The 144,179-nt window shown below is 42.6% G+C and overlaps 1 protein-coding gene across 1 annotated transcript; it reads right to left on the minus strand.

The window, feature by feature from the left end:
• Nucleotides 1-14,464: 14,464 nt before the first annotated feature.
• Nucleotides 14,465-85,027, minus strand: FER1L6 (fer-1 like family member 6). The gene is made up of 41 exons (XM_064441750.1): nucleotides 85,008-85,027; nucleotides 82,593-82,675; nucleotides 79,348-79,474; nucleotides 78,633-78,687; nucleotides 78,406-78,537; nucleotides 77,634-77,696; nucleotides 72,268-72,346; nucleotides 70,627-70,783; nucleotides 69,375-69,561; nucleotides 67,559-67,751; nucleotides 66,165-66,514; nucleotides 62,282-62,390; nucleotides 60,339-60,519; nucleotides 59,016-59,136; nucleotides 57,612-57,712; nucleotides 56,862-56,952; nucleotides 55,970-56,089; nucleotides 53,070-53,222; nucleotides 51,506-51,692; nucleotides 50,998-51,122; nucleotides 48,922-49,056; nucleotides 48,205-48,354; nucleotides 44,162-44,272; nucleotides 41,802-41,963; nucleotides 40,485-40,668; nucleotides 40,087-40,277; nucleotides 38,514-38,636; nucleotides 38,346-38,385; nucleotides 36,460-36,575; nucleotides 35,530-35,661; nucleotides 34,373-34,498; nucleotides 33,212-33,339; nucleotides 31,263-31,433; nucleotides 29,958-30,118; nucleotides 26,741-26,883; nucleotides 26,077-26,165; nucleotides 24,054-24,152; nucleotides 21,483-21,724; nucleotides 21,213-21,376; nucleotides 18,905-19,005; nucleotides 14,465-14,704 (listed from the first exon to the last, which is right to left on the minus strand). Exons 1-41 carry the CDS (start codon nucleotides 85,025-85,027, stop codon nucleotides 14,518-14,520), a joined length of 5,589 nt encoding a protein of 1,862 aa, XP_064297820.1. The 3' UTR covers nucleotides 14,465-14,517.
• Nucleotides 85,028-144,179: the final 59,152 nt, after the last annotated feature.

Consider the following 144,179-nt stretch of genomic DNA (forward strand, 5'->3'; position numbering starts at 1 on the left):
GCTAAGGTATACTGCTATGCAGAGACTTTAAAAAATCTTCCTAAAATCCCAACTCTTCCTAGTTGTTCTCTCAAAAAAACAGTTAAGGAAACTTACAAAACTTCTGCCAAATATGAGCCTGGGAAGTAAAATTCATATTCTTATTGCATTCCAAAAATCAGTGACTCTGTAGCAATATGTTTTTTATGACACTTAATTTCCCTTCTCCCTGATAATCTCTTTGTGTTCCACATTTTCTACACTATCTTGCCTTCTCTTCTCAGGCAATACCTACCTCAGCACCTTTCTCTCCCTCCTGTTAATATGTCTCCACTTGAGTGGTACCAACCATGTTTTCTTCAGCAATGGTCTGATACACAGCTCATCAAACTGTGACAAGTTTTCTCTGCTGTTACATGCCCAAGAAACTTCCTGCTTCTATTGCAGATATGAAGGTGGTCTTGTGTGCTCAAAAACTTGCCTGATTCTTCCTTTTACACAGTTTGGTATAAAAAGAGATGGTGTCTTGACTTACATACCTTGTCTTGACTTAATAATTTTTATATTCTTTATTTGTTAAGGAAATGTTCACATAGGGATTTGCTTTAGGATGCCAGAGTGACTGCGCTCAGTGCTGCAGTTTGTCTGCAGCACAGGGAGGGATGCATTTGCATCACCAACACCCTCATTAGGCCAGGTGGATTTAGAGTCCCTGCAGCACACTAACTGCAAGCTGCACTGGCATAACAGCTTCTCTGCTAAAGAACTTACTTTAAAAATATAACTGCATGTAATTATGAATTACTTAGTCTACAAACAGGGAATAAGGAAAAAAGAACAATTTTGCCCTTTAACTAAACCAGTCACTTTATGCTTTACCAGTTGGATTATGGCAAGCCAATATATAGAATTCCAGGGAGTTATGATGAGCTGAGAGAATTCTGGCATGAGTCTGCTCCATTTCAGTCAACAATAAGAGGTGACCAGTGAAAGCACAGCACAGATTATGGATAAATATTAACATCCCATTGAAAATGGTAGATGTGGCTCAAAATCACAAATGATGTGCTAGAATCTTCTCCACCTCGTCCATTTGGTCATATTCTCCAATTTTACTCATTTTCAAACTGAAATGTTACTTGTTCTTTTGCCATAGCTGAGAAATTATTTAATTAGACTTCTTTCCAGCTTTTGCAATAAAAGGACTGAAATCAGCAAAACAGGAAGGCAGTAGGTTTGTCTATTGGCCCAGCCTTGCTCTGCTGAACTCGCTGATTGTTAACTCAGCACCATATCGTAACTGTGACGGTTTGATTGCTAGGTCTATCGAAACAGCTTGTTCTCGGTCCCTGCTGCAAAGCAATCTGAACCCAGGAGATTTCTCTCTGATGTCACTTCAAGTCACCCTAGTGTGTGCTGTATGTGCCTTTTTTCCAGCTTGAAATGCTCTTGACTAGGAGGGTTCAATTCTGCAGCCACTGACTGCTAAAAATGCTTCATGGCCTCACCTGCCCCTTCTCAATATGTCCCATAAGGTGTTATTTGCAGCAATAGTTCATATCCAGGCTTGGAGAAGCATCTGCAGATCTCCTGGTGAAGACAGGCTGGTGAGGTCCTCATATCAGGTGCTGCAGTGGGGGATGGTGGAGTCAGCGCAAGCAGCTGACTGTCCCACTTCTGCTCCTGCCTCACAGTGCCCGCGCCACCATAGCAGTGCAGGTGGGGCATCTGAAGTCAACCCTGCCTTGGTGCCTTCCCAGGTAATGTTCCTAAATGCCACCCCCTGCTGCAGAGGTGCACCTGGTAATCCTGGATGAGGGAAATTGATCTCCAGGACTGCAATCAAACTGCAGGAGTTTAGAGAGGCTTTTTTCTTTTAAGGGAGGTTTGTTGTTTTTTTTTCCCCAGTCCTCATCTTGAGTCCTGCACAACAAGCCTGAAAATGTGAAATCTTGAAGCTACTAACAGCTTTTCTATAGTGCAGCATTTGATCACAGTGGCTCTTTCTTTACTGTGTGTTCAGTTTCTTCTTACATTCAAAACTATCAGAAACACATATATTTAACGAGCGTTAACAGAGGTTTTTCCAAAGCCTTCAACAGCAAAGTTACTTACTCTCAATCTGTTGATGGTTTGAAGTCTAGCAATCTTAGGCCCAGCACACATCAGGAACAAAAGTCCCGCCGTGTTCAGTGGGAGCAGAATTGCTTCCCCGTGTGATGCTTTGCTACACCAGGGGCTGAAGACCGGCAGAGAGGCATTTCAGATTAATGTTTAAGCTGTGCCGGGGATGACTGACCACACAAACCACATTGTCTGTTCGGTGATTAGTTGAGCGTGAATTCTCTGGCACACCAATGTTTCAGGAGCTGTGCTCTGATGGTGGGCCTCACCGCGAGAGCTTTGCAAGGTGCAAGCAGGACATACACCAGCTGCACGAAGCTCAGCAGATGACTTGCAACTGCACACACCATTCAGAGCTGCACTCTGTTTGCTTCCCTTTCAGTGAGGCATGTGGTAGCAAGTAAAACCAACCCACAAGGATTCCTGTGTAAATGACCTTACAACCCTGGGATGAAAGGTATTTTGATGGATTAAAAGAAGAGATCACAGTCATACATACTCATAAGTCAAGAGCTCTGTGAAAGCTCTGATTTAATGTTAATAAGCAGCGTAATCAAAGAGCTTTCACATATGAAGTACGTGCAAGCTGCCCCAGGTTAAAATAACATTTTCACTGATAAATTTGCCTTGCCCTCTCAAAAGCACTGACAAAACTATACTGCTTGTTTTTCTGAGGCAGGGATCATCCTTTATTTAATGCATTTCCAAGAGAAATTGCCAGTGGTTTTGAATCAACTGTAGCCTGGGAGAAACTTGCATAAAGACCTGCAAAAGTACTGAAATGCCAATGGACCCAGAGAGCTGAGATGAGACCAGACCATGTAGGGGTGGGCTAGTAGTGTCAAAGGCTGATCCTGCTCAGCACTGAGGAGGCTCAGCAGTGTCAGAGTCCATCCTCCATCACACATCCCACAGGGCACCTCAGTCCAGCTGGTAAGTCTGCTACCACCATGCTTGGGCTGCTCTGAAACCTGGCGGTAGCAGGACTAGCTGTGAAATTTAGAGCTGGTTCCTCCTCTGGCATCCTGCTGTGGATTGGGATGCGCTGGAGCTGGGTTCCAGGTCTGGGTCTGGTTTGTGCTGCCAAACCTTCTTGTAAAATGCACTTTCTGTAGCTCATTTTCACTTATTTTCAAGCAGGCTGGATGTTTCCTAGTCCCAATGACAGCAGAGATGTGATCCACCTGCTTTTTGCCTTTAATTTACAGCCAATAATTAAAGAAATTCAATAATACAGGCTCAGGAAATAATATGCTGTGGGTACTTAGCACCACACAAAGCACTGATGAGCCCAGTTAAACCAGGTGTGCATCTACTTTTCATTGCTGGTAGAAGATAAGCTTGCTCCATCAGTATTTAAAATGAAAGAAGAACACACAAGGTTGCTTTCTTCCAAACAGGGAATTACTTGTCTGCTCTTGCAGTACTGCAAACAGGTGGCACAGGGGAAAAAAACCAGGCGGTTTAGCTGTTCACTTGGCAATGGTGAATGGTTAATTTCAGCATTGAGTGAAAATTTATTTAGAAACGTTGTTGTCTTGTGATCAGGGACCTCAGGGAAAGCCTTGTGCTCTTGAAGCATGCAGAGGAGAGGTCTGAAAACGGGGATCAGCTGAAAGTTAATTAATGGGTAGGATTCATATTGCATGCTGTGTTCATCCTTCAGCCCTGTCAGATGGGATCATTTAACAATGCAAGGCATGATCAGCAGGGCTTGTTAAATATTACAGCTTTTCCAAGATCAGACTCAAACAGTGATTGATATGTCTCTCTCCAGGTGTCATTCCCCCAGCCTCTCTGGGAGGTCTGTGGGGTGCTCACAGTGACATGAGGAACGCCCTCACAGGGGGAACAAAATGAATGGGAGTAAATTCAAAGTCAAACCCATCGCTTTTTGTGCAGCTACTGAGATGTAGGTGACAGTAAGGGTAAGAGTAAGTAAGTGGCAGTCAGTGTTTAGTTTAGTGTGCGGCAAGATAATTTTCTTGCCATAAATAAATTATTGTATTTGAATACTAACCAAGTGGAACAACCTCTCAGGCAGATGTCAGACCTTTTTCTTCCTGTTTCTTAAAAAAGGTTTTATCTCTGGCATTAGCAGTTGAATGTCAGGGATGCCCCACATGCCTGGGTGCCACAGGGTGTCAGCATCCCAATGACTACAGGTGCAAGTGATTTACAGGTGCAGCATCTGTTTTTGGGTCCAATGGGAAGATCACCCTGGATAACCTAGCACCTGCTGGGAAATAATTTGCCTGATGTAGTAAGAAACATCTTTGGAAAGAGGGCATTCAGCTGTGCAAGTTCCCACCATCTGGAGCATGTTTGTGATACAAGCCCCCAGAGATTGATGGAAGAGTTTAGCCCCTCGTACGGCTTTGTGCACAGCTCTGCCACTGACCCTGCAGGCTGCTGCTCGGTGGACAGCCAGCTCGGGCTGATGGCTCACAGTCCATTGGATACAGCAGCCCTAAGTTCTGGTCAGTCTGTGCTTTCTTGTCCCTAAAGCCAGCTGACTTCTCAAACCACTAAATGCAAATGGAAACACCAAAGCCAATCTGTAAAACTTCAGCCCCAAAATCAAAGGTAATTTAGGAGGAAGTAAAGTTCTTGGAAATAAAGATGTTCTGGGATGTGACTTGGAGGGGTCCAGGGGCTCCACAGTCACTGGAATTTTAGATGGCTGTAATGGGATTTCAACTACAAACAGTTGTTTCCAAACTTTTGCTTCTTAGCTGCCTGCACAATCTTTGGTTTTACAAACCAAAAAGGCCCTGACCAAACCTGTGGAGTCAATAAAAAGGGTTTGGCCTCTCCATCTTTCTCCTCCCCATAACAGATGTTACAGAGAAAAAATGCTGATAAGACATCCCAGCTTTACTTTTCAGGCAGAAAAGACTTTCATGTCCAAAACTCAGACAACTGGAGGAGCTAATCCCTATTTCTTGAGCACATGTCCTGGCCCCACCCTCTAAAGGTCTGTCCTGGTGGGCAGTGAGCATCACTGGTGAGAGATGCTGACCCAGGATCACACGGACAGCAGTGGAGAAGGTAGATATTCAGCTCTGTTGAGGGTTGGTTTACCATGCTCCTGGGAGGGCAAATCACAGTACCTGGCTTTGAAGCCCAGCTTCCATATTGTCACACTTTATACATCCAGTCCATAAGTGCTCCTCACAAATAGCTACTCCAGCTCCCTGTGCCAAGAACAGGAAGACTTGGCCCCGGTACATCAAAAACCACCCATGCTCCCAGAGCTGTGAGAGAGCCCTCTTTGTGGTCATAGCTGCCGATGGGGCATCTGCATGAGCCGCACCCCCTCAGGGCTCAGTCAGAACAAAGTCAAAACAAACCATTTCCAAATAAAGATTTTGAAGGATGAGAAATGTGTGAACCGCGCAGAACAAGATGACTCTCACTAATTCTTTGATTAACAGATTGCTCTTATTATTACTGTTTGCTTAATATATTGACTTCACTGTATGATATTCACTGCGGTTGGGTTCCAAGGCTCTAAAGTAGCCTTTGAAGCTGCTATGGTGTAGTACTTTTGCACCAGCATCCATCTGCACTGTGGGAACCAGCTCTACAGAGCCGCCAGTTGAAGGCAGAGCTGTTCCCTTGGGTGAAGCTATTCAAACACCAAGAGCTAAGAACATAATGATGGTGTCAAGAGGTCATAGGCTTTTGAAAAGTGCTTTGTTTGGTGTTTCAGTGAAGTTCTATTACAATAGCTAATTAAAAGTTCATCATATGCACCATATGCAGCCAACATTTATTTGCTGTACAGTCATATTGACAGACCAGTGTTTTGTCAGTGTATTAGAATTATGTGCTTGTTTCTGGAGTAGATTAACTATTGCTTATCTGTCAGGAAAAAGAAACATCACTAACAAATCAGTAAACAAAAAAATAAATCCTTGTCTCTCATGAGGTATCAACAGTCTTTGGAGCTACATTATGCTCTTTTTCTAATATTTTCCTGAAATCTGGCATGTAAGTTGCAGTTCACAGCTGGCATGGACCAGCGTACTCTGAGCACAACAAACCTATTCATATTTCCTCGTGCTTGAAACCTGTCCCTTAGCCCAGCAGGGGCTTGCAGATGTAACCACTACTCATGGGCACAAGGTGCTTTGATTGAGGATGAAGGTTTGAGAGGCAGGGCTTACAAACAAGGCAGCTGGGCCAGCTGTGGCCACTTGGGCTGCAGGTAAAAAGAGTGGGTGAGGGAACCCCTCTGAGGTGTGGTACCCCAGGGTGGCCAACTGCCCTGGTTCAGGGACCTTTCTGGGTGAGAATTGTGGAAAATAACAAAGAACTTAGAGTAAAAGGAACCACTGGAGGAAGGTGACAACAGTATAACTATTTTGTTCAACCATCCTACCTAGCAATGCAGATATATGAAGAATTCTTGGTTTATTTTTAATATATTTGAATAGATATTACAGTATTTCCCAATCGCCAATGACTCTCAATTTTGCCTACTAATGGATGCCAAATTTCTGTACATGCCTTTCCTAAAAGACCTTTGGGGAAGAAGTCTTATAACACCTGCAGATACCACCTGCAAGTCTACCGTGTTTTCAGTGCCTGAATGGCAAAGGAAAATGCAGGCTGGGGCTGGACAGGGAAATTGGAGTTGGCTTCCTTCCACACTGCCAGCCTCCCCTTCTCTCCAGCTTCTGAGCCAGCAGTTGCGTGCAGTGGACTTGCTGATTTCCACCTTGCTCCCTGGCAGGAGCCAGCTGCTGCAGGAAGACTACCAGCCACCAGTGCAGCAAAAGAGGGAGACGTTACTGGTAACGGTGTCCTCCTGCACCAGCTGGTCAAGCTTTCAAGGAGCTCCTTTCAAGGAGCTGTGATATGAAAAATGATCTGTGCTGTGATGAGCAGGTATCTCTAAAAGAGCAGGGTCCTGGAATTAGCCTGTTATTTAGCTGTCTCTGTCATCAGAGACAGTTCAGCCAGGGCCACTCTTCGGTCAGTGAGAGAGAGGGAATAGACAGAGATTTTCCCAGCTTGCTCTTAATGAATGTGGCCTCCATTACTGCCACAGAGTCCTGGAGCCATGGCAGAGGTACTAATTGAAGTACCTCTGATTAGCCTCCATACCTGCTTGCAGAAGTGATTAAAAGAGATGCAGTCTTGAAGATTTTTATAAATCATCCTTTCTCCATCAGAAATATGTGAAAAGTTGATAATTTTTCGCTTTTGAGATGGGGACTTAATTAGAAACTGGAAGGGAGAGGTAGTTGTCATGTACCAAATGTCTGGGAGCCTGGAACCATATCTTGGGTTGAGTTTTTCCCCAGTCAAAAATAGCTGATAGAAAATGTATAAATTAGTCTGGAAGGAGACAGGACTCTGCAGTTTGGAGCTGAAGGCAAACAGGCTATTCAGCCAAGCTCATAAATATCCCTTTTGGATCTCACAGCCACACACAGAGCAATGAGGAGCTCCTCCTGGCAATCAAAAGCATTTCTGTGATTAATGTGTGGAGGAAACGAATTTGTATGTCGCCTCATCAGGGGTTTGTTTCTTCCAAATGTAAAAGTCATTTTAATTTAGTCATTCGTCACTACTGGACCAATCTGCCGGGTGCAGTGCAGTTTGTGGGCTGGGAGCAAGGCAGAGAATATTCTGCATAAAGCAAAGCAGGGCAGACCCCCTGCGAACCCGCCTGACCCCGCTGGCTTCATGACCATGACTGAACCACCTTCCCAACAAACACCTCAGAAGCAGCAGCAACTGCAATGTTACAAGGTATTTCTGTGCTTGTGGAACAATTCAGTGCACTGGGATGGAGCTTTGATTTATAACATTCTACATAGGATAGATACAGCTGACTCTTACCTATATGGACAACAGAGTGGTGACAGTTAAACATTAAAGGCTCTAGGATACCTTCAAAAGCCTTGTGCTTGAAACCTGTCCCTTAGCCCAGCGGGGGCTTGCAGATGTAACCACTGCTCATGGGCACAAGGTGCTTTGATTGAGGATGAAGGTTTGAGAGGCAGGGCTTCCAAACAAGGCAGCTGAGCAAGCTGTGGCCACCTGGGGGGTGAGGGAACCCCTCTGAGGTGTGGTACCCCAGGGTGGATGAAAACCTGACTCTCTGTGCCCTCTCAAAAAAGCAAGGAAATGGTGTCATTTCTCTCTATTTGTGGTGTTTTTCTACACCAAGAATTCAAACGTCAGCACTTGGCCTGCCACGTGGTTATGTCCCTGTGTAGGAAAAGTCTGCTCTGCCTCTTAGGTGAAGCCTGGTTTATACTGAAAGCTTTAGTCTCCCTGAAACATTTCAGGGATACAGGCTGATAGTTTATTTTCAGTCAGTCAAGAGTCCTCTGGATTGAGTGGCTGAGCTGTCTGTTTTGTGACATTGCTGGCATTTTGGAGCAGGTGCGGAGCTGCTGTGAGGCAAACACAGCTGTGCAACCATGGCTCTGCAACAATAGCCATGCAACCACGGCCATGCAACCACAGCTGCTGCTGATTCATTTGGGAGAGCTGTGGTCCAGCAGCAAAGTAGGTGTTAACTGCTGCAGTGGGATGGCTAAAGGGTTGGGGCAGTCAGCAAAAACATGTATTTCCATTGCTCCCTTGAAAATGGAAGGAACTGCATAAACAATAGCCAGCAAAGCTTCTTTCCACTGTGGAAACAAATTAGAAAATCTCTGATGAGAAGCACAGTGTGTGAGTTGCTAGAGTTTCTCCAACGTGTGAAAGGGATCTTCTGACGCTCCTGTTCTCCTCCATGTCCTGCTCTTCCAGAGTCTGAGCAATGCAAGGCCATGATGCCAGGCTGAGCTGGCACAGCTCCTCAGATCCTGCCATCACCTCTCACAGTGGCTGCAGAGGCTCCCCCAAGTCTCCTGGCTTGTACTGGTGTCGGGGGAGAGGCAAGCACACACCATGCTGGCTTTCAGCACAGGACCTGGAAACATTTGTCCATCAGCTAGGTTGTCAGAAAGACCCCCACAAAGCCCATTTATTTTGGGATGGAGGCAGACATGCTGCCTCATTTGCAACAGAAGCAAATCAGCCTTTTGCCAAGGTCACATCGAAACAGGAGAGGGGTGTACCTGCTGCCAAGGGCTCTGTGCCAGCATCAAGGGGTCAGATGGCAAAGAAAGGAAAACAGACCTCCAGTGAAGGTCTCTGGAGAAACCACTAAGCTGCAGATGTGAGTGTAGCCCATGTGGACAACCCATGTACCAGCCTGGTCCTGCATGCTGCTGCAATGCTACCTCACCATATGAAATGCAGACTATCTGCACAGCACACAGAAACTGGCAGGATCCTGGTGAATTTTTGCAGAAATGACTTTGCAGATGATAAGCATGTTCCAGCTGGCCCAGCATGAGCCTGGGCTTGAAACTTCATCCTCCAGCACAGCCTCAGGGCTGTACCTTGCTGGAGCCAGGGATGTTTGGGATGTTGTCATTGTCCTGGCCAGTTCAGCATCAATGGAGACTTGGTGGGAACTTGGCTCACAGGGAAATCAAATGCTGCTTTTCTCTGCCTCACTCAATGGACAGGGAAGGGGTATTAGAAATTATGGGAGTTTTCTCCCATCCTCTTTTATACTGTGGTATTCAAGCTCCCAAGTTGTGGTGGCAGTGGAGGGAAGCCTATGCTTGAGCGTTCGTGGGGGTTTTGTGATGGGCTGGGATGTTATGAATTGGGACTAGCTAGTAATGGGTGCTGCACGCGGCACCATCCTTAACTCCCATTGAGTCCAGTAATCATTTTGCACTACAGTGTGTTCCGGATGAGCATACATCAACAGCTAGTCTTCAGCAGCTGGGCCAGGGTAACTTTTGCTTAGACAGGTAAATGTTGGTTTTTTATTGCAGATTTGTGTAGCAAGATTCAGGAACAGCAATTGTATTCTTTGGGAGCTGCTATACTGTGCAGTGTGAGACAAGACTTTTTTTTATTTCGAATTAGCTATATGGGAATGCAAAACTGTCAAAAGAGGCCAATAACCATGAGACTCACCTTTTACAGTCATGTACCTGGTCATCATGTGGCCAAATCAGTGATAACAGCTCTTTTCTGTCCTTGCAGTAGGAAATCAGGCAAGACTGCAGCAAACCCCACTGTGTTGGTGTTACTGATAACTGTCTGCTTTGATTGGCTGACCTCAAAACTTCTGCTGCTTCTTAAGCATTTCATGTTCTTGCTCGCCTGTAGTATTACCATGCCGCTGTATGTTCCCAAACTGAGCCAATAAAAATGACAGAGGTATAAATGAATAGATATTTTGCTCAAGGACTCATAATTCAGTAATCTGTTGGTGTTTTTTTTCAGTATTGGTCCTTTTTATGGGAGGCCCTGACAGCACAGATTGGATAGTGATTTTTTCTATCCCTTTCCTCCTGCTCTGTTAAAGCAAGTGGTTTCATGTCTGTGCTCTGCAATGGCAGTAACGCTTCTTCCTTCTGACTCATGTAATAATAAAGTTTTATAAAGATTTCATTTTAGTATGCCCATGAATATGCCTGGAGCTGAGCTTTTTCTCTGCAGAGAGCCATTCCTCTTCTTGTGGTTTACACCGGTTCTTGATGAGGTTCTGCTTTGTTTTTCCTCCTTAGAAGCAGACTTTCCATTTCTTTTCCTCAGATATTCTCCAGCTGTATCACCAGAACAAGGCAGAGGTCCATCTTCCCTTCTTGCCCCATCTCTACTGTGGCACTGTTGGACATCTGCTGGTAGCATTTTTAAACCCGTACAATTTCTTCTGGTGCAGTTTTGCCTAGTGATTGAAAATGCAGCACATCCACTTACAAAAATGGCCACGCACATGGGTGACATCGAGTCACTATTTTCTGTGTGTCCTGATGTGCCCTGTTGAGAGCAGCAAAGCTTTGGCACCAATATGTGTTTCCATGCTAGAGCTGGCTTCAGTCTGGTCAGCACAACCCTCTGCCATGTCTGTCCTCAGTCACCCAGCTTGATGAGCCCACAGGTCTAATCAGCTACAACTAAAGCAGGAAGAGGTGATCAATGCCCAACAACACTAAATCATGGGACTCTGTTCTCCCTCTGATCTTTAAATACCAACAGGGTGTGAGTTTGCGTCTAAAAATCTGACACAGGGTACCTGAAATCAGGCACTCAGAAATTATTACACCCCAAAATTGAGTCTATCTTCAACAGTTCAGGCATAGGTCTCTTTGTCTTTCAGGTTTGCCCCCCAGAAGGATAACATCTGCTCCCACCTGACATTTTTGTATGCAAAAAGCAGTGTTTGTTATTGCTAACCAAATGTCTCAAAGCAGGATGTGCCTTTTGAGATCAACAGTGGTAGGCTATTATTTCCAAATATTTTGGGGATTCCTGGCTAGCCTTCCCATTCCAAGAGCACAATCTTACATCCACAGATCTTGTATTTGCCAATGGTAGCACTCAGCTATTTAATGAGCTATTTGTGGTCAGCAACCAGTTGATAAAACTTCAAGCTGTATGAGCTGGCCTCAAAATTGAGCTGGCATAATTGCAGACTAATGTTGAGATAACTGGATAATTGGGTAAGGATCTCTTCTTTTTGTATTAAATAGACAGGAGCCCTTGACAATAACAACAAACCTCAGTATAAACCTCACTCCCTACTAACCACAAAGCCCATGTCACCTAAATTCACTTAAGATGCAAAATCGTAACATCTGGCACCTGTATGACTAGTCCAGCATTGAGTGTTGCTATTTTTTGTCTCTAATACTTACTGACAGCCCTACCTCTCCGGCTACTTTGCAGCCATCTGGAAGATCACGGAAAGGTATTTGATTTAGCTTTTTCCCATCAACACCATCCAGCTCAGCCTACATTTGTCAAGTGTCGTGACAGGCAGTTTAAGAGTTGTGGAAGAGTTAGCTTGCTTGCTTTTTGGCTGTGTGATGCCCTTTTTAGCCCAGACTGCAGGGCTATGCAGGGGTAATGGGACCTCAGTGTTCAGTGATACAAGGGGCTCAGGAATGGTTGTGCTGCAGGGGACTGAAGATCCCAGGGGCAGCAGGAGTGAAGAGGATGGCTATTTGCACTGGGATGCAAGGGATGAAGAGGGGCAGGATCTTTGCGTGGTCCCTGCTCATCCAGACTCAAACCAGGAATTGGAGGGGGATGTCATTTCATCCATCTTGTCCTAACAGTGCTGCTGCCACTGTGTGCTTGCTGCTGGGGTCCAGAGGCAAGGCTTGGGCCTGGAACCATGCAGGAGAACCCTCTGGCAAGGGCAGGGTGCTCGAGGCATAGTCCAGTGCTTCACACAGTTCATGGCAGCAAAGGCAAACAAGTAGAGTAGACAGAGGGACACAGCAGCTGCCATGCAGGATCAGGCCTATTGCCCTGACACACTGGAAAAAAATCAGAACCATTGCCTTTATGGCTGTCACAACATACCCCCGCTTGTCACAATTTGTCTCCGGCCTTTCGCAACAAAATAATTTTATTTGCTCTTATTGGAGCCTTTAAAATTCTTTTCCAAAATTCATGGTATGGTAAGACATATTAGGAGAAATAACATTTCCTTTTGTGTTTCATACAGGTCCAATAGCAAAATAGCAGAAAATTGAAAAACAAGTGGTTTCAGAGGAATGTGTCACAAGTAATGTGTAAGCAGAGACTGCACCAGATGAGGGTCCAGTGTAGAGGAATATGGGACAAAGAGGGACTTGAGGGTGATCAGCACCTTTTCACATCACTGTCTTCTGTTGCTACATTTAACTACTGCAGATTCAACCACGTAATTTTGTTCTAATTTCCTGGTCATATTAAATATACTTCTAAAGGAAAATAGCCTAACAGTAAAATCCATCCAGTGTGGTCCTTTGCCACATGTCTAGTTGTAATGTAATTACTCAGGTACCTAAATAATTTAGTTATATTTATTTTATACTTAGCACATGAAATTTAGAAGAAATACAGAGTCACAATCTGCTGGGTGAGGCGGGGATGGGATGGTTTCAACCTGCCTGTAGCCGTCTGCCTTTATAATGGAATAAGGAAGTGGCACTTTTACAGCAATTCGTCCCATCCAAAATAAGCCTCTAAAATGTTTTTTAAATGTAAAATAATTTCTCTGTGGAAGCTTCACTGATATCCATTTTTCAGAGTAATGCAGTTACCTGTGTTGTAGGGCAGAGAACACAGAGGCTCACTGCACAACCTCAACAGGCCAGGTACAAGCAGTACCACACAAGCTTCCCACAGAAGCGGCCTCTGAGAGTAATGCAGATGCCTACGTGTCTATTCCTGCGCCTTGAGCTTGGCAGAATTATCAGCATTTCCAGGATTTGTTTTTCTTGCCTTGTGATACTTTAAAATTTGCAAAGGGTGCTTGCACGCTGTGTGAGCTGGGCATGATTGAAAGCATTTTCTCAAAGGTCACCTTTACAACATGTCTAACCATGGATGAGACTAGAGGAGATTTCTATAGCTACTTCAAATTCATACGCACTCATTTTAAGGCCAAGTGGGGTCCTTAAGTTAGCAAGCCTTGCCTTGTGCATGACACAGGCTGCAGCGTTTTCTGTATTCTTAAGTAGGATGAGGATTTTCGCATTGATAGCTGTGTAAGGTTTTATTCCTCATTTTCTTTAATCCTCCATGATTTGTTCCGCTCTGCAGCTTTTGTCTTTTCCATTCCACCTTCCCCCTGCTTTTCAAGCAGCAGGATTCTCCCAGTTGTCTCTCCTTTACAAGGTTCATTTGCTACTTCAGTGCCTGTGGCTGAGTCTTCATCTTCCCAGTCCCTCTCCTCCAGCATCCTCCAGCACTTTCAAACTGCAGCTGAAAAAAGTTCTTTCCATCTCTGCTCTTAACTGTCACCAACACTTACCTCATTTATAAGTGTGTGAGATGTCTTTACAGAGCACAGAACTTTTACTGAGAGGTGGAGGATGACACCGAATGAGACAATTTAATCTTAGATTTTTTCTTTTAATAAACCTTTTATCTCAAAAAAAAGCATGCCATTATAAGGTCATTGAAAAATAGTGTGAATCATTAATTACAAAACTATGCAGACTGAACTATACATTTAACTTTGTATACAGATTTTGCTCTTAATATTTAATCATTTTGCTGTGACAATAAACCCTTGACTGACAGGTCAGTTTCCTAGCATTAAGGAATTTACTTTAAAACAAAATTTTAGATGCAGAATCAAACTTTCATTGTCAATAAAGCTGCAGCAGAATGTTAACGAAAATGTACATTAAGGCTGGGCTTGAATGAGCAGCCAAAGAAGACATTAAAATATTCTGAGAGCTCCAGTTTCTGATATGAATAGTTATGTTTTCTCTTCACAAGGAATGAGATGTGTTTCAGGTTGATTAATTCTGTATGCCTGACTTCTATTTTTAACTGAAGTGTTTGTATATGATTAGTTACAACGAGAGCCATAACTTACCCTTGTCCTACAACTATCCTACGACTGATTGCACCTGGCAGCGTGTAGATGAAAAGCACCAGGAAGACAATGAGAATAAGTAGAATAATGCCAATGATGATGTACTTCTTGTAATTTCTCCAGATCAGATGATACAAACACTTGAAAGGATTTACAAACCAAGAGAAGGATGTGTCTGGTCGGCTAAAAGGGGAGAAAGAAAAAGAATAACTTTTGTAAAGGCAGATCCAGCTATTTCCAAAAATACCCCACTGCAAAATGTATGTTTGAGTCTAAAAATTACTTTAACTCCTGGGAAGCTGATGAAGAGTTTAGAGGGAAATTCCATGAGTTTCACATATTATTGGGTCACTCTTCTTCTATTCACCCCTGAGCCCAAGCTCCACACACTACTCAGAACAAAATTCAGTTCACACTTTGTAGCTACTCAATTTAAGGCAAGATATGGGGTTCAAATTTACAGACAAGATCATGATAAATCCTAAAGAAGAAATGCAGACATCTTGAACTTGAGTACAAAAGCTTTCTAATCTTTGCAAGGAACTTAGCATTGCAAAAGCACTAACGAGCCACCATAAAAATTCTGATTGCTCAGTGATAGTCATAGTGCCGTAACAGTCAGAGCCAGCTCAGGCCTGGCATACGGCCCAAAATGGCATATTTTCAGAAGGAGATTTAAAGCAGACCTCCTGAAAACAGGAGATGAGATGAAACCTGAAATCGAGGTAGTTTGCCTGGGTACATAAAGAGGAGCCACCTTCTTCTGGTGGAGAATATCTGCACTCCACTGTCCTAATTTTTTTCCGAACATTGCCCTATGTCATATTCTCCTCACTAAACAGGAGTTTTTTTCACACTGTGCAGCAAAGCTGGCTACAGACAGAGAGGAAACCAATGTTCTCCTTCAGAAAAATGTTAGCATAGTCTCTCCTCCGGCATGCCACCCAGCTTTGGAGGTCACTATGCCTCTGACTTCAACAGCCCTACCCCTGAGATGAGCTGAGGCAACGTCTGTCAGCTTTGTGTGATGGGATGACCTGACGAGTATGGTGGTGTGTAGAAACATTAACACCTGCAAAATTGGGTGCAGGTTGTCTTTCTTAACCAATCTGTAACTGTGCAGGTGGTGCAGCAGTAAGGAGAATGAAATTCAGACTGAGGATCACAAAAAGCAATGGCCTTGTCTCACTCCAGAAAGCTGTTTAAGGAATTTAAGCAATGTCTTAGTCATCTGGAGAATTCATCATTCAGCATGTGGAAGTGAAAGCCAATGCGACAGAAAGGCTGTAAAAGGCCAAGTGATTATCTTTTCATTAAAAACTGTGTTTTATGCTGAGGTGGAAATGACTCAGAAATAAATCAACAAATAAACCCTCCAGGTTAAGAGGAATTATTAAAAAAAAAAAAAAAAAAAGATACTCCAAAGAGTAAAACTTACTGAACAGACTCATTACCATTAGTCTGCGTGTTCCAACTACTCAAAGGCTTTTCATAACCTTTAAAGACAGGGGGTAAAAGCCGTACTGTTGCTCATTTGTTTTCTTTGCATTGTAGGCAATAGAATTCGGTACCAGTTATAGCAGAGTATTTGTTATAATAGGGTGCATCCAGAAAAGCATCCTGTCTTGATCGGCAGAGATGAAGAGATGGATAACTTCATGGTGCTTTGGCCAGCAAGAAATTACACTCACTGCACTTTATTTCTCATTTGCATGTTTCTCTTTAGTTCCTAGACACTTAATCTTTGTCCACCTTTGCTCTGGTATGTTAAAGAGTCTGCTACTGCCTAGTAGCTCCTAGAAGATAACTCTGGTTTTGCAATTATTTGGTTTCTTAATTTAAAAACTTAATTATGCAAAACAATCTGAAAATTTCTCTTTTCCTCTGTGTGAGCCTAGACGATTAGCAGTAAAAATGTGAACCTACAGTCCTGGCATAGAGATACAGAGGTCCTGACACAAAGCTCCTTAAGATCCATGTCTTCCTGAAGAGAACTCATTTGAAGTGCAGAAACAGTTATCTCTTATCTCTCAGTAGATTTTGACTGCTCTGCATGTATGAAGCTCATATTCCATCACTCGGGGACGCTCAGCTGGCAAACTTTAATATCATCTTTATGGAACTGAGGCATGCAATGTCTTCAGCTATGAGTTTCTTTTCTTTCCAGAAATGAGTGTCTAGATAAAATAGTATTTATTATCCACATGCTGATATCGCTTTAGTAACTTCAGGATTTATTTTGCCTAACTTTAAAACTTAGATGCCCAGACTGGTTAGTCATGTGGGCTGTCTGCATGTGGGGAGGAAGGATCTTCTGGAGGATGATTTGCCTCTTTCCCCAACTCCCATCTTAAGATACGTGTGTTAGGTAAATGGGGTGACTCACCCACCTGTGCATGAGCAGCTACAAAAGGAGTCTGAATGGCTTCCACCTGAGATGGGTAACGTCAAGTGAGACTAGTCCCACCCTAATTTTAATTTAATTGAGGCATATATCTCAGTTAAGTGTAGAGCTGGGTTGAGCCGTGTATTGGCTATGTATTTCATCATAAAAACTTGGATGTGGAGCCTCTCTGATTACTCAGTGCAAGATCTGGAGGAAGACTGGCTTTGTGGCTTCTGGGTCAAAACACCTCCAGGCTGGCCGTGCAGCAAAGAAGGGGCCACCAGGCTGTTGCAAACCTTTTGGTCCAACAGCATATTTGTGGATAAAATGCCCTTGAGGTGAAAACACAGGGAGCCCTGGAGCCCCAGGACGCTTGGGGTGCATGGGCTGGGCCTGAAAAAATGAGAGGGGGCTTTTGTGCATCCTGTTGACAACCTTCTGGACATGTAATATTTCTATTACACACTACACTGCCTCTTTAAACTGCCTAGGCTGATTGCTTCCCACCAGATGCATTTCAGAGCTATCCCAGTCTTCTTTTCTCTGTAAGACAGTGCTTTAGTTTCATTACTGGAAATCTTTCAGGCAGACATATATCAGGCATAGATCACCCTGCCTTTGGGTAAAGATATTGGGTGAAATGATTGATTAAAGTCTTTCCAAGGCTAGTTTTCAACAAGTCTCTGATACATCTAATTTTCAGGCTAAATTTATACTCTTTGTAGGGGTATTGGTGATTCCACCTTTATGCTGTTTTCTCCTTTTTCATGTTTGTCCTGAGATATATATCAAACCACCAAAATTAAACAGAATGTGCAATGATTACCATTATGATCAGCAATTGATTTTTAGAAGCTTTGGTAGCAGGAAATATAACATAAATTTTTTCTCTCATTACTTTAGTAGAACAAAGTACTTGAGCCAAAATAGATTAGAAATACATTTTTTCTGAATGCAAAAATCTCAACTGATAATATTTTTTTGATGTGGCAAATACTGAAAGATAAAATGCTCCTTCTAGATCATCTGCCTTTGTTAAACCATTTAAAATGTCTTCATTTAAGTCTTATGATTAAGTATAAACATCTTCATTCTTTCTGAAGTGTAAAAAAATTAGAGATAGATTTGTTAAAGTCTTATCATTCCTGCATGACCCAATTTTCATGTTTTATGAGTCTCTATCTGCAAGTGATTAATTTATGCAAGAATAACTAGATGTATGCATCTAGTTATTAACTAGAGGTCAGTTTTCCATGGATATGTAGCAGCTAAGACACCTTTAAATGCGTGCAGATAATTCTTAGAATCATAGAATCATTTAAGCTGGAAAAGACCCTTAAGACTGAGTCCAACTGTAAACCAACTGCCGAGTTCACCACTATACCGTGTCCCTAAGCACCACGTCTACAAGCCTTTTAAATACCTCCAGGGATGGTGACTCAACCGCTTCCCTGGGAAGCCTGTTCCAATGCTTGACAACCCTTTTGGTGAAGAAATTTTTGCTAATATCCAAAATTCTTGTTTCCTAATACTAAGACTCTGTCTCCTAATGGTCATATCAAAAAATCATCTGGACAGAGAAAATATTTCATACAGTCATTTTAAAGCACTTAAACATTAATGGCTTATAGTTACCCTCTTAACATAATAAATATCCATCTTTGCATAAGTTATGATGGTTTAAGACGTTATCATATGCCAGGTCCATTATGGAATGAGTCCATACGTGAACTGTAGTTGAGGAAAAATGGGCAGATTTATTTTGGGTTCCAGAGGAAGGCATTTCAGCCATCCTGGAAAGTGTTGCCAGCTACAAGTCCTGGCAGCCAGCCCCACCAAGAGGGAACCCAGCAATGAACAAATTGGCCAAACTGCATGCTCGAGGTTACAGCAGGAAACAGAAGAAAAGCCAGGAGGAGAGCAAGGACACCTGCTCTTCCCCATATCCTGCTGAACACCCCTGTCCCAGCTTACTTAATTAGTATGCTCCTACTCACTTGGGTTTTTCCAAGGGCTCGGGCTCCTTTCGAGCTTTGCCTACTGGATTCTTCTCAGCTTCTTCTGCTGTGACTAAGTGAAACTCAGCTTCCACTTTGCCCTGGATCAGAGAGGTGAAATGTAAACATCCAACCCTGGGTTATTGTAATTAAATCACAGAAGAATTCAGCTTGTGGAGAAATTATGACATGAGCTGAGGGTGAAGGAATCTGATTAAAGAAAATAAGATAAAGCCTTTGCAAATAAAGAGAAAACACAAAGGAAAGCCCAAGCACCAAATTCCTGACTTGTGCTCAAGGACCATGAGGAACGGGAGGTAGTATGTTTTCTTCTAGACCCATAAGTAACTTTTCTGGTTCCTAAATTACAACATAATTCATCTGAGCAGACCTGTCTTCCATCTAGCACACATCCCGGTGAAGCCCAACAGCTGAGCTGGAAGCTGTGCTGATGGTTTGGACAAGGTGCAGTCCATCAGTGGGGGGAAATTCAGCCAGTCACAAGCTGTGGAGCAGTTGAGCTGTGGGGTCTCAGCTTGCAAGAAGATGATGAATAGAAATGAGACCTGTGTGCAGAAAATGTCTAGTCCTAGAGCTCTGTTCAGGCTAAAAGAATAGGGGTCTGACAGTTGGATTCCAAGTCAATTTTCTTCATGGATGGCCAGAAGATGATAGTCAGAGCTGTGAGAAAAGGATAACTTTGGTCAGCAGCAACTTACTGATAATTTCTAGAATTCAGAAAAGTCATAATGGAATATAACTGCTGCTTTACTGCTTGTTTTTATCATGACAAGCCATTAAAGCTTGTTGAATGACTAATAAAACATTAGCACTTATAAAAGATCATGTCTGCTACACCTTGCCATAGAAATATGTAATCTGAGTTATTTGGACTATTAGTATCAACTGTAACTTCTGCTATAGAAGCTAGGGCTTCCTAAATATGGGTTAAATATTTGTTTTTCTCTTGTACTCACAGCACAAATCTGTTGTTAAGTCTGTCTGTGTTATGTTACAGAGACATTCTCCCTTTTCCCTGTTTATTGGGGGGTTTAAGTACTATCATCTCCTCTATACATTTAATTAAGCCAAGCAAAAAAAAAAAATTTAAGATTTCAGAGATTTAAAGATTCCAGTAACAATTAAGAGTGGGTAAAAATCAAATCAGCTTCATAAAATCTGTGATGGATGAAAAACAGACAAATGGCTTTTCATGTATTTGTTACTTTCCTACCCCATACATCTGTAGATATAAAAAACTAAAGTGTTAATCTAGTGCCAGTGGCTGGGATTCAGCACAGAACTGGGCTGAAAGAAGGATGCAGATAAAAGGGATTAATGTGGAAGACAAGGAGATTGAGAGGTGAAAGTGGACCAAAGACCATGTGCAGAGTTAACTCTTGTGATGTACTTCATGCCTAGATACATGCACTCCACCTAGGAAACGGAGGAGCAGAGATGTCTCTCACTTACACTGAGTATCCCTATACTGCTGTACTAGTACAAAGGAGATTTAAAGACAGGGAAAATGGAGAAGTTGTGTTAAATACTGAGAATTTCAGTGTGGCTCCAGATTATACACAGAAAGCATTACAACATTATGAAGAGAAGTTATAGCAGAAAACTCTGAGATAAAGGGATACACACTGAGTGAGATTTATAACCTGCTGCAAGCCTTGTTATTTTAGAGGCTTCAGGGAAATGAAAATTGGTGTGGCAGCATTTGTGCTCTTCTTAGGATAATACTTCTAATATAACAAGTCTTGCAGAGTTTGGGGGAAGTTGTCATTGTCCTTTGCATTCCTTAATGCCAATTGTATCCTGCCACTAAACTAAAAAAATGTTCACTTAGTGAGCATACTTCAACCAGAATAGAGAACTGTGCTTTTTCTACTTGAGCTGTGTCACTAGCAAGGAGAATAATGGTAGACTCCACTCCAAAATCAGTTCCTTTGACCTGGTTGCAGTGCAAAATAAAGAGAAAATAAATAAATAAGCAGGTGAGATTCCTCCCAGGATTTCCCCAGCTGACAAAGTTGGCTGGAAACATCTGATTTTCCGCTCTACCACTGTGCTGGGAGACAAACATTAGAAGAAAGCAAAGAAAAAGTACAAAGTGCTCCTGGTTGCCTGCGATTGTATGAACCACATCAATGGGGGACCACTGTAGCATTTGGAGGAGTCCTATGCATTACCAGTGGCAGTTGTTCTTCAGATGCCATATCCAAAATTATCACGTCTGTCTCAGGATCTCAGCAGAGCATATCAGCCCCAGAGAAAAGCTGTTCATCTATAGTGAGCTGCCTACCGTGAGCTCCCCAGCCTTGACAAAAGGCCACCAGCCTCTGACACGCTTCTGCTGAAATATGGAGATCTTGTTTTCTGCACCTGCTGCCACGACCATCTCTAGGTTACAGCTCTTGGCTGTCTTTGCTGCTCGAGGGAACCCATTCAGGTTCAATTCAAGAGAGCCTGGAGGGAGAAGTAATGTGACAACACTCAGAAACCAGACAGATATATAAAATACTGGTCTCGCAAGACCTCAGGTGAAGTTCAGATAGATCCATTGCGCACTTACCCAAGAAATCGTCTGAAGAGAGTCTTTCAAAGTCCCACACCTGAAGCACCAGTTCAGCAGGTATTTTGCTCTCTGTCTTTTCCAAGGAAAATATGTTTTCTCTTTTACTAACCACCATTTTTTTCTCTGCTGGGAGATAGTAGAATGGGAACAGAAAGCGCCAGTTGAAGTTGCCCTCTCCTGTCAAGGAGTTGTAATGTACATCTGTCTCCTGTTTGTCCTCTTCCAGGCCCTTTATCCATCTACGGCAAAAACATAGTGGAATACACTGCTGTCACCGGGTGAGCTGGAGTTGTGGTTGTTGTTATTTGGTTACAAGCATGACAGTTTACTAATTCCTCCCTAATCAATACAAGGTAACACACCATTCAGGACGGCTAAACACAGTGACAGCCCTGGCTCAGGGATCTCAGCTACCTCTGAGCCATGGCACAGGCTGCAGCAATGGCCAGTGATGATCAAAATTTGAGAGTGAGAATGTGATTTTTGTTTAGATCAGATCCCAAAGTACCAGTTGGCCACTTACTATTGGCCAAGATGTCTGTCTTGTTTGGGACCAGCAAGGACAGCATCATTCATTTATCCACTACTAATCACCCTGTATTCATGTTGTGCCACGCTAATAAACTCTGTGTCGATGTCCCTAGACTGATTTAAGTGCTCAGTATTGGAGTCTAAACCATTTGTAGTTTGGAGGCTATAAATATGCCATAAATAAATAAACCAATCTCACTGTTTTTTTCTTGTAACTTCCTCTTGATTTCTGCTGCAGTGTGCACAACATCTGATGTGCAATACTATGTTACAAAAGGACAAAACTTTCCTAAACATAATCTTGTCTTCTGAAGAGCTCCACAGAGGTAATGATCCAGCTAGGTATGCTTTAGTTCTGAAGGTGATTTATCACAGCTTGAGTAAAGACTAGCATTTTTGCACAGCATCCAAAGAGTGGCTTTCCCCTGCAACCCCATTATTTCAAAAAGTAATTGGGAAAAACAGTAACAATCCCAAGCACAGCACTGCCCCTAGTGCAAATCCATGCCTGGTGACAGATTCAGTGCCATGTGCACTGTCTGAATGTAAGGAGATTTGTGTCTTCATCATTAAGGCACAGAAGCAAAAAATTATCCACTCCGGACTTTCCCTTTCAGACTGCTCTGGCATTGATAGTGGTGTCCTCATGTAATCACACAGCTCAGCACAAAGGCTGGCTCCCTATTTATTTCCTCTATTTTGTGCTCTCAGCTACTCTGCTGCTGCTCTGAACACATTAGTTTATTGCTAAGTTGGATATATCTGTGTGAGCACCAGTGATTTCAGAGTAGTTCCTCTCAGGGAATTGCAAAGGGAGGTTTGCTTAGTCAGTGTGTGCAATAACCACCCTCACAGCATGCTGGGGGCCTTATGACTATATTAGTGTGTGCTTCACCCAGGTTAATATCACCTGCTCCAAAAGAGTGGTACCGCTCCCAGTGCCCCACACAGCTTGGTCAGAGCTCACACAAATTTCCCTGGTAAAATGCATGTAGATATACCCTGCAGGAGTAAGAGCTGCCACCAGACTGCCCTTATGCTTACTTTGTATTACTTATAATGTTCCTGTAATTTTGAGAACCTGCAAAGTGGAAAATTTCATCCCTTCCCTGCTTCATCAGTTCCAGTGGTCCCTCCTCCAGCTCTTTGCATTTGGTCATTGGCAATACTGCAACAGATTTTCAGGGAAATTCATTCTTCCACATGCCTAGCACTGTACAAATTCAGATTTTTCCAGAACTCCACAATGACACAATTCATATTGGCATATTATTCCCCCTCTCTAGTAGTGGAAACACAGCAAGAAATCTAAGACCAGTCTCACATCTGAGATTTCCAGTACTCCCTACTGCCACTTATGCCATAATTCCTCCCACCCCTTTCTGGTACTTGTATTCAAATCCTGCTCAGAACCAGGAAGTACAAAGCAGTACTCCGAAACAGTAAATTTAAGAAGTAATCTGCTACGATCTCAGGAGAAAGCTGGTTTGAGTGTCAAGCTCCCCTTTCACTCTCTCTCTTTCATTTTATTTATGTGATACGTCTTACTGATTATCCCAGTAAGACCTGTGGAGCTGTGACAGACACTTTGTCTGCAGCGGGAAAGAGATGGAGAGCAGAAAAGTGCCCACACGATGTTCTCTGCAGCATGGCCATGTTCATTCACCCACACATGCTCCCCACATGAGGTTAGAATATATTTCCAGTATAAATAGCCCAGAAAAGACCTGCCTTCTTGTTTCCAATGTGGCCACAGTTACCTTTTCTCTGATTACATCAAACATCTCTGCATCTGTGTAAGCTCTTACAGTTCAAGATCTGTAAGTGTTTGATCTCTGTTTGCTAAACTGTGGGCTTGGTTCTCTTCTTGTGCTGTCTCTGCCTGAGTGAGAAGTAACAACTAGAATAATTTTACAGTTACTTGTTTTTAAGAATGGGGGGGAAAAAAAGAAGCAGTATCCAATATAGATGAGTAATTGGGCAGGCATTTAGAGCAAAGTGAAGACATATCCTGAAGACATATCCTGAAGAACTTACCCTTTTACATAGATATCACTTGATTTTTGCCCCGTAAAGATATTTTCATCTTCTAGAATTACATCCTCTGTATTCCAGATTATTACCCTCAGTTCATAGCTGAAAAAGAAAAGAAAGCAGGCGTGTGTATACTCAAGCCCTGGTCAGACACTAATGTAAACCTCTATCAAATCGTGCTTGTATAAAGTGATAAATGTTGTATTTGTGCAAAACTCTTAAAATAGCATCATCCTCAGGCTACTTCTGTTTACAATAATCTAGTCATAGTGTGGGAATGGTGGCTTCTTTCAGCCTTTGAAGCATGCCAGACAACAGTTGGGTCACAGGCAGCTTCAGAGGGATAGAAAATTCCTTGCTTTTTATGTGCCTGCTCCTTTTCAGTTCTTTTCACAAAAAAATGCTGCAGTGAAACAAGGCAAAGTTGATCTGAACACATCATCAGAGCAGTCTCCAGAACAGCGAGTAGCTTGCTAATGAAAAACAGAGCTCCCTGGGAGGTGCTTTTCAGAAGAAATGCCTAAAAAACTTTGTATTTGGTTGGCGTATTTTTGGTGCAATCCAGTGCATTGAAAGGGAAGAGATTTTTATGGTGGCCATCCAAAGCTCTAGAGGCTTGAACTGAAATACAGATATTACAGGTGACATAAAAAATTGGTACTCAAAAATTTAGGCATGCCTCGAGTCATTGTATGAACTGCAAAATTATTAAAAAACCCCTATGTTTGAGAACATCAACATATGATTTTTCTGATATGACATGTGTTGTCTTGGAAATAGGCTCAATCTCAGGTGTGAAAAATTTTGCCCCAGAAGTTAACAGATATCACAGGCCATGGAGCTCTTAAGGAGATGACGACCATGAAAACCAAGCCTCTGCACTAGCCAAAGAAACTTTTATATGCAATGCTCTGTCAGCTCCTTGTTCAGTCGAAGATTGTCAGTAAGTGTTTTCATGAAGTGTTTGAAGTCTTATGGAGCCTGGAGCCTCTTTTGCTGCAGCAAATATGCATTTCTCAGTAAAATGTGTAACTCGTGTTTGCATGTTTACTTTCTTTCTCATAATTAGTAGTTTGACAATATTTTTCCCTGCTTTTGCAGACCACAATAATTGCAGCAACATTTTGGTTTTGTGGGTATGATTAGTTTTAAATTTGGATTTTGTTGGAAAATGCTTGTTGTTAAGGAGCTTTATAGAAAGTTCTGGTCTGAAAAAAGTAATCGTTACATAGACTGTTATTTTTGTCAAATCTTGGCTTTTGTAAAAGGTAAGGAAAAGAAACAAGTTTTTATTACATTGTTTCTTGTTCAAACATTAATAATACACAAATAATACCTGATGCTGCTTCAGACATAAAATTCTCAGGAAAGGCCTTGGTAAAATATTGGAATAAAGCTGATACTGGGTGGGCTGAGAACTCTGTTGCTCATTTTTGTGTTTCAATTACAAACATTCACTTAGCTTGAAGAACTATGTGTAGTGTTGCATATAAAGCAGTATCTGTGTGAAACTTGAGAGGTTATTCTAAATGTATATCTTCTGTCTGTTGCTGCTTTATGTGTTTCTTCATCTTATCTTTGAATGAAGTGCTGAAAATCCATTAGGTGTAATACTATTGCATCAGATTAAAGATCTCAACCAGGGTCAAGTAAGTTATCTAGCTGAAAGAGGTAGTGAAACCAGAATTACTTCTTTCAGCTCAACAAGTGGATGATAACATCAGAATTATTAAGGGACTCTTGCCTCTAGCCACCTGCAATCTCTCTATGAAAAAGGGATACCTTTCTAAAAGAGGCGTGTGATGTCCCTTGATGCAAAAATCACCATGTTTTTTGAGTTGTTTGGTGGAGGAGATCAAACTAGATGCTCTCTTTTTACTTAAAGTCATGTGAACCTAAGAAAACATTTCTCAGGATCACAGAAGTTTTTTGTGATAGCTCTTTTCATAGTTCTTTCCAGACACTTAAGAAAGACTCAGTCTTTGAAGACTTATGCCACTGTGCTGGGAAGAAAGCAGAGTATTACCCTTTGGGTTTTCTTGGTGAAATGTCCACCGGGGGTCCTGGCAGAGGCATATCTTCAGGAAACATGTCGACCCACATCCGTACACGACCCTTGAAAACAAAGAGATAAACATCTCCGTAACCCTAATTTAGAGAGACTTCAAAAGGCATTAAATGTAGTTCTGACATCTAAAACCATCGCTTCCTTATAAGCACCAACCAGCTCACTATCCTGTAACTATGATTTCATCTATAAACTTACTATACAATATATTTTTTTCATGCACACATTTTATCATTCTCTCAGGAATTTGGTGAAGTTGGAGTTGAGCGCAAACATTGGCAAGTTCAAGGTAAAAGCCATATGAAAATAGGACATGATGAAAGGATTAAAAAGAACCAAAGCCCAAATACAAGCAGTGTTTGTGTTAACTTAATAAATTAAAGCATTTAAAAGAATGAAAATATGCAGTCACACCTTGTGTAATTACTGTGTATTTAGGTAACTGGCTGTATATATACATGTGTGACAATTTCCAGGTTGATACTGTACGAAGTCTCATGTATGGTACAGTATTTGGATGTTGTGTCTCTAAGTTTGCAGGTACAAATAGAAACCACAGCAACTGCAGGAAAGAAAAACTGCTCCTGGGCCTACCGTCAGCACCATCTCTGAGCTGCTCTACCTGTTCAATGCCTGGCTTATTCTTATGGTAGAGAGGCCGAGTCTCAACGTGCTCTGGGACCAGTTTGTATCCAGCTCCAGGGATTTCTTCCCAAGCGTGTAATACCTTTAAGGAGAGATGTTCATACGATTCAACTGGCTCCTCTATAGGACAAAGTAAAACAAAAAGAACAAAGACAGCTGAATTATAATATTAAATCTCTTGGTAATATGTTCCATTAATTATTAAAGCTGATCATTAAAAATCAGCTTGGGTTAAAAGAAATGTTTTCTATATCCCAGCTAAGTAAAGAAGGGTCTTGTAAATAAGGATACCCACCAGGGTAACTAGGAGATTAGCACTCAGGCAGCAGTCTATCTATAAAACACAGTGAATCATTTCACTATTACAGCAGCAGTTTCTAACAGGAAGATGGTAGAAATCTGTGAACTACACTTTTTACAGAAAAGTGCAAATGTGAGGCCTTTATACAGTTCGTGAAAGACAAGGAGACTTGGATTTTGACAGACCTGACAGTAAATAGGCACTAGGAGTCATATCTACAGCTCATTTTGCCTTGTGATGGCAGCACATAAGAATCCCCTGGAGAACCGAATCACACCTCATAGGAAAAGGGTTGAAGTCCACGGGCAAGAACATGCTACCTCCTGACCAGCTCAGCTTGGGCACTGGAGGAAGGGAGACCCCAGAGAATGGCAGCTCAAGGAAAGAACAATGCTAATAGTGAAGGTAGGGTGGATACTGGAAAGCAGAGGAAGCCTTTGAGCTCTTCAGCTTCTATTTCCTCACTTTTTGTGTGGGCTCCACACAAAAGGAAACCAGACTTTTGAAGAGGGATGTCTTTTACGTTAGGAGAGCAGTACCTAAGAGAGAAGAAAGTGAAGACTCCTTTCTGTCAGCAAACAGTTATCACTTTTCCTGCCATGTTGCTATCTCTGATTTGCTGGTAGAAGACAAAAGGTTTGTTTGGGTTTTAAACAGCAGGTATTAAACTCTTCTCAATGGCTCAGAGAGGGAGGAAAGATGACCCTATGGTTATGAGTCCTAGTTCCCTCTTGTGCACAGATATGTGTTTGAGACGTTGTGGTTTAATCCTAGCCAGCAACTAAGCCCCAAACAGCCTCTCACTCACTCCCCTGCCAGTGCAGTGGGGGAGAGAATCAGAAGGGTAAAAGTGAGAAATTTTGTGGGTTGAGATAAGAACAGTTTAATAATTTAAATAAAGTAAAATGGTAGTAGTTGTAGTAGTAGTAATAATAGTAATAATAATAATCATATACAAAGCAAGTGATGCATGATACAATTTCTCACCACCCACAGTGATTGCTCCTCCCTGAGCAGCTATCGCTGCCTCCTGACCAACTCCACCCAGTTTATATACTGACCATGACATCATATGGCATGGACTATCTCTTTGGCCAGTTTGGATCAGCTGTCCTGGCTGTGCCCCATCCCAGCCTCCTCGCTGGCAGGGTATGGGAAGCTGAAAAGTCCTTAACTAGTGTAAGAACTACTTAGCAACAACTAAACCATCACTGTGTTATCAACATTATTCTCATATTAAATACAAACACATCACTACACCAGCTACTAGGAGGAAAATTAACTCCATCCCACCTGAAACCAGGATAGAGTGGTGTATTTCATCTAACTTTAGCCAGCTAAAAGCAAGGTCTTTAGCCTGAGATACTCAGTCAGGCAGCCTCAATAGCAAGGACAGATTGTTCCATGATAATGCATATAATCTCTCAGGTACCTTTCTAAAGATTGTTTTCACCCTCTGAAGATGCTTATCTCTTCCCATTGGCTACAGGTAGTCCTAGACTACCTGGGAGCAGTGGTCAGGCAGTTGGACTAGATGACTGTTGTAGGTCCCTTCCAACGGAACTATTCTATTCTATTCTATTCTATTCTATTCTATTCTATTCTATTCTATTCTATTCTATTCTATTCTATTCTATTCTATTCTATTCTATTCTATTCTATTCAACTTCTATGCTCCTACAGCAATGTAAAATTTTTCTTTTCCTTGCAATTTAAATCTGGATGTAAGGCCCACAAGTATAATTTTCTCCACCTGTAAAGTGGAAATGGTACTACTCCCCCGTTTCGGTACTCCTCTATATGTCAAATCTGTGGTCTTTGTTAGTTTTATAGACCCAAATGATGACCAGCACAGGAACCCAGAAGGAAATAAAGACCCAGATGTACTTGTCAGAACAGCAGTCTAGATAAGGATCATGCAGAAGACTGTATGCTGTAAACTACTTCTTTACAATGTTGAAAAACTTCTGTACATAAAGACTTTGGATCTTGCCATCTGGTTCTGTATTTCCTTGCTTTTGGTTTCCATCATCTTGTCTGAGGCTGGTTTGTGTGAAGCTCATTTTAGTGAACCAGAGTTTTTATCAAGAGATCCTGTTGCTGGCAGTCTTGGCCATCTGCCAGTGAAGAAAACAAACAGCAATGCTGGAGTCATAAATCTCTCTCAGGCCAAGAAACCAAAAATGCATCAACTCTTCTCCCTTCAGCAGTGCTACCTGAACAGCCTTCTAGGCGAGGTGAGAGCTATATTTTGTAGCTGCCAAGGGGAATTTTGTTGAAGACAGATAAACACAGATAACGGAGTAGAGGTTTCCCTACACTGCCAGGTGTCCACTACTATCTCCAAGACCAGCTCCTCTTCTTCCTCCTTGAAAGTCTCCATCCTCACACCTCTTTTCCTTACCCTAAGGGTAAAACTGAATCATAGAATGGTTTGGGTTGGAAGGGACCTCCAAAGGTCACCTCTCCAACCCCCTGCCATGGGCAGGGACATTTTCACTGATAGCTCTGTCCCATTCCACCTCTGTGTGATACGGACAGTCAACTTATTGGTAGCTTTGCCCTCTTTTTAATCTGGGGGCTCTGAAAGCAAGTTTTGCCTTGCCCTCTGGATTCATGGACCCCACAGATACCTGGATTTACACAGTGCTGTGTTAGTGCTTCAGAAAAGCAGTCAAAGTGGTAATAATCAAGAGGAGGAAAAAACAAAAAAATATTAGCAATAGCTAATATACACACAGCCTTCATCACCACTGTTATATGAGTATTTCAAAGCAGAGACAGGTTCCAGTAATCTGACTTTAGAGTGCATAGCACAACAGGGCCCCCGCTACAGCTTGGTCAGGCTGTTGGTACTGCTACAATGCAGATGAATAATAATGAACTACATTACCATTCTCATCTTCTGTGAAGACTGTCTGTCCCTTAAACACTTTTGTTCCTACTTGTATCTCTCCTGGCCGCATGAAGGGTCCACTTATTCTGTAGTCCTTACACAGCTTGGTGAGGATCTCACTTGGCTTGGCTGCATCTCGCCATGCATTGTATCCTTCTCTGCAAGGAGGGAACAGAGACTGAAGAGAAATGGGTGAGGCTTTCCTTCAACAAAGTGCACAGGCAAATCAGGACTTCCCATGCAGAGGGAATCGGCTTTGTGGTCAGAGGCCCTGACATCTGCTCAGCACATTTTTCCTTTGAATTGTCCAGAACTACTTTTCTCTCAAGGCACCCACTCTGTCTGCTCAGGTCCTGGGGCCAACTACTCGCCAGGGGGTTGAGGCAGCCTTACCCACAGCTTAGATAAAGTAGCCGAGGCACTGGCATGTTTCCCAAGAGGAAAAGGACCAGAGCTTTTTCCCTGTTCTACCTAAAGGATTCAAGTCTACACCTCCATTTAAGGGGATGTGTTCTGTTCCTTCCGCGTGCAGATGAGAAGCCGAGGTTATCTGGGACCTGGAACACGCACATCAAGAAATACCTCACACTGGAGTTTGAGCTGGCAAGGGAAGTCTTGGGGTTTGGACTGTGCCCCTGGATTGCTTTTTTACGTTGTTTACCCTTTGTTTGTAGATAAAATAGAGAAACAGTCATAGGAGAAGAACCAGAAAGCTACATCTCCCAGGTTAGCGCCCCACCCCAGGGCAACGGAGTTATTTTAATTTGGCTTTCTCTGCATTAATTAATCTTTGTGAACAACATCCTTGAGAATGCAGCTGTATAACAGGTACCAGGAACTCAGCACCACCACCTCTGTGACCAAAGGCCATGCCAGCAGCCTCTCTCTGCTCCCGCTCCCCCCGGTTCCACGCCAGTCCCACTGGCCTTGCTGCAATCACTCCACTTGCAGCTGACTAATGGAGAGCAGGGTAGAGCCCTGTCATGACTTCTCTGACATTTTTTTTTTCCATTTGCCCTTTATGCCTATCCAAAGGCAGTTTATCAAGCAGGTATGTTATACATATGCTGTTTACTCTCTAAAATACTTGGTGAACAGTGTTGTTAATTTTAAAATATCCACTTCCTACCGAGGCTGGCAGCTACCCAAAGCCACTGCTAAGCTCTTTGGTGAATTTTAATTAAAACACCTCCTGTGACACTTTTGTGCTGGGGAAAGCATAATATTTAGCCACATCTGGGCTTTCTCTTTCAAGTCAAGTCATTCACTATATGTTCTGTTGCTGTCTGAAGAAGTACTTACATTTCATATTGCCTTTGTAACCCACAGGTAGCTCGGTGCATGCTGTAGAAACGATTTTCCAAATCAATTTTAGTCTCTCCAATGAGATCATCTGTTCCCACGAAGTCATGGTCATAGATCAGGACTGTGAGCAAGGAATCCTTGGGGAACGTAGCTTGAATTTCAAATGATCTAGAGCAAAAAATAAGACCTATGTGCAGTCAAATCAGTTTTGAAGCCTAAAAGACTAAGTTAATGAATACTGTGCAAACAACCTGTGGACAGTGTCTCTTAAAATAAGCAGTGGGGTCTTTTGGTAGTGTTTTTTTTTTCAATGAAATATATGAACATACTGGAAACACACAGTGCAAAAGTATTTTCTTTCTCCTGCCTACCCTGTACAGTACCTACCTACAGTGGACAGAGCAATGGAACTGAGCTGGTCAGCTGCAATGATTTATCCTGAGTTCAATAGAGGTAGAAGTATGGAAATTATAAGGCAAATGAAGCTGGATGTAAGAGTTCTCACATGCTTTTCAGAACACCCAAAAGGCACATCTGAGTCTTTCCTGTTTTATTCCAAAAGCTCCAGGTTAAATATTGAATATAAGAATCTGGGGCAGCCAACAAAATGATCAGGCAAAAGCTTTAAATGAGTCTCAGAAAAGCAAAGATCAGAATTCCCTTTTCACTCAGTGCATTTTTCAGGGACAGGAATTATCTTTGAGATGTTTAGGGAAGCTGAAAATATAAAAGTGATTTTAAAAGGGATTTGACAAATTAGTGGAAAACAGGACATCCTCATCAGCACAACACTGGTTCCAGGTTTCTCCAAAACACAGGCAAAACTGAGCTTCATCTCCTGAAGGATGAGTTTGCTCCTTTCTCTCAAAGTGGGCAAAGAAACAGCAGAGCAGTTTTTGGAGGAGAGAGAGAGGTTTGGGAATGGTCTGGGATTGCTGGATGTCGGTGGTGCCATGCTGACCAGGGCTTCTAGGATGACAAGAGGTGGTTACCATGACTGATACGTTACTGCTGCAAAGGAGTTGCTGGTCCAGTCACCCCAGTGCTGCCAGTGGCAGCAGCAGCAAAGACTATTCAAAGGAACAGCCCATTCCTAACCTTGTCCAAAACCAACACTGGCAATTTCCCATTCTGTCTATATGCATCTATAATAGCTGTGCTTTACAGTTTATCATAATCACAGTTCAGTTGAGATGGCATGCTAAGGAGGGACCACTCTGTTCTTGTCTTGTCTCCTTACACTTTTTTCTTTAAGTCTCTGCTTTTGCACACAGGACCCTGGCCTAGGGGGCTTTCAGTCCAACATAGAATAGTTTCTCTGTCTTAATGTTCTTACGGAACAACTCCATCCCAATTCAAAACATTTTCAACCTTCTTAAGACAGGGAAACTTACTGGCAAAATTTCACAGCTATTAGCATTAACAATATAAATAAGTATAAGGCATTGATAACACAAGGTTGATGTTTACTGACAGCTTGCTCCTCTCTCTCCTGTTCAGAAGACTGTGTGGGTTCAAAAAACTAGTTTTTTTGGTCCTAGTCCTAAAATGATGAGATTTATTTGGCACTCTGTTCAACCTCAAATAGCAACAAAGATTGTGAAATCACACTTTACTGTGCTGATATTTATTTCACTTTAAAGTTAAAAATCGCATTAATTTGCACAGGCAAGATAATTTGTTGTCTCATTTCCTCTCATGCACCATTTTGCAAAACCTCTCACAGATTGCATTCAGTGATGTGTTTTCACTGGTATGAAGATGAAACAATTTATAATCATACAGGATGACACCAATTCTCAACATTTTAACCAGTAAAATTACAAAACATCCAAACAGGCAGAAATCAGCATAAAACACAAACACATTGTAATACTAATAGTAATAGTCATGGCAAGTGATAAAGCAGAAATCACCCCTGAATAAGAAAATAAGCCATCACTGACCTTCCAAATACTGGGTTTAGCTGCTTAGGGATGTAGTTTTCCCTGTCTTTAATTTCCGTGTTGCCCAGTCTCAGTACAATATAGGGATCTGACTTGCCATCTGGATCAGCTGGGCTGAGGTTTAATGCCTGTTAGGAAGAAAGACTGTGTCCTCAAGAAGCTTACTTAAACGCAGCATGGTCACAACACAGGACTGTGGGTTTTCTACCCAGTTCTGGGTGTTCTGGAAGCGCAGGGGTTTTGCTTGCCTTGTGTAATATAAAATTTGGCATTTGGATTTGCAGGCTACTGGGAAAAGATGATCTGGAGGAGACGAGAGTTTGCAAAGGCGAAGCAGATGTAAGTGCAGTCCCACCACTAAGATGGAAAAAGAGATGAGCGTGAGAGGCAACACTGAGGAAGAAGCTGGCTGCACAAGTGCATGTAGGATTCAGGGAAGGTTTCCCAAAACTATTGGTCCAGACCCATGAATGGTGCAAAACAACTCTTCAGACTGTATTTATGAGACAGCTTGGAAGTCTTTATATTCAGGAAGTAAAGCAACATCTTCCTATTCTTCTCTTCTGTTCTGTTTGCCATTGTCTCTTTGCATGCCTTTCTTCCCCTCTTAGAACACCTGCACCTCTCTTGTCTCTCTGAAATATCAGCTCCTTCTACCCCTTTGAATTCTCACATTGGGCTCCCTCATCATCTCGTCCTCTATATTTCTACCTCTTTCTCTACCCCATAACTTATTCACAACATCTACCTTTGATTACATGCACTTCACAACACTTAAACAATATGTTCCCATTTCCCCCTTTCTGAGAAGGCTTTGCTTAAATGTGTGTCATTTTGAAATAACTCTACTGATTAAAATTGGCTAGAAGATATTTTGGCTGGAACAGGTTGTCCATACTATGCTAGTTGTGTCACTAGCCCTTTCAGTTTTAACAAGCAAAGTGATTCTCCAGTCTTGTGATTAATCATGAGGAATATGTAATGTTTTCTACTCTGAACACCCATTTCTACAACATGAAACATTGTCTGAAATATGTCAAAAAAATTTCTAGCACACAGAGAGGATTTTCAGAAGCTTCACTGCAAAGACGTTGGAGGTAAACTGAGTTGAAGAGAAATGTTCAAGTTATTTCAAGGTTAAAGGAACATCTGTCTACTTACTGCCACAATATAAACCCTGATGAGGACTTTGGTGGAGTGGTTTAGTGGTATCCCTTGCAGGATGCGGGGCTGCCCTCCATCTAGCAAGCTGCCGTCCTCAGGACTTGGGTATATGCAGAAGGAGCCCTGAAATACAGTGTCTTTTATCTCCCTCGAAAACAGATCAAGTACAATATAAAAACAACCCTTTGAATGCAAATTAAATATCATTTGTGCAGCCTGTGCTGCAGCACATACATATACACAACACATTTTGTGGTACCACTCAAAGGGAACACAGGCTTCAGTGCACTAAACATCATCTTTTAAAATGTCTTTGATCTATAACATGGTACTATAATCATATCTACATTATGGCAAGAAGTACTTGCATGCTCTTAGCTCTCAATTTTATTATTTAAAGGACTAACACCTGCAGGTGTTCTAAATCTAGTTTTCTTAGTATTATGATTCTAAAAATAATATTTTGCCCTTAACTGTGTTTGAAAATTGATAATTCCACTGAGTTGGTTTTACAACAGTGTGACTGGAATCCACTGCATTTTTGCAGCCACTATACAACTCATATAAATCAATATGGACTCGGGCTGCTGGGTAGCTCATACTGCCTGAAAGCCAATAGCAAGTAATTTGAACAGAAATTTGCATTGAAAACTAATTGAGGTATCAATGAGTTTAATCAGTTCCTCTACAAAGTGCTTGAAATCTTACTAACATTATTCGTGCTTTGAACTACATTTTCAAATTGCCTAATGGTACCCTGGATCAGGCTGTGCAATTGTTTCCAACCGGAGTAGCTGTAAGGGCCTCCATTGAAATTACTGAAAACTACATATAAGCTGCTGTAACTGATAGTGCAGTAATAAAGTTGCATTAGCGGAATCCAGACAACATAATATATCTCTTCTTCCCCTTCTGTGATTTGAAGCTTTTTTGTAATTCCTTGTTTCTAAACAACAGTGAGCACCTGGTGCCAGAGGTTGCTTTCATCTATCAGATAATGGGAAAGGAAAAATATGACTTGAGATGCAATAGAAGAGATAACTACTTACAACAGACTGTCAATGTATTTTTGTTTGATCTTTGGTATACCTGAAATATGCATGAAGACATAAAGTCTGTAAAATATTACCCATTTAATCAACATTAAAATTTACCTTAAATTTTCCTATTATTCTGTCTTCAGAGTCAGCATGAACTTCATCATTCGATTTTCCTCTTAAGAGCTGGAAAGTTTTCACCCAGTCCTCAAAGTTATTAAATTCACTCTCCAAGTCTCCATCATAAATCTTTGAAGATAGGAGAATGCTTACTTTTTGTGGTGCAGTGAATATATTTATAGCAACTTTCTTATTACAAGATGAGATGACTAGAAATCCATTTTGACTCAAAATAGAGATTTTAATAAACCCAAGGTTTTGCAAAAGTCCTTGAGGAAAAAAAAGTTAATTCCCCACTTAAAACAGCAGCAGTTTTGTCCTTAACCAAAGTCCTAGGGGGAAGGGCCTAGACTAGCGCCATCTCCTAAAAAGTGGAAACAGCAGTTTCAAATTCTCCTTTATTCAGCTACAACCTAATCCAAGCAGTCCTAATCTTTTCAAACCTCTTCATCTCTCCAGTCATTTTACATGACCCATTTTCTTTGAAATCTTTCTGTTGTTATCCAACCAAATCTAATGTAAGCTGAATATTACCTCCCCATCAGGGAGGATGCACAAGCAGTTACAGAAATGCTTTCCATATACTTTTTTAAGTCATTCTTAATAGGTTGTAGTATTTCCAACATGAAATTTGGGATTTCCAACTTCAGTGTTTTACAGGTGAACAACAAAACTGAATTTTCACTTAAGCCTCTCTGGGTGTGTCCAAACTGGTAAATTGAAGGTCTAAGGCCAAGCAGGCCACATCCACCCTATGAGACCCTGGTTTCCTCTGGGCCCCAAGTGCTGGTGTGCATTGTCACTATCATTTTGTGTGTTTTATTGATTTTCAGGTGTCTGAAATAAATGTAAGGAGGGTATTGCTAAACCCAGCTTTGAGTAGCCAGTGAATAACAGCCTTAGCCTCCAGCCTTACTTCTCTCTTACCTGCAGCGTTGCTAGGTTTGAAGTTTCTTTCTGTTTCCTTTTCAGTGTCTTATCCTTCTTCTTTTTGTCTGGATCCTCTTCTATGATCAATGCAATGTGGTCAGAAGTCTGCTTATCTGCAGAGATTTCATGACATCGTGTAGGTTTTGAATTAGCAAAACACATCAAATGCTTCAGATAAGGATGTAAAATACATTTTTAAGATTCCCCTTTGCTCCTTCTTTAGTCATTCTTCCATGGCCAAGCACAGAGTCCTCTCTTTTCCCACCACTCCTCCCAAGCAGAGAGCTGGCATTTTATCCACTCTGTGTCTAACAGTTTTCATGATGAGCTTGGTGGACCAGGGGTGATAGTGTCTTGTATCACTCCTTCCCTGCTGGCCATCTCCCAGAACATCCTTTTCCTTCCACTCTGACTGATCCCAGATGCAAACTAACAGATCTTAACAGCTTTCACATAAAATTTAAGGCCTATTTAAAACTGGAAGCTGCTGTTTAGGCTGACTGGTACTTCAGATGTCAGGTGATTCAAGTCCATCTCTGCTTAATGGCGTCACAAAATAGTGTGAATCTCACCTTGGGAAAGCTCAGAAGTATGAGAAATGGGAGGAGGTGTCTGACCAGCCTCAAGCCAGACTCTGAACACTGAGAGGGGACTTCCCAACAGATAGAGGATGAGCCCTCAAAAATGGCACTGAGATGGTTCAGTTCTTCAGCTGAAATCCGGGTTTTGAGTTTTTGAATACTTCATCTGTGTTTGATATCACTAAATGTTTCAAAATACATATATCTATGTACATGTTATATCAGTGCCATCCTGTATGTATAATGCTATCATTGTAGGTGAAAATATGTAACAAAAATTATCAGAAAAAAATTTTCAAGACCTGAAGTTATCAGTCAAAAACAATATGCCACAACTGAATAGCATGTGGGTGGATGAACACAATGTCAAGTAAATTTCTAATTGTAAGTGAACATCGCATCTTTGTAGAACATTTTCTATCAAAATATTTCCTTGATGTGGACAAGTGACTTTCACTCAGAAACTGAACTCTGACTCATCTCTCAGCAGCCCTGATAATCACTGAAACACCGTCAGCTGCTATTTCCAGAATTCTACCATGTGACATTTAGGTCGTGTCTTCCATCCAGAGCAATACTAACACAGTTTAAAATAGAAATCACCTCAATCACTGGCAAAGTGCAGTCAGCTCTGGCATGGGAAGATGCTATAGTTTAATTCTGAATAGTAGCTCTGTGTAAACAGTAAACATTTTTCTTTCCCAATCTGCTCAAGCAGTCACATTTGTCCAAAAACATTTTTTTTCTAGAGCTCTGTTTGATTGTGGGAGGACACGCTAAGCCATGGAGTATATATGTATGGAGATACATATACATACACACACAGAGAGCATATTTCTGGCCAACTCTTTTAGGTTCTTGTTCTTGTGCAAAAAATTTCTGCTAGAACTTGAGCTAGACACATTGTTTTTCAGCTATGGAAGTAACACACATGACTACAGAGTCTCCTAGCAGAAGCTGTTCCTACATCATTGATCCTGAATTGGATTCAACACTGAGAGAAGTTTCTTTTTCTGAATCTGTTACAAATGCAACCTAAGTTTAGGATAATCTCTACCTTCTACCATTTAGGACTTTGACTTTGCAAATCTTTGTACATGAGATTTGAATGACAGGAAAATCATATTAACCCAACACTGCCTGAGAAGTTTTAACCTACCCACCATCTGATCAGCTGTACAGGAAAGAACCCAGTATACTGACAGTACTCTGCTACCAGACATTAATTTCTGATAGCAAAATAGTAGAGAAGCAAAACATTAGTAGCACAAAACAATAGAAAGATTTAAATAATTTTCTTACCATCTTCAGGGTTTCCCTCACTGGAAAAAATTCCTTTTGACTTTCAAAAGAAAAAGACAATGGACAAACTCATTATAAATGTAATACCAAAAAGGAATCATTCAGCAATAAATCTACTTTTACAACATTGCTCATTCATGACAGTTCTGGGCATGCTGGGTGACTTACCTTTCCCATTTTGAGCACAGAAGCATGGTATTTGGACCACCAGTCAATAACATTTTCAGCTGATTCATCTGCAATTGTTCTTCTTCTTCTCTTTGTTGACCGTCGGGTGGGTTTTTTCATGTCCTACCGAAACATGGGGAAATAACTGTTGAACCCTAGAACTGTTTAAAACTAATCACCTGACTCATGACATCAAGCATGAAGTATGTGAAGAAAATGTCAACCTCCAAGAGCTAAATAAAATGCAATATAAATTAGTGTATCTGTCTTTTATTCCAAAACACTTCATCATGATCATCAGATTATTAAAGCTATCTCTCTATTACCTAATGATGATGCCAAAACTTTGAATGTTTGAGACATTGCCACAGGTGCAAGCCATACAACAGGTAAATCTACAGAGAAATAGATAATGATGTTTTAAGGGATGCAAATATTCAGTTACAAATTGGGTTCTCCATTTAAGTCTGCAAGTATTTTAAGAACTCCCATTACTACTTTATTGCCTTTTAGAAGAAGAAAGAGTCCCAACAATTGCTGCAGTTCAGCTGTTCTCTTCTTACAGAAAGCTAAAATCTGAACCTGAAGATCACCTGCTCATGTGGCAAATCTTACTAACTTTATTCTTGCCTAAAGATAGGCCCCTGTTAAATAGTGTGTTTCATCCTACACCCCTACAGAGAGTTGTCAGCTTGGCTGGGGAGACCAGAGCAAAGATAGATAATTGGGAATGATGGATAGATAAGTAGGAATGATAATTAATATAACACAGATGGCTAAATTACAGGGTTCCCTTTACTACTCTTTTCTTAGTATACCTTGTTGCCATACATTAAAATTGTTCTGTACCAGATGAAGAACCCAGACTGGTGTGTACATCTAGGGAACAAGATGTCCCTGCAGTTTCTTTGACCTCCTAATTGTGAAGGATGCTGGAAACATCTGACCACTGAAATATCAAAGGTTAAAGAAGCATGCTTTATGTAGCTGCAGAAACAGCTTCTGAAATGAAAGTCAGTCCTGCATCCTTTGCTTTTACTGTTGTTAATAAAAAAGGGATTGTGATGGGGGAAACTACAGAGAAAGGAGCATCACGTGCTTCTGAACAAAAAAACAATGTGTACTATCTAGAGCGTATACTGTACTGTAAATGCTATGCTGACCAGAATTGCCTTGTTTTCCTGTGTGATAACACAAGGGGGCTTTCATCCCTGCCTAAATGCCATGGGCACAGAAACAGTCATTCACAGTAAGAGTTTTTCAATTAAGTTAGATCATTCAAGGCCAGGAAAAGCAAAAATCCTACTACTCCAGTGGTACTTGCCACTGAGATGACCATTTAGCACAAAAGGAAAGAAAGGAAGTATTTGTTAATGGAAATAATGAAATTATGTGGGCTCAAAGATGTATTGCTAACTAGTTCTCTCAAGGGGCAGCAAGCTAGCATGAGTGTTAACATCAGTACCCAGAATCTCTAGTCCTGAGATAAGTAAGAGGTTACCATTTTATAAGGGAGGGCTGAAGTCTGGAAGACTGCAACAGAAAGTTAGCTGGCAGCTTCAGCTATACCCACCTTCTGTTTTCTATCTTTCCCTGGTTCAGAGAGAGAGTGCTCTGTTGTTGAGACACTTGTTCTGTGTGTTGCAAGATATGGGTCTGGCTCTACCAGTGTACATTTACCCTGTTCCACCTCAGCGTAGACATGATCAGCTAAAATTGGTTCTTCTCGGGGTAATTCAGCAGGCTGAGATGACTCAGGTGAAGCTGAAATTGAAACTTTGCAAGTTAGGTAAGATTTTGTCAGAAATGCTATCATCATATTTGGTGATCATCAAATGATCATATCATTAAGGGTTTGACTCTACACTCAATACAATAAAGCATATCTCCAAGTACGTGCCTAGTGTTAAGCCTCTGAATAGGTGCTTTGTCTTTTTATCTTTTTATTAGAGGTCAGGATTGGACACTTACCTTTCCCAGTTTCTACAATGTCTAGTCTGTTTGGTGTAGCTTGAGGACCCAGCTGGGCCTTACATAGGAATTGCTTGAGGCAGTTGATGGTGTGCGTTCCAACAAGAGTACTCCTCCCAAATGCTCTCCAGTCAACCACGCAGATACTTAGTGGCGGATGTAAGAGTTCATTTTCAGGCAGCTCCTAGTGGAGAAGGACAGACAACAGCATGAGAATTGCAAGAGAATATAGAATATTTGTTGTGCACAGCAATGAGGCTTTTACTCTTCCTTCCCTTTTCCTCCTCGGCTATTAACATACTCAAAATGCAAAATGCATACAGCATAGGCAATATAGTCTGTCCATGGTTTTCTGCAAAGTCTGGAGAAAGACTTCTTCTTAAGAATACAGAGTGGACTGTACAGACTGCCCTACAGAGTTGAGTCCCATGCTGTCATATATAAGCATCTCTTGTTAGAATAAACTGGGATGATGAGGAACGTTCAGAAGGAATGAACACTGTGTTTGAAGTTGTGAGTCTTAATGCCACTGCTGCTTTGTTGAAGGCTATTAACTATCTGTCTCAGTTTGTCCAACCATGAGATGTGGACACCAGGTGGTTACATGCCTTATAGGATGAATTACAAAGGGGAAAATAGCCCTTTGGACATGTGATGTACAATGGAATCTAAAAATACTGTAGCAACTGTACTTCAGTATCCAGGTTAGTGTTTTGACACCCTTTTGTCTCATAAACTTCTCTCTTGATGCTAGCAACTAGAGCAAATCAAACAGGTTATTTTTTTCTGATGCTGACCTTCATCCACTGAAAGTGCTAGTTCTTATAACCCAGCCAACAGGTGATAATTAAATTTCCAGTCCTTAACAGCAAGTGTTACAATATGAAAAGGTCCAGAGCTCATAAGCCAGAAATGATCAATCCCCTTAATAGCCCATTAACATACAAAGGAAAATTAAAATACTGAAAGAAAATAAAGGAAACTGAGCAATACCCTGCAAAATGGGAAAGGAGGAGGAAAAAGTACTAAAAATATCTGTTATCTGCCAACAAGTTCCAACCTCTCAGTAAAAATCTGATTGCAATGCATTTCCTTGCCTACTTGGGACATAACATGGGGAACATAATCTTTTATCATACAGTTGTAGCAGAAGTCTTTTAAAGCATCTTCATTTAAAGCATCTTCAAAAGAACTGATATTCCTTGGTATTTAATCAAGACAGAGAGGAAATTATTTCACAAAAAATGAAGGAAATTAGTAATTAACAGCTTGCCTAACCAGAGGACAGACAGGCAAGGAGCAGCATGCTGTACGCACCACTTCAAACCAGTCTGCAAGGCCAACGAAATTGGGGTTTTTCTTGTAGCTCTGGATAACAGAGGATTTCACTCCTTTTCCTGCACATTCAATGAGAACCTGGGGGCGATCTACAGAAAGGAGCTGGACTTTCTTCATCTCTCTAACACCCCAGAACAGGACCTGTGGTGGACAGAAAGAGAAACATTGGTAGCCTGCAGAGACCCCTCAATCTGGGGAAAGCCACCACTGGGATCCCAGCACCTTGTGTACCTTTTGGAATGCAGGAAAAAATGCAAACAACTTAAATCTGATATCAAATAACTATCAGGATTATGGTGGAAGTTAAAGCAATTCATAACATCCAACTGTTATCAGGAAGCTATTGCCAACTGCAAGCCATAATAATCATGTTTGCAAAAGTTGTCTTTTCAGCAGGGCAAGGGGACCATCCATCTGAACAGCAGGGGCTTGGTTTGTTTAAAATGTCAGAGCAGTTGAAGGAGCGAACAAATCCCATATGAGCAGAGGTGATTAATAGAGGTTTGCCAGCTGAGGTACCCCTCAGGTCTGCAATGGATGGCAGGAGGTCTTCAAGCAGCTTTGCTTCAAAGGACTGTGCTCCTGGTCTGGAGGACAAGAAGGAGTTTGGGTCTGTAGAAAAAAATGGGTCTTTATACAGCACACATTGGGGGGCCCTGAAGGAGAGGGCTGGGGCGGTGAGAAATGGTTACATTATGGTTGGTGAAAGGTGCTGTGAGTCTCACGAAAGTGAAATGAAGACTGGAACCGAAAGGGAGCTTGGGGGGCTTTGTGAACAACTTGAATGCTGGCAGGACTGGGGATTTGTGTTAGTCAGGGAGTAGCAAAGGGTGCTGGAGGGTCCTGAGGATCGGTAAGATCTTACTTTGTTGCTGGAGGCTCCTGGTTAAAATTGGGGCACACTTCTGCAGTGACAATGTCTCCAAGGTCTTTTCCACCAGTGTGAGATATAGTCTATAATATCTTAACAAAAATAGTTGTGTTATATTCATTCTGTGTCGTTTCCTTGCTGGATACCCTCCAGAGTTCATATTTCACTATATATGCATGCACTTCAGCTATAAACCTGTTCTTGTAGCAATTTCACTGTCTGGATCTGGATGCAATTTCCCCAGTTTTAAGCTGCCCAAGGTATCAGACTGAGAAGTGGAACTGTCCTAGGCTCCCTCCAAAACCAAGGGAGATAGAGATGCACTTCCAAAACATAATTTAATATATTTAAGATGTGAATCACTCTTGGAGGGGTCTGCTCTGCTCAGGTGTCCAAACAGGAAGCCTACAGTCAGGATGGTTCTAAGCTGGGTGCCTTAGAGCTGGTTGGGATGAATGTCACAGCAGTATAAGATAGAAAATTCACAAGCAGTGCAAAGCAATTGTACTGCAAGGGCAGTGGGAAGGCCTTCATAGCACAATACTTAGAGGAACACCTAAGTTTAAGAATTTAAGTTGTCCCTCTAGTGTCAGCAGAGTAGTTCATGGCTTATTTATCTTGCAGGGTTTGGTGTAAAAAAAAATACTGCTAACAAAAATTCTTTCCTATGTACAGAGAACAAGAATTTTACTAAATGATAGAGCAGAGCTAACAGTTGTTCTCTCCTTTTCAGCAGCTCTATTGCTTGATCTTTAAAGCCAAAGCCGGAACTGCTTTTGGGCTCCTGAACAAGTATTTCTGGGGAAGGGCCACCAGTTTGTGCAAGCAGGGTCTGACTTGGCACAGCAAAATTGGCAAGTAAGCTGCTGGTGTGTAGGCTGCAGGATGAGTGACAGGGAGTGGTGAGGCTGGGCAGCATCCAGGCATTACACTGACATTAAAGGCTGCCACATTTCCCTGCTTTCTAACATAAAGGGACTTTGGGTCCAAATGGGAGCTGACTGCTCACAGATGCAAGAGAGGGTGGGAGAGAAGGTGCAAACATTTGTATGCAAGCAGGTCACATCGCTTGGCTGAAGTTTGGGACCCAGAAAAAGCCTGGGAGGTGACTGATGTAGAACTTCACCTCCAGTGAGGTCAGCTGCATGGGGAAGCTCTCCATCTCCTGCAGAAACTTCCCTGGCTGCACAGAGCGCAGGTCCATCAGCCATGTTCTGCCACAGGAGCAGTCCTTTGCCAGCAGGTCAGGACTGAGACATAGCTTTTTCTGGCCTCAGGTGGAAGCAAATGCCCAGCCTCTGAGAATCAATTTGTTTGGAGCTTACCACATATATTTTGGCATCCGTATGCTATTTTTACATGATTCTTATTCATCAGGATTTTAAAATCATCATCCCTTACTGTTACAGTTCAGTAAGAGAATAAAAGAAGATGACATCTGGAAATGGAAACATTCTAAGTAACTCACCTCCACTCTGTACTTGCTTAAAACAGGCCGGATGTTAGCTGGGACTGGGTAAATCTGGCCAACATCTGGTGGATCCAATGGGGGAAGTCTGTCTGGATCTGACTCAGGAATCTGAAAAATCAAGCAGTCATAACTTAGGCTTTTTTTTTTTTTAATAAAACCAGTATTACACGTATCTGTGAATGGTACATGGAACACATCAATTTAATTCAGTTTTACAAGACCTGTTGCAGAGCAAACAGGTTATGCTGTGAGAGGAATGTGACCTGGATTGTTATCTGTCATGCTGTGATGCTAAAACATTTGGCAGGAAGAGTATTCAATAGATTGGGTTTATGCACCTTTCTGAAAAAAAGTCTCCTTTGCCCCAGCAGGACGGAGTCTGCCCTAAAGACATGCGTGTGCTAAGGCATGGTAATTCTATTTGTTAAAAATGGAAAGCATGGTAATTCTATTTAACAAAAATCCTGCACAAAATTGCTTAGAGGATTTTCATAGGAAAATTCTAGATCTGATTTTAGTTAAAAAAGGCTGGTGAACAGAGAGTACACATCAGCTAAATCGCACATTTGCCAGACAGACATAATGCTCTTCAGCCACTATGAAATAGAAGCCCTGCATTATTGCATGCTGTCAGTGTATGAGAACTTGCAAATCACATCTCCAGTGTTAGGGCTTGGTCTTCTCTGTGCAACTACTAAAATCTTGTGGCAGGCGGCTCTTAAGCTCTTTGTGTGTGATTGCACATAATCCTGGCCCACGTTCAGGAGCTTATTTGGGCGTGCAGGACTGCCCTGTGCTAGGTGGGTGGGAGGAGAGCACACTCCACCATGGCTCCGAGGCTTGACCATCTCTTTGCCTCTTGCTGCGCTCCAGGCTCTGCTGCCTGTTTGGTTCACCATCTGTGGGAAAGCTCCCTGGCTTCATTTCCCAATTGCTTCCTAATTTTCAACAGTGTGTTATTTATGGCCTTCTCAGTCACATGCAGGGCAGGTCTGAAGCCTGAGCTGATTTAGCAAATTTCTACATAAAACCGTTGAAGCCAGGACCGATGATAACTCCTACTAGAAACTCAGTTCGTGATATCAGAGAACAGTAGGAACACAGGTTTCACAGGTGAGCTAACAACCTGCAGACAGAGCTCTCCTCAGCTTTCACATCAAGTACAGTACCTGAAGTGTACGGTACGTATGGCTTCCAGGAAAAAGAAACACAACTTTTTGAGTGCTTCAGTGTTCCTAAGCTAACTTGCCACTGTTGAAAGGTGAAGCAGCTGAGGTACAGCTCTCAAAGGACCTGTAAAGTTGAAGTCTTCTGCTTCTTTTAACTAGGCCATCTGTCTGTTGTCTGCATTTATGTACACTTGTGTGGGAGTTTAATTAGCATAAGGGATAAAGGGTATGTTGCCTAGTACCTTGTGGGTGAAGTAGGAGATGGGTGGAAAACATATCTTCTAGCATAGCACCCGCAGCATATGTAAGTATTCACATAATTAACAGCAATAATTCACATGCACGTTTACTTCCTTTTATCAGTAAAAAGCCTAAGCAATTCATTTAATAGATTTTGTGGAACTTGAGGACAGAGATGTAGGTCTAGTTTTGCTGTTCCCCAGTGTATCTGGTTTCTATCGGCCACCTCTGTGATGCAGTTTAAAAAGCCAAACAGAAACACACAACTTTGTGAACAATATCTGCCTGTCTAGAAGTCCACCTGTTTAGCTTTAATTATATCCAGAGCTTCCAACACTATATTAACTGTCATTAAATGCTCAAAAAAATTGCCCAGTAATAGAATAACTGGTACTTTAAATAAAACAAGAGGCAAAGACTACCTGAACTAGATCACATACCAGGTGTAATGTCCCTTCACACAGTTCACATCTCAGGGATCCACTTCCATTGCATTATCTGACTTGGGTACTGATGATAGGTGATCAACACAAATATATTAATCTGCATGATACAGTGATTTATGCATATGTAATTTCTGAACTAAGCTATTTATTTAAATTTTTTTAAAACTAGAACATACGTAACTATTTGTGTCTCCTCTTACATCTGTGAGAAGGGATTTGTTCTAAAGGACATGGCTTAGAAGAGGAAGGCTGGTGAGATCTCTCATTCGAGGGCAGAACTGCCTCATAAAGAGTTTTATTAAACGGCACTCCAGGACTGCAAAACCAAAGACTGATATCAAATCATGCTAGCCTGGATCTTCTCTTTTGTTCTTTTTAAGTGTTGCAGTTCACTGAACAGTTTGATATATTGCAAAGTCCCCAGTGTTCCAAAATCTAACAACCACTAGTGGAGTTGAGAGTGTTTCTTTACTACACGGTGAAACTCTGTTAATTTCAGTGAAATTAGCTTGGTATAACTCAGAAAGGACTTTGCTTCATGGTCACACTGAAACTGCACAGAACAAGAGGTGAAAAATCTAACACTCAAACAACAGTAGAGGAAAATATCCACAAAGTGTGTTTGCAAGGGGATTTTGCTCTTTTGATTAAAAAAACCAAACAAACAAAAAAAAAGGCCCACCAAAACAAAACAGTAAATCCTGAGCCCACTTTGAGTAAAACCAATACTCCTAATATTCATTAGTCTGTATTTTTTTAGTGTGTTATTTTTCTAATTGCCAAGATCTTTAGTTATAAGAATAATTTTATCCCTCCAGCAATACCCAGCATAATAGCATTCATTTTGAGAAAGAAGCATTCACTTCTTACACAACATTTCTTCAGCTGAACAAAACGGTACCTGCAGATCAGAGTTATTGAGCACAGTATGTCATGGGAAAGGTTATAGGCTCAGAATGAGAATAAATCGGTGATGAGAGATTTTTGTTTCCATCCTCATGCAGAGCATCATCAGGAAGCCCCTGATGTTGGAAGAAGCCACCAGCACACTGGCTCTGGGAATGCTTTGAAGCCTGCCAGATGTTTATATATATATTTTTAAATTTCTTTAATGTCCATATTGTTATTATCTGCCATCTGAGATGCTCTAGAGTGTTGTCACTGAGAAGAATAATAAAGAGCATGAAAACAAGGAGGGCAGGGTCTTTACTTACAGTTCTTGTCAACATTCTAGAGAAGTCTTAGGGGTACATTTGGATATATCCCAGAAGCAGTGCTGCTTCCTTTGTCCCAAAAGATGGCAAAAAAAATACAATGCCCTCTTCGTTCACCAAAAAGTGGATTTCAAGAAAAAAGTGGTAAAATTATGACCAAGGTACTAGATTCTATCCCTAGGTACCCACCATAATGAGGAAATGTTCCACATGGTGACATATTTAAGGCTTTCACTGAGAACATAATTAGCCCATCATGCTTAAAAGCCTGTTTTATCCTGGCAATTTCTCCAAAACTTTTCACAGAGTTCCACTTTTTTCCCATTTCAGATTTCAGAACAAACTGCTGTAGGTTTTCAGCAGAGAGGTTTCCTCCAGCTGGTGGTTCTGCAAATTTCACTGGAACTCCCTGAAATCCCAGGCACCATACACCCCATCGATGCATCTGCTGGACTAGTCCCAGAGGTATGCTGAATTTGCTTTGTGTCTAACAGTTGGAAACCAGTGTAATATTTCTCTTAATATATTAGGGGCATCTGAAAACTGAGACTCCCTAATCCAATCCTTATTATTCACCACTCCCTTTTTCTAAGAGAGGAAGTAGTGCTGAGACCTCCAGGGTTGCTAAAATCAGGGCCATGTGCTACTCCAAAGAACAACTCGTTGCAATGGCAGTGGTATTTTCACAGTTGTTTCTCAGGCCAAAGCCTAATTTAGGGCAGGGCAAGTGATGGGCAAATGAGGCTCAGAGCATGCGAGGGCTGGTGGTGGTGTGAGCATGGGCAGTGGCTCTGTTACCCTGGTAAGGTGGAGGCAGTGATGGAGGTTGCATGGGGACTATGAGGACCAACACTAAGATCCTATTTCAGTTGCAGTTCCCACTAATTCAAGAGGGTGATGGGCCTTGATGCCACAGCTGCTTTTGTAAGCCCAGGGTGTAAAAGTATAACCATCCAGAAAGTCTAGTTTACCTCCAGAAGCTCAAAGGTAGCCAGAAGGTCTCCTCCTGAAAGATTTCCACAATACACTGGGTGGTAAGAAAGTTTAGGTGGTTGATACTTTTGATGAGCAAGTGTCACCACAGGGGCAGCCACTGTAGACCCAATATATTCTGCTTTACCCTAAATAAAGGAGAATATAGATGTCAAATCCATTTGAATTTCACAGCTGTTACAGGAGCCAAAACGATGCAGACCTTAGTATTTGTGAAAAAAAACCCAAACACCTTCTCCTGAAGTAAACAGCAAAGCAAAATGCAAGGCAGCTATGAAAATGGAGGAGTTGAGTATTTAGTACTTCTTCAAAGCATCCAAAGTTTCTGAGCTCTACATTGAACCAATGAGACTGTGTCAGAGTTTGCATGGTCAGAGCTAAATCCATGTCTCCCCAGCCTTAGACACAATATTTACACTTGTGTGCAAGGGAGGTGGGGGCAAGGTGCTTCTGATTTCGCTAAGCCAGTCTATGGGAGCAAGAACCACTTGGGAAAAAACAAGGCCACAGCATTGCAAGGTCATAAAGTGAGTCTCAGGGCTCACTTTCAGATGTTAAACTGCAAACCACTGTAAGAATGAGCTCTATTCGGCAAGGTCATACATTTAATGCCTATTCAGTGACACAGCTTTGCTTTCACACTGGCAGTAAGATGTAAGAGTCCAGGTTTTTACTAAGAAGGATTTTGAGTTTACCACTGCATCATCGTCATACAGCTCGATGACAATCTCTGGTGGGAACTGAGCAATCTCCTCTCTGTCGCCGTGAAGCACAATGCTGTTGAAAAGCAGCATCTGGTTCCAGGTGGGGGATAACGTCTGAGAAATGATCTAATGAAAAAGATGAAATGTTTAATGAGCTATGAACTTCTTGATTGGGAGTTCTTCAGCTGATCTGCTGGTGACATCCTTTCCCACAGCCTGAATAATTCCTTCTTTGAGACACCTTATTTTTCAGCAGCTATTCCCAGCCAGAAGAAAATTATTCTTTCACTTTTAGGCCAGTATCTCTGGTGTCTTCATTTCCCTGTTTTCCTCACAGAGCCCTCACAGGCATATAATACAAGATCACCAGTCTGGCAGACAAAGCTCAATATTAAATTTAGAGGAAAGCTGTTGGTTTAGGAAAGCATGTGCATGCCCAATGCTATTAAAATAAAGCCTTTGTCCTAAACCAAGGCCAGTTTTCACTTCTCCAGGGTACATTTTTTTCAATCTTTTTTTTACTTCAGTGTAATGACACATGACACTTTATTTAAAAAAAAAAAAAAAGAAGAAAAAGATATTTTAATGAATTGCTCATAACAAATCAATAGTTTTTAATTTGTTGTAATTTGGCTTATGTGGATGCTTATAGCATTTCATCATACACAATGTTTTAACTGTCTTGGCAGGACAAATATTTAACAAAGATAACATTTAAAGAGGAAAAATACACCAACTGCAAAATGACTCATAACCTGCTATTGTTCTTTCAAATGGAAATAAGGCTCTTGACTACAGTTTATTGGTACTTGGCTGACAGTCTTCTGAAAACATGCAAGTCATTGGTTGCAATATTTTATTCAAGCAGTGAATAAACTTAACACTTCTATGCCTATAAAATGCTATATTTCCTGGGCTAAACTCTACTTTCCTGAATCTGGTGCATCTAAACACATTCATTGGCTTCATTCATCAACTTTTTTTAGAAGTTACAATCACATTACAGGAAAAAAATCAGTTCGTATCCTTGAGGCAAAACCAGCACTGTCACCTATGACTTAGAGCAGAGTTTTTTGCTTCCTGCTCCCTTAGGCGTGTGCTACAGAACTCGATTCCTAAGAAAAGAGGGTGTCAGAGGAATGTTAGAATTAATCAAATTAAAACAGTCTTCTGTGGAGTTTTTTTGGGGGAGGGATTGGATGGGGGAGTTAAGCACTTTTTCTGAAGCAAGACCATGTTTGGCCCATCAAATTCTGCTTGTGGCATGGGTTTCAGAACTTTGAGTCCCATTTTAAGTCTAGGGTAGTTATAGAGGTCTCAGGACCTCTGAAAGTCAGTCCTCATATTCTGTGAGGGACCATCCTCCTGCTCATTTTCTGAGCTGTACTTCAACCCTTCTTGCTGGAGCTCTGTAGAAGTTCCCCTTCCTCTCTAGAGGCTCCATCAAATGTCCATAGGAGACCATTTGCTCCCTGGATATACCTGAGGAAGAGGTCTCACATCTCCCTATGGACACATTTTTGCAGCATTTAAGTGATGCAGAAAGTCTCACACCTCTCTGTTTTCAGCTCATTTCAACTTTGCCACTCTAAAACCACCAGTGTGCTTTGCTGAATTCCATCGCAAAGAGCCATGCTGGCTCACATGGCTAAAGAAGCCACATAAAGGCCTTTACTCTTTGGTCAATCATTGCATGCATAGACTATGGGAAAAAAGAACTATGTGGGTTCATCTTCATGCAAGCAATAACAACAGCCCAAAATTAAAACATACAGAAAAAGATCTAGAGAAAGGTAATTCACTTGCTTCAAAGGCCCAGCAGTCCCAGGGGATCTAACAACTGAAAGAGATAAAATAAACTAGTACTACTGCACCTCATTTTATAATAGTGGGTTACACTTAAACTCCTGCCTCGCTTGCAGAGGATTGTCAGGAGTTGCCCTTTAACAGCAGGCATCTGATTTTTTCCTGCAAGGTACCTCCTTGCAAAACCAAAAATTTTTCTTTTTATTGCTTACTTGGAAAAAAAATGTGTTTTCTTTTACTGAAAGAGACTTTGGAACTTACCTTCGTGGTCTGGCAGTGTGATGTGAAAGTTACTTTTGCAAAAGGATCGGAAAGTCCAGTGCTGTCAGCTGCAATGAGTCCCCTTGCCTGATACATGTGGGCTCTTAGCTGGAAGAAGTGCGGAGCTAAATCATTGCAAAGAAAACAGTAATGTCAGCTTCATGGAAATGGTGCAGCAGTTTTTATCTCCCATCACTAGGTGTTCAACACAGTAGCTTCATCAGGAGAACTGAAAGATGTTTCCCCATTATGAGGAGATAGACACAGGGAACAGAAATTGCAGGAGAACAGATCCTTCCTTTCCCTGACATATGCAAAGTGTCGGTGGCAGGACTGATGACTTGGCAAAAAAACCAGCCTTTTCTGATCAAAAGATGCTAAGCCTTGATCATCTTAGAACAGTTACTTTAAACAGAAGTTTTGCAGTCCTTTGAATTAGGGTTTTTGAGGTCATGTTTTTCTTACAAGCCCTTTTAATTGCTAATATGGAGAAGAAATAATGCCTTACTTTTATACAGCAGGCAGGCAGATGAGGGCACCATGGTGTGCCCTGAGCTGGTGTTGGATAGTATTTTGGTCTCATATCCTACAGGTAAATTCTCCATGATGCTATGGGCAAAGCTGGCAGGTCCAAGCCATAGGTAGATATCCACCTTTGCCTGCACAGTCCAGCCCAGCGGGCGCTTGCCTGGTAACTGAAGAAAAAAAATCCACTCATCACCAACAAGTTCAAGAGACATGGCTGGATGCTGAGTCCTACCAAGCCAGAGTGAAATAAAGGAGCATTCACTAAGCTGATATAATGAAAAATAGCATTTCTCCACAGTGAGTGGCCCTAAGACCCATTTAGCATGAGGAAATTCTGTGATTCTTAGGGAAGAAATGAGTAGTTTTTGTGGTTGAAAGTCTATGTAAATGGTGTACTGGCTAATATGCAGAGGTTTGCGCAGACAGCTAATAGCTGCAAGCATATCAGTGCTGGCTGGTACCTTGCTTTTCCCAGACTTTAGCCCACTTTACATTTCATACAGTTTTGCTGGTCTCCAATAGTTAGTCCTGTGTAATATTAAAAATATTACCCCACTGGGTGGGTCAGAAAACGTATTCCAATATAAAACATTACTAATCTTGACAAACAATACTATTATTTCCTTCCTCTCCACTCCCACTTCATCTAGCTCTGCTAAGATCAGTGCTTAGTATTATCTGTTCTTAAGGTAATTCTTGATATCGAAGGGGGTGGAGAGTTAATCATGGTATTTTTTGTTTATGCAGGCAAATAGTACTGTGCTTAACAAGTACCTATGGCAACTATCAGGAGCTTATATATTTCTATCTGCTCTTTAGCTGTGTTTTATGGGAGTGCTCCCAGCAGGTCCAGGTGAGAAACCACTAAAAAGTCCTTATACGAAGTTACTATTGTCTCAAGTGTTTGGGCTTTTCCTGCTGGCCATAGTAACAATTAAATTGCATAATATCCCTGTGCCAGGTACTACCAATCACTCTGCCTTTGTAGGAGTATATTCACTAAGACTTTCCTTCAGGATGAATAATCCCATAACAATACTTAGACATATATTGCGCAAACCTACACACATTTAAATAGCAAGCATAAATAATTGCGTATTACCTCTGTGTACCTAGGTTTCCTTGTTACATGTGTTGTTGTGTGCTGATCTCTTACCAATCTCCTCCCATCTCTCATGTGCTGCATTCTGATGTCTTTGCCAGTAAAGAGGCTGTACCTCTTCTATCTGTTTATGTGTATATCTATAGATAAACAATGCTATAAACTTGCCATAACAAGTAGTGAGAGAATTAATTACTCAGACACCAAAAGCCTGGCAACAATACAGTGCTTAAAGAAGGATAAGCATAAATATAAGAAGTAAATGTTAATAGATGGCAGATATAAATGTGTACACATTTTTAGTATATGACTATATTTATATATTTAAATATACTATATTTAATATATTAAAGATAAGCCTGTAAAATAAATCCCTGTAAGAAATGTGAATACTGAATGTTCCCCAGGCATTACCAGTGTTAGCAGAGCACCCCAGACTTACTTTCAGGAAATGAGTCTTAATCTTCCCACAGTCCTTGCCTCTCTGCTCTTTCGCTGGGGAGTAGAGTATGTTTTTTGCTGGGACTCTTGCATATGCAACTCTCTTGTTGCTGCTGAGCATCCAGATGAACACATCAGGTACCGTATTCTGTGGCTGTTAAATGACAAGGAATATTGAACTAAAACTGAATGCTTTCTATGAGCTACCACCATTACTTTTTGTTAAAACACTCTATACCAAAAGCTGATTCCCTCATGGCTCCTGTGGAGTGCATATGTGCATCCAGAATAAAAGAGGCTGTCACTTCATGCTTTGCAGTCCAAACCTGCATTCCTAAGCACAGCTGAAAGTAAAGAGCTTTGTAGAGTGACTATGGAGCACCCAGTCTATAAATTGTTCCAGGAGAAACTAAAACTAAAAATCTGGGTACGACTGTCTCAGGAAATAACTTATCCACAGACTGCTTAAGCTGAAAGTAGCTACCATGGAAATACCATCAACTTCATCCATACCAGCAAAGCAAAAAGGATCAGGGCCAAACCGAAGCATTGTCACACAGTCACCTGTGCTGTGTGAAGATGCTCCATGGCACGGCCTTGCCCTGCCCCAAATAACATTTCCCCAAGGAAAGCCTGAGTATGGTTTGAAGCAAAGACCAGCCCAGGGGCTGTTCCCAAGAGGCACTGTGAGCAATGTCACTCTGTTTTGGGAAGGAAAAGAATTTGGGCACAGGATGCGAACCATGCCAGGCTGTGAACCATGCCAGGCTCTGTCACTTGCTCTCTGAGCCAGGGAATAACCATAGTCCTGTTTAGTTTGCTAGCACAGACTGCTCTCAAAGAGACAGTATTCCACTGGATGGATTTTGGCCTGGCCAAATATGGCTGTTCTGCCGTTATTACAGAATCACAGAATAGTAGGGATTAGAAGGGACCTCTGCAGATCATCTCATCCAACCGCCCTGCTTCAACAGGGACACCCAGAGCAGGGGGCACAGGAACGTGTCCAGGCGGGTGTTGAATATTTCCAGAGAAGGAGACTCCATAACCATTCTGGGCAGCCTGTGCCCCTGCTCTGTCACCCTCAAAGTAAATAAGTTTTTCCTCATATTGAGGTGGAACTTCCTGTGTTCCAACTTGTGCCCATTGCCCCTTGGCCTGTTGTTGGGCACTAATTAAAAGAACCTAGTCCCATCCTCTTGACACCCATCCCCCAGATATTTATAAGCATTGATAAGATCCCCCCTCATTCTTCTCTTCTCCAGGCTGAACAAACCCAGGTCTCTCAGCCTTTCCTCATAAGAGAGACGCTCCATCCCCCTGATCATCTTCGTAGCTCTCCGCTGAACTCTTTCCAGTAGTTCCTGTCTTTCTTGAACTGGGGAGCCCAGAATGGGACAGAGTACTCCATATATGGTCTTACTAGGGCAGTAGGGGGGGAGGATAACCTCCCTTGATCTGCTGGCCACACTCCTTTTAATGCAGCCCAGGATATTGTTGGCCTTCTTGGCCACAAGGGCACATTGCTGGCTCATGGTCAGCTTGTTGTCCACCAGCACTCCCAGGACCTTCTCAACAGAGCTGCTTTCCAGCAGGTCAACACCCAACCCGTACTAGTGCATGGGGTTGTTCCTCCCCAGGTGCAGGACCTTGCACTTGCTCTTGTTGAATTTCATGGGTCTCCCTTCGGCCCAGCTCTCCAGCCTGTCCAGGTCTCGCTGGGTGGCAGCACAGCCTTCTGGTGTATCAGCCACTCCTCCCAGCTTGGTATCATCAGCAAACTTGCTGAGGTTACACTCTATCCCATCATCCAGGTCATTGATGAATATATTAAACAGGACTGGACCCAGCACAGACTCCTGGGGAACACCCCTAGTTACCAGATTCTGCACCATTGATCACAACGCTCTGAGCTCTGCCATTCAGCCAGTTCTCTATCCACCTCACTGTCCACCCATCTAACCCACACTTCCTAAGCTTGCCTATGAGGATGCTATAGGAGACACTGTTGAAAGCCTTGCTGAAGTCAAAATAAACAACATCCACTGCTCTTCCTTCATCTACACAGCTATCCATGCCATCACAGAAGGCTATCAGGTTGGTCAAGCATGATCTTTGCTTGGTGAATCCAAGTTGACTACTTCTGATAAACTTCTTTTCCTCTACATGCCTAGAGATGACCTCCAGAATGAACTGTTCCATCACCTTTCCATAGATGGAGGTGAAGCTACTGGCCTACAGTTCCTGGGTTCTCCTTCTTGCCCTTTTTAAAGACTGGAATGGATTGGCTACCCTCCAGTCCTCAGGCACCTCTCCTGTCCTCCATGACCTTTGAAAGATGATGGACAGTGACTTAGCAACAGCATCCGCCAGCTCCCTCGGCACTCGTGGGTGCATCCCATCATGACAAGTGGATTTGTGAGGGTCCAGTTTGCCTAAATGATCTCTAACCCAATCCTCCACAACCAAAGGAAAGTCTTCCTTTTCTCATATTTTCTTAGGCTTAATAATATGTCTAAGCAGTAGCTGTACAGTGAAGTATATTACAGAGAACACATAGCTCATACCAGTCCAAATCACAATCACAGGTGGAGACATGAATTCAGATCAGAAAGCGGTCTGTCTCCAAACCACTAGGACACATATGGGATGACCTTGTGGTTTAAAAAAAAAAAAAGGAAGAAAAAAATTCTCTGTACTGCATCCTCTCCATACTACATAGCCCAGCATTTTCTACCCCAGGCTGTTAACAGCTCTGTTTAATGCAAAACATGATTGGGCCCAGATATCCAAAGAAGAACTTTTTGGATAACCAGGCCAGGAGTTATTATTCACATGGGATTATGTAAATCAACGTCAAACCCTGTATTTAAAATTCAGCTGAATTTCCATGTGGATTACCTCATCAACCAAGAATCGAATTTTATCTATAAAGCTCTGAGTCTCATGCATCATTTTATCCAGTGGGATCTTCTTTTTCTGCTGCTGAACAATCCCCTTGGCATCACTGGCCATTGCTTCCTGCAGTCAGGAAAGACAATATGTATTTTTTATGCATTATCAAGTAGTCTGAACTGGACCCAGGAGGAGAAAAGTTGAAAGAAGAAGATGGAGACACTTGGTTCAAGGTAACAGTTACCTTCTTTGTCACAACAGAAGGTGATCAACAATTGGGAGCTGAATAACATAAAATGCAAATGTCCCCCATTTTCTCTTTGTTTGTATCTGTACTGCATGTATGGAAGTCCCAAGAGACATGTGATTACCACCTAGAATTATCAGGCCTTGGTCCTGACAGAAGTCACAACCAAATTCTGTGGTACAAACAGTAAATAAAGCTAACAAACATTCAGACAACCTCCACACAGTTTGGTTTCTTCTTACTGGTTCCCTGGAGGAGATGACTAGGTCCAGGAATATCAAATGCCAGACTTTACTAGTCTTGTAGTTCTGCCCTACCACAGTAATTAAACATCTAACAGCAGTGTTAATTTGGTATTTTTCCACTGAACTCAGCGTCATCCCATTTTAAGATGCCTGGAAAATAAAAATCAGCTTATTATAATGTCTTAATCATATTTTTATACATGTTCTGAATTATTTTAGGGCATCTTACAACCCTTTATATTAAGAACAGTGGGGTTTAGTTTTAAAAATGCTCTTGGATATGACATTCATATTAATTACAAAGCATTTGAGTATGGTGAACTCAAATAGAAATTAAAATATATGCAACCAGCATGCTTTCAGTTAACATGATTGCATCAATGCTTAAAGGAAAAAAGACACATACCAGCTCTTGCTTGAACAGCATGAATCTCTTTTTGTCCAAAGCAGTGTAGTTCAACCCTTTGGGCTTCTTTTCAGCAACAGTTATGAAGGCCCTACGACACAAGAATTACAGGTTCTTTAAATGTGTTATTGTTTTAATGTGAGCTGCTAAAATTCATTAGAATGAAATGTTCTCTGTCTGCTGCAGTACATGAACCAGAAGACAGAGATGCTGAAATTCTCTAAAATAAATATTGAACACCTATAAGATTCAAAGAATAGAGTCCAAAAACGCTGCACCACATTTTACAGAAGCAGGGTTAATATCTAGAAATTAGAGTTTATATCTATTTTGGGCCCAATCATGTCTTCTGCTGCAGAGGTCACTGGGTGATTTATCCCAGCATGTAGAACCCTTTGCTTTTATCTCAACTTTGTCCTTTTTTACAGTATGTCTATTACACACTTTGTTTAATCCTACTTATCCCATATACATTCTATTCTTAGAGTCTAGAAAGCCAAAATAATATGAAAATATTGGCAGTAGTCTACTGTCAATACTGAATATTGACAATAGCAATAAAATATTTTCTCTATATAAATAGAAACTGCAATTTAGGGAGGCCTTTGCTTTTATAGCAAAATAAATAAAATATATATCTCAGTAAGTTTACTGTATTTTTTGTATTATCATCAGTTTGCTTGTCTAGCCTTGAATTTGTAGCCAACATAGAACGTTGATCTTCTGTAAGCCTCTAGCAAAAGTAGTTACCTGCTTTGATTGATAAAATCATTTAGAGTTGTCCTCATTTTCTCCTCAGATGCAATCTCTGAAACCTTGATCAAGTCCTTCACTTGCTTTAATGATTCTTCCTATGAAAAACACATGACAAAGCCATTATGTAAAGGAGGGCATTTTGTCATTCTGCCAGTATTATAGCACCATTATTCACTGTATGACTAGCAAGAATGAGGGAGGTAACTTTATAACCTGACAGAACAGGACCCTTGATATATCTCTACACTTGAAGTGCACAGAGAGAAGGCTCTGGCAGCACGATTTATTTTGACCTTTCCCCACTCTCTCCAACTACTAGTCCAAGCTACTACTGCTTGAAGCAGCTTTGTTTTCTCACTTCTTTGGTGAAGATCAGTCAGTGGGAAACATTCTCCACTAGGTAGGAGGAAAAACTTTAGTTCTCCTTGGTTCTGTTTCAAGCCCTGCTGCTTAAATTTAGCAAGTTGATGGAGGTAACTTCTTAAATATTAGTGGGCACCTGAATCTATATGTAAAGTTTACTGCAACACCTCCTGTTATCACTGAGAAATGGAGTCTGTTCTTACAAACTAAAATAAATGGCTGGATTTCCAGCAAGGCCTGTGGGTGTTCAAGTACACTGAGAAACATATCTCTCCATATATATATTCAGATGTTTAATTTTCAAATACCTGCATTAAAAATATTGGCCTATAAGCCACTGTTTTCTCATGATACAACCTTGCATGAGTATCAGTTCAGTGTTGCTGCTCATGAGGTATATAAGGATAAATGAGGGATGACTCAGACTCTTAATCTGAGTAACCCAAACAAAAACATTCAACATTAGAAGTCACTTAAAAAAACCCTTACTACTACTTTCTTGAGACTGTTGATAGTCAACTTTAAACAACGGTAGAAAAAGACATCATTACGGGAAAACACTATGACTAGGGCATCACAGTGACTGCCCATGAGACAATATGCCATTTTGTCTCTATCAATGTTTTTAGGAAAACTAAAGTCAAAAAGTGTCCTTTAAAGAGTGTCCAGCATAAGCACATGTTAAACCATGTGGTCTGGGCAAGAAGACATCAGAGGTAGAACCATAGAAGGCAGAATTATTCTGTATCTCATATTTTAATTGTTTGGCCATTCTTACAAAGAATAAAAGGTTTCTGAGAAAAGAAGACAGCTCTATGGTCAAAAAAAAATGTGGAGACGAATACTTGACTCACTCTAATAGATCAAAGCAATCTGGAAAAAAAAAGGGGGGGGGACTGATATCAGCTACTCTTTCATAAAATGAACACCAAGAAATGCAGTTGGGAGAAATTTTGCAGGTCTGTTTTCAGGAATGTGACCTCTTGCTGCCATATTCTGCTGAATACATGAGCCTGGGAGATGGCTGCCACTTACCAGGTGATCCGCCATTTTCTCAAGAGTGTTGGAAGAGTACAGACGAAAGGTTTGGTTGCCCCAGTAGCTCTTGACACAGATACAGGGCTTCCTCTCGTCGTACGGCAGGTACTGGTGGTTCCTGTGAAAACAAAGTACAGAGCAGGTCACAAAGGTGAGAGAGGAGTTCAGAGGGAGGCGCAGGAAAGGAAAACTGGTGCTCTTTCACAGCACAGAAACTGAAGGCACAACGTGATGTGTTCACTTGTGCTAACCAGTAAAACAAACACAAACATCAGTTATGCTACCTGTAAGATTCCCTGAAGAGAAAAAGCTTGAAGTCAATCAATCTAATTCCAGTGTTTCCAGGATGGGAGAAAAGCTGGGCAGAGAGGCATGCAGAGAAGCTCTGAAATACTGTTAATGGTGGGAAGCAACAGGAGGAAAAGGAGCAAAGATTAAAATCTGATCACCTCTTCAAGAGCAATAGCTCTGCACACTGCACAGCGGGAGAGGCATGGCAGTCTCACCACATTACTTTCACCATATCCTTTTATTCAGAAGCAATAGCTAGTGGAGATTGACATTCCTTGGCAGAAGCTGATCTGCAGGACCCTGCTTAGTAAAAGTGATAACAAAATCATAACAACTCAGTGACAAAATGCATCCTGCTCTTGTGTCTGATTTTGGCTTTTCACAGCATCAAAAGCAACAAAGAAAATATTTCCTTTTATTAGCATCTTTGAAATAAATTTAACCTTTACACATCTGGTTATAATCAAAGCCATTTAGAAGAACTGTTTCGCATCTTTTCATCCATTTGTCTTTTCTTTTTTCAATTACTATTTCCTCCTACTTTGGTTACTACTTGCTATTTAAATCTACATCTATAATTATTAGTTCTGGAAAGTGTTCTGGGAAGTGAACTTTGTCTTAACCAGATTTCAATATTTTTGGTGTGTTATTCTGGTCCCGGAGCTGGTCGCTGGGTGGATGTTACTTGTGATCAGAGTATGAGACCCTAAACCAGGGATAGCACTAAAGGAGTTGCACTTTTTATAGCTTTCCAATGCATGGTTGCTATAATGCAGCCCTTTTAGAAACACCAGAAGTTCAAGAGCCCATGAGGCAGAAGATCAGAAGAAGAGTGTAAAATGGCTCAGAGCCCATTCACTTCAGTGGAGTGTAGAAAGTTTACTGTTGTGAAAGATGTAATTGAGGATTTGAAAGCTTCAGTCCCACACAACCTGTTTAATGCTGCCAGGGTTCATTAATGAGTCCTGCAGGATTATAAAATAGGAGCCAGAGTCCTGCACGAGAAGGTTTTGAAACACATATCCTCACCTGTTCCCATCTGTGATCAGCGGCTTCTCGGGGGGTGTGGTAGATATCAGGGGTACTCCAAGGTCATTAGGAATACCATCCTCCTCCTCATGCAGTAGGCTTTCTTCTGCTTCTCCATCATGTGTCTTCTTTTTCCCTCCAGCTCCTGCTGACAGCCCATCAGCAATATTTCCAAAGTTCCCTAGAGACACAGGGTTACAAGTGAAGAGATAACTAGCTTGGAGGTGGTAAACCTGAATGAGGTTTAAAAAAAGAGAAAGACCAGTCATACCAGTAGAAAATCTTTGTCCCCTCCTGTTCATTAGCTGTTCTGGCCATACCACAATTTATAAATGTCCTGAGAGGGTATGTCAGTCCTAATGACTTTTCAGACTCCAGGACAGTGCTTCCTTACCTGCCCTATGTGATATATACCTAGTATAGTACTCCCACCACTAAGTGATGTGATCCTCTGGTTGCTGGCCCCCCAGGAGCTTCTGCTTTTGCTAAAGAAATTCAAAAGAAAAAACAACACTGCTGTTGATATTTCTAGACCCAGGAGCCCTGATATATGATTTACATAGAAAATGTATGTCTTCTTTACAACATACAGATGATTATTTCAAAATATGATCTCAGAATTGCTAAAGCTCATTTTCAGAAAGCAAATTTTGCATAGTAGGGTTGCAGAGCTAGTAAAAACAATGCTTTGAGGCCCCAGCTTCAAGCCTAATGCCAGACAACTCTGTTAATGATACAGCCACCTTCTCTGATATGATTTTGCCTTAAAGGACAATTATCAGCACTGGGAAAGAGGTGCATCCATCAGACTGATACTTACAGATTTTGTTAGAGACAGGCAGAAAACATTCCCTACAAGAGAAGCATGTGCTGAATGACCCCATACAACATCCTGATCTGGACTGTTGATTCAGACTTTCACATAAATAATGGCCATTTGCCAAATTTGGATCCAAACCTCAACAGCACAGGTAGCTGGTAGATGTTCAGGTCCAGAGTTCAGAGCCAGATTCATCTTTAGTATTAATTCTGACAAGAATCAGTATAATTTCTGCCCAAATATACAAATTAGTTTCTTGTCATTCTCAGCTCTGCTTCCTGCTAAATTTCAACAGGAATTAGTATCACTCATTGATTGCCTTGTTTGTCACAGATATCTCTCCCTGCACCCACAGCCTTACAGTTGAACATGCTCAGGTACACAAGCACAAAGATGGGAACTGCCAGGGTGCTACTGTGTACTTGGACTCTAAGTGGGGGTAGTACAGAGATAAGCAAAGCCCTGCAAGGGAAATTAGACTAATTCAAGCTGCTCTCTTAAGGGAAATTTCTTCTGCTTTGAAAATACCCACTCAATGTTCATGAAAATGTCTTCATTTTCTCTTTAGCCTGCTCCTGGGGACAATTCATCTCCACCATGAGGAGGTCCTCATGGACAGTACAGTCCTGCTTTACTCAGAAGGATGACAGGACTTAGCAGGAGGATCTTGGAGGACAAGTTGGTGCATGCATTTTGAGGCTTGGCTGTACATCACCCGCATGTCACACTCACAGACCTACATGTAGCTGAAGGGGGTTGGCCAAGACAGGCCATATGGATCCTCCCTGCAAAGGGGCTCCCTTACAACCAGGGTCTAACTGCAATGGGCACACAGAATGAACTCTGTGCTGAAGTAAATTATTTGAGTTTGGGCTCCCAAGAGATTAGGAGGCTAAATCGTGGGTGAAAGGATTTGTATTAATACAGGGCATCTGGGACTAGAGAAATCCAGGCACCAGTATGCCCACCTTGACTGCTATCCAGAGAAACGATGATCAGGGTTTAATTCGAATGTAAGCCCTACTCTGAAGTTGACTCCTAAGACACAGCTGCCAGTAACACATAGCATTCCCTTGCTCCTGAGACTCCCTCTCAGCTTTGGAGAATAGCTTAAGACACTTACCAATGGATACCTCAAAGGTTATTGGCTTGTCCCCAACCTTCCTATCAATCATTGTGGCTTCAAAAAATGTCCCAAAGAGGAGGAATTCCTCAGATTTCTCTTCATAGATCTATTGGAGAAGAAGGAGGCAGAAAAATGACATTTCTTTTACCTTCTATTCTTTTTACAGCACAGAGGAGTCTTTATAAGTCTCTAACAGCTGTGTTACTGTCTTAGATCTATTGGTCTGAGGTGGTCACTAAGGCACAATTTGTAGGATGAAGTAATACCTCTTGTCTGACAAATTGATATGATTGGAAAAAAGAGATAAGCCCGTGTGACTTTGGTCTCGTTAAAATTGACAATTTTGACAATATTGTCATGACAACAATAACAATTGTCCAGTTATCTCATAACTGGTTATGTAAAAGTCATTACCCCTCACTTCATACTTCATATAGTAGTCACTATAAAATGGTTTCAGCATCTTCACATGCTCTTATACCATCATTCAAACTACACATCTATGGAAGTTCAAGGGCAGTTTAAGGGCACTCTTTTAGCACAACAGCAACAAAATATTACCATCTCGATGTAAGTCATTTATCAGCGGGTGTGACAGAAGTCTTCTTTTGCATTGGAATAGTAAATGCTGCCATCATAATGCATCTAAGCAGGAGAGTTCTCGCCTTGCTCTTCTTTCACCAGGGTGACTCAAACCTATTGCCTATGTGTCTGTACTATCAAGACTTTGACCTTGTTAAATGTCAAGACTTTGACACTCAGCTCCCAGTGACACCAGTAAGACACAAAAGCCTGCTGAAACCAAGCAGTCCTTCATATTTTTTTAATCCTGCTGTGTTTTAAACCACAGGCACAAAAGTGGGTCTCAGTGTGGGGGCAGTGCAGTCCTCCACTCCTTGCCTTCCCTGGCATCACAGCACAGAAACCAGTAACCCAGTAACCTTGTCTTCAGCTTTTGACAGAATTTGGAAATGCAGGAACCAAAGGGTCTCACCACAGCAGCACACCCTCAAAGGTGTAACAAGTGGAGTTTCAAGGCTCTGCTAGGTTCTGTATAAGCCTATTGGAGACCCAGCATCTGCTTGTCCCTGGCACACACTCTCGCTCAAGGAAGGGCAGCCAACACCTCTAGCACTCTTGGGTCATTAACAGAACAAGCTAATAGTGTGGCCATCAGGAGCAGGGCAGTGATCATACCCCTGTACTTGGCAATGGTGAGGCCGCCCCTCAATACAGTATTCAGGTTTGGGCCCCTCACTACAAGAAGGACATTGAGGTGCTGGAGTGTGTCCAGAGAAGGGCAATGAAGGTGGTGAAGGGTCTGGAGAGCAGGTCTTAAGAGGAGCAGCTGAGGGAGCTGGGGCTGTTTAGCCTGGAGAAAAGGAGGCTGAGAGGAGGCTGACCTTATCGCTCTCTACAGCTACCTGCAAGGAGGTTTTAGCAACTTGAGTGTTGGTCTCTTCTCCCAGGTCACTAGTGATAGGACAAGTGGAAATGGCCTCAAGCTGTGTCAGGGATATTTAGATTGGATATTAGGAAAAATGTCCTTAACTGAAAGAGTGGTCAGGCACTGGAACAGGCTGCCCTGAGAGGTGGTGGAGTCACCATCTCTGGGGGTGTTCAAAAACATGTAGACATGGCACTTCAGGGCATGGTTTAGGAGACATGGTAGTGTTGGGTTGATGGTTGGACTTGATGATCCTAGAGGTCTTTTCCAACCTTAATGATTCTATGATTCTATGATTAGCCCCAAATCAAGACTAAGCTCAAGGAGATATATTTTATGGTTTGAGTTCTTTCCAAATTTACACCCTGACTTCCACGATCTCTCCAATGTAACCCCTACTCATTTCACAGTATACTGAAGGCCATTAAGCAAGACCAGTACTAGTGTCTTTTGCAACAGAATGAGGCAATGAATAAAACATCACTTGATTATGAATATTTGTTTCGTTGACTTTTGCAAAGCAGAAACAGCTTTTGACATGGCCCATGATCTCTTCATTTTGAAAAACCTCTACTATACACAGTAAAAGCGCGTAAGTCTTCAGTGAAAGGATTAGCAGCATCACATATCAAAGCTAACACCACAAACAGATCTCAGCTCCAGAGTAGCTTTAGCTTCCCTGCACCTTGATTATTTTCAGCCTGAACCTAGAGCAGAGGGTGCCTAATAAAGCTGAGGCTCAGAGACTATGACACACATATCTATCTCCCATTATAAAGAAAGCAAATTGCAAATGTTTAATGCCTTCTTGTTGCCATAATAGGCCAATAAAGTTGTGCTGTGGGGCTTGATAATTTGCCTCTGTTGTCTCAGGGGCTCTATGAGACATTTTTCGCCTTATTTGTAATGTCTCCAGTTCCTGCTTTTCCTTTCAGAGAGTTATAATACAATTACCGTGTCTACTGTAGCATGAAATATTGTTGAATGTCAAAAAACCCGAGAATATCAAGAATCACTGTATTATATTGGTGCCTTCTACTCATTCTTATTTGAAACTGAGGCACAGCAGCCCGAAATAAATCCATATTACTATTATTAATATTGATTGGTGTTATCGCAGGGTTTGTTCCTCTACCTGGAGTATTTAGCTAGCACCTAAGACCACAGCGTTTGGGCTGCTCACATTAATGGATTTCTTCCATATAAAGGAAAATCTATATGGAAATAAATTTCTTCTCATGTCACCTCTATTACAGTCTTCCAAGAAGAACTGAGGGACAGAGGCAATTTACAACTATATGAGTACATAAAGCAAGACCAGGGCACAGGTACGTACAACTGGGTTGCAATTACCCATGCCGTTTCTTTGCTAACACACCTTGATCTGCTCCAGCTAGCGCTCATGCCAGCAATGCCAGGGCACAGGCCAAGGAAGAGCACTTGTCAAGGCTAGGCCTCAAGACCAAAGAAATTTTCTCCTCTTCTATTTACTTGAAGAGGTGGAGTCAGAAGACCAAGAACCAGATCTAATAAAGGACACAAGTGCCTTAAGCACTGAGGTGGGGCTCCCACTACAAAAGCTAAAATTTCCATCAATGTCATACTGAAGTGGAAATAAAAGTGGTTATGAGAAGATTTTTCTTCCTATTTATTCTGTAATAAAAATAGAGCTTGCATATGCATCAATGTGCTATTGCTCCCAGACAGTGATGTGATGGAGCAGAGAATTAAAGCTCAAGCATTGGCTCAGCACCTGAGCCTACATGCCCTGCCACAGCTGCACAACCTTCTCAAAGCACTGTAGCACAGATCTTCCCATGATGTAACCTAGTACAACAGGTGGAGTTAGGAAACCATTTCGGTGTTAACATCAGTTAACACCAGTTGAGACTGAGCACATGCTTTTCAGCCCCTCTCCTAAAGAAATTAGCAATCTAAAACTACATTGACAATGCAGGGTTAAAGGAGGAGAGTAAAACAGGCTAGGCTGTATCTCTCTGCATTTGCACAAATTCTATGTCAGGGATTCCCTACTGACTTCAGTTGACAACTACTGATTTTCTCAAATGAATGCAGGAAATCAGACTTCATAATTGCCCCCATCGATTCCCTGTCATTTAGCAGATATTACATTGTATAAGTTTCTGGTAGGAACACATGGATGCAGCTAATGCAGAAAGGACAACAGGACAGGAGACTAAGTTTTATAGAAACCAAGTCCTACTTGAGATTTTTTTTAGGAGTTACAGGTACACATTAATGCTCCTTTTGTGCTGCATTATTATGGGAAGGTCCCAGGACTATGGAGGCATAGAGAAGCTGTTGGGAGCACACAAAAGCAGTATTATATGGCCTGAACCAAAATACACATATCAGTACCATCCTTGGAGGTTTAGGGACACATGTCAATGAATCTCTTAATACCATACTGACCTCTAAGGGCACATCAAATGGCTCGATTTCCACTTCAGTTGAGTTCATCTTATCTGAAGGAGAAGCTGACTTTCGATCCTCTCCTGCTTTCTCAGTTTTATCTTTTCCTTTGTGTGCTTTGAAGTCTTTATCTTTAGATGACATTTTGATATCCTTGATAATACTTGAAAACTTTGACTCACGGACTCCTCCTGAAAGTATCTCCACAGCAATCTCAATGAATAGACGTCCCCTGAAGGAGACCCCTTCTCCAAAACCTTCATTAAGCTCCTGGTGGTCATCCATGAGGCTGTGGTTCCTGGGTGAGCCGTAGAGATTGATCCAGGCAGGCCCAAAGGTAGGCAAAAACCCTGAAGATGAAGCACCTTTTATGACATTTCTTCTTGGTGTTAGCACATTCTCACTGTCTGCTCCAAGAAATCTTGCCTCTTGCACACCAAAAGCCAAACCTGGACCCATTTCTACACAAGTGGGGACCACCTCATATAAAGCACTCTTTTGCAGGGCAATTCTTAGGCACCAAGGAGCCTCAGCCAATACCCAACCAGGAACTCTGCTGGCATGGAGCTCTTTCTCAGAAGGTGTTTGTACCACACGTGCTGGGGCATGAGGCCTATTGCACCTCTTGAAAAAAAGAGCTTGCTCCCATAGACTGAGGGGTGGTACATGGTGGGAAAGGAACGGAGGCTTTCTCACCTTGTTCAAAGTGTTCCCAAGTCCATGTCACTACTCAGTTTATATGATTTATCTTTCATTTTCTGATTAAGGACTTAGAGATTTGAATTGCCAAGTTTAAGGAGTTACTGTGCTGTTGCTGAGCTGTGATAACTGACCATGTTCCACATGTAGATCACAAAACATAAATAAGGCTGTACAGGTAGACTCAAACACCAGTGAAAAGACTCCAGATAGTGAGCTTCACCTCACATACATGAGGACAAGCACACTAGTCCATGGTACCTCCTTGAGCTGTGATAGCACCAAGCTGAGCCTTACCTAAACACTTTGCTCTTACTAGGCAGATCAAAAACGCAAACCCGCTCAGCCCATGATTTGGACTTTGTGCATCCATTGCCCAACAGAAACTCGCACAAACTATAAACTTACATCAGTCATCCCTAATGGACTAGAGTAGACTACTGCCACAGTCACAAAGAAGGTACCAAATTATGTAGCAGCCCTGTAACAAGAAAGGCAGTGGTAGACCACCATGCACCAAGGACAAGGTAATATAACTTCACGTTAAGTAAGAGAAGATCTCTCAGAAACAACAAAAGCTATGGATGTTCATTGAGCTCTGGGCATTCCTAAAATTGGATCAGCCAGTGCCCAGATCCCAAGCAAGTAGATTTTACCTTAAGGGCATATTCTGAAACAGACATTTTCCCCTTTACCTTTGTCACCATCTTGTTCATTCGATATTTTTTTCAAGTCAATGAAGTGGGTGGCTAAGGCCACATCATTCATGCTGCCTTCGTCCCAGACCTGGATTTTGACTCTTCGGCAGAGTGGAGGGAACATTTCCTTGAAGATAATCTGTTCGTGCCATACTGGATCTGCACAGTTCTTTTGCACTGTTGTCCGACCCTGAAATGAAAGTCCAGCAAATTGAACCCCAGAGGGGTCAGACTCTGGAGAATGGCAATGAGTATAGCACAAATTACACTTAGCAACAACTCTCCAGTAATTTTTAAAGCACAAATATCCTATCTTGAAAGTACTTTGGCTTTTCTATTAGGTTGTTTATTTTCCCCTCCATATATAATAAAAGACCACATCATGGCTAAAGAATTCTCACCTGCACAGAGCAGAGCCTGGAATAAGATCTGATTCTTCGGGGCCCTTATGCACAAAACATATCTGTGAAGCCAGACTGGTATTTCTGCTACAAACTGCACATCTTCAAATGGCTTTTGAAATACCTGGGTAGTGGTAATGCTGCACAATTTGTCTCATAAAAGATGAAATTCATTACAGCCACCAGACTGCATGTACCAATGGAATTACCTTAAATGAGGCAATTTATCTAGTATAAAATATGATTACCGTGGCTTGTGTTCTAGGCATATACCTATGTGCTAGGGATGTAGAGACGGGACCTATTCCTAGCCTGAAAGAGATGGCCAGACCATTTCATAGTCCATGCAGCTGCAGGCTGTGGCAGGCCCTCTACTCCCACATTTGGTGGGGAAAACTGAGTCAGGAAATGAACCAATGATACCTCTAAACCCATATTTTACACACCAGCATGCAAACTCACATCAGTGACCCTTTCTTATGTCTTCTTCAGCCATCTATTAAACCTGAAGTAGCTGCATGTGTTTGACTGTTTTAACCCATACTAGTTTGAGAGGTAATACTTTTCAATTTGGATTCACAATAAAACACAAAATCAGCATCAAGGGCCTTATTCTTATGCCTGAAACCTCTGCAAAGGACTAACTGGAGTTCTCCCTAAAGCTTCCTTGCACACAGAAAGCATTGCTGGCTTAAAATCTTTTCCAGTTTGATTCTTTCCTTATTTACACCAATAATCAAGACAAGCTTCCTGACAAGCTTCCAGTGTTTCATGGGTGTACCCCAGAGGAACCAGGCCCCTGGACCTCCTCTGTGCTCCTCTTCCACCAAAGTCAGAAGGCCCCTCTCAGAAGCTCTCTGCATCACCATGATTGATGTTGAAAGAGCTCTGGAAGCAATGAAGTCAGGCAACACTGAAACAGTCTACTCAAATGCTTCCTCTTCTGCTACCCATAGAAAAGCTGCAAGTGTCCTGAATTACAGCAGAGAAATTCAAGCGGTAAATACACAGTCCTGAAATCCAGACTGAACCACCTTTATTAATTTCAGCCCTGCTTCATTTTTTCACTCTAGAAAGACCAGAACATAGCGCTTACCTAATACCACACCGGGTAATTCACTGTCTTGTAACTTGATGTTTTAGTAACAGATCTATAGAATTCTCTTTCCCCTCCTGCTGCCTGACTCTAACCTACTGCTGTGAGGCTGATATTAGATTTGCTGGCATTAAGGGTTTCCATCACTTTGTTCCTGCATCATTTAAGAACTGAAAATTTTCTTTCTGACAACAGAAATATGTGTTTTACTTAATTTATCTAACTATAAGCTAAAGGACATCAGCATAATCACCTGCCTATAGCACAGCTAATAGGAAAGAAGGCCTACATTTGTGATCAAGAGGATCCCAATTACCATTTGACCTGCAAACATGACCACCACATAGGGATCCACAAGGTCCTTACTGTCGCCTATGAATGCTTTGGTGACATTGGCCATGATGCTAGAGTTCATCTTTGGAAGTCCTTCTGCTTTGTAAATTCTCACATAAAATCTGGCCCAAGGTCTTTCAGATGGAAAGCCTTTGGGGATCAAGAGGTTCCTGAAAGAAAAAAGAAGCCATTTCCTTAAAATTGAAAACTCAGACAATGAAGTGATATTTTTTCCAACAAAATTGTCATCTCGAGTTAGCTTACATCCTAAGAAGACACAAAAAGGTATATGAATTTGCTTCTGCATCTAAACCAGTATATTTTCTAGTTACCTTGAAAAAAATAATACCGCATTACTCAGCAAACTTGCCTTTGTGATATGGAACCAGGTCCAGTTAAATCAGGTTGCTCAGGACCTTGTAGAGTAAATTCTGAATATCTCCAATGATGGAGATTCCCCACTTTCTGGGCCCTTGTTCCATTTGACCACCCCTATGGTAAAAAAAATTTCTTGTATCTGTTCTGAAATTCCCTTGTTCTAACATGTGTCCAAAGCCTGTCATCCTTCTACTATATTCCTCTAAAAAGAGTCTGGCTCTGACCTTTTCATGTAGGATACCCCTTAACCTGTTCTTCTTAATGCTTAAGAAACCAACCTTCCCACCACCACACACCACTTTCCCTGTAGACCATGTGCTTCAGCCCACCATCATCTTGGTGACTCTCCTTGGACTTGGTCCAGTATGTCAGTACTGACCAAAAACATTGCTCCTATATAATTTAAAGTATGCTGCCAGCATACTTTACCACCTTTTCCTTGTATTTTACAAGGAGAATGCTAATGCACTTGAGTTTATCTAAGGATATGGAAAATATCCATGCACACACATCTGATAGAGAAGGAATAGCTTTTCCTTGTATTTTTTCTTTTGACTTCATCGCTTTTCCGAAGTATTTAACTGGTTTCAGATAAATAAATCTTCTGTCAGGGATAATCTGGCACTTAGCCACAGGGCATGGTCAACTCTATCAGGTGCAGAGAAGTGACCCTAAAATGCCCTTCAATTTAGTTGAGAGGATTGTAAAACTCTTTTTGAGCACTTCAGAACAGCCAGGTTTACAATGCTATCCTGCTATTAATCCTGAGTTAGCAAGGAAAGGACTGAAAGGAGGGTAGAGGACTCCTGAGGTACTCAGTAAAGAAAAAAACAGTAAACACGAAACTATTGCAGTACTTTTCAATCTGCTCCTCAGTATCAGCTGTTTTCTGCGTAGCTTGTATTGCATCACCTTTCCCAGTCACACTGATGTCACACTTCAGGTATCCTTTGGCTCCCGTCCTAATGTCGGCAGGATCTGTGAGAAGCGCCCACTTGTCACAAAACTGGTGACCTGTAAGATGGGAAAACTTAAACACCCAAATAAAGGGTGCAAAAAATGCAAATATTTCTGTTCCTTACTCCCAGAAAGGGCACTGCAAACAACATTTGTGCTTTCAGGAGGATCATACTGGAATTCACTTGTTTACCAGGCACATCTAGAGGGTCCAAAATGTTGTGTAACCAAAAACACAAACAAAGGATTGATCTAGAGCTCATCAGGAACAAGTTCTGTGATCAGTGACTAAATACCAGTTGGGTGAGATTTCAGCAGCTGATTTAAGGCTGAGGCTTTATGAGGAAAGGCCAACTTTTTGATGAGAAGCATCTAAAGAGTTCAGGACTCTCCAGCAGCAAAACCTTTGCTGGGAGCTGTGGCCAGGCATAACACTGGCAGCAGGTTGAGCAAGGAAGGAAGGAGGGTGGACAGCCATCAGAGGAAGAAGCAGCAGCCAGAATCAGGTTCAGCTCCATATTTTCAGTGGGAAAATGCCCAGGACAATTCACCCACAAGTCCTTGCTGCAGCCCTTTTTCAGCAAACCCCCTTGAGCAAGGTCCTAAAACCTTACATTAAGTCCTTGGCCATCACCTTGGGTGTGTAAAGGAGTGGGAGGGAGACATCAGGGTGTACCAGGGACATGAACTCAAGATCAATCCTCAGCCACCACCCTCTGTAAAAGTGTGAGCAAGAAATACAGGACAGAATTCAGAGACTAACGCAGTCTGAGTGTGGACGTAAACTGCTCACTTTAGTCAGGCCATTTCTCTCTACTGACTCTTGCAGGAGCCTTGAAGAGATGGTGGCCTGAATAACTCTACACTTTTGCTGTAACTGGGTGACATCTATAGCAAGTGGCCTAAATATGATCATTCCCAAAAACTGAGAAGAGACCAGATCTTTGAGTAATTATGGAAGAGAGAAAGATACGTGTTTTGTGGGTAGTTGTAAAAACAGGCCAAAAAAGGGGTAGGTGATCTTTCTTAACTTCAAATTTCAGAAGGTACTGGAGAGCTCTGAAGATGGCAGGTCAAGTGGACCCAAGGTGACCTCTTTGTTACTCCCTCTCCCATTACTGTCTGCTGCTTCTCTCATCTTGTGCTCGCATAACCATTCCTTCCACAGTCCATCCCGCTCTACCTCCCTCCACCCCTTTTACCCCAACACACGGAGTAGAGCTTTGGATGCTCTGCAACAAATGATGGAACTGAGTTTTGCAGAACATTCAGCTGCCCGCTCTGACTCCCTAAAGAAAATCCATCTTTGATAAGTGCTTCCCACCAATGGACAGATTTTCAAGGTGTTTTCAGTGTTGAACATTTTTCCAAAAATTTGGCTGATGCTCTGGTAACCAAATATGAAAACAACCCTTCCAAAAACCTTGATAAGTTAGAAACCACAAGCATCTAAGTGGAAAAGCAGCACATCTCCCTTTCCTCTCCTTCCCTGCCTTATATCTCATTTAACAGACAAAAAGGGCAGAAGGTACACCACTTACCTGGCTGACCATACACTGTCCCCAGATCTACTTTAAAGGAGCCTATCAGCACACTCCCAATCAGTTTATTGTGCATAACCTGTTAGAAAAAGGCCAGTTAAAGAATGTCACTATCTCTCTTCCCAGGCAGCATAAGAAGAGCAATCCAAACAAAGATCACATTTGGTTCAGCAGCAATAAGCAGCGACATCCAGCACCACCCAAAATGGGCTGTACATAGCCACAGCGGACATCGCAAGCATTTGAAATCTGTTCTTTACCCAACATTGTGCTAATTTAGAAACTGATATAGTAGCATCTGGGTGGAATCACACAGGTTCATCCCAGGTCCTGGATTTTATACAGTGGGAATCAGATGGATTTGTCTTCAGAGCAGGTGCAGTTATATTACTTATTCTGGCAGTTTTCAATAAATCATAATGCATATAAACACATGGGGCCTAACCAGTTTCACACTAGGCTACAGAAATCGTATAACTTTCTGTGCAATAGCTGAATTGCCATAAGAAATGAGTACACCCAGAGGAGAAAGAATTAAAGTGTTTCTTTCAACATTTCAGTGTGCACATAAACCAAGAGACTCAATTCTGATTTACTCCCTACAATATTAATGAAATCAGAGAAGTAATATAGATGTAAATGAGATGGCAAGCAGGCCCCAGAGAGTCTGTCTCCTTATCCTTCCTGCCAAGTAATGAATTTAATTTAATTTAATTCAAATTTAATTAATAATTTTCTGTTGTCACGATTCCTGGATCTAGGTGTTTCTGTGTCTGGTTTTCAAATACATGCCTGTGCTTCACTTTATAGACAAGGCAGAGGCTAGCAGCATCTTTGTTGTGGTTTAACCCAGCAGGCAGCTAAACACCACACAGCTGTTGATTCACTCCCTCCGCAGTGGAATGGGGTACAGAATTGGGGCTGAGATAAAGACAATTTAATAGGACAGAAAAGGAAAATAAAATAACAATAATGATAAAAGAATATACAAAACAAGCGATGCACAATGCAATTGCTCACTACCCACTGACCAATGCCCAGCCAGTTCCCAAGTAGCGGATGTGTCCCAGTGGCCGAACCCCCAGGTTTTTTGTTCAGCATGACATCATATGGTATGGAATAAGGGTGCAGAATGTGCTGGTTTTGGCTGGGATAGAGTTAATTTTTTCTATAGTAACTTGTACAGGACTATGTTTTGGATTTGTGCTGGAAACAGTCTTGGTAACACAGGGATGTTTTCATTACTGCTGAGCAGGGCTTACACAGAGCCAAGGCCTTTTCTGCCTCTCACCCCACCCCACCAGTGAGTGGCTGGGGGTGCACAAGGAGTTGGGAGGGGACACAGCTGGGACAGCTGACCCCAACTGACCAAAGGGATATTCCACACCATAGGATGTCATATTTCAGCATATAAAGCTGGGGGAAGAAGGAGGAAGGGGGGGACATTTGGAGTGATGGTGTTTTGTCTTCCCAAGTAACCATTACACGTGATGGAGCCCTGCTTTCCTGGAGATGGCTGAACACCTGCCTGCCCATGGGAAGTAGTGAATTAATTCCTCGGTTTGTTTTGCTTGCACACGCAGCTTTTGCTTTACTATTAAACTGTCTTTATCTCAACCCACGAGTTTTCTCACTTTTACTCTTCTGATTCTCTCCCCCATCCCACCAGCAGGGAGTGAGCAAGCAGCTGCATGGGGCTGAGTTGGCAGCCGGGGTTAAATCACAACAGTCCTTTTTTTGTTGTTGTTTTTGAGATAAAGACAATTTAATAAGTAAAGGAAAGATTTGCTCTAGAACTGTATTTCCCAAAAAATGTATCTCACCTGTTTTCAGAATAGCTTAAAATGTTAAAACTTATTCCTGGGTTGTGGAAAAGCTTCTGAAATCAGGGTAAATTGTCTGGGACACCTTGGCCAAATTGCAAAGAGAAACTAAGTCCATGGGATTCAAGTCCACAGAAGCTAAATCTAAATCTTGGATCTAAACAACCAAGGCTCTGAGAGCATTGTAGGACTCTGTAAGACATCATACCCTAGCTTTGGACCTACACATCCTAGATAGGGATACAAGATGTCTCTGATTTTGCATTGGATTTGTCATGTGACTTCATTCTGTGCATTTTTCTTTAAGACCAGGAGACACATGTTCCAAAGTAAAGATCACTGACACCTTCATCAACATCTACCAGAAAATTCAGGAGGTTTCTATTTGCAGCATAAAGTCATTCCCTGTTAAAGGCGTGGGGCAGCTGTGCTCCTGTGATTTAGGGAACACACTCAGTCCTTGGTAAGCCCTCACTTCAACACTGAAGGAATTTCTAGGGCTGAAAAATCCACATCAGACAAAGAAGCAATTTTATTTCACTCTACTATTAAAGCTAAAAAATTAAGCAACCTTCTTGTGGGAGAGGAGCCAGTATGAAGCCAACACTGCATGCGCTGGTGCTGCTTTTCCTCAATCCCTGAAGCTGCCAGGTCCTATCATAGCATTAGACCCTTGCTCCTATGAGGTTGGATTAGGGCACATGAGGGGAGGGAACATGCCATGAAAACTGGTGGGTTTCATCCTGAAGCCAGGCAAAATTACAGCTTTGGAGGAACTACATGGAAATAGGAGCTTGCCCAAATCAACTGATCCAACACAGAATGGGCTGAAGGGATAAGAAGGCTGTAGCCTTTCTGTAGCCAGAAAAAAAAAAAAGTTTCTTTAAGATCCAGAAACAAGAGGAATATGTGTGGTTAGTCCAAGATGGTGGTGTCTAATTGCTCTTTGCATTTTCTCTCCAGGGCATGACAGCATGTTCAGAAAGCATTGAATGTGTAAACCTCACTTCTCCATCCTTGAGATTTGCTGTGTGAAATGTGGTGCCCTTGGGTAAATGTCCCCTGTTCCCTGAAAAGATGGGGGTTTCCGCTCCCAACACATGTTGCTTTTAACTGCTGAGGAAATAATTCACTGCTTCTATTAAATGCACCTTTCCTGGTACTTTTCTTTCAAGTGTATTTTTTCTAATATAACAAAGTAGGTGAGCATGAAGCTTGTAGCAAACACCTCATCTCTGAGAGGGAGCATCGCATCTACGTCATATCTAGTTAAAGGTTTGTGCCTTTTCACAAGGGATTGACTCTATATGATTGAAGGATTTTCTTCAGATTTTCTGAATGAGGGCAAGAACGCACAGTATTAAACTGGGGAGTATTTCTGTACTGGAGACACAGGTTTAACATAAAAGGGGCATCTCAGTTTTACCACAGTATTACTACAAGGTTGCTGGAATTCACTGGGATATATTAATGAAGAAAAAGATCTATTAATTAGCAGGTGGCTGAAAAATCAAAAATTTCACTTTCCCCTCAAATGCAGGGTTTGAATACTGCTAGACTAACTGCTGAACTGATGGACAATAGCACAGCTGGTTTTTGTTTCCCTTGAGCTTCCATATGCAGATAAGTTCATTTCACAGATTAATCAAAATCAGTGCTTGAATGATTTCTGGTAATGGAGGCTGCCAATCTTTGTTTCTCCTTAAGAGAGATTCATGCTAAGCAAGTGCTGTGAAATTTTCCATCCCCCAGGGTTTCCTTCACTCCCAGCACACACATTTCCTCTATTTGATTCTGTTCCCCTGATATATTGCATTCTCCAAAACTATATTGCAAGGTAATGAATCTCTGTTTTCAGTAGCATATATAGCATTGCACTGGGCTAGTTTGGTTTTTCTTTTTTTAAAGAAGTCATTCCTATCTAGAAGACCTTCAATTTCTTAGTGTTGCACCTTCACCAGCTATAAATCAAATAAGTTTGCTGAGCCTGATGAAACTATGCAGATCTACAGCAGGTAACGGCGACACATTTCCCCAAACCCCAACACGCTTGGAAAGTTGTCACTCTTCCCTCCACCACCAAATATATGGAATCCTTATCAAAAGAATGTGAGATTGGAAAGACTGCCCATATCTTGGATAAAAATAACTATGCACCCCCAAGCAGCAGTAGCTCATATTGATACCTGGTTAGCAGATACTAACCATGTCAGAAACATGTGTGTTACATCACAGTGTGATGTAAGTCATAACAGCAAGACGATATCTACTCCCATGCAAAAGATGGACCATTGTCAGCTGTAGTAAACTCTGTCCTCAGGGAAAAATGAAGGTCAGATCTGCAGATACCTTATGTGTGTATGCATTTCATATATTTGAGCTGTGCATGTGGTATAGTGGATTTGAACTGGAGCTTAGGATTCAGACTGTTAATTTACTACCAGCATTGAGAACCTAGTTGTTCAGCTGGCCATGTGTAAATGAACACCTTTTATTTCTGTAGCTGGGAAAAGTCACTTTATTGGCAGCTTAGAAAGCAGGTACACAGTGAACATCTCTAAGAGGTTTTGCTGTTTCCTATAGCTCCTGAGCACTGCCTGTCTCTGTCAAATAACAACCAGCACAGGCCCTTGGTACTGTACCCTGGTGTACTTTTTTGAAATGGACAAAGCACTTCAGGGAAAAAGAACCTTTCCTGGGGCAACACCACACAGCTCATTTCTCTGGCCAAGTGGTGGGACTTTTGGCAATAGAAATGCAAAAAAAAAAAAGCTCATGAAGGGCACAGCTTATGATATTTCTAATACAAATACAGCACTGTCCAGAGTCTCGTGACATCTTCCTTCCTTTCTTAGCAGCTTTGCTAAATGTGGTGACGAACCTCAGGAGCTTCAGGTAAGATAATTAGCATGGCTCTAGACGTGGCCTTCCAAACTGCAAATCATTATCTAATGTCCCAAGTCAAAGAGCACGTGTGTCTTCTGTTGGGGCTGTTCTGAGATGTCAACATAGCTTCGCCAGGACTTTACTTGCAGCAAGCTGTGGGAGCAGCACTGACTGCTAGGAGCCCACTCCCATGCTAATAGCAACCAGTCACTGATGCTCCCAGACAGCCCAAGAGCCACTGCTGAGGATAAGGTACTTGGATAGTTCAGTTAGAAACAGTTGTATCTAGGAATTGAGATAAACCAGAAGTTTCAACTCAGTAATTTGAAACAAGTAGCAACATGAAAATTAGAGGGATGAAGACAATGCTGACAACAGTTAACTAAGCTGAATCTTCTCATTCTACCTTGCAGATTGCCAAGCCCACAATGAGTATCCCTGAAAATGCACACTTAACCTTCCTTTAGAGTTGCGTTCCCTCAAATCACTGCCAGCTGCCTTTCCCCCTTTTCCTCTCCCCTATCCTTTCTCTTTCCTATACGTCATGCTGATTTTATGAAATGCAGTCTTGGTACTTGCATTAAGAAGAAACATTTAGAGCTGAAGTTACACAAACAGCAATGGCTTTTACTGTGCTAAGCATTCCTGGGTACTTACAGAGATGTTGATTATTTTGTCAAACAGGAACACCTGCGGTCCAACGAAATCAAACACAAAATACTGTGGGAAAAGGGGACAGCAGATCAGAATCATCCTTGTGCTGCTAGCCAGCACTGTCAGCAGCATGCTTTATCTCTCTGGGTTACCACACAGAGCCCCACTGAGACACTGGGGGAGCTGGGGCGCAGTGGTGGTGCCTCCCTGTCTCGTCTCTGTCATGGCCCAGACCTGTTTTATACTCTCCTCCTTGCATGGCTGCACAGCGCTGCCCTTCACAGATGCCTGTGGCCCTCACTCCACATGAGAGGGTATTGTTCAAAAGGGACACGAGGCACAAGGAAAACAAAAGGACCGGGTGGTTTTGTGAATTGTTTTGGTCTCATTTGTCACCAGCTAGGACAAACACATGTCAAGGAAATGCTGAAACAGAGAAATGGTAGAAAAGGCAGGTGGGGGGTGTGGGGGGGGTGTTTAGAAAAAGCTCCCAAACTGATCATCTGAAAAAATGCAGAGGCAGTGGTGGTAGGGCAGGATGCGGTGGAGGGAGTGGGGAACAGGATGGGCAGACCTTAAGAAGAGAAAGAGCAAATAGAGCTAAAACCAAGGGAGCTATTACTGGTGCCAAGCCTGAAACTCAGACACCTCCTGGACAGACCTCCCTGCACAGACATGCAGGTGTTACAAACCTGGTTCATCCCCTTTTGAGCTACCAAGCAGTGGAGGCCACCCAGAGCCATGTAAGAAAATACCCTCAGGAGAAAGCACCTACCTCATTGTAGAAAGGGGAGTTTGTGCCTTCCTTTACTGTTGTTTGTTTTTTCTCATCACCTATCTCGATGATCACCACAGGGTCAATCTTATCACCCGCCAGGTGCCTGGCCTCGATGATGGTGATGGCAATCTGTGGGGCACAAGGACACCACGTGCACTCTCAGGCTCAGGTCCAGCCTGCCTGGGGATTTCACAGGTGCATAAGGGCCATCACTCCCTGCTCACCTGGTAGTTCTGGGATTTCATCTCCTCTTCATGAATTCTGGTCACCAGCTTTGCCCTGTTTAAGTGACAAAACAGGTCATTAGGCATCTCTAGGCAGGAGCTGGTACTTGGACACATGTTGTAAAGACTTCTCCTCACCAAGCAAGCTATGCTTATGCTAAATGCCTATGGCAGGCAGCTTTTTTGTGAACTGTTAGGCTTGATTTCATCAGCAGAGACCATCTTTGTCTTTCTCATATACTTGGTAATAGGGAAATGTTTTGCATCCACACAGACCAGTGCAGCTACCTGCCATACATGGGAACTATTTCACTTGTTGATCCCATCAAACCTCGCTCCATGCCTTTCCCGTGTGAAAAACAAAACAACTACACAAGGCTATACAAGGATACAAGCTCTCTTGGCTATAGAGATTGCTGTCCTCTTTGGCTCATTTTTATTAGCAGAGTTCATTAGCACAGTTGAGGTACTCTCAGCATCCGTTTCAATCTCTACCTGCACTGGATAGCATCTGGTGACAATCTGTCTTGAGATGGTAAGATTTTGCTGACAAGTACATCCCACTCTGTCATGTGGGAGAGCAGGAGTGAAGGGATCACTGCAGTCAGCAAATGGATTTTCTGTCAGCAGATGTGTTGTCCTAGGGCAATGCCATTCCCAAGAAGGATGGAGAAGGTGTTTTGGGGCATATTAGGTAAGGTACACCAAGGAGCACCTTTTCCTCTTTGGGCTTAAGGATCCAAAAACATTAGACAATGCATCACTGTTCATTAGGTCTTCCTCTCCCTCTTCTTGTTTTCCAAGAGTGTCACGGTGAAGATCTGCACTTTCATCATGATCACCTGATGAAGAGAACAATCAAGAAAGTAAAACCCACCTGATTTCTACTAGCAAAAAGCTAACTTAGAGCAAAGCAGTGAATTCATCAGCATGAACTGAATAATTTTTTTATTTGGGTATCACAATTAGAGATACAGTAGTATTTTTTTTAAGCAGCATTGATTACAGCAGCTCCCCTCCTGTGCAAAATCATATACCATATAAATTGTGGCTGTAACTGCTCTCTTCACCCCATGTGCCCTCACAACAGGCACATGCATACTAGTCACATCTGACTGCCCCATCACATCAAAGACAGTGGGACAGATTACTGCACGTATTATTTTGCAGCAGTGAGTCTGCCCTCCATGGTTTGTCATAACACTTTGAGACACTTCAGACCCTTCTAAGCAACCAAAGCAGAGCCTAGCTTAGAAATCATTTCTCACCTTTCCTCTTTGCAGAGATGATGAACTGGAGGATCAAGGACAGGAAAAGAGAGTTGAAGAGCGTGATTCATGGGATGTCTTGTAGGAAGTTATACTCAGATGAGAAAAATAGCTTCCAGAAGTGCTTATTTTTCTCCCTGGCCATAAAGAGAATCTTAGCAACTAGCTCAGATGTACACATCTACATTTGGCCAGAGAAGCCCTTCCAACACTGCTCTGCTTTGCCCTCCTAGTCCGACAGAAGTACTACCAGCATCTCCGCCTCTTGCCAAACATGTCTGAGTTCAACACCACCTGTCTTGGGAATGAAGCCATGTGTTTTAGGGGAAATTTTTTAATTTGGGTGCCTGTAGTTCATTCCAATAAGTACATTTATAAGCAAAAAACGTTCAGTGACTATGGACGTGAGTTATTTCTGGTGTAGAAGGTGTCAAGTGGTACCTGCAAGAGTAAAGATGACTTGCCCAACAGCACCCAGGAGCTTAGGAGACCTTATGGATGACGTTGCATCAAATGAAAGGACATACATCCAAGTGCATTTTCTGCAAGTACTCTACACTGTGCTCCCACTACAAACTAGACAAAGGGTTGTAATAGTGCTTCCTTGTCTCTTTGCAAAGGCATGGTCACTTGAGGGGTGTTTAGAAACTGGTGATGGCAGCAAAGGTCATTCCATTGTACAGTAAAACTCACTTGGATAGTTCTCAACAAGCCCAAATGTTCTTTTTTCAGCTGGCTTCCAGCTTCCCTACTCCAAAGCAAACCACCAGACAGGTACAGCCAGACACAACTTCAGTTCACGTTGCAAGGCAGCCAGGCATGAGCCAGCTCCATGAATGTTCCTCCATTAGCAATCTCATTTAACACACGCTCAATGAAGGTTACTTCAGTAGCAACCTCATATAACATATACGCTCCTTGACTGCCTCTCTGGCTCTTGTCCTACCTCCCTAGGCCACAGGGAAGGTGAACTCCTTTCTGTATCCCTGTAGGAATAGCCTGATTTTCAGCCCCTGAGGCAAAGGCGTCTATCCATAGTTTTGCATCTGTAGCACCAAGTTCCCATGACTGTCCTCCATATCCTATTTACTCTAGAGCATGCTGTTTGACTACGGGCTTGTAATAGTCTGTATTGTTTGCTCTGAGGCTAAAGCACATAACACTTCCCCCTGGTTGGGGGACAGGCGTGTGTCAGCGTGATGCCCTGCCAGGACCACTTTTTGTGAGTTCCATGTTATTTCTATTGAGATGTAGACTCTTTGCAATGCTTCTTTCCCTTTACAGCTCCATTTTTCTGACATTTTAATATCTGAATCACTATCCTTTTTTCCCTTCAAAGACCATATGTACGTTACGCATAACCGACCAGCATGAATTATTCCCCTGGATCCAGTATGGATCCAGTGACAGAAAATGCAAATGGTTCAGTCCCCTACTGCACGCTTCCCCAGTAGATGTCCTAAGCCCAAATCCCAGTCAAGACAAGACAGAACCAGTGATTGCTGTATCTTTGCTAGTTCAAACTCTTCAGCAGCAAAGACGCTAACAAAACAGGTTAAGATGCAGCATAAGAACCCCAATCTATCCAATGGTTCAGACACAATCATTTGAAATAAAGACCTGAATGCTCACATGGAAGAATGAAGCAAACTACAATATAGTGTCATCTTGTAGAGCATTGTATATTTCATGGAGCATAAGATAAACTCCAACATGTCTGTAATTGTAAGAAGTTTAATGGTCTTTACTTTTCTCTGTTCCAAAAGCCCAAACCCCTTGCTGTAAGGACGAGAGGAGAATAATTTTAAAATTAGTGGCTTTTAGCTAAATAATTGCTTGTGGCACAAAATATGTATTCTTGTTTCTACCCAACAGTGATTCAAAACACACATGGCTGGCTTATTGCAACACTGTACTTCAAGGGCTGCACTAAACACATAATAGTCCATGTTTTAAAAATTCCCTGAAATTTGAGACATGAAACTGCAAAACAAAGCTATAGGAGGTGAAGACTTTGTTGTGGCTGAACTACAGGGTTTGGTGATGGCAGGACTGTGGTGATAGGAGAAAAATGACAGTGGTAGGATGTGCAGGGGAATGTATCCTTAGCTTGGAAATCAATTATGTCTTAAGAGAAAGTAATAGGAGACTCTGCCTGTCTTATGGATGTATGCATATCTGTTAAAAATAATTATTAAAAATAAAAATCAAAATAAAATTAAATAGCTGCCATACATTTAAGAGGAGAATTGCTACTAAGTAAAGTTCCCAGCTTTATCAAGCCAGCCCATCCAGCCATCAGAGCCTATTCAGGTTGTGTTCTTATGGTTTCTAGAAGAAGCAGGTCTTCTGGAGGAATTACACACCTGTAATGAATGATCTATTTCTAAAGCAGGAAAAAAAAAGCTTCCAAAAATGTGTCATCTCTCTATAGTAGAAGTCAGGCTAATATTTTTGTTTTACCTTACCAGATACAGCAGTCTGAGCTTACAGAATCTGAAGGTGGACTTAATGAAACAGTTAATGCAAAAAGAATTAGCTCTCTGTTTACTTGGGAGTGGTAAGGAGTTTACTGCCCATTTTATCAATACTAAGCCCCAAAACATAATTCAAATGAGTTCACAAGAAATCAGATATAATATAATCCCCCACCTGCTCTTCCTAGTTGCAATATTGATTTATGAGGACTTACCCAGTGCATCTTTGTTTGCAATAGTCAACCCTTTCTCGCCTTTTTTCTTCTTCTTCAGCTTCATGCCAGCAAAAAGCCCCTTTCTGAAAAAGTAAAGAAAAGTGATTGGTGCAATATCTTCAAGCCCTTTTCTGTGCTGGGCTCTTATTTAACTCAAGGAGCTGTTAAGAAGGAGTTTTGTTTTCCAAGTGAGATCATTATATTCTGATCTTACTTTTACTGAAAGCAGACAAGAGAAAGCTCTGGGTTTATGCTTCATTTAATTTTGTTTATTTTTAAACTTTGGTCCTGCACAGGCAAACATACTGAGAGAAGAGCCAAAACTTCTTTTCAAACCAAGACGGCAAGAGGCAAAAAAAAAAAAGGAAATCCAAGATAAGTTTCCAATCTACTGACTTCTCACACACATAATTCTTATGCCTGTGACAAGAACAGAGATAAAAGCTTCTCACAGATTACAGGTTCCAGATCAAAAGCAGTTTTCCAGTGAATTAAGATAAACATGAAAGCATTTGTGTAAACGTCCTTGGTGACAACACCTGCCGTATCAGTGGCACATATACAACAACAGCTTTTGCCATTTATTTAGTTAATTCCAAGGAACTAATATGCTCCCTTCCAGCAGCAAAGCCATGAACAGGACTGGACAAGGGTTTCTCCTCAAGCTCTGTTACAGAGATGCTTCAGCCCAGCATCAACCCCAGCTACCACTGCATGGGGCTTTTCTGCCTCGCTCTTCTTCCTATACTGGATTAGGGAATGCATCCAGCTTAAAATTAATCAACCCAGTTAAAGCTTGGTGAGGTAATTTTTCAGATCATGCCTGGCTGAAGTGGCTTTATAGCCTCATTAGGGTTTCTTGTTCCTTGCATTCAACTCAGTTTTAGCCACAACTTGCCAGGAGCCTACCATAGTCATCCAGGAACAAGGTACATTCATGGGGTGCGACATAGGCAGGGAAGCATGGCCCCAGTCTGGTTGCCATCACAGATAAAATATGTCAAGACATTCAGTAGGGGCCCATGGTGCAGTCCTGCTTCTTGGGAAACTGATGGCAAAACTGCCCATAGTCCCGAGACAGGTGGGAGTACAGCTGCTAGGCTAAGATACAGCACCTTTCCCGGTGACAGTACAGGCCCAAGGTGTCTGTTCAGAGGTCTGTGCTGGTTGCCCTTTTCCTATTTTACTCTTCCATTGGTCGTTCAGCTTTTCAGTGAGTAGAGAGAGTAGAGAGAAAGAGCAGTTGTGCTTTGTAGAGTTGGTTTTAAAGAGGAGGGTGAAAGGAAATATCTCTACAAATGTCATACCGTGTGTTCCCCTCAACAAAGGGCATCCTTTTTCCCCCCTTAGCCAACAGTCCCTCCTTCTTGGTTGCAAGCCAGCCTCAGCCCACCAAATTCTTTGTTTGCCCCATCTCGGGGTCAGGGAGCACCGGTCCTGCAGTAGGGCACCGATGCTGTTCTGACATTTTGCAAGCACAGAACAAAGTATGACTACAAGACTAATAATTTTAACAGTCTCAAATTCACACCTGAGCTACTGCTCCAGCTTCTGCTCTGCCATACCCTAGAGCCAAGGCAGGAGCTGATACACTGCAGTGAAGGAAAGCTGTGGGAAGGTGATGGAACTTCTCCCTCTTACCCCTGAGCAGTGCTCAGCACAGCATCCATTCTTAGCAATGTGGAAGAGAAACACCATTTACAGCATTAAAACTGTGCTCAGAGAGCCCCTTTCAACCCAAGATTTTGGAGGAGGGGTGGGAAGCAGCCAGCTGTCCTGCAATTGCTTCTCTGAGATATTAAAGTGGGGAATTTAGCACAGTTATCCTTATGCTTTGGGAGAGGACTGGCTGTTTTTCATTTATCTTCATGGGTTTCTTATCTTTTCTTCCTCTTACAAAATGTGTTTTTTTAAGGCGCATGATTCATCATTCAAGAGGGGTTTGGGGAGTGGAAATCAAATCTCTGAGCACTGGAGCATGCAGTTTAATTTTTCCAGGTTTCTGAAGGTTTCTGGAGACTTGAACCAGGGTTTAATAATGACCCTTAGAGCCTGCACATATCTTTTTTTGCTGCCAATCAAGGTCTGGTAAAACAGTCACAGTAATGCAGGAAACATACACAAAAGGTCTTCCTTAATGGTAAACTGGACAGTGCTTGGAATAGGAGGGGGCAATAATAGGCTTTTGGCTTTGAATGCCTGAACTAAAATAAAAAAAAGAAAAGACAGGAAAATAAATCAGTAGAACCAAACCAAGCTTGAGAGGCTATTTTCATTAAATAAAAGCCCATGGGCTTAAAATTTTGGATTAACCAGACCAACCTGACTTATACTCAGAAATCCAAAGTCATTGCAAACAATTCACTTGGCTTTATTTGATGGTGAAAATGTAAATCCCATTGTTGCAGATCTTACCTGTTTGCTGAAATCAACATAGTTCAGATTTCATATTATACAATAGTGAAATATGTGGTTCTGTTTGCGGGCAATTTGGTCCTTGTCAATTTGAAATGCCATGAAAAACATTTCAGCATATCTGAAACACTTCATTTTGAAACGTCGAAATTACATGGGTTTATATTCTGAAAATATACTTCTTTCCACCTCATTTTGAGACATGAAACATTCAGCAAATCCCACACAAATTTGTGAGCAGTGGTGGATTTCAACCCACCTAGAACTCTACTTTTATTAGTATATTGCTGTGTACTATTTTCCCAATTGTTGGTCGCATTGGTTCAAGAGGAGCTCTCTGTGGGCATGATTTCATACTACAGTTTTTCCAAGGAAACAAATATGCCGCATATTTCAGAGGGAGAAACAACCTAAGCTGCTGGAGAATTTTGTGTTATTAACTTTACTGACAAACAAACCAAGTGGTGAGAGTGATGACCTGGATGATGGGATAGAGTGTAACCTCAGCAAGTTCGCTGATGATACCGAGCTGGGAGGAGCGGCTGATACACCAGAAGGCTGTGCTGCCACCCAGCAAGACCTGGACAGGCTGGAGAGCTGGACCAAGGGGAACCTGATGAAATTCAACAAGAGCAAGTGCAAGGTCCTGCACCTGGGGAGGAACAACCCCATGTACCAGTACAGGCTGGGGGTTGAACTACGGGAAAGTGACTCCACTGAGAAGGACCTGGGAGTGCTGGTGGACAACAAGCTGACCCTGAGCCAGCAGTGTGCCCTTGTGGCCAAGAAGGCCGATGGCATCCTGGGCTGCATTAAAAGGAGTGTGGCCAGCAGATCAAAGGAGGTTATCCTCCCCCTCTACTCTGCCCTAGTGAGACCACATTTGGAGTACTGTGTCCAGTTTTGGGCCCTCCAGTTTAAGAAGGACAGGGAACTGCTTCAGCAAGTCCAATGGAGAGCTACAAAGATGATCAGGGGGCTGGAGCATCTCCCTTATGAGGAAAGGCTGAGAGATTTGGGTTTGTTCAGCCTGGAGAAGAAGAGACTGAAGGGGGATTTCATCAATACCTATAAATATCTAAAGGGTGGGTGTCAGGACGATGGGACTAGGCTCTTTTAATTAGTGCCCAACGACAGGACAAGGGGCAATGGGCACAAGTTGGAACACAGGAAGTTCCACCTCAATATGAGAAAAAACTTCTTTCTTGTGAGGGTGACAGTGGCACAGGCTGCCCAGGGAAGCTGTGGAGTCCCTTCCCCGGAGACATTCAAAACCCACCTGGATGCGTTCCTGTGCCCCCTGCTCTGGGTGTCCCTGCTCAAGCAGGGGGTTGGACAAGACAGTCTCCAGAGGTCCCTTCCAACCCCTGCCCTTCTGTGATTCTGTGATAATGGCAACATTTTTCAGGTCTCTGTTGGCCACAAGCACGCAGTGATAAACATTCAGCACACTGTTTCCCCCTATCATCAGAGGACTCATTTGCCTAAATTGCTGTAGAAATAAAAACTTACATGGGGAAACACACAGCCCAACTAGCTCAAACAAGCAGGCACCTAAAAGCTAAGCAAACTTGATAGCAATCAGTGCTTAAACATCTGATATCACCTGCAAATTCAACGGTGCATTTAGCTGTGGAGGAAAAGTTACTGCAAACTGGAAAGGGAAGCTGATAATTTGCTTGCTCTGAATACAACTTTTAAATGTTAAGTTTACCGGCCAGGCCCAAGATGGATGTCAGCAATGCTGGGCACAACCGCAGAAAATGCACGACTTCCATGAGCCAAAGAATGCCAAAACCTGTATGAGTGGAAATGTAGTACCAAGACAAAAATGGCTCAAGCAAAGCAGGATTCAGAGGACAACGGGAGGAAAAGGCCATTAAAAAGCCTGATCTGGAAAGCACATCATCTTCCATGATTTTTATGTTTACATAGCACCAAAACTGCTTAAAGACAGAACTGCAGAAGGTGCCATGGAGCGACAGAAAGAGAAACAGCCAAGCTTGTCATAACTCCATAGGTGCCAACAGCAAAATATATCTTTCAGGCAAACCAGATTTCAATCTCAGCTTTTTAGTCTGTGGAAGTTCAGGCCCAGAAAGGCATTATGGTGCACCAGAGCTCTCCTGCACCCATGGCCCCACCAGTTACCTTGGCCAAGGGCAACTGTGACCATGCAGAAAAGTGTCCCTCAAAAGCACCAGAGAGGCAGCAAGCACAAGCTACCTGCAAGGCTCATCTATGGGAAAGGGGAAGAGCATGGGGTTGTTCACCAAGATGGCAGGGCAGCGTTCATTATACATGGGATTTGCCAGAGACAATCTTCTCTCTAAAGGTGTAAGCTATGTAAATGAGGTTTTCAGGGAACTGAAGGTATCAGTCCTTCACAACAGAGAGGTTCCATCACTTTGATATGTAAACTGCCTGTCATCCAGTGACAGCGTACATGCTCCAAATATCGTGCACAAGGATAACATCCACAATGCTTAATAAAATCATTTAGGCTTCTTAAAAATGTTCTGTGAAAACTCTTTTTGTAATAGAAAGTTTGTTCTCTTGGAAAGAAAAGAAAATAGTACTTTCTTCAAATTTCCACAAAGAAAGTTTCTTTTCACTGCAGCTTTGACATAAATTCAAGTTACTCCTTCCTCTCTCCCCAAGATTGTGAAAACTTTCATAGGAAAATGTTGCCAAGGATGGAAAGTTTCAGGCTTCCACATGGTTTCACCAAATTTGATAACGTCCCCAGTTATTCACACCCATCTCTTATCCCTAAGACTGGCATGAAACTGTATGCCACCTCTGGGTAGACCCCAGATATGTTGTGAGGAATTGTCTCCCGTGCTCCTCGCAGGACCTCCTGGCTGTCCACAAGGCACAAACATGGCACTGCAAGAACCTGGGAAATCAGGAGATACTTGGGGTGCAGACCCTTTGCAGTACAGAAAAAGTCTTTCATCTGTGAACCATGGTGAGGTTGGAGATCGTTAGTATTGTGGTAGTACTGACAAACTCCAGTGACAATTTAGTCCTAATATGCTACATGATACACAAATACAGATAAGGATTTTGTTCCTTCTTGGAGCCAACAAGCTAATTCAAGATACAGTAAAACAAATTCATGTTCAAAGAGAAGGTGGAGGAAAGAGTTCCTACAGGCTACTAACATGCTTATGGTGGAGGTTTCCCATTGTAAGTGCCTTGATTGGAAGCAATTAAAAAATAAGCCATCTCAGCTAATCAAGAATATTGCTTAGTTCAAAAAGGACTGAGTCTCCCAGCTCCTTCCACATGGGGATAGTGAAAGACTCTGGAGTAAGGACAACATTTTTTCTTCTGCATAGGTACAGTGACAATGCGGCTCCTAGTTTATGACTCTGATTCATTGAGATTTCCCTGATACAAATAGTTTATGAGTGGGACACCAACCATACCACAGCATTTGACTACATTCAGACTGTATCAGATTTGCACCAGAAATCTGTAAATGCAAGGGTTCATTTCCCGTTATCAACGCCACAGGTCCACGGGGTCTCTGACTTAATTTTCATGCTCTCTGAAAAAGATTCAAACTGTATTCTACTCTCGTCAAGATTTATCCATGGCAGCTTCCCACATTCCAGCTTTGTTACCTTTCCAAAAATTCCTTTCATGCCCTTTCTTTTTCATTTAAGCTGTCCCATCATCACAGAGGCTTCACGATCACTTCTTGCACTGCATAATGTTCTCTCAGATATCCAATAATTGCAATTTGCAGTCTAGTTTAAAGGACAGCTGGCAAAAAAAAAGCACTTTGGAGTTGTCAGCAAGAGAGTACAAGTGACCTTACTAAATACTGAATCTCCTTGGAGTTTTTTCACATTGTTTAAACTTAGTTTCTTCTTCCAGCAAAATCCTTCCAGAAGTCTGTGTGCTCAGAGAATTGATGTATGAGAATAGCTTCTTGCTTGTGGGAACAGTCACATATAATCCAGAGACAAATAGGCACTTCTAGGGTGCAAGTTTTCTGACTCACTCTAGACATTTACTGTAGGATGGCAGAAATCACTTCTCCATTGGTTATAAAGTCAGAAGAACAACCTGAGCCATGTAAACACAGGGCTGTGTAGCTTGAGGAGGGACCTTCTGTACCCTTCTAAAAGGCCCCCTCTTAGTGCAGCTTTCTTGTTCAAACAAAACCCAGTCTTGGACTTAACCTGCATTAGACAGAGATGCTTGTCAAAGCCCGTTTTTGTAGCCATGAGCCTTGGGATGCCCTTCCCTAATGCTCGCATTTGAACCGCTCACAGTGGGCACAGACGAATGAAACCAAGGAGGTGGGAGTTGGGGATCCTTGGAAACATGGAGTGCACACACGGAAACAAACCCTTTTTATCCAGTGCATCTCCCAAGACCACCCAGAAGTCTTCACGAGGACAGGGTAAGTGAGCTGCCAATGTGCTCCTGGCAGCAGAAAATCCTTATTGGAGCAGCTGCCCCCCCTTTTCCCCTCAAGTCTCTTTTTCCCTGGAAGCAGCAGTCTCAGCAAACCTTTTGGCACCATTAGAATTATTTCGTTTGGGGATGATCAAAGGTTTGTGCAGCTCAGATCTGAGCCAACTCCAGTGCCTAAGGATTGTGAAGCTATGGGTACAGTGATTGCCTTGGCTGAGAAAGCGTTAGAAACTGAAGAAAGAGGGAAAACAGCCTTCAGCCTTTCTGCACATGAATGTAAAATATGTTAGGTGGGTCTATATCTTTGCATTTTGTTATCTGGATTTTGTAAGGTGGCTTGTACTTTTTTGCAGATCCTTAAAATTCTTCCTCCTTCAATAAAACTTAATTTTCCAGAGTTTTGCAGTACATCAACCAGTAGCGCACGAGGTGAAAATTTATCTCCAGAGGATTAGTTCTAATTTTCATTAAAAAGCACAAGCAAAAAGAACATAATTCGCTAGGTGATAAAAATGTTTTCTCTTTCCTTTCCAAATGCAAAAAAGTAAGAAAGATTCTTGGCTCATTTTATCACTTCCACAATATGTACTATTCAAGGAAATCGAAAGGAAAAGTAAATTCTCTCATAATTTAAACCACTTATTCTAAAAAGTAAAGCATAATTACAATGCAAAGATGGACCTTGACAATAAAAAGCCTAATCAATCTAAAGCTATAATGTGAGCATAACTGGTTAATTCAGAAACATTTTTTATTAAACTATTAAACTAGTATGCCATTTGTGATAATAAATGAAGTCCCAGGGAAGAAATTTGTTGCATTATATTTAATTGTCAAAGAGGGCTGAATAAAATAGCTTCTGTGTACTTGGTCATTTGGAAAGCAAGAAACACCTTAATGAATGGTTGAGGATGTACTCATTTCATGCCTTCTTTTCTCAAGATTACAGAAGTTAAGGAAAGATTTTTTTTCTGTTTATTTATTTAATTTATCTCCTTTGCCAGTGCAGATTTGCTTCATACAGTATATTGTCAGATACTTTATTCTGACTCAGTAATGAGACTCCCTTTATCCAAAAACCATTATTTCTGCTGTGGTTCTTTCACAGCCTGGAGCTCTTACTAGCTGCCTTGACTTGTTTCCATTTTTCCTGATTTCCCACTGGTTCTGCTGTTTTGACAGGTTCAAGGATTTGCAGTGGAAACGCTTCAGCTCCTCAGGAAGGTGAATACACAATCCTATATGACAAGCTGCTATTTAAAAACCAGCTGTGGCACACAGAGGTATCAGTTCTGAAGCTTGGTGGTTTTTGCATCTATGTGACACTACGACATTATATGCCTTGCCTCAAATATTAATATCTCATCAGCAATAGGAAAACCAAGTTGCAAGGTCACAATATGGTGGTTCGTGTTAGTTATATGGTAAACCTGTATGTTCAAAATAGCTGTTAGAACTCAGGAAAGAAATTCTGCTGTCTTTGTGGATAATTCTCTATAAAACTTCCATTTATTGCACTGCAGCAGTCAGAAACTGAAATCAACCATTAGGAAGTGTAAGAAATGAGATAAAATTATGGCAGGGAACATCATATGCCACTAAATGACTGTATTTTGACTACTGCTTGTTGCTCCAATTGGCTCCTCTTGAAAAGAGCACAAAACTCAGCAATGTGCAGAAAACACTGGTAAGTGTGATCAGAGGAGGGTAATGGCTCCTAGCAGAGTCTACTCAGCCTGGAAAAGAGATGATAGACTGTGTTTTTAAGGTAGTGCACTGAGGTGAAAATAATCAAACACGCCTGGGAAGTGCTGAACTTGGAAATGGCAATCGAACTTAAGGAGATGGTACCGGGGTCATCACTGGTAGTCTCTGAAGTCGGCAGCTCAGTGTGCACCATCGGTCAAAAAGCCAACACAGTGCCAGGTATCATCAGGATGGATATTGGGAAGAAGCCACTGGGTGTCATTTTGCCTCTAAAGCATTAGTGAACCCACACGGGATCATAAGAGAGGATCACAGAATAATTCAGGTTGATATCTCAAATACTGTGTGCAACTCTGGTCTCTATATCTCAAGAAATATAACAGGGTTAGAAGAGGCACAGAAAAGGGGGGGAGAAGCCACCTGATGAGAAACTGAAACAATTTGGACTCTTCTTCTGGAGAAGGGATGACTAAGTGGGAATAGGATCAAAGTTTATAAATTTAAGCTCATTAATAAGATGAAAGCAGAACTGCTTGTTAGTCAGCAAAACCCACGACACTAGAATGAGGATGCACTTGATGAAACACGTCTAAAAGTATTAAAAGGACCAGACAGGGATGTATCCATTAACACTCATGATAAAAATTTCCTGGATGCTAGGGGGAATGGACTACAGAAAGTGGCCAGGCTCACATGCTCTCCCTGAATATCACCTCCTTTTGTCACTGCTGAAGACAGAGCATCTTGCCAGATAGATACTTGACGTGACCTCATAGAGTATTGCTCATGTTCTCATAGTTCACTGATCATAAATACCAGATATGGCTGGGTCACCTGGCAGTCACGCTGGATTTGAACCACGTATGGGTTCATGCTCACATTTCTGTCAGAATAATCAAAGTACACAACTCAAGCTTTTGCCAGAATTATACCTAATCCAACATAAAGCATCATAGTGAAAAAACTAATCCGTTCTTGGAACACACTTGAACAGGAAGGTGAGTTCATGATTAATTAGCATGGTGTCATGTGATCACCATGTTCTTGAGAAGTACCTGGATTTACTGTGTTGTCTAACTGCAGCTGAAGTGGTGTTTGGAAATGAGCTATAAAATAATGAGTGACATGGAGAGATAAATAGAGGAGTGTCTCAGTTTCAGTCCTCAGACCACAAAACAGGAGCACTCAATGACATCAGGCAACAAGTTTAAAACAAATGAGCAGGAATGTTCTCCAGTAAGACCCGTAAATCATAAGACACATTGCAAGGGTGGTTGCTGAGACCAAGGAATTCAAAGAGATTTCAGGTAAATTTATGGTGTTCCTGGCCAGAGTGTCCAATATCTGTCCAGCTCAAACTTCCTAACTGCATGTAACTGCTAAGGGCAGGATCACTCTCTCATACCTGTTTCACAGACTCTATTCCCAAGTACCTTGGCTGCTTTTGGGAGGCAGAAGCATGGTGTACAGTGGGGTGACAGAGACCTTACAGCTTGTCCTGGTTGCTTCTATGTTTTTAGCGTTCTAATGAAAAAAATATTATTTCCCTAGAGGCTGTTATATGCAGAATGACTAAAAGATGATCTGGAAGAAGAAATACGAGGTATATCCAAACACCCTCTGAACAACGTATAATTTGAACTTTTGAATTGTGTACAATTCTGCCACAAACTATCTTAAAATCCAAAGGTCTGAGAAGGCTTCAGAGACAGCAACATCACAGCACGGGACCTCTGCAAACACTGGCCATTTACCCAGGTACATACAGCCTTGGTTCTTTCAAATCCTGTCCCTTCTGCAGAAAAGCAATTACTTTTTATTGACACATTTAGCACCCTTACACGTCATGAGTCATGACAGAGGAGAAGCCACTTCCTGAACAGGTGCAAATCAGTGGTCATATTCAACGACTTTTCTTATGTCAATGCACAAGAGCTGGGTAACAGGTCTACTAAATACTAACATACGCCCACAAAATAAAGAATGTAGTTATTACACACAGGGAGTTCTTTTCTCCCATTCCTGCACCTCTCAGAGTCCCCACAGCAAGCTTGAGACATCACCTGCTGGTCTCAGAAAGTCTTCCCTTGCTTTTGTGCAGGTAGAAATGCTTACAGAAAGCACAAGGCAGCATGGAATAGATTTCCAACAATAATAATCGTGTCTGTCAGGAGCAGTTAAGCATTAAAGGACCTTTTTTTTTTCCTTCAGGAAGACATCTTTAAATATAATTAGCTGAATTTAATTCAAACATTGGAAGAATTCCCTGAGGGTATTAGACACGCCTGTGGGCCTGAGGTGGCACTGCTGAGGGCTCCATCCTGCTGTTTTTCTTCTAGTCACTACCTTTTATATCAGGAACAGGCTCTCCAAGCTCATATTTGCATTTAAGACTGCATTTAAGTTTGCTACTTGCTGGTAGCAAATATGGTGCCTGGTTAGTCTTGCTGGTAAACACTGAACAAGAACAAAGACTTATCCCTGTGCAAACACTAACTCCTCTTGCTCTGCAGACACCTGTGGAGGCAAGCCATCAAGCCACATGCTGACCTCAAGCAACATCTCCAAGCTAAAAGGGCACCAAGATTTTCACACCCACAAAGACACCTTGAAAAGGTTTACATTTCAGACAGACTGAGCAACCACTCTCTGGAAAAATAGGTCTATATGAAGTATTTATGTATTTATACCCAGTTATTATTTAATAAGAACAAAATTTCTTTTTCTCTATTTCATCACTTTTTCCACCCATAACTTTCCTGACTTGTCTCTATCGCAGCCCATTGTACAGGGCTCTGGATTGTGGTTCCCCCTTCTACCCCTCCCATCTCCCCATTTAAAAGGCTTAATGTGTGTTATCTTTAGTTAGTAAACTTCTACATTATTCACAGCTCTCGCCTCTGGTCTTGTACATACAGCTACTTCCTTGATATTTCCCCTTGGACAGACTCCAGTCCTTACTGAGAACAGGTCACAGGGGCACAAGACCTCTTTTGTTCTGCAATTCCCACAAGACCATTTTCATGCTGTTCTTAACCTTGTCTGATGGGAACTGACCTATAGAGAGGATAGTCTATTACCATGAGGCTGAATGTCTCTTTAAGGACACCTTTAGAATTAAGTATTTGAACCCCAGCAGAGCAGGGGGATTCATTCTTCCCAAGGTACGTAATTAAGTTCACTGCCGTGATGAAGTACCCGTACCATGCGAGGCATTAGTAGTTTTACTGGAGTGAGAAATGCAGGAGAGAAATGAAACTATGTTAGGCAGCTTAACCCAAGCTATCAGCCAGGTTCATAATTCTGCATCCTTTCATTGCTTTTGGGTGACTTCTGGGAGACAGCTGCCTCTGCAGGTCAGGGCTATTTGCTCTGCCTTCGTTCACCAAGGTACAAGCTTCTAGCCTAGCTGTCCAGAAGCTGCCCTGCCCTTCACCAGCACCAATCATACTCATTTGACTTGAGTGGTTGGGCAAAGCTCTTCTAGGAGGAGAAACAGTAATTAAATCAGATACCTCATACAATCTTATATCTTTAAAAAGCCTGTGCAAAATCTCTATTTCTCCAGTGAAACAGAAAATGAATTGCTTTTTTTTTTTCAATTTACCCTTCTGAAGTTTGCAGTTAGCCTCAAGTTCTTATTCTGGCTTTTTATGGGGGTGCTTTTCTTCAATTTCTTTTCCTACTTTCCCTCATCTTCATTCTGTTTCTGCTACGAACAAGACACCATGAAAAATAATAACAATAACAGAAATCACCAGCAGCACATGCCTTAGGTTTGGGTGATGATGTGCCTGTGCCCCAGGATGTTACTGTTGCTTTAGCCTTCTAATGCCCTAAAAAGCTTAATAACTTCTATAGTGAAAAGCATGAGCTACACTCAGGAAGGGCATAGCAACATGTGTAGTAGTATATAATAGCACAGCTAGTCCAGGTGGAATTGGCTGACAGCAGAAGAATGTGGTCTCTGGGACATGCCACACAATACTGCCACTTCAAAGCACCTTCACCAAAGCAAGGTTTAATGCACTGTTTCCACATGAAATCCTACACACCACGAGCAGCCCATTAGCCCTCTCAGTGGAGGGTTGTTCACAGCCTGGTAAAAAAATAAAAATTCAAAAAATAAAATCCAACCCCATGTCTCTTGCAAGGCTGAATTCAGAAATTATTCATTACAAATATGGAACAGTTTCACTATCTTACCCTAAAATTTGCAGTTGAATAATCTGAATTGGCAGCTCTGCAGGGAAAAGGCTGTCAGGGAGAGACAGTCATCAGCACCGTGAGTACCCACCAGTGGCTGATCAGTTTCACTCACCAGCATCCTGACAGGCAACCAAACTGTCCTTGCAAAGAGAGCCTCCCTGCCAGGCTGCAAACCACCTACACCATCTGGGTGCTATATAGCTTCTTTCTAAGTGCACAAAACTTCCCATAAGACCTGAAACAAGCCAGCAAGCATCCATTTTCCTCAGCTGGAAACAGTGGCTCTGTAGTGAGCACCCAGTTAGTACTTAAGCAGAAAAAGCTGAGGCAACCTTTTAACAGCTGCTCTGTCCTAATCAGGACTTTTTTCTTTATTTTTCTTTCTTTATTTTTTTTCTTTTTTTTTTTATTTAAAGGATGGTAACAAAACCAGCTCTTGACTAAACAGCCTAAAGAGGAGACACTGTTGGGAAAAAAGAGAAAGTAGAGAGTATGGGTGTCTTCATTGTTTCATTTTGTATAGGAAATGTTTCCAGGCTGTAGATTTAATAGCCAAGATTCAATGTGCAAGAGGTGTAAATCAGCCCACAGGTTACATGGATACTTGCCTTGTCTAGAGGGCTTTTTTAAGTGGAGGTTTAATGCTGAAAGATGTGGATATAAACATGTACACTGCTCCTCAGTCCGTGTGCCTCCAGACTGGCAAGATTTTATATGGAGGAGAAGTCCCACTGACTGTTTTATAACTAAGTGTAGTAACAGCAAGGAGAGGCTGCAAGGGTGGTACTGCTGTTCTCATCGCCAGGAAGGACCACGTTGTTATGTTTCCACCTGCAACTTCTGCTCATATTTCCCAAAGTTTACTTTTCTAGAGCTGCTGTGCAACAAGTAGGGCAGAAGCAGACTCCATATATGTGTCTATATATACACTGAAATCAATCCACGTTTGAAAAGCACGTGGTACAATGGAGAGCCTTGTTGTAGGAACTACGCTTTCCTTTTATTATTAATCACTAAAAAAAGTGATGGTTGCTCTAGAGAAGATACATGCTGAATTACTGAAATTGGGCTAGGTGATGTTTCCTACCTGTATATCCTTTGCATTGATAATTCCTTTCCCCTCATCTTCTGCCTGTCTTAGCTAGTGAAACTAAAAGCTCTTTGGGACAGAAACTGTCTCTGTCTGTGTACATATCCTGGCTCAAACACAGTGGGGTCCTGGGCTCTACCTGCCATCTCCTCAAGGGCAGTGAAAAATGTCACCAGAATTATTTTGGCCATTGCTGTGGCACACAGTAAATGCCCCCTGCACGGCACGGTGTCCAGGGTTGGATAGCAGGCTTCAGGCAGGTGGCGGCCAAAGCTGAAGCTGTCTTCAGCAGGTGGTTAACAGCATTATATTGAAAGTGGCATAAAGCATAGGGGGCTGGTTCTTGCTGTGGCGTTAACACAGGGAAGAGTCAGCAAACAGTGCCATGGGCACCCTGCTTTCACCAACCAGGCATCACAGATCACAAAACATTCATATCAAATTGCTGCCTGGGGGGCTACATTTCCCTGAGCCTTGAATCTTTTCTTCCCTCCCCTAGTAAACCCATCCTTGGTAATATATGCTGGACTCATTTTTCCCTGCTGTGCTCGGAGGCCAACTGTGCTTTGCATCTCCCATTGCCATCCAGCAGAAAGACCCTGTGTGCCGAGCTGTGAGCATCAGCCCATCAGCCACAGCACCAATGCCTTCGTGCCTGCTGTGCAAGGCAGCACAGGGCAGTAATCTCCCTGCCCAGTGAACTGCTGTGTGCCACAGGAACAGCTGAACAGAAAGTGCTGGGGTTTTCTTTTTATGAATCTCAGGCCGAACAGAAAATTCCCTTGTATTCACAAAGGGGGTGTTTCTCTGAGCACCAACCATAGGATGTTTAGGAGTGTAAAGGAACAGAAAGCTTACATGAAGGGAGGTTTTCAATAGTCAATATGTTAAAAAAATGACTCAGACCCTTTTCCCTCATAAAAAGGCAGACCAGTCCTGGGCTAAGTCAGGTCTCCAGTTGGAAGGGAAGGGATAAGGAGAAAGTCAAGATATTGAGTCTATTTCCATGTTGACTCCTGCCACATCCATAAAGGCTTTGGGTGGCTTGTTCAGCTAATGGATTTAAAACATTTACCTGTCTCACAGGGAGAACATCAAGAGCCTTTGATGTTGTTTGAGAAGTGCTCTGATAAAAAACACAGTATTTATAGAGATGGGCCTGTGCCTCTAAGGAAAGACTCCCTTGAACAAAATGGTTCCTCACAACTACTATAAGCACTTTATATTATAAGTACTATAATCCATGTGTTTTGTTTTGTGTTTCTCTAATGGGTGCAGAATATTGTTCCCAATCACCTTTGAAACCCTGAGGGACCCCGTGTCTTTTGCTCTGTGGGATCTGGACTGAGCCAAATGGTCCCAAACTGGCATGTTGCTGCCAAATGCAAGCTGCTACATAGGAGTTAATTCTTGTTGTTGTATGTCAGAGAACCTGAACCACAAATCATCTGCTGCTGGAGAGTCCTCAAAGTGTTGGAACAATATTATTTAAGAGAATGAGGTGCTTGGTTAGAAAAACTGAGAAGCTTAAAAAGGTCACCTCCTCAGCATGTTATCTCAGTGACTGGGTGACCCTAGAAGTGGGATTACTGTAATTTTTGAGGGAAGGATCCATGTGTTAAAAACTAGGCAGAGGCATCCAGTTAATGATCCAGCTGAAAATAAGTAAAGATATTTGATGAGACCTCGATAAAAAGCAGGATTTTACTTTGAATGATGCTGCAAGCTGATTGTGGACAAAGAGAAGCACAGATATGGAAGTACCCATACAGGACCATAGCAGGAGCATTTTCCCAATGCTTCCTGCAGCTTCAGCGAGCATGTTGCAGGGTAGTCAGCCAGAGATGGAGATATGCTTATTGCAGCAAGTCCTGGCTGGTGCAAGGCAATGCTGTTGGGTTACCCTCAGTGATAACATTTCTTACTGAATATTGAACTGATGGATGCTTTGATGTAAAGGAAAATATTTCAAATTTAAAAATAAAATAAATGCTTTGTGGAAGTGAAGTACTACATTCAGTGCCCCACACAGAGGGACCTTTGCTTTGGGATATCATCTCTAACTCAATTTTTTGCACCTGCTTGACTAGAAATTTTTTACTTCAGGAAGAGAAAAACATACTGAATGCAGAGTGGGCGCTACTTGGGAGCTCTGAATTGTAATCCCAACTTTGCCTCAAGGCAGCTGAGCAGCGGCTGGCAGGTCTCTGTGTTGCTGCTTTCCCCCCCCCCCCCCCCCCCCCAACCTGCCTGCTTGTACAGCGAGTGCTGCAGCACGGCTCAGGCACCACAAAGTAGCTCAGACCACTGTAATGCCTTTAGTTCTACTTTTGAAATGTCATAAAAACCTACTATATCTGTAGAAATAATGAAGTATCAGTGACAGGCTTGGGTCTGTACTGGTCTGCAAAAGAAACCTGCTCAGCCAGCAGGCAGAGAGAAGCCTCATTGCCAGGTCAGTCAGGAGGGGTCTATAATCAGCCTATATTCAGTGCTGATTCCTCACTTTGTGCCCTGTGGGTGTAAAAGCAAGCCTGGGTCTCTGTCCTGGACAGGAACTATTCCTGACCAAGCTTTGTTCCCATGAAGTCAGGCAGACAAATATCCCTTACCGAGTCATTTCTCACAGGCAGTGGTTCAACCCTTCACAGGCAGTGCTGGGTCTCAGCGTTCAAGCCCAGCTCAGCTGTGCATCCTACTTCTCCCTGAGGGACTTGTTATTTTACAGTACTCCCAACATACTTAATCTTCGACTTTCCAAAGACTGTTGGCAAGATTTGTCCACAAATTACTGTGGGGCTAGAAGAAGAAAGGAATAATAAGTCCCATCTGGGTGGACTTAGCGCACAATAATTTGTAAGGTTTGGATATGGTTGTAGGGTCAGTCCCAAGTCAGAAGTTAGTCTCTTGTCAAGGTATGAATCAGGCCACAGTGGTTTAACATCTCTCCCTGCCTTCCCCATACATGTGTTCCCAGTCATCAAAGGCTGCCTGGGCCACAGATATGAAACATGATTAGGGCCACCTATTTTGTACCAAACCCTGCCAGTCGCAAAGGCAGAGCAGTGAGCTCTCCCATGCTTTGATGGGGAAGCAAGGCTTTTCTTTCTGCTCAGTACAGCTATTAGGGCTCATGGCCCAAAACTACAGCCCACCGATACAACCCCCAAAGTGCTGGCTGGTTCATCAGTCTCCGGTGATGACATAAAATACTCTGTGAATGCCAGTTAAACAGTGACATTTGCAAAGATGCTTCTGTTTTATCAGCACATTGTTTGCACTGGAATGTAATTGTTGGCTGTTCAGCGGGGAAGTATTAATCCTAAATGGATCCTTTCTGGCGTAGGACAAAACCAGACTGTTTGCTGTGGGAAGTGCTCAGCATCTGACCTCATCATGCACATGGTGAGATTCTCTACCAAGTAGACATGAAGTTTAAACACTGTTCAGGAGGCAAAGCAGGTTGAGTTCCATAAACAAAAAGGTGTCTAAGCACAAAGCAGCTCAGAAACCACTCCAATTGGCACAGAGCCTTTTTTTTATTCCAGCCTCAGAAAGGTTGTAGCTTACCTTACCAAGACAAGTACAGAGGTCCAACAGCAAGAGACCTGTTGCGCACATGCAAGGACCCTGATGGGCAGAAGTGGAGGATAAGGGATGTAGGTTGCCCTCCCAGAGTTTTACCAAAAGCTACTGCCAATTCTTCAGCACATAATATAGTTCTCTATTTACATCTGCCTATCTATGAGATTAAAGTAATGATTTTTGCATTGCCCATGTGCTGACAACACTTTTTCATTTCCTATGTCCCTGTGATCTTACATCACCAACACTGGACCTCTTTCCTTTTTAAATCTATCTTTCTATCACAAATCTGTTCTTATTGTCCTACTGTTCTTTTTGTCCTATTTGGACGGGGACTGCCTATTTCAGTCTCAGTCCAAATAAGTAACAAGACAGTTGTTGACCAATGTAAAAGATGCTCCTAGATGAAGAGGCTAGTAGCAGCTGTTTTTGACATTTCTGAAACAGGATGAATATCCCACTTCTCTTGAAGTGCTAAGAATTCATTTATTTCTGGCTCAGTGGGGCTGTGAAATGCTGGAGCTTAACAGTCATATATTCCAAAATAATCTCCTCTTCTGCAAAACTTTCAAATTAATCTTCAGTATAATTTTAGAGGATTATCTTCATAACAGACTTATATCTTTTGAAAGCCAGAAGAGCAGATGCTGCCTTCAGCCTTTCTATAGAGATCAAGTTTAAAATTAGTGTTTTATGAAATAGTTGGTACAATAATTGTGTCCAAGTTCAGACAGCAATCATTGTAGAGTCATTTGATTTTCACTCTGGATGGCCTGTACCCTGCCAGGCCAAATAAACTACTTCCTTCTCTGGTCCTGAACTAGTCATGAGAGACAGGAAAAAATACCACCTTGAACAATTATTTATAGAGCGTTAGGTTATTGCCCAAGCCAAATCCCAGGGAGCTTCCAAGGGGTACAAGCAAGACACGGGGCTGCTACCACTCAGCACTAGGTGACCCGCTGGAGATGTTGATGGGAGGCAGTGATGGCCAGCCACAAGTACACATGCTTCATGCTGATGCTGCCAGATGCCTTTAAATCAATCTCCACTGGTGCTCCGCTGGTTTCCATTTGCTACCAGAAAATCCAAACTTGTAAAAAGAAATTGTGCAATGAGCCCAGACTTTCCAAAAGATCACCCTTTCATTCAAAGCCAGCTGTACCTTGCAGATGAGAGGGCCTGAAAGTTTCCCAGGCAAACATCTTTTGTCTCCATTTCTAGCCATCAATATAACATCATTCATCAATATTGTTCCTTTACTGGTGCTGGAGGGAAGCTGTTCAAATAAAGGCTGAATAAATGACTAGAGTACTACTGGTGCCTAAACCAAATACCTTTATGCCTCAGTATTTGCTTCCCATCAATGTCCCTGAGAGCATCCTGCCTTCATAGGGTGCAACTCAAAGGACTTTGCTGTTCTGGGGTATAAATCACACTTTGTCAACAATAAGCACATTTGGTTGAACCAAGAACTTTTAGTTACTGCAGTGTTTCTCAAGGTGTTTGGAAACAGCCAAGCCCCAGCATTTGCCACAAGTGTTGTTAGTATCAGAGATGGAAATGGCTTGTTAAAAATAGCTGTCTGCATAGTCTGGCAAGGAGCCTGCCTCCAAAGAAAAATTTGGAATGAGCCTCCTTGCAAAGGATCAGGTCTGCAACCCTTGTGCTTCAAATTTCATACATATTTTACTGGGACTATATAATAAAGAAGAAAAGCAAACAAACAAGAAATAAGATACAGATTATTATATGAAGAAAGATTGTTGGAGGAATGACTAATATGCCCCCTTTTGTATAAACATACAGACAAATAATTAATCTTCTATTAATAGAATCATAGAATGAGACATCTTGCACTAGGTCAGCTTGCTCAAAGCCCCATTCAGCCTGACCTTGAACGCTGCCAATGAAGGGGCATCCACATCTTCTCTGAGCAACTTGTTCCAGTGTCTCACCACCCTAAAAAATTTCTTCCTTACGTCCAGTCTAAACCTACCCTCTTTCAGTTTAACACTGTTGCCCCTTGTCCTGTCACTATAGCCCCTGGTAAAACATCTTTCTCCATCTTTTTCATAAGCCACCTTTAAGTATTGAAAGGCTGCAGTAAGGTCTCCCTGGAGCCTTCTCTTCTCCAGGCTGAACAATGCCAACTGTGTCAGCCTCTCTTCACAGGAGAGGTGTTCCAATCCTCTAATCATTTTTGTGTCCCTCGTCTGGACCCACGCCAACAGGTCTGTGTCTTTCCTGTGCTGAGGGCTCCAGAGCTGGACGCAGCCCTGCAGGTAGGGTCCCACCAGAACGGAGCAGAGGGGCAGAGTCACTTCCCTTGACCTGCTCAACACACTTCTTTTGATGCAGCCCAGGATATGATTGGCTTTCTGGGCTGCAAGAGCACACTGCCAGTTTGTGTCCAATTTTTTGTCCACCAGTACCCCCCAGTCCATCTCTGCAAGGCTCCTCAAAACCCCTTCATCCCCCAGCCTGTATTGATACCAGGGTTGCCCTGACCCAGGTGCAGGACCTTGCACTTGGCTTTGTTGAATTTCACAAGGTTCACACAGGCCCACTCCTCAAGCCTGTCAAGGTCCCTCTGGATGGCACTAGCAAATCAGTTCAGCTTGGTGTCATCCACAAACTTGCTGAGGGTATTCATATTACTGAAGGAGGAAAGCAGTACATCACTGAAGTAATTTTCCACATCCACTATTTCAAAAACATTTTTTTTCCCCAGAACATTTGATTCACTTTTCCTTGTGCTGCAGCCCCTTATAGACCTGCTGAGCTGTAGTGGATTGGACTATGTCCCCAAACTTGAAATAAAAGTCATCCACTATGTTCACCATTGCCTAGGTCAAGTAAGGGAGTGTCCCACTTCATGTTAGCAGGCAGGATGCCCCCTGGCAGACCAGTGGAGACAGAGAGGCTCTTCCAGACAACATTTAACAGCAAAGGCTTATCTGTATTAGATGAACTGTTTTCAGGAGGAATACTTCCCTCAATGACAACAAGAAGCCTGGATCCTATATAATACCTAAAATTAATCAGGATATTCCCAGTCAGCCTCCTATTGCCTTTCTACTGTGATAAGCCCATCTCAGACACACTTCCTTTTATTTTAAATGTATTCCTCAGTAATGCAGCAGAAATATCTACAGATAATAACTAGAAATCCTTTATTCTGAGGATTTCAGAGAGCTCTGCAAGGGCAAGCATAGACTCATTTTTAAAGATGCTGAAATCAAGGAACAGAGAAGTTAATGATCCTACAGAGGCTAGGCTATAAGTCATTGCTCACAGTTCCTATCTCCTTGCCCAAAAGGCAGGATTAGTTGGGACAGAGTTAAGGCATGTGAAAACAGGTGAGAAGTGAAAGCTGATTTTGGCTTTAGAAAGGATTACTTATTTTTGTCACAAGCAATGCATTACAGCAAGTGTCTTTTTTATCTTCTGTGATTCCCTGTCACCAAAAAATCCCCAGTATGAATGAATCACAGAATCATAGAATGCCCTGAGTTGGAAGGGACCTACAAAGATCACTGAGTCCAACCCCTGTCCCTGCACAGGACAACCCCAAAATTCACACCATATCTCTGAGAGTGTTGTCCAAGTGCTTCCTGGATATCACCAGGCTGGTGCCATGACTGCCTCCCTGGGGAGCCTGTTCCAGGGCTCCACCACCCTCTGGGGGAAGAACCTTCTCCTAATACCCAGCCTAACCCTCCCCTGGCACATCCTCCTGCCATTCCTCGGGTCCTGTCATCGGTCACCAGAGAGAAGAGATCAGCGCCTGGCCTTCCTCCCCCACCTTGTGAGGAAGCTGCAGATGGCGATGAGGACTGCCCTCAGCCTCCTCTTCTCCAGGCTGAACAAACCAAGGGACTTTAGCCGCTCCTCCTATGGCTTCCCCTCTAAACCCTTCACCAACTTCGTGGCTCTCCCCTGGACACTCTCTAGTAGCTTTATATCCGTAATGCACTGTGGCGCCCCAAACTGCCCACAGCACTCGAGGTGAGGCCGCACCAGCGCAGAGCAGAGCGGGACAATCCCCTCCCTCGCCCGGCTGCAGCGCAGGGCCTGATGCACCCCAGGGCACGGTTGGCCCTCTTGGCTGCCAGGGCACACCGTTGGCCCATGTTCAACTTGCCACCGACCAGAACCCCCAGGTCCCTCTCTGCAGAGCTGCTCTCCAGCCTCTCTTTCCCCAGTCTGCGCGTATACCCAGGGTTGCCGTGCCCCAGGTGCAAAATCTGGTACTTGCCCTTGTTAAACTTCATATCGTTGGTGATTGCCCAGCTCTCCAGTCGGTTCAGATCCCTCTGCAGGGCCTCTCTGCCCTCAGGAGTGTCAACAGCTCCTCCCAATTTTGTGTCATCAGCAAACTTAATTAGTATTCCTTCAAGCCCTGCATCCAAGTAATTTATGAAGAGATTAAGGAGTACCGGCCCTAAGATGGATCCCTGCAGAACCCTGCTAGTGACTGGCCACCAGCCCGATGTTACCCCATTTTCTATGGCCCTTTAGAGACTGACCCATCAGCCAGTTGCTCACCCATTGCATTACATGTTTATCCAGCTGTGTGCTGGACATTTTATCCATGAGGATACTGTGAGAGACAGTACTGAAAGCTTTACTGAAATCCAAAGATATTACATTGACTGGCTTCCCTTGGTCAGCTAGGTGGGTAACCTTGTCAGAGAGGGAAATTAAGTTACGTTAAGAAATAAGAAATTAAGTAAACATTAGCTGGAGCAATGTGAGACACTGGGAGAGGCAAAACAGCCATTTGCTCTCAGTGGAGAGACCATCCTACATCATCTCTGTCTTGGAGGAAGCCACAATGTGCAGCAGACTTTTTGACACATATACCTTCAACAGGGACACACCACAGCCTGGTGGTTTTCCACCTGTGAGTCCATTGTAAGGTACGTGCCTTTTTCTGCCACTTCTACCAGGACAGTGTTTCTGACAGTGTTGGCTAAACCCATCATTTTAGAGCTAGTCAAAGCCCTGAGCTACAGCTGGGAAGAGACACAGCTGATAAGAACAGGATTCAGACACAGTTGAGTTGGCTTATATTGGTACAAGTCATTAACTACAGGAAATTCCAAGTAATTTCACTTAACATAAATGTCTGTTGTAGGAGACTAAATTTAGTCTGATTATCTCCTGTTTTCTAGGAGTATAGAAGCCCAGAGTTACTGCCGATCAGGCGTAGCATGCGTGTCTCACCCTCAGTTTACATGTGCAGGTTGGATAATGATTCTTCCAGGCTTTTTGCATGACTTCAGCCTGCACAGCCAGAAACACAAAATTCCAAAATATCCATTGTCACAGAAAAGGTTGTGTACTTCAGAAATTCTATAAAACACACAGAAAATCCACCTCATCCCCTCATGAGGCAGTAAGAGAAAAAGCTAGCAGGAAAAATACACTTTGCTTCAATTTTGGTGTTTGCAAAGGTGCAGGTTAAAAAAAAGAAAAACAAAAAGAAAAACCATAAAACAAGATTTCTAGGGTGATTTTCAAATCAAAATGAAGTAGGAAATATGGATCAACATTGAAAAGAGAAATTTAGGCCAGATGCTCCATTGGTGTCAATGACTACAGTCCTTCTGATAGTTTCCCCACTTACACCAGTTGGATCCAGCTCAGCCACCTGGCCAGCACTTTCATCAGAAAACATAAGAGGATAAAGACAAAAAGACTCCATAAAGTCACAATACAGGGTTTATCTGAGCATGATCTGTTGCCACACGTCTAGATGCCAGTGACAGATTCATCTCACCTGACTTCAGACATCTAGAGGGAGGCTGCTACATCCCATCCAGTCATCCCAGGCAAGCTGTATCAAGTAGACATCAGAAATCTATCCATGTTAATCAGGGACCAAAAATGTTCATTTCTCTCCATCAACTGGGAAGGGAGTCTAGACACCTGAGACATCTACATTTGTCCAGATTAATCCCACCCCTGTGCAGCAAGCCTGAGCAAGAGGGTGTTAAAACAACAACAACAAAATATATCAAACTTTCTTAATAAGACAGAGAGAGATTTCTAATACAGAGAGATTGTGTAGAGTGTTTTGAGGAAAGAAAAGAAAAAAGGATGCTTTTGTAAAATCCAGGGATTTCACTTGAGAAGCCCAAATGTAGGGGTTTCCCTGCCCTTGCACTGATTCATACATGGAGCACGGCTCATCTTTTTATGAACATGATCAGTTTAGCTCTACTGCAGGGCTCTAGACAAGTAACTTGATGTCAGCATTTCTCTCGGTCAGTGAAGGGGAGACAGCAGCATGAGTTCTTGCCTGCTCATGCTTGGCATCAGGAAATCTCCCCATTCCAAAGAGATATTATCCACCACCCTGCCCTGATGGAGAAGCAAGTGATATTACAAAGCCTGTCTAAGCCACCAGTGCTTTGGTCCTCAAATGCTACCTGTCAGTGCCTCTTCAAAACCCTCTCAGGTCATTACAGGCATCCTTTGAGGATAAACAGGGCTGAGTAGTGTCCTGCAAGTAGCAAGCTCTCTGAAGGAATAGAGATGCCTACAGCCCTGGTCCCCATTGAATGTATTTATTTTATGTGTTTGTAATAAACAGTTGAAGGCAGAAATAAACATTGATACAAGTAACATAAAATATAACAGAAAGGGTCGATGGGGAAAAGCTGCATTAGAACCAATTCAGCAAAACTTCCTTGAAGTGTGCACAGCACATGTGCATTACAGGCAGGAACCAAGGCTGTGTTACACACAGGAGTCAACTCATATTTTCCAAATACTGTCCAAAGACCTCACCATCAGTCACCTTTTCAATCCATGCAGTTCATTTTAGTCAGATGAAGTTATTCAGTGATACCATTAGCAGGAGCTAACAGTCTCACTACTGTCTAGGAGCAAGACCTGAATGCCAACCTCCCAGAGCTTTTACAGTAGCTCCATAATAAACAATAAAAAGGCAATAAAATTAAAACAATTAGCAATAAAGAAGTAACAAGGAGACAGGAAGAAGAGGAATGAGTTGATTCAAAGAGCAGCAGCTTCACTGTTGGCAGGAGATGTCCCAGTGCTTCACTGCCACTGCGTGTGCAGCAAGTTGCTGGTTGTCACAGCAGATCACAGCTGCTTTCCTACATCCCCCAGGCGAAAGGGGACTGGAGGAGATCACCTTCTCCCAGGACAGCTTTCTCCATCTGCAGAGAATGAAACCAGGACCTTGCTGCCTCAGACTTCCCAAGTCACCTGCTGGAGGCACAGGCTTGCTCTCTGGTGCCTGTACATCACCCTGACCCATGAAAATGCCAGGAAAAAGGATTCAAGATATGTAATGAGGAAAGAGGAAGAAGGTTGCATTTTATGCACCCCTGAGTGAAAAGTGTTCTGGAGGTTCTTGCTTAAACTACTTCAGAGTACCATTGATTTTTTTGTTTCTTTCTTGGTGGAGAGTACTTTCTGGGCCTCATAAGCCACCACACTTCATTTAGGTGCAAAACCAGCAACAGGATGTTTCCTACTGTGTTTACAGGCTTAACACCAGGGGCTACTTCTACACAGACAGATCATACAACCCTCAAGCTGGATTTTGCCTTTCCCAGCAAGGAAAACTTGCATTCATAGCTCACAGCTTGCCCAATACTCAGACCTCTAAATCCGAACTTTCAAGTTTTTCATGTGCCAGGACTTTTACACATGGGAGCTGGGGATGTGCTGGCTTGAGCCAAACTTCAGGCACTGAGCATATCCAAATCCCACGCTTGGACATCACTAGTCAAGTTAGGAGAGGTCAAACTGTGACACTGAGCAAAGGAGCCCCAAGACGCCAAATGCCATCGTGAACCAGCTAAACAAACCAGCACCCCAGAGCCCCGGCAGATGCTTATTCTGCGCTCACACGCAAGGACTAGATTGTGCCATGAGGCACAGGACCCAGGGAGCTTGTGAGGGGATTCTCCCCCTGCCTTTCCCTCAGCAGTGGTGCAGACGATAATCTATAGCACAGGGCAGAAAAAGGAGGGATTACAATTCCCTGAGCACTTACAGAGAAATCTAAACCCTCCTCCAAAGCACCGTCAGCATAGTCAGATGCTTCTTGCAGCCACACAGAACTCGCCAAGGGGTGGCCCCACTCCTTCCTTGCTGCATGTTGGGTGGTTTTTCTGACAAACTCCCTGTGCCAGCCTCAGCCCAAAGCTGCCTTGCGATGTGGGTTTCCTTCCAGCGCAGCACATAACACAGCTGCATGCCAGCAGTGTCAAAGTGTTCAGACTATGGGGTGACAAAGAGCTTTACACAAGTGGGAACAACTGTGCCTTGTTTTCAGTTGCAAAATTATTTTTTGTCCCATTTATAATAATTGTGCAATTTTAAAAAAAATCAGTCATTTACACCTTAATAAATAGCTGAAGTCACATAATCTTTTTTAGTGGCTCAAATCCTGCTGTCAGGTATGTTGATGTCAACTTTGAAGCAATTATGTATTTCTCCAGAGTTATCCCAGAATTGCATCTGAGATAGGTAAAACCAGAATCAATAAGTAGAATGTCAGCTCTAATATTACTCATATCTCCTGACTACCCATAGAAACTAGGTTCACTTCTGAAGTTACAATAGAAGTACATAAGAAAACAAGGCCATGAACTGAACGAAATACCAAATATTTCAGCATCCTCAGAGTAAAAATTTGTTGATGTCAGAATGAGCAATCTAAGCAAAGGACCCACAAGAAATTGGTATTAATATTTTTTAGATTAGATTCATGTCATTGTGTTATTTCATATTTTCCTTTGAAGAATTCAAATTCCCAAGTCTTGAGCACTGCTTGTTTACAACACCCTGCACTGTTGTGACTATGGTTTCTTAAAAATCGACTATGTCAATTGAAATGAGATGTATCTAATCCATGAAAAACAAACCATTACCACTTTCCAAATCTAATAAATTGTTTAGAGTCAATTTTTAAAACCTTGAACCTGGGAACTCTCTGGTGCAGAGACTAATCCAACACCACAGCCACCTGACAGAGAAGATCAGACCCACAGAATAGTAAATGACTCAGGCTCCAAAACCATGTAACTCTGTCAGCAGAACAAATCCATTTCAGCAGAAGGAACAGAAAAGCTGATCTAAATCTTACCAGAGCTAATACTAGATTAGTTTCCCGTACATTTTCTTAGACTGTTTCAATGAAGGAAGAAAACTATTGAAACAAAATATGGCTTTCTCTTCACACACAAAACCTTGTTGCAGTTCTCAGAGAATTTAGGGCAGACAAAAATTAAAATTTGTCACTATGTTACATTTATTTAACCACTACTATATTTTTACTAATTATATAAATTAATTTATGGTAAATTCTCAGGCAAACCTTCTAAGGACTTTGCCCAAGCTTTGGTCTCAGTTCCACATCTCTCAGTCTGTAGAGATGCTACCGAATCCCTTAAAAAGTTCTGGGTTTGATCTATTACAGCCAGGACAAAATTTGTTTGCTAGTATCACATTCAGCTTTACTGCAAAAGAAGGTAGAAACAAGAAAATACACTATAAGCAGGACATCCTATTTAAATAATCCTACTGTAAACAGAAATACAGAAACATACAAATAAGTATGGTTATATGCGTACATATACACTCATAGGCACAAACACCCATAGATTCCACTGTTCTCTTTCAGCAAGAAGCCAGTATCATTTCCTTATGAAAAACAAGCACTTCACAAATTAGAATTAATCCTCATCTCATTAATTGATTTGATTTCAGGAAAATAAGATCATTTCCAGCTGCCGCACCTGAGCATTGAAAGATTTAAGTGTCAAATTTTGCCCTCAGATGCATCCTACTGAAGTCAAAAGTTCTCACTGTGTAAAGCAAAGCATACATGCATCTACCTAAGAAACACGGCATCCTGTTTCTACATACTTCTTCAAGGCAGAATCACAAAGCTGCAGGAAGAGGTACCAGGTATATTACACCAACTGATGTGGCCATAGAAACCACTCTCATGGGGTTTTCAAGCCCAAAGCCCTGGACCAGGGCCCTCTGGCTGATTTTTATTCTCCTACTTGCACTGCTGCATTGATGTAGATCAAGTGTAAACCAGGGTAATCCTGAAGACACTACTCTTCTAAAAAACAGGGGACAGGGAAAGAAAACCCTAAAGACACAAAAAATATGCTTGCCAGAAACATTAATCTCCTCCCATTTGCAGCTCAGTAGAATTAATGATCTTTTCTTAAATTCTTTAAAGTATAAAAATAATAAATACAAAACTTGCTCACATAAATGAAACCCAGATGCAAGCACCTCCATGTTAAAATTCTGTCTTTAAGTATTTCTAAACCTCATTTTTCTTGCCACAGAATGTCTTCTATTTTCACTGAAAAAAAAAAAAAAAAGGAAAACCAGAAGAGGCATTACCTTGGCTTTTTTTCCTCCATCTCCTATGCTTTCCTACTGCCCAGTGTCAAAATGGCCTTCAGCAACTCATCCAGCACTTGCAAGACACACCGCTCTTCTTCCGTTGGCTGCCATAGGGATTCTGCCTGTATTCATGATTAACCCACCAAGATATCTGACAAGTAGGGTGAGGCTGTTTAAACACTTAATTGTATTGATGACTCATTCTAGATAAGGTTTCCCAAAGCACTGAAGTCTATGAGTGCAGTTAGCTGCTTAGGTAAGCCTTGCAAAACTCTGTGGTTTTGGCTCAGAGTGCTCCTTTACAGAGACGTTTTTTCCTCCTCCTGCCACGAGTGGGTTCTCCCCGCTGCTGTGGTCAGGTGGAACCAGTTTATGATTCAGCCAGCACTTTGGCTCATAAAACAGCTTCAGAAACACAACAGCCTGATGTTCTGGGGTGTGACAATGCCAAAATGGGGTATGCATTTCCTTTCACGGGGCTTCATGCAGTTCAGGTATTTGCAGCACTTATACAACTTCTACTCCTTCTCCACCTACACAGACCCTCTCTCCAGACTTGCGAGTCCACACTATTCTCACCAGTGTACAAATATCCCAATGAGATAATTGGTTTGGCCAAGATATTAGCGACTGCTGGAGTGGATAGGCAAAAGAAAAAGCTCAGGAGTTTAGTTCCTTCCAGGGTTCAGAGACATTGTTCCCTGTATATCCTGCACATATGGAAAAAGCATTTTCTTGATGAAGACTGTCCAACAACAAGCAGCTCAGTGAGGCTGTACAGTCTCTGTCCTTGCAGGTTTTCAATACTTTGGTGGACAAAGCCCTGAGCAACCTGGTCTGCACTCATGGCTGGCCCTGCTTGGAGCGGGGGTTGGAGTAGAGACCACCTGGGGGCCCTTCCAGCCTCATCTCTCCTGTGATCCTATCCTACAATCCCATATCCTGACACTCGTAATGGGGTGTGCAGGTATATCAGGATTTACAGCGTGGGTTGAGAATTAAATCTTGTCCCTGTAGTGATGTTGGTGTTACTGTGATCATACAAGTCACACATCCTCTTTGAACTACAGCTTATGCAGCTGCAGTATGGGGATGATTCGAGTTCCTTAGTTCCCTGGGGCATTTGCAAGCATAGTACAAAATTTTCAGATTATTCATATAGCAAATTATGATCTATGGTGTCACAGCAATACAGCAAATGCAATACTTCCATTAGTCCTTGGAGCAATACAAATGTAAACTTTGGGACAAAGCACAGACATAGTTTAGGCAATGTCTTGATTAACCTAATTAAACTAACTGAACATCAACCTGCTGATCAAATACAGAAGGTGTTAACCAGCTGATTGTTTAATCTCTCATATAAAAAATATATCCATGCTTCATTGTGCTGCACAGTTCTGCAAGAGTAAACCTGTTTCATGTATTAAAAAATACCGTTCACACAAGAGGATAAACAAACTGCTGCAGTTAATACAATTAGCACAAAAAGAGGAATCCTGGCTCACTGTGCAGTAGATTGCATATGCAGTCATTTTGCTTCTCAGTTCAACAGCTTTGCAATTCACGTTCAAGCACTGCCAAAGGATTGTGTTGAGGAGCAAATGGGGAAGAACAGAAAAGGCTGATTTCTTGGCAAGAGGAATGTCTTATATCACAAAGGTTAATTCGGGTCTTTCCAAACAGAAACTGATCTCAATCTTGGTTAAAAACAGGTTATGTCAGAGGCACACAATAAAGAGCATCAACATTTGTTAGGATTTTATTTTATTTTATTTTTTAGGGTTTATGGCGGGTTTAGCACCTGGCTAGTCAGCACAGATGTTCTAGGTGCTAAAGAAAACACACAGGGACACATTCGTACTATCTAGTTTAGACATTTATCATCGGTGGGGTTTCATGCAGTAATATGAGTCAATTTAACAGCTCACTGCTGCTGAGAAGGGATGGGGGCATGACTCCCCCTTACCAATCCCCTCTTCCGCTCTCAGCCATGTTCCTGTTGCTGACACGAACTGTAGCAACACTGCTCTGAGACAGTTTAACTCACTAATCACCAGAAACCAGTGGACAATTTGGAACTATATTGCAGTGGGAACCAGGGAGTCTGGACCCAGGAGGAAAGGAGGGAGAGCCATCACACAGCAGGGATCAGGAAGAAAGACAGGAGGGAAGATGGAGCCATCAGGTTGGCTCAGATGCTGATGAAACCACAACCTGAAGTACTTGTTCTAGATTCACAGGTTCCCTGTGAGGCCTATGAAGAGCTGTTTCTTCCTTCCTTCACACAGAGATAAGTTTATCCTGGCAAAGTAGTTCTAGCAGCTGCCTGAGGTAAGGCTTTAGGTATGTGTAGGTGGGAACTCATCAGGGCAACAGCTGGAGACAGGAGAGGACCCAAGTTCAGAAATAAGGATGCAGAGGGAACAATTCTGCCTCAACAGAGGCAATCAGTGCCATCTCTGATGCTTAAGGACACCCAGCTTGGTCTCCCTTCACTGCTCCAGAAATATGTAGTGTCCTATGGATCCTGTGCAATACCTGCCATCCCTTGAGGGTGGCTGAGCTCCCTGGCACCTCTAATGGCACTAGATGCCCGTGTTTATACGGTTCCCATTTTGCATGCAATTAGGGGGATTGAGTGCGACACACTAATTTTTGATATGTAATGCTGCAAGGCTGAATTCTGAAAACTGATTCAAATACAGCAGAAGATGGAAACTCAATTTTTTTTGAAAGTCATTCCAAGCTATTCTCAGTCAGTTCAGCTCCCACATTCAACAAACTTTTCCTTTCACAGTGCTAGGTTCTTTCACTTCGTAATTATTTGGAGCATTTTTCTGAAGCACAGTTAGCTCAGTGGATATTATAGCCACCAGTGATTACTACGTTACAGAACTGATGCAGTTTCCTTCTCATTTAGGATACCGATCCATCTTAAGGAGGGAGAATCATCTCACATGGTGCCAGGCATCCATCAGGGTCCAGGTGCCCTTGATTCACCACTCCAGGGCCCTTCCTAATGTATCTGTCCAGAGGAGGCCAGCAGAGCTATGCCTCACTGCTCTGCATGGACTAGAAAGGGCTTTATGAGATTAAGTGACATTAATCTCACCCTAGGTATTTTTAGTTCTCTAATCCCCTGGAAGAAGCCAGTCTCATGGCTCTGTGGGAGACCACTGAAGGTTTTACTGCACAGGAGGCCCAGGAGAGTTAATCTGAATTAACTTTTAAAGTGGACAAATTCAACTGCATTAATCTCTCTATAGAGACACATGCTCATAATTACTGTGACAGTAATTTGATTTGATTTGCTTATGTTTGGAAGTGAAATAAATGAAATTGAAATAAGGAACACTTGAGTGCCCTGGAGGAGGTCACCCAGGAGTCCAATGGGGTCTGTCTGATCTGTTTGATCACCACGGGGGAGAGGAGGCTGCAAAATACTAACCGTGAGTTGAAAAGCAGTGAAAGGTGATGGTCTGCTGTTTGCAGGGAGGAAAGGAAGGGGGAAAGTGTGTCGATACCAGGATTTCACTCTGCCAATACCTTACAGTTAATGCATACTCATAGAAATGGAAGGGTATTTTTACAGTATAGATTTTGTAGTATAAATAGTCAATAATGATTGACTTTACTGGAAATCCACAGTGGGGCTTCTGCTGCCCTCCAACAGTGGGATTTGGTTTGGTATCAGTTGACACTAATAACTCAAGGCCAACACTTGAACATTTTTTTCAAAACAGCTACTTGATGATTAAATATGGAAAACGTTGTATGTTTCAATAGTGGGGTAAAAAAGCAGAAGCAGGTCTGTCCGAACCCACCTCGAGTGATGCAGTGCTGATCGCAGAGAGGTCTCTGGCTGAGAGATTTAGTGAGCCCAGGCACTTTCCTGTTTCCCAGGCGGGTGACTTCTAGAAACTGCTGTGACTCATAGGTGTTTACCCACTAATACTTCCTCAAGCCCTGACAAAATGAGTTGATTAGACAAGAGTTGATATGATTGTCATCGTTAGTTTGAACAGCGCCATTATGCTTGCAAGGGAGGGTTTGTGTAACGTAATGTAGTGGGTTGAAATGCTGAGGAGAAGCACGGTCCAGGTAAAGCACATTGCTGGACAGAAATGGGAAAACAGGCAATGAGGAAAAGGGCTCCACCTAGGCAGATGCAAAGCTGGCAGATGTTCTCATACACTTCAGAAGAAAAGGGGAAAAACAGACAAACGGAGCAGTTTATTGTGAAAATTCACTTGGGGATTTCATTACAAGAATATTTTATTTATGTAGCGGTTATGTCTAAGGCATGTCTGCCTTCTGTGGACAAAGCATCCATCATTTCTTCGTTTTGTGACAAAAAGTGTTGTCTCTCTATATACCTAGTTTTAATATTCTGTGCAGTCCTTCTAAAAAAAGACAACAGAAATGGGCAGGGGACAGAGGAGAGTGACTGAGATGCCCAAGGGAATGCAGTAGCCTCCAGACAAGTTGCAGCTCCAAAAATTAGGACACTGATGCTTGGAAAAGACAAACGTGTGGGACATATTAGGGCCTCTGAAATCATTAGTGGAATGGCAAAGATAAGCAAGAAACACTTGTTCACTGTTTCTTGCTGTAGAAGCATTTTGCATAAGACGCATAACTACAGTGGTGAACAGATGAAACAGTTCAGCTGTTGCTACTTAATGCAGGGCCATGTAATGTTGATATACCAGGACAAACTCAGGGTAAAACTACCCTATTCAGAGCACAGGGCACAAGGTTTTCAAATACAGTAGGTTTTTAAAGCAAAGGTTTTTTACATTCACTATTAATAGATCATCATCTTTGGCTTCTCTAGTTCAGATTTCTTGGAGAAAGTCACTGGGTTTTCATTAATAAATTCAGTCCTGAAAAGATGGTTATTGATGTAAAAGGATTGGAATAGATGGAATAGACATTATGCACTGCTACTGTAAAAACATTTTCCGTGCACTGAAATGGAAACTACAACCTGCCATAAAATTTTGATGGCCCCTTTCTCTCTGCTTTCTAAACAGGAGCTCCCTGAGACACACAGATAACATCTTATGCTGCCTAACTGAAGCTGGTATGGAGTCTGGAGCATATCAGGGAGGCTGCAGCCCATGTCTGCCCTGACAGAGCCTGGGCAAAATGTAACCCTGGCCCACCATCTCCAGGAAATGATTGTGCTAGAAGTCATTCAGGCATGAGGTCTCCTGTAGGTCCAAGCCTTGCAGAGAAAGGGAGGTAAGAAGTGGCCCTCCTTTTTTCTGAATTAGTTAGTAGAGGTAGCATCAGTTATGGCAAGAGGAATATCTGCTGGGAAGTGATGGTGGGGCATGCTCCTGAGAAACCCTGCTAAAGGGCCAAGCCCCCCAAGAGTTGGATTTTCCTGGTCAGTAGCAGCTGGGAAGGAAGGGAGGAAAGAGAAGGAATAGCAAAGCACTTCACCCCAACACCTCTAACAACCACAGTCCCCAGTGCCACCTGCTCCAGCGCTTGCCTAAACCCAATGCCTAAATCTACCATTTTTTGTTTTGACACTGTCTTTTAGTGCAATTGGTTGGCCTGGAGTTCTTGCACTGGAAAAGGCAGTGAACATGATGTCCACCCCCTCCCCAGGAGGCTCTGGGTTTTATAGACCTCTATCATGCCCTCCCTCGTCTCTTTTTTTCTTCGAGAAGTTGCAATATCCTGTTGTTCTCAGCTGTTTCCTATCCTTTCAATTATCAAAGCTGTTCTGTCTGAACCCTCCCTGCTCCCTTATAGCCTTTCTGAGGGGGGAAACCTTCTGCTTCCACCACCACAAGGGTTTTAGGAGGGGCCACCCCCCTTCACTAGCACCAGCACAGCCTGACCACAAAGGAAGACATCTCCATTTCCAAATGCACAGCAAAGAGAGAAGCAGGCATCTGTCACACAGCTGCAGGATGTGAGTTGCAGCTGGTGTGGAAGATGACCATGGGCAGAGAGACCACCACTGTCCAGTTTTCCTCTATGACCCCACTCTCCGGCACCCACAGCAGCCACAGGACCACCAGGTTGCTTGGTTCCTCCATCCACAGGCAGCTATGTGTGAGACCAGGTCATGTACCCAGGTACACTGTGACACCTTACCCATCTCAGCAGCATGAAGCCCTCTCATCCACTGCAGGAAACTGAGCACCACATTCCAGCACAAGTCATGACATGGCCACGGAGAAGGGCTGTACCACTGTAATATCTGTGGGATGGAGCACATGAGACTGCTCAGCAAAGTCTGCTCCCAGCGATTGCAGTGGGACCATGGGTGCTCAGCACCTTGCAGGCCTGGATGCTGAGCACCCACAGACATAGGTGCTATGTAGTCACAATGCTACTTTGGGGACATTTCTGACTCCCTGACATGACAGCCTTGAATGCTCTGGGTTTTCTTCCCCTGACTTGCTGTGCTTAAGCACAAGGAAACAAACACATCAAAGATCTGTTTTCTCTGTAGCTCACACCGTTATTCCTACAACACTGGTATCTTCTCCCACTGAAACCCACCTACTACATGATTGCCTTTACAGCAGGAATATTTGTACTACTGCTGAAAGCAAACACAGTATTAGTCTCCAGAATACTGCCATTTTTGCACACACAGAGGGTTTATCTCATTTTACTTCACTTATCTCATCAGCTTACTTCCATCTTAAAACAATCCATTTCCCCCCTTACCCACAAACCTAATAAAAAGGTGCAAAATTAAGACAGCCATCCACAGGCCAACTCTTACATAAAAGGAGGAACTTGAACCTTCTGCCAAATTTCATATTTTTCTTCTGCTGTTTTCTCTCCTCTTTGAGAAGGAAGTTGTGTTACAAATTGCACACAATTTACTAGGTCGTGATCTACATAATGTTGATGACAGAGGTGAGATTCATCTCTCCTAACCCAGATGTCTGCAGACTAAATGTTCATGTGTGAATTAGTCATCTGGAGCCTCTCGGTCAATGGAGGTAAAAAAACATTTTGAGAGCTTGGCTGACCTAACACACTTCTAGAGAGCTCATGCAGGTGTGGACATCTACCAGGGGAACACCCTGAGATCTCCCTGCAGGTTCAGATTTAACATTTGCATCCATGGCCCAGGAAAGAGAGTGGAATAACAGACCCAGTAGTCCTTCCCAGTCTTTTGGTAGTAAGATTACACTTGCTGGCATAACAAGAAGACGTTATCTATTAACTAACACCATGAAGAGAGTAGCTCCTGTTCACTTACTCCCATCAAGCTCAAAATGTTACACCACCATAGTCTTGCTCCAAATTGCTACCACATTAGCTGACACCACCCAAAAGCTCTGCAATGTTTGATTTTGGCATCAAATAGAAAGGACGTCATGTGACTATGTACCAGACTGACCTGCCCTGCAGTGTGATCACTGACATCTTATCCATCTGCTCCACAGGCAAAGCTTCAACCACGCCTTTCACCTAGTTTTACTTAACAAAATCAGATGTGGCTTACACAGACTTGTAATCTTGGATTGGATCCCCCACTACTGTTACCTAAGCACTTCCCATGGTTTGAAGGTATCATACAAAGACATGTCTCTGCTTCACATGCATCCCTTTCTCACTTTTACTTACAGTATGGAGAGACTGGAATTTACAAGGCTAGATTTCTCCCACATGATTCAAATAAATTTCTTCTCCTCATTTGCATTCTTATGGCTTCCCATGCAGCTCAGACATAGATGTTTTGGTTTCCCTCTGTAATGAAATTCTGTATAAACCATTCACACTGTTGTGTCTGCAGAACTGTAGTTAAAAACATGATAAAGTCGGTTTGCTTCCTTCCTCAGCTGTGTTTCTTTAGAAAAGGGAAAGAAAATGTTTTTTAGCAACTACACTTCTTGCTATCCCATATAGATGTGCTCTGTTGGTTTATTCAATCCACAAGAAGTTTATTCATTTAAATTGAATCTGAAATCCTGTGGGTGACATTTTTATGCTTATATGTCAGCAGATGCCTATTTTGATTTTTTTACTTCAACAGAAACAAGTTTATACAGAATTTTCTCAGCAGTGCCCGTAATACAAATCCCACCTCTAGGCAAGCTTCCAAACCTCAGCTGCTTGGCCACATGCATGAGGGACCGTTTTGTGCTTTAAAACCTCACACAGCACTGCCCAAAATTCATCTTATTACTTGCCTCTGTTGCCCCTAAACCTAATTTTCTACGAACAAGTGCTTTAAAGTTAACTGCCCATAGAATTATTTGTGTACCTTCCCCCCTTTTGCATGACCAGGTAGTTATGGTATCTATAACACCACGTGCTTCTTCATTTGTTTAGGCCTTATTCCATCATATAGGCTTCATAAGGCAAAGACAGCTACACCTTTGAAATGTTTTCAATTTTAGTGTGAGTCAGACTGAGCTCCTGATTATACCCATTGATTTTTCTCCTTTTTCCTACTTTCTGCACTAAACAGGCTTAATTCCTTCTATAAGCACTTGTGAAACAATCACTTCTCCCTGTTAAGTTAGATTGCAATTAATTCTGATTTTCCCAGCCTCATCTCTGTTTCTCTGTGTGTGTAGTTATGGAAAATACTCAGTGTCAGTGCCTTGCACAGCCCCCTCATTACTGTTCCAGCCTCAGCTTTGTGAGCATTGCTTGCGGTATGCATTTTTTTCAATTTATGGACACCTGCACACAAATTTCCATAATAGACATGGGGCTTCTAAGCACTTCCGCTGCTAATGGATTTGGAATCGCTCCATGTTTTTTATCTGCACTGCTTCGCCTTCATAATACCTGTGGGTTAATATGTAAAGCAGTTTTTATATTATCTCCTTATTTAATTTACTTCCGTGATGTCTCAAACCAGAATGAGACCAGAATGGTGATGTCTTCATATGCCTCTGCTTCAAAGCTGCAGGCAGGTCTTAAACAGGAGATTACAGCAGTAATAGGTAGCACTGTTTCTTCCTGATGCCCTAACATCACTGCAGACCAGCTCCAGAAACCAAAATACAGCAGAGGGCCTCTTCAGTCTCCAGCATAAGTACTACAGTCTCTAAAATGCCCAGTCCCCAAGCACTGTAATTCAGAGCCCCTAAACAACTCCCAGTATGGTTGATAAAGGCTTCTCTGGTGTGGTCCCACTTACCAATATGACTATTTTGGTAGCATGTCCCCCGCATTTGACTTCATAAGGAGGCAAAGGCCACCCCCATGAGCAGCTCTCTGCTCCATACAATGACTGTAAGGCTAACCTGGGTTAGGAAACACCAACACTGCCACTGAATTGGCAACTTTAGATTCAGCTGATCAGGAACAATTTTTTAACCAAACAAGCTTTCCAAATCATTATATTAACTTTTGGGCATGGCAAACAACTTCAACAATAGCCACACCGACACTTTTGAACATCCAATAACTTGGCCCTGATTTAGCATCACAGATGGTGTTCAGCTCTTCTTAGTTCTTGCAAACTGTTCAGTCAGTACTAGCTCAATTCAGTTAAAGAAAATGATGGACAAACGTCTAATTTTCTGATACCAAAGCAGCAAGCTGGAAGGGTTTTTTTCCTACTGGGTAAGGCACAAGGTCATTACTTTGACAGGTTCAATGCTACAAATTTTTCACAAGTATTTCCGTGACCAGGTTTATCCTGATTTTATAATTATTTTATCTTTAGAGTTTTTGCAAGGTATCATAGTCTTCTTTTGTGTGTTTTGGTGTGGTTTTTTTTTAAATAGTCTGAGCTGTTGGAACACTATGACCTTTTCCATAAATATTTCTCTCATTTCTAATGTGCTTTGGCTGCAGAGAAAAACCCATCCACACATACAGCAAAACCACCTACAGGCTGAGAAATCAAGCAATAACTCCAAGTCTTACCTGTTAGGGTACTGCACTCCTGGGTGGTTTGCATTTTGTAATGTTCCCACATATCATGCAAATCAGTCCTAAGAGATCAGCGAATTTGACTCATTTATTGCAAATTATTCAGGCATAACGTGGAAGAGCGGAAGGAGATGCAATGCAAACTCCCATCTACAGTTCTGCCAATTGGACTCAGTTCTTCCTCTTGCAATGGCTATTTTTTAGTTCTTGGCTTCCTTTTGCCTGTCAGCCCATTAAGATTGTTACATAGTGCAGCTTTTATCACACATATCAAATGGTAGGCCAGGTACAAATATAAAATTAGACTATAACGTGAAGTTCTGCCAAGTAGGCTGGTGTGTCAACACCCCTGTACACTGTGTGTTCAGACCAGTTTGAGTCAATATCAAACATGCAGGTAAATTTGAGGAAGTTTCTTGTTATTCCAGTGCAGCAGCCGTGAGAATTTTCCTTGTGCTTTTGGCAAATGTGTATTTACTCAGACATGATTTCAGATGCAACTTCCGATTGGAATATGCAAAGCCAAGACAGTGGTTTCTCTGGCTCCGTGGACTCACTTCCCTTATCAGAGCATGGAGGAGACAGCAAGGCTGACAAACATCACCCAGCAGAGTCATTGTCATGGATCTCACCAGCCTTCACACCCGTTTCCCTGGTCACTCAAACCTCTTCCTCAGAAAGATGCTGCTGCTTCTTTTGCACAAGCACAAGCATTTTACATCTCCCTGAATGGCCTCAGCAACTGCTAAGTGCATGTGCCTCTTTTAGCAAAAGTGATCACTCCTTAAGGACCCCACTCAAAATTTGGGTGCCACCATCATAGAACTCATTCAGACCTATGCAGAGGGATAGTTCCTGCTCCAAAAGATTCAAAAGCCTGAGCGAACTTAGGGTATGCTTCAGTAAGTGCTCTGCCGTATAAGTAGAGTGTGGCACGGCCTTCTCTTCATTGGCTTCACTTCCATATCACTTTCATATCTCTCACATACAAAACTTTTACAAAATGGCACGGTGGAAGAAAGATCTCTATTTTGCTAAAAAATATGAGCCCAGGAAAACAGGAGGTCAGGAAGAACACACAGATTGAGCCCAGACCACTCAGGCCCGACTTTAGAGAATGAATGAGGCAACCCACAGCTCCTTACTAAGTCACAGAAGATAGCAGTGCAAAACAGAAATATCAGAAGCACCAGCATGGCCCCAAGGCAGGCCACCACCAAAGCCCTCAGAGATACCAGGAAAGGACAATAAGCCCAGGCTGTGCTCCAAGAATGGTGGGACAAAGGTAGGACAGAGACTGCCTCTTTGCTTTGCAGTATCCAAAACCTAACCCAAGGGACCCTGACCCCAAACACCCTGACCCTTAATAGAGATAATTATAATGGCCAGAATCCTGTTCATTTGCACTCTGCATGATTTTGTTCTCTCATTTTATGGCCATCATCTTTAACCACCTGCACAAATCTGGCTGAAATGTGGACCTGAGCTCTCTGTGGCAAGAATCTTTTCCCTACTGAGAGTTCAAAGAATGGACAATATTTTGGTCCCAGGGCTTTAATTCAGATTTTTAAGCCCAAACCAGGGGATGGAAGGAGCTTGTATATGGTATGCACTATTCCATCCCTCTCCAAACACCAAATATGCAGTCTTGTTGCAGGATGAACCTTAGTTCTGAAACTGGTTTCACAGTGCGAGTTTGACATCTTCATTCTGATCACTGCCTCAAACTATACTAAAATGACAGGAACCACAAAAGGCAAAGGTAAAAGAAGACAAGATGATTCTTTTTATACAGGCCACTTCTTTTATAATACTCTGTGAGAAGTTAAAGTCAGTAGTCCATCAAGCTCTGCCCAGAATGTCAGAGAGAGCCAGGAAAATGTAGTTGTTGCCTCAAAGCACCTGCTATCCAGGAAAGTAAAAAGCATATGAGAGATGAAGCATTCCCCCAAGCTCCCTGTGATTTGACTCACTGTTTATTAGGAGGGCTTGATCTGTAATGGGAGGAAATATGCCTCCATTAAACTGTCTTTCCACACCAAACACATGCTGCAGAAATTATAGCCTTTGTTAAACAAGAAGGTGCACGAAAACCTCCATTGCCTCATGTCAGTTATTCTGCACAAAATGAGGTTAGTGATAATATTTGCTATTCTGAACTGTCATAAGTCACAGCAGAGACATCTAGTTATTGAACACATCAACACTGCCAGGATCTACATAGAAACAACCCACCTCCTCACAGCATCAGCACAGGTTAGTGATGCACAGAAGCCAAATACTTGTCTTCCTGATTGGGCAGCACATTTGTTGGCCTGCAAAGGAATTGCTTTATTTTAAGCAGCAAAAATTCACTGCTCTGGGGACTCAAAAGCCAGATAAAAGAGACACCTAGGAATATAAATAAGAAAAACAGAGAGACAGGACAGAAGTTTTCTGTCAGTTATCTCAATAAATGTGAATTTAAATATTTTTTCAAGATATTTAGATTAGTTATGTGAAAGGTACTGTGTAGGTTGCTAGCCATGCTTTTCAATTTGAATTTAGTTATTAACATGATAAAAAGATACTAAAACAAATTTGAGACATGCTGACTTAATTAGTACAAAACAAATCCAAGCAACACTGTGATAACCATGAAATCAGAAATGCAATTGTCAGTTACCTGTGATATAACTTACTTATATCACCATTTGAGCACATACAGCCTTTGCTTTTTCCAAAATCTCTGTAAAATGCAGACTTGGATTGCTCTCATACAGGGTTTTATATGCAGGGGTAGTTTATCAAACCACTTAAACCCAGGAAATAGGATTATCTAAGAAATTTATAGCTGGCCCCAAAAGCCTGCCTCTTCTCTTCTCTGTACAGATCCTTTAAACATAATTAACTGATCCATCTTGAAAAAACAGTGGACTTAAAAACACTGTCACATTTACACAAAAAATTTCCCGTTTGGTAAAATGGAGAAAATTAACTTCAGATGGACTTGGATTGGGGAAAAATTACTTCAGATGGAATAGAAGAAAATTCAGGATCCATGAGATTTCTCTCGAAACAGCCACTCACAGGAATTTCCGTGTGCAAAAATGAGCAATTGCATGTAGGAATCATAGATCTGCAGACGCCAATATTTGTAGGAAAATCTGCAGGGAAAGAGCTATACTTTATTTTAACTCCTGCCTTTGCCACAGCTAAAATGTTTTATGAAAGATTTAACAAAGCTCATTTAACTGTCATTATGTTTTCACACAAACACAGAACAGTATTGGAGGGAAGAAAGCTCAATGATTTTTGCGGAGGATAACCAAAATCCTTAGTCACTTAATTGCATTCTTCCTGAGTAAAGAACCATTTGCAAGCAGAGCCCAGAGCCCAACCGCTCTCTCCCTGTCCCCACAAAAGCCACAGCAGCAGAGCCACCATCCCATTTCTTAGAGATCCATTTCCACCACAGCTATGGAAACTCCGCTGCAGCATCAGGAACACACACAGAGCTGTGATCACATGCGGCAAATATCACTGTATCTTGAAGCATAATACATATATTCAGCAACCAGATATCTACTTATCAGAGGCTGGATAAAGCCAGTTATTAATCTGAAATTACATTTATTTCCAAAAACTCTAGGCATTTCTCCTAAAGTACCTGTATAGAAGTTGAAGCTTTCCATGATAAAGTCTTGACACTCAACACCTGCTATGGTATTTCTATAAAAATGTGGGAAATGCTAGGTCAAGTTGTCGTCTGACAGAAACTCAACCAGGAGGTAAGACTTCTGCATCCTGCCTGAATGTGCTAATCATGACACTAGGAATTTAGGAAAAAATGAAAAGAGAAAGGAAACATGAGTCTCAGTCTCTCCTGAACTTGTTCTTCTGCTTTATATAAATAATAGCATATTAATAGTGCAGGCAGGGAGGGGCTCCCTGAACCAGGGCACACACCGTACCACCTGCACCTGCAGCAGCCGCAGGCTCACTGCCCTCGGCTGGGCTGAGTCCAGGCTGGGCCTTGGAGATGGCAGACAAATGCATTCTCCAAACAGAACAAAATACAAAAGGAAAAGATCTCGGGTTTCACCCAGCCCGTCCCTCAGGTGCTACGTTTCTGTGGCACAGGATCGCCCAGCCCTGGGGCAGCCCAGGAAGGCAGTATGCCAGCAGAGCACATGAACAGGCAGTCAGGTGCTGAACACTGAGCAAATGAACCCTGGAAGACTTTGAGGGGCAGTGTCGTTGTTTTCTGTTTTATTTTTAGGTCAGCTACTTCCAAAACCAGTTTGCCTGCAAGAAAAATACAACCACCTTTATTTTTTCTGACAGCAGTTCCCAGGGTGATGGAGCTTTCCCATTGCATAAGGGCATCTTCACTAGCACAGTTCTCCAGACTTACTTAACTGCAGGCTGTTCCCATAAAGCAAATCAATGGCTGGGAAAATCTTGAACCATTGCTTGTCCATGTCTCTATTTCCAGAATGACTGCAGCCTCTCTCACAGAAAAACCAGTTAGCGATCTCCTTGGCAGAGCAAAGATGATGTGTCTGGTTGAAGACCAGCATAACCTGGTCTCTTGCATTTTTGAAAGCTCTAGCGGATTTATGATACTGAGACGAATTCACCCTTGAAGTTTGCCGGCAGTTGCCTGAATAACTCAGGCATGCAAGGGTCCTTATAGATAAAGGTTAGCGTGGCTGAAGCTAGCCCTTGTATATGCATCTGCCCCATCATACACCAATGACTGCAGCATCAAGTTAAACAGCACTTGTGGGTTTTTACCCTGACTCAGGTACACAGCAGGAATAAAATCCCCATTTTGGCTGACAGTGGGATAAAACTCCCCTGCACCCAGTGCTAGACACATGCATGTGGATCTTCTGCCCCCTGCCTTTGGAAACATCAAACTATTTTGTCCTCTAACTTGCAATGACAAATCCTTAGTGTCAACAACAGCAGAGCAGGGCGCATTCCCAGCAACATCCATTTAACCAAATATTTGGCAGAAACACAGGCCATGGTGCATTTTGTGTGTCTACTTAGAAATACACTTACTGTCTGCCAAAGAGACATTTCAAACTATGCTATGCAATCACAGCTGTATTTGAAACCAGACACAGGAATTTGCAAGCTATTTTTGGAACTAACCTGGTGCACTGGAAGGTGTTTTGCCTTTTTTATTGTTACAGATCACATTACCTGGGTTCCTCCTGATGAACTCGCTATTGAGGCTACCTTACTGGCTTTGGAGTTTTTCAGCAATCTTGGATTCAACACAATTAGGAAATAAACGTTTCTTCATTTCAGTGGGATGATCCAGATCTCTGCTCTTTTCCTCTAAAACAAAAGGATTTATTTGACCACCACAATGCCATATATAAAATTAATGTGATGGTGAAGCTGATGAATGAGTCAGTCCTAAGAGGCTGGTAGGGACCACTGTAATTAGGAAATCCCTTCACTTCTGTACTTGTATTTTCGTCCATGTCTTTACTCCTTATTCTGAAGTATCATTGCTCCAGGTGTCAGCCAGATGACACACAGCCACAGCACTGCTGCTCGGCAAGTCAAGAAAACTGAGGGATTACCTACAGTTAAAACCTTTTTGCCCTTTACATCTCTCCAACAGAAAAACCTACCAACATCAATGGTTACAGTCTCACTTTAGCACTTTGCTTCCCTGACCAGCTCCCACTGGCTGATCATGGTTTGTGGCAGCTGCTCTGTCAGGCATGGGCACCACAGGGGTCCCAGTGGGATGGGGCACGGCAGTGGCTCTAGCCAGGCATCCCTCCCTGCAAGGATGCTCCCATGGTGGAGTTTGAACCAAAAGGGTCTGGAGAACAGGAAAGTGGCCCCACAAATTTAATGTGGTTCCTCTTCCCTTAGAAAGCAGCAAGTTCTATAGATCCATGCAGGAATATGTGTTTGTGCCTCTAGACCCGTGAGGACTCTCCCTGGGGGAGCAGCCAGCACTGATCTCCTTTGGATGCTGAGGAACACACAGCAGCCTTGTGGCTGTCTCACATGTTGTGTCACCAACTGAAAAGAGAGGACCAGTTCACTTCTGCTGGTGAATAGAGGAATATAACCTTGATCAGTTTGGGATTGAACGAAATGCCTATTTTAATATGATTTTTTTTAATCCTTTTGATCTAAATGTAGGCAAAATATTTCACATCACATTTAGGTGAAATCAGCAAATAGTTCAGGAAAAAAGCCTATTTCATTTACATTTTTTCAACAGGTAAACGATTTGTCCAAAATATGTCATTCAAATAGTGTCTCAGCTCTGGTCTTCAGATTTAACTGGCTTGTTTGCATTGGAAAGAAAATGCAGTGACACTTCAGCCTGAATTTTTTAAAAATATTACGATGTTTCTTTCAGGGACGATCATAACATACCCCTGTAAATAAGCACTTTGCTATTATTGTGAGCTTTTTTTTCTCACACCTCTAGATAAAATTTCCTCAGCATTCTGTTTAATTTTGTTCTGTGCCCTGTGTTGAAAAATATTAACTCCATTGCTCTAGAAAATACCACTTACCTGTATTCTTTGAAGTGAGTGATAAAAAGAAATTAGAGCTTGGTGCAGGCATAAATCTTTTTGCCATCCTACTCAGTGCGCAGGACTGCAGATTGGTTTGCAAATTTTTTAATCAAGTGAGGGTGAAATCTCTAGATAAACCTGAGCAGCAGAACACAGGCAATTCTTTTTTTCCTGCTGTCTGTGTTCACCCCAAGGAGAGCTGATGAAAGCAGAGCCCGCAGAGCACACCTGTGAGCGGTAACGCAGCACAGCAGATGTGTACAGCACGGCAGCTGAATCTCCCACTCTGTAGCCAGCCATGCAGATTTAAAAACTATTCCAGTTTTCAGAGTCTGAGATGACAGGCGGTGGAAGTGAAATTGTACCTATTTTAGAATAAATAAAATATGATCAAAGGAAGACCATCAAGTGATTTTTGTTTCCAAAGAAGGGCTCACGGCACCCTGAAATAACACCAGCAAGAGGCCATGCACGTCTTGGTCAATAAAACATTTGTGTGTTTTGCTTCAAAATCCACCATAAAAGTTGGTTTCTCCTTGGATTTGCCCAAGGCAGGCAGCAGCCCAGGCTTGTTGCAGATTACACTGCGGTTTGTGGTGCACGCAGGCTGGAACCAAGCTCAAAACAAGAGTCAGGGACCAGCATGCGGCATCCCCACAGGAGGAATACAAAACACAGAAAATTATTTCCTACAGAGGAGCAATCTCAGTCCCTGCCTGTACTGGGCAAGCAAAAGAACAGCCCCAACCCCACTAGAAACCCTGCCAGCTGCCCTCTCTGTCTGCCAGACACCCCGCTGTCCACCACACCTCACTGCTGTCTGCATGTTAAATTTGGGACTCAAAAAGGGCTGTGTGCTTTCCTCTCCAGCCATGTCAATGTTGGAGCTGAAACACCCCACATCAGCCCTGCGAGGGGATGTTTTAATTATCATTTCTCAGGGCTGACATCCCAGTAGGTGAGAGCCCGGCTCCGCTGTCGCTTAGCCCACACTGCGAGCAGGACTTAACAGAGCTGTCACGCCAGCTTTTCTTTCTCACATCGTCACTCGAACCATGACATTCAGGTAGGTAAATATACTTCAGAAAACCTCCGTGCTGAAAACAGCCTTTATCACCTCAGCATGCAGTGGAAGCAAATATAATATTATCACTACTGCCATCAGACCTTCAACCGTTACTCGGGTTCTGAAACACATTTCTATGTTTTCAGCACTGAATATTCTGCTTCACCCACATAAGAAAGCTGCTGATTGCAACGATTTGAAATTGCAACTCAACAACGTCCTAAAAGTTGAAAAGTTTGCGTCTAAATTAAAAACATTATTTAAGACTCATAGAATTGTTTCAGTTAGAAAGGACATTTAAGATCATCAAGTCCAACTGTAAACCTAAACACTGCCAAGTACACCACTAAATCATGTCCCTAAGCACCACATTTACATGGCTTTGAAATACACCCAGGCATGATGATTCAACCATTTCCCTGGGCAGCCTGTTCCAGTGCTTGACAACCCTTTCAGGGAAGAAATTTTTCCTAATATCCAATGTAAACCTCCCCTGGTGCAACTTGAGACCGTTTCCTCTTGTTCTATCACTAGTAACTTGGGAGAAGAGACCAACCCCCACCTCGCTACAGCCTCCTTTCAGGGAGCTGTACAGAGCGATAAGGTCTCCCCTCAGCCTCCTCTTCTCCAGGCTAAACAACCCCAGTTCCCTCAGCCACTCCTTGTAAGACTTGTTCTTCAGACCCTTCACCAGCTTCTTTGCCCTTCTTTGGACATGCTCCAGCACCTCAATATCCTTGTAGTGAGGGGCCCAAAACTGAACACAGTATTGGAGGTGAGGCCTCACCAGTGCCGAGTACAGGGGCACGATCACTGCCCTGCTCCTGCTGGTCACACTATTGCTGGCACAAGCCAGGATGCTGTTGGCCTTCTTGGCCACCTGGGCACAGTGCTGGCTCATGTTCAGCTGGCTGTTGACCAACACCCCCAGGTCCTTTTCAGCTGGGCATCTTTCAGAAATACAGATTTATTTTTTTCTTGTTCAAAATACAAAACCTGCATTATTCTTAAACTTTTTATCTCAGGTAGTTCTCTCTGTAAAAAGTGAGTGTCATGCTCAAATGATCTGTAAAACTAGGAACAGCTCTTCCAGAGACTAATTCAGTGACTTTTCAACCTCGTCTGAGCAGATAACTAAAATCCATTTACAGAAACGCCAGCACCCCGTACACCTCTTGAATACTTTGTAGAGAAGTACGGCACCAGCAACAGAGCCAAAGGTTTAGGAACAGCAGGTGTTAGGCAGGGATTAAACACCATGGGAAAGTCAGTCACTTAAATATTACTCTCTTTGCAGAAAAATACTAAACTCTCCGATCCTTTCTGTACTACTGTTCCAGTTCCTAGAAGTGCAACTCCATCGAGAAGCTGCTAATATAGATATACCAGTTAATGTTCCTGTGCATAAATCAACATACACACCATACTAAAACCCTCTGTTCACAACAGCCTATTGTGTTTTAAAGATATAAAATTTTACAGTGTGACTATGCATTGTATATTTGTTTTGGTTTGAATTCCCATTAGTCTGCATCAGAATTGTCTGATGAAAATATCAACTTGAGTCCAGGGCAGCTGGTTCACAAAATCACACTGGGCAGTTAAATATTTACAGTGAAAAAAGCAGAAGTTAAATATGACAGCCAAATGCCATGAAGCTCAGCTGAAGTCTGCAGAGACTACAGTAAACTTTCAAATTACAGTGACAAAATATGGTTCATGTATCTGGCATCCTCAGTCCCATACTGAGACAAGTGTTTCAGACCCACTTCATGCTTTGAGCATCCTCACTGCTGTTTAGCCTGGAGAGCCTGAGCTCAGTTTTGGTAAGCTCCATGCTTCCTTCCTCAGTGCTTTCAGCCAAATCTATTCAAAAGCTCAAAGGGTGTCCCCCTGACCTGCCACTTTTAGAATGTCACACTGGCATTTTTGAATCTTTTCGCTTGTTTCTCCCTTCATCATCATTAAAACATAGACATCTTAGCTGAGTCATTCGGGAACTTCACAGAAGAAGGGCAGAACTTCTGCCCTTTTTTACCCCTACAATGTGAATGAGGGTAATCATAGAATCACAGAATCATTAAGGTTGAAAAAGACCTCTAGGATCATCAAGTCCAACCATCAACCCAACACTACCATGTCTCCTAAACCATGTCCTGAACCACCATGTCTACACATCTTTTAAATACCTCCAGAGATGGTGACTCCACCACCGCTCTGGACATCCGATTCCAGCGCCTGACCACTCTTTCCTCATATCCAATCTAAACCTCCCCTGATGCAGCTTGAAGCTGTTTCCTCTTGTTCTATCACTAGTGACCTGGGAGAAGAGACCAACACCCGCCTCACTACAACCTCCCTTCAAGTAGGTGTAGAGAGCAATAAGGTCTCCCCTCAGCCTCCTCTTCTCCAGGCTAAACAACCCCAGTTCCCTCATAAGATTTGATCTTCAGACCCTTCACCAGCTTCATTGCCCTTCTTTGGACACGCTCCAGCACCTCAATGTCCTTCTTGTAGTGAGGGGCCCAAAACTGAACACAGTGTTTGAGGTGTGGCCTCACCAGTGCCGAGTACAGGGGCACAATCACTGCCCTGCTCCTGCTGGCCACACTATTCCTGATACAAGCCAGGATGCTGTTGGCCTTCTTGGCCACCTGAGCACACGCTGGCTCATGTTCAGCCAGGTGTCAGCCAACACCCCCAGGTCCTTTCTCCACCAGGCAGCTCTCTGGCCACTCTTCCCCAAGCCTGTAGCGCTGCATGGGGTTGTTGTGACCAAAGTGCAGGAACTGGCACCTGCTACAGAAAGACATCATGCATGAGTTTTGGATCACCACAAAACTCCAGCACATTTCTGACAATATTACTGCTACCTCTGTAGTTATTTATTGCTGTGTTGGAGCAGCATGTCCCATATGGTGTTCACAGCATCACCAATGCTGGATCTTTTGCTTGCATTGCCAGAGACACCTATGTTTGCCTGAGATGTTTGCTTTACAGTCAGTGTGGCCAAGAGTATCCGTACCACGGACTGTAACTTCACTAATTGCACTCAAAAGCTGTCAGGGCTCTGCTGTGCAGAAAGACACAGGGGCAGGGGAGTGCATATTGCCATGTGCAGCAGCACCCTTCCTCTCCTTCAGCCTCAAGCTCTTGGCCCAAAATGACTTTTGATAATGGAGCAAGACCCTAAATCAAGCAGAAATCAGCCCAGCAGTCTTTTACTCACAAGGTTTACATAACACTGCAGACAGACAGCGTAATACATGGAAAGTGTCACCTGTCTTCTGGGATGCCATCACAAACTTAAACACAGCAAGAAGTGGAGTCACATACATGACCTTCAAACCAAGCATAATCCCATGTTTCATGCCATCACAGTCACTTAGAAAAATGCCCACTTGTGTGTTTTGCTGCACCAGGCTGAACCATCATAAATTGTTCCAAGAATAATTTTAATTGATGTTGCAGAGCATTTAAAGAATTTGCAAGAGAAACTTCTGGGGTATGTGGGGAAGAAAAGCTTAGCATCTTATTTAAAAGTCAGTTCTCAGTTTCAGTAAGATAATTTGCATCCTTTGAAATTAAGAGGAGGAGGATCTGGAGTCTGAATTGATGTTTTATTGTCTTTGCCATTTGTGGTACAAATAATTGCTGATAGTGACACGGTATATAATGCATACTATAGTACACATAATTGGTGCCACAGACAATAAGAACTTCAGGGTTTTGCTCCTGGAGCCATGTAACTGCTCTCGATTATCACATTCATGTTTTAGAAAACCTAGTCCTGACCCATGATCTGAGCATAAATCAAGAATTCTACAGTCAAAGGCAAAAATCCCTCAACATATGTTTCTCATATTTTATGATTTTTTTTAGGTTGGGAAGGCTCATTCTGGCTGGACACTTGAATGCTGCACCTCCAACAAGACATGGAACAATGACCACTTTGGCCAGTTTCAGTCACTTCATGAGAATTTGGTATCATCTGCCCTGAAGTAAGGCAGCACCTAGCACAAAGTTAAGCTGTTTTCAAAGGACTACCAGATTTATATTTTAATTAGCTCCAGGCTATTCATTAACATCTCTGGTTTCTTCTTTGCTCTTCACTATTTCAGTATAGGAGCTTTAAACAACTTACCAGTGGGACAAAGATTAATTTCTGCTACAAATTTATGTATTTAAGATCTGTCTTTTGAAAGTATCTGACAAACAGATGATGTGGATCCCCCAGGGAGGGTCTCTGACAGGGTGATAAGGTAGGAGGCTTTTCTGTGTTTCACAGGTATAGACTCACTAGTTTTAGGGCATTTCCTCCAAAGGCATTTGACAGAGGACACATTTCAGAGCAGGGAAAGAGGGTATAGAAGAAAGGAACACATATGTGGCACTATATACACAGGTTACACAGACACATACAAAACTTTCCTACCAGCTTCATACAAAATTTTCTATTAGAGGCCCAGGTTTTAGCAGCAGACAGCAATGTTGTGTAGAGCTCTTCACAGCAAGGATGGGGCTGTACCTGCTATACAGGATGCAGAATAACCATCCAGTAGATTTTTTTTTTTTTGGTAATTAAAGTCAGAAGTTCAATCAACTTTGCAAATCTACAGCAAATTCATTCCCTCAGAGCTTGGTGCTTTTTAGACACAGCCCAGTCAGAGGCAGCGCAAAGCTGGAACATCTCCTGGGGCATCTCCCTCCATTCACCCGCATTTGAACTTCTGCTGACTCGAGCCCTGGCAAAAGCTCTGGCAGCAACCCAGGGAAAGGGTAGGCCAAGGTGAAGAGGTTTTCATCGCTCTAGAGCTTCGACACTCTGTTCTGCAGCTACCATGCAAACATCAGAGTGATAGCTGCAAGACCTTTCTGACCTTGTTGTAATGCCTTAGAAATGCAGCTTTTAGGAGTGAAGTATCTTTTTATTATTATAATCAAATATTTTATTACATAATATTTCATTATGCTGCTTATGGTAGTCATCTATTTTTATTTACAAATAAAATGGCACAATGCAGTCACAGTCATTCCCTTCTGTCCCACCTAGGGCAAAGATAAGCGTGCAGCAAAATTACTTGATACACAGCATGATTCTGTAATTTTCAGAGCTAGGAGCTCTATTTTTAAGTATTAATAAGACATTCCAAACCTCGGATGACCTTCATTCATTTTCATTCAGTTTAGGCATTCTTTCCTTCCCCCAAAACTGCAGTCTCTGCCCTAAGCACACTCCCCACATCACCCATCCATAGGCAGCCTCACACAGCCTGAGAAGCCACTGAGCACTGAAGCCTCAAGCCCATGTGTGACACACAGAGCAATGCAGCATGAATTAACAGAGGATGTCTGCGCTGTTATAATAATGAATCCTGAATCCTAGAACTGCTACTGTGATTAAATACAGATCTGCAGCAGAAAGAAATTCTTCCTGGGTCTGACCTGTGCCTCAGAAATGCAGAAGAGTTGTTGGCAGAAGGGCTAACCTTTCCCCACTGCTATAATTAGCATGATGGATTCATCATTACATGGAAATTTAGATTTGTTTGGAGAAGGAGATAAAAAAAGCCTACTGGGATCCCGGTGACTGTATTTATTACCTACAGAAATGTCAGCATCTAGATCAGGGCTGGACACAGACAGCTATAGGTGCTGCTACAAAATTCAAGAGCACGCTCCCCGGTCCGTAGGTGCCCCCTGACCTGAGGGGGCATCCTGGGGTTGGCTGCTAACTTGTCCCCTTCAGCACCACCAGAACCCTTCAATTTCTAAATATTCAAAGCCAATGATTCCCTAGTTCTTTTCCTTCACCCCACTGTAGTTCACAGTTAAGATGACAAAGGTGCAGAAATATTAGGGTGATGAACTGACTCTCAGGCATCCAGACCTCTGTATTGGCCTCTACAATCATAATTGGGAAGTGCATGGCTACAATAAAATGCCACATAGCTCAGGAGTAGCAAAATGCGAACGCACCTGCAAAGGGCAGTGTTTGTTACTTCCACAAACACCGTGATGGTTTATTGGAGTCAGGCAACAGTTGAATAACAGGGTATAAGATCACTCCAGTCACCAGCCGGTTGTCCTCAGGCTGGAAATGTAAACCCCAGCTAGTCCTGATGAGCTGTGTGTTAAGCATATCAGATTGGCTTGTTAAATAGGTCAAGGTGCTCAGGCATGCTGCTAAGCCTTCCAAGCCCAGCCTCCCTACGTGCTGCCTTGCTGAACTCCTCTGAAGGAAGGAAACTGAACCTGCTGGGAAAATCACAAGGCCCTAAGATAAGCCCAATTTGAGCTAGCAGCTTTCCTGCAGCTTAACCCAGGCAGAAGGGAGCAGAGCACAGCTGGCCCAAGGATCCAGCAAGCACCAGGCAAGCCAAAGCGTGCTCAGGAGAGCAAGCATGCAGCTAGTTCAGCCAGGCTCCCTCCCCTGCACTTGCACCAACAGAAATGCTCTTATACCACCTGTTTCCTCCGAGAGGTTTTGCAGAGGTGATGGCAGCAAGGCTGGTGATGCTGTATTTGCATCTCACAGACAAGAAAAGAGGCAGAGAAGCAACCTGCAAGACCTGGCAGGAGCCAGCTGCAGGGTTAACATCAGAGGTTGAGCTCCTGCTCCCAGTTTAACCTGTTGTTTCTTTACTTGTCAAAGCAGCAGGGAGCAAAGAGGGGTTGCAAAGGATGTCACTGCCTCTCCCTTGGCGCCCTGTGGTCCCAGGCTATGGACACGGTGCTCAGCTCTGTCTCTCACTTAGGAACCAGGTCTGACCCCCTGACAACGTACAGAAATACCCCTCCAAGGGAAGGGCATTGCCTGTTCCTGAAGCACCTCAGTCTGCTGAGATAAAATAACTAACTGCAAGGTCTCGGGAGCATCAGAGAGAAGCTCCATGCTCATACAAGCTATCCAAGCTCCCATCAGACGTGGGCCACCCCTCTTGTCTACAACCCTGTCCACCTTGGCAGAGCTTCTTTAGAAAGACCAAGACAAATAAATTCATGCTACTTTTTGGTCATAACAGTGTTCGTCCTGAAAATAACCATCATCAATTTCCACAGCCTTTTGAAACTGTTCTGCTTAAAGGAAATTTGTTTTTCGTCATTTCCCACTTCCACAGGCAGTGAGCAGCAGAGCTCCCCCAACACCTGCCACACGAAAAAGTAAATCAACTCCAGGGACAACACTTTCATCGTTCTGCAAAGCAGTAAAGTCAGCAAAAGAATCTAATTCACCCCCAGTACAAAATGCCAGTGCCATTCATTTACATCAGGGCAGAAAAGAATTGCACAGCACTCCCCAAATGCAAATTTTGACTATTCTGTCAGGGTAAAATGAGCCAAGACTGTAATTGTTCTATTGCCCCAGATAATCTGAGAAAGCACTTTCCTGGGACTGGCCCTTGAAGCCAGGGGACCATTAGGTATCTGGCTACAGGATCACAGCAAGGAGACAAGAGGTATATATCCTCACAGTGATGTTTTAAATATATAGAAACCACATTCATAATGTGGATTTACAATTTCTGCTAGGATTTCTACAAAACCCAAGAGGAAACCTTTTCATCTGGCCACTATATGCATGCATCAAGTGTCTGAGAAGTGAAGATAGGAAACTGGCTCACTGGAGCTGCCACAAAAAGCCAAAACCCGGCATGAAATGTTCCCACATGGGAAGTGATATCCAAGGACACTTCAAAGTCATAGGCCTTTCCCTCCCTTCCTCCTTTAAAAACTTCTTAAAAGAAAAGACTATAAAAACTGAAGGAATGGGAACACAAACACGCCCAAGTCCATGCACATCTCAACCACAGCAGCCATGGCATCATCATCCACGAAGCTACTGGCCACTATTTCAGCCACCCCACTGCTTTGATTTACAACATGTGAGCTCAGGAGCCGGAGCCACCTCCTTAATAATCTATTAAATCAAGTTGAAATCAGTCAGGCTGGGTGGCTTTCTGCACAGAGGCAGGTTCCTGCAGAGCAGCTTTGAGCAGTGAGAAAACTCTGCAGGGTGTCCAACCTCCACAAAGCTCCCTGGGGCAGAAATTTGCCAATAGACAGGATGGAACGGATGAAAGGGAGGTTGCATCCCATCTGTCAATAGATTTATCTGCAAAACTCAAAACCAGTTTGCAGGTAGGACTGCAGTTCTGCAAAATTTCTTTTTCTTCAAGCTAAGCCTGGCCCAGGAGGATAGCTACAGTCATTACCAGCCACATATGATGATTAAAAAAACCCCTTTATTTGACAGCTAGACTCATCTGATGACTTCTTTGAAGCATTTGAAGGTTTTCTGTCATTTTTCCCTTCATGTGCAAGTAAAGTTTGATTGGCAAGTTGAAGCTTGCTATTATGTTAGCTCCTATTTTTAGACCTTGGGGACCATAATGTAGAACAAAGCAAACTTTAAACAGATAAAACCTGAAAGACCACACAAGTACAGAGGACGGGGCAAGCAATACTCCAGCAGAGTGATCAGGCAGTTCAGGTATGCCAGTGCAATTCCCCCGTGGGGCCACCTAATTCCAGATTAAAATAACCCTATTCCAGAATGACGACTCCACTTTGGAGTGTAATTACCCTCTTCCCAAGATGCCATTCAATTCCGTAGATTGCTCTATTGGGGTAATCCCCAATTGCTCTAGAAAAATTAAACTTTATAGTGATTATAGTTGGAAAGATTTATTTCAGTGACATAAATACAACATAACAGTTAAAAGGAGTCCATAGTGTTAAAAAAAATCTTGCTGCATCTTTTCCCCACGTGTAACCTTCCATGTCTTAGAAGACCTTACAAGTGTAAGGTCTTGCACCTGGCAAAACATAATCCGGCAGTGCAGCACAGAATGGGATCCACCTGGCTGGAGAGCAGCTCTGTCAAAAGGGACCTGGGGGTCCTGGTGGACAGGAAGCTCAACATGAGCGAACAGTGTGCTGCTGCGGCCAAGAAGGCCAACAGGATGCTGGCTTGCATCAAAAAGGGCATCAACAGCAGAGAGAAAGAAGTCATCATCCCGCTCTACTCAGTGCTTGTCAGGGCACACCTGGAGTCCTGTGTACAGTTCTGGTCCCCGCTCTACAAAAAGGATGTGACACGCTGGAAGGGGTCCAGAGAAGGGCCACCAAGATGATCAAAGGACTGGGAAGCTGCCATATGAGGATAGGCTGGGAGAGCTGGGTTTGCTCTGCCTTGAGAAATGGAAGCTTAGAGGGGATCTCATCACCATGTACCAGGACTTAAGGGGTAGCTACAAAGAAGATGGAGACTCCCTTTTCACAAGGAGTCCCATGGAGAGGACAAGGGGGAATGGACACAAGTTGCTCTTGGGGAGATTCCAATTTGACATGAGAGGGAAATTTTCACAGTGAGAACAGTCAACTATTGGAATAATCTCCCCAGGAAGTGGTTGAGTTGGCCATGTTGGACATTTTCAAGAGTCATCTGCACAGGGTGCTGGGCCATCTTGTCTAGACTGCGCTCTTAGAAAGGTTGGACTAGATGATCCCTGAGGTCCCTTCCAACCTGTGGTTCTGTGATTCTGTGATGTCTTCTAACACTTTGCAAGGCTTCAGCCAACATCAGCCTTAATTCTTCTCATGCATGGAGCAGTCCTTGCAAATATAAGGGCTGCATAAAGCTTTGCAGCTCCGAAAAATTCAGTCATCAGTGCATACCCTCACAAGACACAGTGTCTTCTTACAGAGACAGTACAGCTCTATCAGAGTCCTCATGCTGGTTATTAAACATGCAGTAGCCACAGCTGTCCAGTGGCCCAGCTCTCCCTTCCAGCCCCAGGTCCCTGCACAGACCTTTCTGAAGCCATCTGAGATGACAGGACCCTGATGTTCAGGAGCAGTTTGGGATGTATTTCATCTCTATCCCTTCTCATCCAGCACAGTAAAGGCTCTGTGAGTTGGAAAGGCAGGTGTGCAGCAAGGTACAGGCAGGACCCTTGGCCGACAGACACAGCGTGGCTCTGTCATGGGGAATAACCCTTTCCAAAGAGCTGTTAGGTGCTGGAATAGCAACAAGGAGCAAGACATGAGTTTGACAGCAGAGCTGGAGGAAATGGCGTGGAAAGATCTGCAAAAACAATCCTGGCCCAACAGTTCCAGCATGGAAATGCAGCAGTAATAGCAATAAAATTCCTACGAGTCCCCTCAGTTGTGTGGTACCATTTATTTCTACTCTTCTTCCCTCACAGGCCTGCTAAGAGCCCAGAGGTACCCCAGTGTCAGACTCCTTTCCCTTGACACACCTCACCAGTGCTGCTAATTGATCTCAGTGCAGACTAATTGATCTCAGTGGGGGAGATTTTTTCCATCATGGCAACTTTCTTCAGTGGCAGACCACATAGTGTTTAATCAAACTAAACTGATCATATAAATATTTTAAGAAATTAACCTGAGCTTTTCCCTACACAAGCAAATAGAAATCCATTGAGCATTAAAAATTCTTAAGGTTGTTTTTTTTTAGGTTTATTAAGATCTACACACTAAGAATCATTTCTTCTTCTCTCCCCTTCCCTCCTCCCACAGAATACTATTTGACTGTATGACTGACTGTTAGCCCACAAAAAACCAAATCATAACCCGGAGCCCAGGGGGCACCTGTCTACAAATGACATAAGATGATCTATCATGATGCACCACCAGCTTGGGTTTGCACCAAGCCAGCCAACACCCACCCCACTGTGAGAGCGGCAGCGAACCCAGCCTCATTTTACTAATGTGAGATGATCCAAAGGGGGTGGACACAGGGATGAAACTCTACTTTTGGGGATGTCTGCTTGGGCTGCACTGCTGAAGTGGTCCAGGGGTCCCTTTTAAGTGCAAAGGGAGCAATGGTCTTTGCCCCATGGATGTATTCACACGGACTGCAAGCAAGCATATGCAGATGTTGGCAGCTAGACTGTTTGAACAGTACAAACCATCACCTAGGAGAAAAGGCAATCAGCCAGGTGGGGATGTGGCTCACAGGCTGCCAAGCACACCATGCCGATGCCTCCCAGGGTCCTCGGTGGACAACTAAGGACCACTGCTGCAGGCACCACACCAGCACACAGAGAGAAGCCACATATGCCCTGTAAGCACTTGCAAAGGTGAAGTAAAAGCAAGAAACCAAGCCAGGAGCTGCAGTCAGAAACTTACCTTCACAACAAGCTCATGCACTCTTTGCCGATGGAGATTCAGCCAGGAACAGAGATAGGAGGGGAGAGGGCCTGCTCAGAAAAACAAAAGTACTTTTTTCTAAAATCAAGAGTTTCTGGGTAGCTGTTCTCACTCCTAACCTAGAAGGAGCAGACACAACAGCACTTCTCTGCAATAGGTTAATCTCTCACTTTTAAACACAAGACTGCTCTCTGTTGGAGAAGCCCTGCCTGCTGTTTGCATCCTATTAGAACCCTGTCAGGCAGCAGTTGGTACTTTTCCAGTATCAGCAGGACAGTGGTACCACTGGCTGGGAGTTAAAAACCAGTTTATGAAAAAATTAAGAGTTCATTCTGCATCTAAATTATCCAGATTTTTCCCTTGATAAAAGAAGCAGCTGTTCTGCCCAACTCAGAGCAAGGACTATAAACAATTCTACATGGGATGCTGATTTTTTTTTCTAATTGCAGGCTACAGCAATTTCCATAATATGCAGCTATTTATATGAATTATCTTAGTTACAGCCAAGAAGAGCATACCACTTCGGAGTAACAGCACACCTGGTTCAGAGCACGGCTTGAGTACCCTGCAGACATCCCTCTGCTGCAGGGAAAAAGGGTCCATCGCACACATACAGGCACCTCAGGCCCATGAAGTTCCTTCTCAAATCAGCATTTTCTATCCAGGACTGCTTGTAAAAAGTCCCCACCAGTTCCAATTTTGCTGGTCTAAAGCGCAAGATTACACAAAGTCTGCAGAGAAGGTGTCCACGTGCAGCTTCACGCAGGCGCCTCCTTTGGCACAAGCTGGTTGACCTGGGTGCCTTTCACTTCAGCCCTGCACTGGTTTCCATGAGCATCGTGGGTATATTTTGTAGCCAAGGCCAAGCTCTCTGCTGCTGCTGGCTTTGCACAGGGCAGGCTGCCTTTGCCCAGCTCCACTTAAAACAAGCTCATTGATGTCCCCAAGAGCTGCTGGCTCCATCTGTTCAGTCTAACAGGCTTGACATAGATAAATTCATTATTTCAGTGCATGAACTCAAGTCAAACGATGATCTCCAGGCCATCCTGTCCAGAGGAACTGGCTCAATTTTATTTTAGCTTGCTTCACTCATACCCTATGGCACCTTCACCTCCTGTACAGCCAGCCTGAAGACAAACATACAGGCACCCCAATTATAGATCCTACTATCTGTTTAATAAGGTATGTGAGCTGCATCCACTCTGAAGACTTGAAATGAAAACACAATATCTCCTTCCCCCTCTAAAACATATCACATGTGTATCACCATGGATGAACCTTTAGTTTTGTCACTGACATCTATTGAGTCCCCTCAGGACATATTCTGCATATTTGCAAAATCAGCTTTCTAGGAAGAGGGCAAGAAACATCAGTCTAATGAAGAATATGAGCCAACTTAACCAGAGCTGTTAGCCAAAGAAACTAATACTTTCGAAACTGCCGTATGGACATTCAGCTAACAATACTTTATCAGACTGCCTTGCAAGCAAGTGCCAAGGAAAAGAGCTCTCTTCAGTAATGCACAAGGTCAGAAATACAGAGACAGCCTAGACAAATTGACAGCCAGGATCAATGCAGAAGTGGTGCAAGGAACACTATAGTTTCAGCTGCCTTCTGAATACAAAACCCAATTTATTTCCAAATCAAATAGCTACAGTAGTGCTGCCAGACTTGCCAGGCACCTGAGGGAGTATCGGGTCTAAGAGAGGATGTTCCATGCCAATTTTCTGTCTATGCATTGAAAAGACATTTCAAATTCACTCTTTCACCCTCCCAGTCACAATTCTAAAAAAATCTTATGTAAACAGAGTTGGGCTAAAACCACAATCCTCCTATTTCCAAGGTATCTCAGATGCAGGTTCCCCAGGTTGCTAAGACACTCAAGTCCCACGCATTTACTCAGCGCTGAACCACCTCTCCAGAGCTGGACTCGAGTCCTCCAGAAAAGCTGAGTTAGAGTAAGTCTGCACTCATTAGGTTTGCAGCAAACAAACAAACACGAATGTGAACCAGTTGCATGTGAGGAGTAACAAAGTCCTATACCCCACCCTTCTCTCATTGGTTCCTGGCTCTGATTCAAAAGCCAGAATTTGGTCAACCTGGAGCTAATGCTTAACCTAAGAGACACTGTCATACATGTCAATGCTTATGGTCAAGAAGTTCATTACAACTGATGAATGTCATTCATCATATCAATATTTGCCAAAGACTTAGTCCTATTATTTAGATACTTTTATAAACAGCTATATGGTATTCCGCAAGTAACGTTTTAACTAAGTCTATTTTCTGAAGCCTCTTTATCGAGTAAGCAGAGCTCTGTCGGTTAATTACATAGGATTGTCTTAGTTCAGCAGTGTTCACCAGCAAAGAACATCCACCTCAAGTGTACTTTAATAAAAAAAACCCGAAATACACTGTTTTTCACTGAAGCTGCCTGTTGCTGGAAGACAATAACAGGAGAAGTGCTGACACCTACCGGGCAAGACATTTGTGTGTCTAGAAACCTCAGCGTGGTAAGTCCTACTGCATCACTCGCACTGTATAGTCCAGTTAAACAAGCACATGATTTCAGAGTATGACGGCTACTGGATCTGATTTAATTTAAAAAGTGATTGGAGTAAAACTTCATCACTCGTTTTCAAAACGTTTTTTGTTTTTATACATCGAGTGAAAATGCAATCTAGGCCAATTCACGTTGATTGTTCGAAGGAGTTCTGAGAGCTGGAAAAATAAACCACGAGAGTACTTTTCCATTTCTATTTCTTCTCCCTGCTACATGCTCAGCACCTTCATTTTAGTGTCTAACTTCCTTCCCAGATTTTTTTGGGTAGAAATTGTCCCTTAGGACTTGTAATTAAGAGGTTCATTTCCATTTCTCTATTCCATGAGAGGGAGCTCTAGGATATAACAGGCCAGACAGACACTTCTCCCCTTCTCCCAGCACTTTTCTAGACTATTATTCCTTCCCTCTTCTCATCACTAGCTTCTTTTCATTTCCACTTCTGTTTCCCAGTTGAATATATTCCTTCTCCTGCAATGACTCTTTACAGTCAACAACATTGGGCCAAGACTATACTCACTGAACCTCGTGGCTTATAGACATGCCATATACATTTAGTGTCAATGTTACGTGGAACATTTTATTCATGACAAGTGACTTAATTCTTCCTGTTGTTTCTAAATATCTCTCTTCTTGGGACCAGGGACCCTGTTGCCCTGTAGCTTTTGAAGAAGCTTACTTATAAATTGAAGAAACAACAAAAGAGTGTCTTGCCAAGCCAAATCATTCAATCAGAAACCATGCCTGAACCCATGTCTGAATTCAGCAGCGCTTTGGAAGTAAAGGCCCACATAACTCTCAGAAATTTAGAGCTATCAATGTACGCAATGCTACCCTTCAAACAGGTGGTTGAAAAGCAGACTTGTGGCTAGGACAAAAGCCCATGTGCTTGGAAAATAGAGATGGAAAACAGAGTAGCAGAGGTCCTTCTACCCCCATATTGGACTTTATGCAATAACTGTGCTGGGGAAAAGTTTTGAGCTTGCTAAAGGCTTTAGACAAGAAAAAAACCCCACATAAATATCATTAATAACACGAAAGACATAAGCATAGATTCAAGGTTAGATTTTGCACGTGCGTGATGTGCACAGTGTAAAGTGACCAAGAGGGACAGGGTAGCCACAGGCAGACAGCTGAGGCTGAAGTGCAAAAACCCACAAGATACAAAGCATCAAGAAAAAAAAGGGCATCACAGAAAACGTGATAGCTTTTCTGCCTGTAGAAAGAAAGCTGGCAAAAGCTATAGTCCAGGAAAAACAAGTTCAAGTCTTATGATGATAAAACCATAAAAGAACTAAACCCTAATTCATTTACAAACCAAATGGCAAATAGGTTGAAACAAGACAAACACAGAAACCACTGTTCTCAAGTGATACTATCTTTGACTTATACAGGACAGAAGCAATTCAGAAGACACGATGGAACAAGCTATGAAAGCCTTGCAACACATCTCTTTAGTTTCTCATAGTGCATTTTTTTCAGCTGAGATGGTTTCTACAGATACGTTACCTCAAGAAATAAATGATTCAGACAGTTCATTAGCATTTCTCTCTTTCACATGGGGAAAAAAAACCCCAAACACAATAGGATAGAAAAGTCAATAGAAAAGCAGCCTCTGAGGTGAGGAAGTCAGGTTAGCTGCCAGTAACCACCAAAAAAACCCCCTCCAGTACCGACCTACATAACAGAGCTGCAGAAGAAAACCCACTACTGCTAGAGAGCCGCAGCTGAAACAGCGGTGTGGGTTTCTCAGCAGCAAAACTCACACCCAGAGCATGAGGCCGCATAAGCTATTCAGAGCTGCTGGATGAGGAAAGCAGTAAATTCCCCCCATACCAGACACCAGCAGGTAAGACAGAACCTGGAAGCACATCAACAGCTTACAAGATGCTGTGGCCACATGGTTCCTTGCTGCCATTCTCAGCAGCATCACCCCCCTTGTTCAAGGTCTCAGTCCTCAGTACTTTGCTGCTGCCCCGGTCTCTAGCCCCAGCCTTCTTGTTGCTATCAAGTTCTCTTGTCACCGGCTCAAAGTAGCTGGCACCACATTCATAAAGCTGGTCTAATGCTGATAGTTTAGTAGCAATGAACTATATAGTTATACAAAATTGTGTTGTGCTGTATTACTGGCTGAATGTTCTGCTATACTAGTGTCCTCCAAACCCACAATTTGAATTTTGTCTAGCATTTGACCCTGCCCTACTTAAACAACAAGTGTATGAAATCACTTCATGTGTTTTATAGCCAGGAGCATAGAATAATGGAGGTTGAAAAGTACCCCAGGTAGTCTGTAGTCCAACCACCTGCTCAGAGCAAAGTCAACCATGAGATCAGATGAAGTTGTTCAGGGCTTTATCCAGTATTTCTGAAAACCTCCACAGATGGGGGCTGTACAACACCATTGTGCAGCCTGCTCCAATACTTGACTGCCTTAATTGCAAAAAAAGCTTTTCCTCATATCCTTTGCGGGGGTGGGGAGGGACCAACAACAAGC

The sequence above is a fragment of the Phalacrocorax carbo genome, chromosome 2 (assembly GCF_963921805.1).
Source record: "Phalacrocorax carbo chromosome 2, bPhaCar2.1, whole genome shotgun sequence".
In the NCBI taxonomy this organism is placed as follows: domain Eukaryota; kingdom Metazoa; phylum Chordata; class Aves; order Suliformes; family Phalacrocoracidae; genus Phalacrocorax; species Phalacrocorax carbo.

Bases quoted from the DNA above. Each gene is read 5' to 3' on its own strand.
- FER1L6 (XM_064441750.1), bottom strand. From the start codon at position 85,027: ATGTTGATTTCAGCAAACAG. The intron at 57,713-59,015 runs GTAAGTGGCAGC...TGTTTTTCATAG, and splicing joins AGAAAATGGCGGATCACCTG to GAAGAATCATTAAAGCAAGT. The intron at 56,090-56,861 runs GTATGTGTCTTT...TCCTGACTGCAG, and splicing joins TGCTGTTCAAGCAAGAGCTG to GAAGCAATGGCCAGTGATGC.